Consider the following 115,241-nt stretch of genomic DNA (forward strand, 5'->3'; position numbering starts at 1 on the left):
GGCAATATGGAACCCTTGCAATGTAATGACAATAGAACTCTTGCACTATAATAATAACATTGTTTTCCTGGCAAAATGTTTTTATTAAGGAAAGCCATTTAGTTCCTACTTAATTATTATTCCTGGGAGTACTACCAAAGTTAGACATTAAAATTATAAATGCCAGGCATTTTGTCTATCTTGCTCACCTATTTATGACTTCTACACACAAACCATCCTAATTATTACAATGCCAGGTCTTCAAAGGGGCTGGTTTGATTTAGTTTACAAAGAAGTGAAAATTCTGTGTGGTTCTGAGTCTTTTGTGGGGGATTGTCAAAGGCCACATTCTGTGCAGGTGACTCAAGATCAGTCCTTACAGACAAGGCATGTCAGAGTCTAAGGAAAACAGAAATAAATAGATAAGACACTTCTACAAAATGTTTGATACAGCCTGCCTTGGTAATGGATTTATGCTTGTGTCCTGACTGGTAGCACTGCCAGAGGCTCTGTTTTCACAGTCCTGTGCCACAGCCTTAGGGAATAAGAGCATCACTGACCATTCCAAGAGGAAGTGATCTGAAAACCTTATTTCTCTGTAAGCAAAAATTGAGATCCCTCCCAGCACACACTGTGAGGAGAATGCCTTGGCCTGTAAGCACTAAGTTGTCTGGAAGAGTAGTGGTGGACAGATGGCTCAGATGAAATTTCAAAGAACCTGAGGCAAGAAATCATGATACACTTAAAGATACACACTGGGAGGGCGGCTCTGAGCTGTGGCTCTTCTCTAAACCTCTCACAGATGCTGAAATTACAAAGCAGGCTTGAGATCTTGGACCCCTGCCGTGGTGTCCAAGTTCAGTTATCAGTACCAAAGGGTTCAAAACTTTCCTATTCCTTAATTGTGGGAAGCAGAAAGGCAGAGACTCCTTCAGAGCATCTCCAAACATTCTGAATTGAGTCTTTTCCATGCAGGTTTCATTTAGGGTCAGTTTTATCTGCTGAGTTCTGTCATTTCACTAGTTTTTGGGGGAGAACCCACATTTTTTCAGCTGTATATCAAGAAGTGTTTTCAAAATTGACTTTTGGCCCAATGGCTTTACAAACCAGACAATTTGATGGCTTACTTCCCCATTTCTCCAGGGCAGGAAAAGGAAGTATCTGAAGATTAAACACTTAGCCTACAATGTGAGGTTCATGTAGGCAGTAGAGGGATTTCAATTCCACAGTTTCCTCCCTATGACTAATGTGTTTAAATGAACCACAAACAGGACAATATTTTAAGCTGGCAGATTTGGAAATAAAAAAACAAACCTAGAAGTGAAAAAAAGAGACTTTGCTGTTGCTGAGATGAATGTCCTTGGAGTAAGGAGTAAAAATAATGTTATTGGCAACTGTTAGGTACAGAAGTATCAATGAGCAAAAAAAAGCAGGAGGTAGAGTGGGATGGGGAGTGAATAACACCTGCTGCTAAGATAATCTATTGAAATAACTGAAATATGAGGAACCTAGAAAGGAGTTTTAAGGCAAAGACATCACATAAAAATAGCTGAAATGCCCACTCTTGAGTCAGAAGATGATGGAGGGGAAGCAGGGACAAGAAAGCACATTCCTGGCTCTGTAGCACCAGTGTGGAGCATGATGAGGGACTTGGAGGATCCATAATTGAGGAGTGATGAAAAAAGTGGAAAGCCCAAGGGCAAAAGGAAGGGATTTCACTGGGGTGTACCTATGGGCAAAGACATATTTAGAAACATGAAGGATTGCCTGCATTGAAGACTGGAGACAGAGGCCAGGCTTTTCTCTATTCTGTGGGTGCAGTACCTTGGAGGATGGACAGTCATGCCTTTTTCTTTTTCTTCTTTCCAAATATTGATTAGCTCAAATGTAGTGGCCAGCCCCAAGAGGGAGCACAGAAAGCTCCTCAACAGAACATCCTGTAATCTGGTGATTTGTGCATTCCTGTGGGTGGTGGATGCTGAAAGCCTTTCAGGGAGAAAGGTTTCTTACACTTTATAGATAAAAGGATAGGAGCAGCAGCAACATCCATTGCTCTGGCTGCCTTTTGAAGGAAGGAACAGCCTGCTCAGTGCTAGAACAAAGGAACATGGATATCAGTCACAAGGAAGTGAATCCCAGAAGCTGGCACCTAAACTCCAGAGGGGCAGAATCAATCACTTCCCTGGGCACAGGTTTTGGGCTACTTGGTTATTCAGAGGGCTGGCAAACAAGGGACAGGTTAAGACCAGGCACTTTCTGGAGTGCTGAGTGAACACCTGGTCCTAGAAATGCTGTGTGACACCAACAGTCTGCCAGCTCCTGCTACTTCTGTCAGGCTGAGTAATCCTCATGCTAGCAGCTGATGAAAAGAAGGGTCAGAAGTTCATTTGGCCCAAGCTGGACTTCCAGATAAGCAAAGATAAAGTGCCAGCTCAGCAGGTCCCCTCCCTGCATGGCAAGGATGGACACACCAGGAACATGAGCGGGAAATGGAGGTGGTGCTGGGGAGGGCTGGGATAGACACACTTTTGGCCAACCTCAAGGGTAAGGTGCACTTATTACACAAGAGCCAACACATTCCTGATCATGTCTATCTGGCACTGAGCCTCTCAAAGGATACATGCTCATGCTTATCTTTGAGTAAGTCACAGATGTGTGGGTTTGCTATTTTCAATCTCCCAAGTGAACTGACAGCAATAATTCTGAAGAGAGTGTTCAGTCAGAGAAAATCAACCTGTAGATGCCTCACAGAGATGACCTCTACTAAATGCACCAGAAGGAGTATTTGGGGCTATGAACCTTTATGCCCATTTTGGGATTTGAGCTTGCAGAGGCATGTCTTCCTCAAAATTGAAGCAGAGGGGAAAATCAACTCTGAAGTCAACACTGTGTGCCTTAAACATATTAGGATACATGAAAATAACATTTTTCATTAATTAAAAAATTCAGGTGTTGCCCAACATTGAAAGTAATTTCTCATGGAAGACTGATGAATACAAACTTTGGTCAGTCTTAAGGAGCTGTCTGCAAATCAACCTGAGAATAGCGTTTTCTGTCTTGTGACTTACTGATCTTGTATGTTGTTTCCTGATTTGTATCCTAATTGCTGTGTTTGAACAACCATAGAGTTATGTATATGTTATATACATACGCTACATACAAAAGGCATGACCCTGGGTAAGGAAATGTGTCAAAACCTCAACAGCTGAGCAGCAACTCACCTACAAGGATACAGATAAAAATTGTATCAAGTTTCAATTCACACAGCTGAAGGTGCTTCCCTAAGAATTATGGAGAGGAGCCCCATCTCCAGTCCTCAGCCAGCACCAATAAAGATTGCTCAGCAACGTTGATGCAGAGGTTCCTGTAGCATGTTATCCATAAGGAATTGATGCAGAGGTTCCTGTAACAGTTATCCATAAGGAAGTGGCAATGAACACTGGCAAGCTGGAAGATGTGTGGGGAGAGAGCTAAACAACAAAGTCTTGAGAGTTTGAACACTACTATTTTTTGCTTGATCAAAAGATGAAGATCCTTTAAAGATCAAGGGCAGGTCAGAATTTAACTATTTTGTTTCAGTATGAAGAAAAATCCGTCTGCACTAGTTGAGACAGACTTCATCAGAAAATCCCAGTTTTCTCCATACCAGTAGAACTCCAGTGATCAAAAAACACCATTATGGGCTCTTTCTCTGAGGCAAGTAAGAACCTGGCACTGTCATCCAGGCAGGCTGCAGAGCTGGCGCAGGTGGGACTCTGGCTGGGAATGAGCCAGCAGAAAAGCTGAGTGCTTCACCTCTGCATTGGTGTACACCCACAGAATAACTGAGGCTGGGAAGGATCTGAGCTGGTTCCTTCTACTCCTGTCCCCAGGGGCCAGCTGCACAGAGAGGAGTGGCAGGGAGCTTTGTTTGCTCTTACACAGTACAGAGTCTGCCCAGAACCTGTAACACACATTGCACTGGAAGCCCCTCATTTTGCACTGGGATGGAAACTCGGGGTCTGGTTTGTCAATGGCACCTTTTCTGTTGCTGTGTGTGCATTCTCTGAAGGATGAAGGGTTGGAAAGGATCCCAATGTGCTACTCGGCCTCTGCCCCTGGACTGAAGAAAGATCAAAGAAGTATAATTATATTGTGATGTGTATTTGTAAATCCTGCTCTAGAAATGCATAGTAATAAATACCTGAAAGCTCTATTCAACTCCATCCAAATGTTCAATTATAGCTAGCACTCTTTTTAAACACTTGCTTAACATCTCCCCTAGTTACACCCTACTGAAATTTAAGCCCCTCTCTTCTCATTCTATCCCCAGGAGACCTATGGAGCAGTTCAGTGCCACCTTTATGACAGCCTGTCTCATACTGGATGAATCCTTTTAGATTTCTTCTCAGTCTTCTCAAGGTTAATTGACTTAAATTCTTGCAGCCTTTCCTCACAGGTGATATTGTCTATAGCTCTGATCACTCCTGTTGGTCTCCTATGGATTTCTGTTGTTCCATCTATTTTCTGAAATGCACTTCTGAAAATTGGGCAAGGCATTCAACTGAGACCTTGCTGGTGCTGAAGTGAGTGGAGGGATTGGTTATTCCACTCCTGATCCTTCTAGAAACACCTTCAGGTCCCCAGTCCTTTCCTGAAATTGATACCTAACTAGCTGTTCCCTACAGTTTAGGAAATATGTTGCCTACATTTGGGTAGCTAACTGGTTTTGCTTTTGTGTGATGCTTTGCATTTATCCTCACTTCTTTATATTCATCTTATACTAATATTCCATTGTGTTAAAATCCTATTGAATTATAAACCTGTTGGCCAGAAGGATTTAAAGCAAGATTTCAACTGTACAAAAGCAATATAAACAGGATTCAAGAGCTTCCCAAAGAAATATATGATTCTTTACAGAAAAATATTTGGTTTGTTGTGCATTGATAAATGTCTACCCAGACTGGAGGTGTGGGATGAATTAAAGAGGTTTTTATTAACCTGATTTCCAGGGAATGAAAGGTGTTAAAGGATATGAATAATTGCCAGGAGAAGGTTAAATTTTAGGTCAGGTATGAGAAGTGAAAGGACTAAAAACAAATAATCTCCGGAAGAAAAATCAAATGTATCACAAGCCACAGTATCAGAAGCAGCCAGAGATTTTGACTACAGCCCAACATTTGCAATGCTTTTTTATCCTCATCTGAGACCCACAGAGGCCTCAAGGGAAGATGTTGACTTCTCCCAGCTCATATGTTACAAAGGCTCATTATATTTAAAGGAAAGCCTCCCTGGGTAGCTTATTTAATTTACCATCACAGTTCAAGTGAATGGATGGGAAGATAAACAGAGATGGGGATTGCTGGCTGGAGAGTAGGGTGGCTCAGCTTTCAAACTGCTGCAGAATTTGTTCATTGTGAAGAAATGAAGTTCTTATAGGTGTCTTTCACATGCAGTTTGGAGTCAATCATCAGCCTGAATAGGCTCTGGGACATAGCTTAGAGTTAAAAAGAGGGAAAAAAATATCTGGCAGAAGTCCTGAGGACACTTGTCTTCTTCACCTAACCAGATACCAATAAAACATTTAGGATAAATCAGCAATTAACCAATTTCTGGACTCAGCTGGATGTGGACTAATGGATCAGTGCAGACAGGCCAAGTAACCCAGGGAGATATTTAATTTTGTCTCAGTCAATTCTGTAGAGAAAGGCAGGAGCCACTCATGGGGAGGATGGAGGTTGATTCTCAGGAGCCTGTAACTACAGTACTCTGCTTAACACACAAATTGGAAAATGGGATTGTAATCTGATGCATGGCACTTTTGAATAATTAGATGTGAGAAATTCAGCGTGCACAGCAGATCAAGCTGCCAAAAATGTAGGGGGAGGGGAAACCAGAGAGGATTTCTACAGTCAATTTCTGATAGCCTGGAAAAATTGATCATGAAATGAATAACAGTAAAAATATAGTTAGCCAGAGAACAGTCTCTAAAATGCTATAAATGCATAAATGTCATACCAAATGGCAGAGGAATCAACTGAGGCCACAAAGATTAGAGATAAAAATATAAGCAATTTTTTTAACTCGTGGACAACTAGTAGTGAGATTTGTACTGGAAATAACAACAGCATTGATGAGGAGTGGGAGGAAAGGTTAGCAGTGGAAAATTGTCAGTGTAAGAAGCAAAAGCTGAGGAAGAAAGGAGCTAAAAATTGTCCAACTACTTAACCTTGAATGGAGAAGGTGACATGGAAAAATGCACAGAAAAGGTACAAATATTGACTAGAAGTTGGACCTCCACAATTCAAAACATAAGTAGACAGCATAAAAAATTGTCTTGACTTAAAGCAGATAATAACAACTTGCTTGATAACAAAAAGGGACTTGCAGAAACAGGTGGTAGAAGTGCCCTTCAAATACATCTCAAGGGAACCAGCTGACCAGTGAGAACAGCCTGGCTGCTGTCTCCAGAAGGGATGAGTTGATTATTAGGCTGGGGATGTTTCCCAGCAAGGCAAAGAAAAGGCACGATTGAAACTTATTTTAAACACAGAGAACTCTCTACTACAACCATTGCAGAATGGCAGAAGAAACGATTCCTTTCCACTCCCTGAATGTTTCTGACAACGTGCTAATACCAAAAGGAAGTATGCCAGCCAAAAGGGAGCCTGTGAGCCAGGGAATATAGTAAATGCTGGCACAGAATGAGGCAACACAGGTGGGAAGGCAAGTTCCAAAACACTTCTGGGGCTTCTGCTGGAATGGCACTATATCCTTAATGTGGTGCAGCAGAATGTTTAAAAGGAATTTCTGGTTTGTCTTCCACCCAGGCGATTGCTGTTGTCCAGCTGAGGAACGACACAGCACCATAACTCAGTAGGGATGGGACCTCAGGAGGTCTCCAGTCCAACCTCGTGCTCAATGTAGGGTGAGCTATGAGGCCAAAAAGAGGCTACTCAGGGATTTGTCCAGTCTGGTCTTCTAGTGGTGAAACAAGAAAAGATGTTTCAACCTTGAACCTTGTTCAACAACCTTGAACCAACCTTATTTGGCCTCCTTTTTAAATCAGATTAAACATGAAGCGAGAGGAATAGGTTTTGCTGGCCCCCAAAAAATGAAATTATTTTTAAGGGCTTTTTCTTAATAATTAACATGAATAAAACTATGTGCTGAGTGATCTAGCAGACTCAATGTCTTAATCTACTCTTACTTTGCAAAAACTCACACTTTTTTCCCCTCCTCGTGTTTAAGATGTCTTGCTCACATAAAATCTGAGGTCAGTGTTTGAGCTATGGTTTTTATCAAGCTGGACCAGCACTGAAGATCAGTCCTGCTGTCCCACAGTTGTATGTGGACATGACAAGATTTGCAAGCAGGGAAGTGTTGGTCATGGCATCCCATGCAAACACCAGTAAATAGCTGAGCTGTTTCATTTCCCACAGACACTGAGCTGAAGTATTTTCAAATAGTGCTTGTTCCCCACTACTTCACATGGCAAATAAAGAGATTTACAGATAAACTGAAGGAAGATTCAGGCCATCAAAGACAGACCTGAAATAAAGCCCAGACACAAATCAGTTTTAAAGAGTGTTATTACCGTGTTCAGAGAATCAATTAATGAAATTCCTGCTCACAAAGGATAACTGGAACTAAGTACAACCAGCTATTTCCCCCTGCTCATTTATTTTGTGATTTCCCATGCTCATTGATCAGTACTTTTGCAGGGTTCTGCAATTCAAACAGAAGGTTTTGTTTCTTGCTCTCCCAGTGCCTCTTTGTAGGTTGTGAGGAAAACAGAATCATTTTAGAGACCAAATTGAGAGCTTTAAGGATGTAAAAGGTCTCTTATAATTGTTCTGCTCAAGCCTAACCATGTTTTAAAGTCCCTTTCATGCAGAACCAAAATAACCTGACAAGGTGGTTATTTATTATAATAAGGGTCTTGAGTCCTGTGGTGTAAAATTATTGTGCCACCCAAAGGAATTCAAGGCAGTCATCAAATACTGAATATTTTCACCTATATTTATTTGGGAGGAAATCTGTGGTCAGGACTGGCCTTGCTTCCTATAATGGCTCTTTAGATTCAGGCCTCAACTAAGGTTTGGATAAACTGTACTGCAGAGATTATTATGATTGTACATAGATCAGCACAGAAGTGAGCTAAAACTGATGCCTTGTCCAGAGGACCTCATTGGGAAATGAATTGCAAATACTACTCTTTCTTAAGTGGAGAAAGCTTCTTGGTTTCTTTACTGGAGAATTTGGAGCACTGATATCTCAAGTTCATGGTATGTATCCTGCAAGCTGGGGGGACACAGACTTCACCAAGTCTCAAGACCTGGTAAACAACAATCCTCCAAAATTATGCCAGTTTGCCTTTTGCCCTCACAGCAGGGCACACAGAATGAGCCCTTGGACACTTGTGATAAATTGGTGCTTTACTACTTGGTCTTCTTCCTTCTATTAGCTGATTCTTTGAGAATTTAAAACCCTGAAGAAACTGTGATACAAGGAGAATAAAATATTAACTTTGCCTCTTGTATGACAACCTACACAAAGTGCACGTGTCTGGGGAACTGTGACTGACAGTCATTTGTGAAGGGCTGTGTTTGAAAATTTGTATGGTGACCTCTGCAGTTCTGTAGCTGCAGATTTGAACAGATGTCAATTCATACAAGTGGATTGAGGATCTTTTTGTTCTTAAGTGTGTTTTTGGGTTTTGTTAGGTTGAAGGGGTTTGAAAAAAATGCACCATTCATCTAATTGTAAAGTATCCATTCTAAGAAAAATGCACAAGGTGAAAATCAGCTGGGAAATTTACCAAAAATTATTTGCTCCATATGGTAGGAAGGTTAGCAATATAGTGTTACAGAAACAGGGCTTAGTTAGTAGAGGCCTCCCAAAACCAGCAGATCTTCAAGAGGAGTGAAAGAGATGAGAAGATGAGACAGAACATTTCACACTTATTCAATGCCACTGCAAACACAGAGGGCTTGAAAATAGCAAAAAACAGAAGGAAACTTGTGCAACCTCCTCTCTGCTGGAGAGGTGGGATCAGGGCCCCTGCTCCCAGCACCTGGCACGGTGTCACAGCCATGCAGGCTGGATCCCCCTGCCAAAATCTGGCCCCAGTTAATGTGCAGCAGGTTCTGACTTTGCTTACATGATCAATGCCAGTTTTATAAGAATCAATTTTTAGAAACTATTGACTCACATCAGCTGACAGGTTATGTATGATTAATAAGCAACATAAGAAAACAATGTTTAATAGTTTAATGGCTCTAAGTGCAAAGTAAAATTAATTAATTATACAAATTAAAAATGCTGCAAAGTCTTTACAATCATACAGTTCTAGAATTTAAATTGTATTACTGTGATAATTTGAAGTCTAATGCTGAAACATACTGAACAACTCTTAAAAGTTTTGTGCTTGACTTTAACTTCTGAATAATTAGTAGACTTCAAGGACAATTTTATATACCACAAGCACAGAGACAGAATTTGTAAAACAGTAATGTTATGAAACAAATCCCATTTGAAGAACAAACTCTACAGAAAACCAAATTATTAATAAAAAATCAATAAACATTGAAGTAAAAGCCTGAATCCTAAAAAGGAATAAGGCTGAATCCTAAAATTTATCTAAACAATATTTGTCATTATATCAGTAATAAAAATAATAAATTAGCAAAACTGTCATACTTTGTCTAAAGTATGCTAAGGCTATAGTGCAAACTCAGTTTGAAATTAATTGAATGGACAACAATCTCCTTATTTTTAATACCTTTAAGCTTCTGTTTTGTTTATCTGTTTTGCTCCAAAATTCTAGACAAAATTAAGTTCAATAACTCTTTTTCTAAGTCTGAGGAATGGGACAGTTAATATGTGATGAACACCAAGCAGTACATTCTACTCACAAAATACAAAATAAGCTGAACACAACAGTCAAGCATCTGACACAGTCCAAATACTGCCAGTTTATAAGTATTTCTACACAAGCACTTCACAAAATATTTAACATTAAAGTCTAAACATCTGTGTAACTCAAATATATTTGTGATGCTCCCAAAGGGTTAATACTGTCTTGTTTCATTTCTTACATGTAGTAATTTAGCAGTGAACAAAAGCAGCTCCCTGCTGGATACCTTGGCTAAAGGAAACACAATGAACTGGTAAAAACCAGTTTTATCTCACTGCTGTTGCCTAGGGCTACAGACAAAATGAAGTAAAAAAATTCACATGCAGAGTATTAGGTGCTTATGAAAGATCCAGCAGCGCTGTTGCCTAGTGATTCAGCCAGGAATCAGCACAGGCCAATGAGGTGTTTGGGTACTGAATAACATCCCCAATGACTGCTTTACATCTCCTGCAATTCTGTCATACACCCCCATGATTTCCCAGTGGTGAGAATCACTTTCAAGGGAACCTGTCAGGGAAAAAAATAAAAATTTAAACAAATAAACACATCACATATAGCACGATTACTCTTTTTGCTTTTCCCTTTGGATGTAATACTGCTCCAGATTCCATGTCTATCCAGTGTGAAATGCTCTTCATTTGTATTAATACTCAATTATTGCTACAATTCTGATAAAAGTACCTTAACAATTTAAACTAACCTTTAGTTTTCAAATTGCAAATACATGCTACTGAATTGCAATGAATACACTAAAGCAAAATTCATCTCATGCTTTTAAAAGAGCTACAAATGATGATTTTGATGTTTATCATCAGCAACTTTGTCAGCAATGCATAAAGATACTAGGGTTTTTTACCCCCCACTTTTCAAGTTCTGGGGTATTTTTATTGTTGCTTTGGTTTAATTTCAGTTTGTTTTGCAGTGCCTGGTGCTGTTGTACACAGTAGATTTGTTGACATGAAAGCTGCCTCATTAGCATGGACTATATTTTGGGAAAAAAAAGCTACTTCAAAGATAAAACATCCTTTACCTCAAAGAAGAAAAAGAGATCTCTCCCCATTAAGACTATATGTGTGCTCTACTTTAGTGACATTTTGTCTCTGTATTAAGAAATAATATTCATATATAAGGGAGCACATAATACATATTTAGTTGAAGTAAGTCTGCTGAAGGGGAACAGGAGCATTTCACAAAAATCTTTTCATCTTCAACATCTCTAATCCTGAAAGACATTTTCCTACTGTACAGAAGGGTAAACAACATGAACAAAAAACCAGACTTTTTTTAACGATCACTCTCAATTTCTTCTCTGAGATCAAACTTTATGTTTTCTATCTGGCCTCTGTCATTGATCTCTTTTTGAGGCTTCAGAGGAAGCTGAAGCATCTCCAAGATGGATGTAGTCTAACATGCACGAGCAGAAGTATGTCAGGACTGCCACAGTAATTTGCTTAGGAAAAGGAGACTAAACAAGGGTTATGAAATGTGTATCTCCAAAAGTCCTAATCTTTGAAAGCCCCAGATAACTATTTATTGTCTAAGAATGTGTTTCTTTTCACCTATTAAAGCATAGTTGGTGTTTAAAGGAGAATTACCGTTCTCATGGGAATGACATCTTGAATCCATCTGTTTAATGCATTGAGAAGGATTTGCCAGTGTGTGACAGTAAAACACCTCAGACAGAGGTGAATAACAAGGTATGTCCCCTTTGTCCACAGGACATTGAAACCTTCTGCCACTTAATGGTTAGTCTGAAAAATGTTACACTAAAATGATGCTCTATCCCTGCAACCAGGAACACTCTCAGTAACCATGTAAACATTTGTCTTTCCTAGAAACCTATTACAGTGCTTATATTTATTTCATGACCATGACTTCCTCAGAGAAAGTATGAAAATTTTACCTCTGAAAAAGGCACCAAAAAGTCTCCTTAAACTTTTCCTATCCAGAAAGGACTATGATTGCTATTCACTTTATATGCCACCAGTAATACCATACTTGACTATTTTTAAAAACCTTATAGAAGCATGAATGCCAGGTATCTAATACAGTAATTAAAAATATTTAAATGTAATATATCTTGAAAAACACTCTAGCTTCTTTTTTTTCCCCAAGGAATTTGTAACAAAAGAAGAAAGGCAAACACAGGTGTACAATGTAAGCAACCTACAGAAATGCATTTTGCAAAGCTTGGGAGTATCAGTGTAAGACATTTATAATCCCAGTGTAGCCAAAAAGTCTCATTGGACTTTTAACATTTAGTTAACAGGAATGTAAAATCTTACAAAGGTTAAGTGAACAGTGAGGGGGGAAATAAGCATGGGAACCAGAAAGAGTAATTTAGATCCTGGATACCCTTCATTATCCTTTCTCAATTTTTGTGGGAAGGATGGGCTCCCTAAGCACCCATAAAGGGTCTTGTAACTGCAAGCCTCACAGAGTGGCTGGAATTCTGCAATAGATACAGAAGATCTGCAGGAGGAAATACAAGAAAAATTATCAAGTAGTTTTCTTTTTCAGCTGTTTCCATGAGTGCAAATCTGTATGTTGCAACCATCTCTGAACTAATTAGAATAAAGCTGTTTCTGTCCCTGAATCTTGTTGGCTATTACTGCTGAGTGAGTGACCTGGCAACACCAAGTACTCCATTTGTCAGCACACTGGAAACCCTTGGGCCTTGGCTCACCGAAGTTTAGGGATTCCCAGGAGCTTTAGACTTTTACCAAGCGACAAAAGGTGAGTAGTAGGCTACAGTGACAGGTACCAGTTTTGTAGAGAGAAAAACATAATTATTTTATCATGTAATTACCATTTGGTCCAATACATAGAAAGCTGTGTAGTTACCTACTCACTTTCTAGAGATGCTGGTCTGGCAGATTATGTTCTCTACCTTTAGCAATGACCAGTGATTTTGTTTGCTTTGTGTGCTAGGCATCCACACAGAAATGTTAAATAGACACATTTTCTAAGTGAAAATTACTGGAGAAAGATCTTCTGCAATATTTTTTCAGCAGTAATGAATGCCTGGCACATCTAGAAAGGCAGGCACATATTAAAGGGACATATTTCTCACTCTACCACACCCAACAGAAGTTCCATGGCAATGAATGAAATAGATTTTTAAATTACCATGTACATTGCTACAACAATCTCACTTCCCAAAAGGGAGTATCTTTTCTTTCAGTTATTTTCCTTTGGAACTTTTATAGTAATTTGAAAAAGCAATTACTGCAAATATGAAAATGAAACAATTGAAGTAAAAAGCAAAATAGTTGTTTCTAGATTCCTAATATGATGATGATGATGATGATGATGATGATGATGATGATGTACAAAGCTAAGCATGCCTGAGAAAGAAATGGAAATTCAAAACTGTCCCTACCTTCAGTGGCACTTCCAAGGCTGTGGTTTGCTGCAGGGACTCCATTATTCTTTTTACCAGTGCTGTAAGGTAAATTTGAAAACCTACAGCTTTATTTTCCATGTTAGAATTGTTATATATATGTATATTAAAAATAGTTTTTTATATTCTGTCACATAATACCTGCATTTCTACATTAAAAATTATCATTTACAACTTTTTCAGATTATTTTAAAGTGTTATTCTATCTCTTGAGAACAGTTTAATTTCCTTTTTTAAATTGAATTTTTGGGTAAAATTTGCAGAATTATTTCATTTATCTAGGACGTATATAAAGAAGTATAGCACAACTACATTTCATATAAAGGTATGTAGAGCATGTGTGAGTGCTCAGTGTTCAACTTCACTTCTCATAACTATCTGAGTGATGACATTTTATATATTTTAATTTTCTAACTTTCTTGTGCAACCATAAAACTCACTTCAAAAAAGAAGCTAGGAAAAAAGTCCACAAGAATCTGAACTTTAAAAAATATTTTAATCTTCAAAGGAAAAATATCAGAGCCAAATTTTTTAAAAAATCATCTCTGTGGGGTAGTGGAGCTATCAGGACTCTAAACAATTAGCTTCAGTATAATTCATGTAACTTAACAACTCATCATGCCATAACACTATGCTCAGTATTACTGTGCAAATGCATCTATAATTATTCCAAAACAATCATCTGGGATCAGATTTACCATCACTGGTCCTGCTAATTAGTGTTTTGCTTGACAAAGATTGCTGCTTCAACACATGCTGTTCTAATAAAAATCAAGGAGAGGATCAACAGCTTCTAAAATGGGAGGTATTTTTGGCTAGTGAAAGTGAAGCAGGAATACCAGGTGGCCCCAGAACCTGCCCTGCTCTGACAGGATGGGGGAATAAATAATGGATGTGGTCTTGTGTCTCAGAGGCCTGAGAAGGAGCAGGGGCTGTGATTTGAGCTGCTGGAGCAAACCCACACGATTACTGTGCAGCTTCCTTTGAAGTTATCCCTCACTGCACATCACAGCTCTTTGGCAGCTGAGGTTAGAGGCAAAGGAGTGACAAGAACTCTAAGAAGCCGTGGATGTTGTTGCTCTGGCTGCTGCCAAAACCTTTCTAATGATGCCAGCAATGAAGAGCAGTCTGTAATGTTTCATGTCGTGTCACTGACACTGAGGCTGGCCTGATAATAATGATGAGGATAACCAGCTTCTGCTTGAACAGTGATCAGACCTTGCTGGCTCACTCAGATTTCTGTGCTAACGAGCTGTCATAAGCTTTTCATGAAGTCCAAACTATGCAGTAACTCAAAGTATCAGCAGATCAAGTGCCAGAGCTGAGGAAGCCAAGACATTTGTTGACACATCTACGTACAGCTACACCTGTACACTTGCTTCATGTCAGATTTGGGATAGTTCGTGGTCCACTGTGGGGCAGAACAACATGTTTTCAAAAGCAGAAACAAACACTGCAATCCACAGATTGTGAAAGGAGAAGTGCTGGCCTAAATAATTACTCATTTGTAATCCAGTCCAAGTCAACATGGCTATTAATAGAGGAGTGTTGGACTGCCTCTGTCTTGAGAAGCCCACTCTGAATTTCAACAAGCTGTCAGCTCCAGGAGGTCAGCAATGCAGCAGATGCTGGGGCATCCCAGCCAGGTGGGATGCCTTCAGAAGGCTCAGTGTGTTGCCAGTCAGTCCTGGATAAACATTTTTTTCCAAGCTATGACTACACAAAACTTTTGAGAGGATAACACCTGAATTCTGCACTTCTCACGCAGAATCACTCAGCTCTGTGTGTTCCACCAGACACTCAACTCTGAGCAGCTTATAATTTCTTGTGTTTTTAGATAAATAAACAGCAGCAGAGCCTTTGGGCAAGGAGATGAATAGGTCTTCTTGACAAAACGAGTTCCAACAGACAGTAAAAGATGGAGCATGAGTCAGCAGCATCTCTTCCTGGGCTGAAATTAGTGAGGGATATGACAAAGGCTGCTGCCTCCTGTGCACTGAGTTAGATCTGCTCCCCCCAGGTTCTCCAGACCTCTGAATTGGACTAGTTATGTCCCATTTAGCTGTTATCCCCAAAAGGGGATCCATGATGGCAGCAATAACTGCAACAGCTTTCTCTGTTGGTTCACACACTTATTGCTCTAAGGCATCTGGCACAACCAGAGTTCTGCTGCATTCTTAAATACTCTTAATTTTAAAATGCACAGATTAAAATGGCCACATCAGTGAACAAACCCAATGGTTCTTCATTCACTTTGACAACCATTAAAAACCTCTCCATGGGTTTGCTTCATTTTCTTCTTTCCTCTTTTTCTGTCAGTTCAGCTCCCTGTTCTCTTTCTCATGTCACACTGACTTTTCTCTACCCAGAGTTTAGTAAAGCCATTCATTGCAAGCAATCTGAAGTTGTTGTGTCTGCATTTCAGCCTTTTGAAATCACTCCCTTGCAAATATCAAGAAAAAGCAGCTGGATTGCCATTCCTGTTCAGTGGTCTGCTAAGACTGTAAACAGTGAAGAAGGAAGAATTTAAATACATTACAGTCTTTGCACAAAAATAAATAGGTATAGTGGCTGAATACATTTAGGCTGGAAATTTAAAGTTCTAGGTTTTGGAGAGACAAAATTCTGGAATAGTCCTTAGTGGGAGTAATTTTTCATATGAAGATGATAATTTATAAAAGAGACCATATGGCATGGGGGTATGTAATCACAGGAAAGGTTCCCTTTAGTCCTATGTACATAATATCTAATTCTTCCACGGTTTTCTCAAATCTCCTTGAAAATCTCCCTTTTTCTCAAGGCTCACAATAAATAATCAAACATGTACAACTATATCTTTATCTTGTATACATTTTAGAGTATAGTCACTAAAAAACAGAACCACAGTGTCTAAATAAATCTGTCTCTACCACTCTTAATTTTTGTTTCTTTTCTAAGATTTAGACTGCAGACTTTGGGGATAATGATTATTTCTGTTCAGTCAAGAATCTAGTATATCTAGGGCACATAAATTATTAAAGTGTTCCTTTACAGCCAGCCACGTACTGCAAAGGCATCTGTAAAATGCTGTTCTCCCAATCTTTGCAAGTTATCTCTCAAAACCCATAGTCAGCAATTAGGAAAGCTGTTGATTATACTCATCTTAAAATGCTTTGTAAGCTAAGTATATATGCTAAAATATTGTGCATAAAAAAATGGTGACAGCAAAGTTAAAAGATTATAGAGGAACTGAAATTTTAACACATGTTTTACCATACATTAGATTTTCTCGATACTGACCAGAATAAATATGCTTATTGAAAGTGCTGTGAATAGGAACAAAGATAAGACACGCATGCTTGCTGTGGAACAAAAGCTTATTTGTCCCTATCAAACTGAAGACATTTTTCAAGTGCACTCACCTATGAAATTATGACTCTAGAAACATGTCAAAGCTGGCCAGACATATGATCTATGGAACAGGAATTTTTGCAAATTGAAAGCTATCTAGAGGCATCTTTAGTTTACGCACCAGTGTTTTCCAAGCCAGAAAACGGCACCTCAGAGGACAGAAAATGTCACTAACTTGTGATGACCAGCTCATTCTTTTGTTCTTCTGTTCCTGCAGTTCCCTTTTGAACATGTGCTCATTTTAATGCAGTTGTCTCAGTATCAAGTAAGCATAAAATTGCAGCAGAATAAAGTGAAATTTCATGTAATCTGTATGTGAGCCAAAAATGTGCACTGGCAGATGTTAAAAAAAGTCTAAGATACCATTCTTTGGGTAGCAAGTGATCTTAATATCAACATAAATAGGTTTAATTTATATTGATTGTTGGTTTGGTTTTTCTTTTTGGTTGTGTTTTGTTATTTGGGGTAATTTTTGTTTTTGTTTTTTGGGTTTTTTTTTTTGACTGGTCATTTCACTGTTCTTAAATTTAAGGTAAGGACTTCAGCTGAAATATATTATACCTAGTAAAGTATTAGAAAAATTGTTTCAAGCTCTACATTGTGCATGTATCAAAAATACAAACAGATGCAGAAATTCTTTATTTCTATCAATACTGTATAATTATAAATGAATTCTAAAAAAAACACCCTTTAAAATTACTCTAATGCACTGTGATATTGAACACAAATCACTGGAATACATGTATTTCCATAAAAAGATGTTATTTCAAGTACCAAGTGTCTTTCATTTAATTATCACTAATGGATGCAATCAAGCAGAGAGAAAGGCATAGAAGAGTCCACAGTAATTGCCACTGGCAAAGTTCACCTTTCAAACGCACCAGCTATTTATGGAACACACATTAGAAGCCAGATTCTACAGTTGTACCTGCAGGTATCCCTTGACCGTAAAAAAAAAAAATTTAAAAATTGACTTTTCTTCCCCACAAAGCGTGTTCCCCCTTTTAGCTGTAATGCATTCAGCATAATCCAAAGCCAAAGAGGCAGTTCAAACACAGCATGGAGCATCAGTGTCAGAAACAGTCTCACAAAATGAAAAATTGAGTTCTGCCATTCCTAAATACTCTTCCAGAGTCTGAATTGGGGACAGACTGATTACCTGATTACACAGACTTCAGGACTCAGAGGCACTGAGCCTTCTCAGATCCAAGAATCCAGTTTTTGGCATTCCCATAGTATCATCTGCCTTTCTGCTTCCTGGGCTGCTGGAGAGCTCAAGATGTGAGGAAGCCAGACAGGCAAGCTGGCCAGAAACCAGGCAGATTATTGATGGTAAAGCTGAGAGTCTTCTGCCCAAGCAAAACAAATTTCTGCCAAATGTTTTGATTTGAACTTCCCAAGCACCCTCTAATAGGAAATTAGGATTTTAAAAAGCTCTTTTGCTGTCATGTTCTTGCCCTAAACAGAGAATTGAAGGAAACAATATTCCATATCATTGATGAAAATTGCAACATTCAGAGTACTATGTGCTTCATTGTATTTCAAAGTATGTCAAAGCTTGGGCAGTCAAAACCTTATTATAAATAAATGATGTTCTGCCTTGTCCATTCAGAGTGAGCCATATGTGCACTATAAAATTGTGGGCAATGGATTCCTTTTGAAGAAGGTATTCTTCCAAAGTACAGATGAGACCTTGAGATGACCCACCTCATGCAGTACTTTGTGCAGAAGTAGATCAGAAAAAAAAGAACACTTCTTTGCTTGTTTGCTTGTCCTCTTGTTTATTAGATTCAAAAGATTCCAAATCATTTGTGCATTATTAGATGCACTATAAATGGGATTTCTGTATATTGTAAAGTCCTGGAAATTCTTATTGGAGCATATGAAGTCCTATGCAAGACTAAAGAAAGTGCCAATACTACAATTCCTTGGGGCAATTTTCAGCTGCCATTCAAGAGTCTAAGAAGCAAAAGAACATTTTAATGTTGTGAAGCAATTCAAAAGAGACTCTTCCATCAGGGAAATGCTGCTGAGAAGGCTTATCTCCTGCACTATGATCTTATGAAATAATACTATTTACCTTTATGTTCTTAATTTATAAATCTTAAAAATATTTTAAGTTTCATGTTCATTCTACAAGCAAGAAAAAGGAGACATATATTTGTTGATGCTTTCCTGAGAAAGTAGATCAGAAGCATGACTGGAATCAGAATGCAAACATGCTGAATAGTAGGCCAGTACTTCTTGGATCACATTAAATGCAGGAGAATAACACAGCACTGAAGTGTAATCCATTTAAACCCTCCAGCACTGCTCTTTAGCTTCAAGTCCACGTCCTTCCCTTTACTGAGCTTTGTGACTGTACAACTGAGATTTCTCTCTGGATCATTAAACTGCAGGCTGGAAACTGCAAGTCAGCAGATTCTGTAATTTAAAGTTTCTGAATGGACAAAAGCTCATTGGATATGTAAAGACAAAGCTGACAGCTAAAGAATATTGGCAAATAAAAACAAAAAGAGTAAAGATTTTTAAAAAAGGGTGAGAGAACTTTAGGTAAAGAGATAAAAACTCTATTTGGACTTTCAAAGCACTTAAGTGAATTAAGAGCACACATCCTACTGACTCCTTTTTGGTTTAACTGTCAGATATCTAATCTGTTACATTACTTAGTAGCTCCTGAAATAATTGGAAAATATGAGGAGAAAGAGTGTTCCTATTTAGTTTCATCTGAAAGGAATCTAGGTCAACTGTTCTCAGGCTGCTCTGTGATGTGAACTGAAACCATTCCCACCAAGGACTGGGACAATAGGGAGATGTGCTTCAGCACTGCTGCTGGCTGCAAGTGAGATGCCACTGCAGATCCACACTTTCTCTGCTATTCAGATCAAACAAAATTCTCATTAATGACTGAAGAATTGCCAGCTTTGGACCCTTTTAAGACATCTTGGATTAGTTCTTCTACAGTAGCAGAACTACTTGCAAACCACAGTCAGAGAGGTTGAAAGGAGCCTTTGGAGGTTACCTGGTCCAGCCTTGCTGCTCAGAGGGACCACCTCGAGCTGATTACCCAGGACCTTGTCCAGATAGCTTTTTTACATCTGCAAGGATGGACACTCCACAACCTCTCAGGGCAACTTGTGCCAGTGCTCAGTCACCCTGAGAGTAAAACAGTGTTCCCTCATCTACAGAGGGAACCTTTTGTGTTTCAGTTTGTGCCCGTTGCCTCTGGTGCTGTCACTGGGCACCACCACTTCCTCTATTCCCAATCCCTTAGGATCTATACATTAGCAGGATCCCCTGAGCCTTCTCCTCTCCAGGCTGAACAGTCCCAGGTCTCAGCCTGCCTTCTTCCCCCAGACCCTTCATCATCTTTGTCACCCTTTGTTGCACATTCTTCAGTCTGGGGAGCTCAGAACCAGATGCACTCCAAGTAAGGCTCTCCCAGTGATGAATAAAAAGAAAATAAATCAATATCTCAATATCTCTTTTGTGTAAAGAATAAGACAAGTTATCATTCTTCTGTTCTGACAGGAGTATATCTGAAAGTTCCTGTAATGAAGAATTTCCTTTTTTTTTCTTTGGCTCTTAGGGCAAAGTAGAGACAAATTGAAAAGTCAATCTTCAATCAGCAGAATGAAACAAACTTCCATCTTGAACACTCAAGTTTGGCAGCCTATGCTAAGTGCAATGACAATTTCCAAGGTATATCATACCTCAAGACTGCCCAAGTCCATTTTGTAAAGGTCATCTTAGCAACTTCAATTATAGGATTATAACTTTGAGGCACAAGAAGGAATTTACAGGTATGTTTGTTCTGCACCCTGCAGCTAGACCTGGAGATCAGCAAACTAATTACTACACAGTCTAAACTTGAGTATTTGAATTGCACTCCTTCTGCATTTTCAGAAAAAAGCCTCCAGTCACCATATTTCCATATTGGGATAATATATTACTATTATTCATATGATAGCTAGAGGTTTTTTTCTGTTATACTTGAAAAGTATTGATTTTTCTGATTTTTGCTACAAATTCAGACTAGTAATGGAGATCTAAATTTGACCCAATGGAGGCAGAATCTATGATTTTCTACATGTATAATCAACCATGAATCATTTTTATATTTTGGGTATAATATTAGCTCTATACTTTATGCAAATTGATGCAAAATAAGATAATAAAAATCCTTCTATGCTGTCCTACAGATGTCTTTCAATGCACTACACTTCCTAACTCTGAAACTATGTCACTTTTAGACATTTTCTGAACAGATATTGCAATCTCCTATAAATTGTATCTATTTTTTTAACTTTAAATCTGATTTTAATTCCTGTATTTAGAGGTCAAATGTTAATATATTAACTTAATTCATTACAATGCCCTGAATATATTGAGCTGAAACACTTCCCAGGTAATTTGTTTAGATTAGATAGAGTTTTAATGCTCTCATTCTGAACTAATATTCACAAGAGGGATCAGTGATGAAATGAGACTAATATAGGAAATTGCACTGTTCAAATGAATGCAGCACAGGAAGGTGAAATTAATTTTTTATTAAATGCTTGTGCTATAATGGAAGATATTTCTTGTATTGGTTAATTTAAATAATTTTTGATATTTTGGCTAATGGGTTTAGCCAAACATTTTGTTGAGCTTCAAACTAGGTCAACATTTGTGAATAAACACTTGGTGCCTACAGGAATAAATGCACAATTTACTGGAGAAGAGACCCAACAGTCTGCTACGTGCCCTCACTTGCTAAATTTGTACCAGATGCTGACACAAACCCTGGCTTAGGGAATAATGTCTGGAAGTAAGCCAGATGAGAGGATAGAAACATAGGCACAAACTTTTACTAACCTTAATCTTGAGAGTGCCATCATAAAGGTTTCTTATTACAAAAAAGCAGTAAACTAACTTAGAAATTACAGTGTGGCATCATCTTACATGAAGAATGGAATAATTCTTTATGTAACAGCCCCTAATCTAAAGTACTTCAAACTGGTTTATTTCCCTCTAAAACCTTGGAGGAAATAGTATTTACTTTTACAGGATTCACACAGTGGATGATGAAATCTTGATTAAAAAACTAAATACAAATAATCATGCTAATGAATTCCAAATGAGTATATCACATTTTACATATGAGTCAGTGGTGGAAAACATTCAGAAAAATCTGCTTAGTATACATTTTCTTAATTGTGAGAACCAATGTGCTTCTTCTCACTACATTAGTTCTTTATTCTCTAAGAGGAAAAGAGTAGAAGAGATTTTATTTACCTGAGAATTCCTGGATTTGAGAATCTTCTACCTCAAACAACAATTCGTCGTGGATCTGGGCAATTAACCTGAAAAATTTCAGAGACATCAGATAATATATGCAAGAAATTTTTAACAGTGCTTTCGATTCATGGATAAGTTAAAGTGAAAATAAACATCCAAAGAAAATTTAAAAATCATTAATGGATTTAAGAATTGCCTCTCCCTATATTCTGGAAACATGAAGGCCATAGCTGTAAACCCAAATTGTGCTTGCCACCTTATAAATGTCATTCAGGGATTTGATGACATAACAAGGCATCACTTAAAACCAGCCTAATTTGAAGAAAAAGACAAGAAATGATGGAGACAGACTACGTTTTGTTAATATAGTTTGGTTTTTTGAATTGGATATAAAGAAGAAGTTCTTCCTCATGATGGTGGCGAGGCACTTGAACTGGTTGCTCAGAGAAGTTGTGGATGCACCATCCCTGGAATTCCTCAAAGCCAGGTTGCATGGGGCTTGAACAAGGTGGTCTTTATGGTCCCTTCCAACCCAAACCATGCTGTTTGATTCCATGATTTAAATCAAATGTCACTTGTAGACTTTTCTTAATATCTTTTCTTAATAATAGCAGTTATTCAAGTAAATAATTCTTTACAAATGGCTGAAACATCAATATGGTTATGACTTATAACTTTTCACAGCTTCTTAAGATAGTTTCACACTGCCTTAAATTACAGTGTGACATTGACTAACAGTGTGGTGAGCTCTAATAATAGATCTTAAATTATTAGTCACTTACAACACAGTCAGAAGCAGAATGAAACAGATTAACATATTTTTAATAGGAAATTAGGACACAGGACACAAAAAAAGAAATAGATGAAAAGACCAGGATCATCTATAGCAAGAGAACACAGTTACATGAAAAGTTGTAATTTCTAATTCAAGTAAATTAATTAAAACAAGAGTATCCTGATAACCATTGAAATGGCATGCAAAAGGTACAAATCAAAACAGTGAATATTAAAGATGAATAAACAGTCAATCAATTGAATAAGTGAAAATAATTGCATTTATTAAACCAGTCCAATAAAAACACAATAGACTGATTATTGTTTGTTCCAGAGTAGTCTCATGCCTTCAGTCAGGATTAAAGCATCATATATTCTGAATATTTGGTAAGGAAAAGTCCTTTCTTAGAAGAACTTAAAATATACATAAAAACTTCATCATAAATTTTTCAGGATTTAGGAATGAAAGAATATGATTTTCAAAACCTCTCAGCATTGTAACAACTGATCACCTCACCTCCATGCTAAAAGTAAAACAGGAGGAGCAGGTTTGGACCAGACTTAACTGCCATCTTATGCATGTCCAAAAACCTGTGGAAGCAATGTAAATTAACTGAAATTTTCTCTCTGGACAGCAAAATAGACTTGATACAACTCTACATGCTCCCGTTCACCAAATGAATGCAGCCCAGCTCCTTTAGCTTAGCTCTCCATCATGGCTAAAGGGCATTTCTGTTTCTCACCCACATCATCCTGAACATCACAGCCCATCAGCTCAGCGGCATTGCCAGTTAACTCAGGAGCTGCCTGGAGCTGCAGAGTTACACCTGCCCCATCTTACACATTTGTGATTAATTTGAAGTTCAGGACCATGTTCTGTCTGCTAAATACAGAACTAGAAGTTGGCATTGCTGGTTCTCTGTCTAGCTCTGCTGCTCTCCTAACCAATGCCTTCAGTTAGAAAATGGGAATAATATTCGTGAGATCTAAGGAATGAGTATTTCTAATACACTTCTATTTTCAAATGAAAGATATTACAGAAGATTTAATTAACACTAAACATGATTTCCTAGACTGATGCCAATAATGAAATAGTACACACTATTTCCTCCTTAATCTTCATCAAACAAGACAGATATTTTTTTGATGATGTTTTATCTCTTTTTCTTACATGTTTCACGGCAAATAATGAGTTCTGGTCTTGCAGTACAAGGCCACCTGCATTTTTTCAAGCTTGCTTAAGTAATAACACTTTCATGCAATGCGCTGTTCCACAGAAGGAAGCATTCAATTTGACATCAATAAAGATGAAAGAAAAAAATCAAAGCAATTTGTACATTCAATATTTACAGTTTTCACCATTCCCCTGCATGCACCTACCTAGCTATTGCATAGACTGAGTGAAAGAAGTTTGAAAAAGCCCCTATACTTTTGCTTAATAGCTTAATTGAATTCTCTTCACTTTGAAGGAATATTGCAATAGCAAGCTCCTCTCATTATCTTGTGCTAAAAGATATGGCCAACTGGATTAGAAATTGCAAACCAGGCAGACACTAGTATATCTTTAATTCTACAGATGTTAAGAATGCCTTTGATTTAGAAACTAGTATTTTATTAACTATGTTCTTGCCTGACTAAAAATTAGACATGACTTTTGGTGAGTACACAGAGGATATCCTTTACTGAGAAACATGACTTGCATCTGAGCATGCCAGTAGTGTGGAAATAGAAATTTTTACAGCCTGACCTCTCAAAAGCAGAAATATTTATGTGACTGCCAGTCTGAACACGGTTTTTGATACCACTTTAGTGTGCCCAGCATACAACAGCCATCTTAAACTATAATGCTGCACTATAGGATTTAAAAAAGAAGATATTTTTCATTTTCTTAACACTACATTGATCATTCTTCCAGTTTCCTATAAAGCAACACAGGGACTAAATTCTCAGGCCTCCAGTGGATCACAGCCTAGCTATTACTATGGAATCATAATCATATTAATGAATTATATATGCCAAAACTGATTAAAATGTTCTCAATAGATTTTTCATAGTATTCTATTTATGAAGCCATATTGTTAGAGCATAGTATCAGGCCAGTTGTCTAATAAAAGAACTAATGAAGATTTTGTTTGTTACTGGAAATCAATATATTCCAGGTCTGGACTACTCTGCTCTAAAGTACAGAATTGGAAGGTTTTCCATTACTACTACAAACACCTAGAAATAATTACACCACTGAACTGACCTCACCAAAACAGCTGTTACCTTATTACTGAGCAACTGCATTTTTCTTTATCATTAAAGGAAACAGCTTTCTCTCTAAACTCAAAAGAAGTTTAGTGACATGACATGCTGCAGGCTCCCATGTAGGTAGGTTCACTAGAAGAGGTCCGTGTAGGAGAGGAGAAAAAAGAAAGAATTATCATAGTAGTCTTCATCAGAAGGAGGATTTTAACAGAAACATGCAGTGCTTCAGGATGTTAGAAGGTGCCAAGAGATGCTGAAACTAATTAAATTCATGCTTCTTCTACAGACAAGGGACTAAGGCTGCTTCTGACCTAGATGTTCTGAACTCACACTTGGAAAACCCCAGCTCTGTGTGGTGGCTTTGTGGCAGTGCCATCTCACAAAACAGCTACCTGAAGTTAGACAGAGAGAAACCCTCTGTACATTTTTTTGTATAGTTTTGGCACCACTGGGGAAATTTTTACTGCTGTTCACAACGCACCCAAAGCATAACATTGTTCAGCTTTCCAGATTGGTCTGTAGAAAGATAAAATAAAATATAAACCACCAACAGTTTAGTGGTGGAGTTGGCAGTGCCAGCTTAACAGCTGGACTCAATGACCTCAGAGGTGTTTTCCAACCTAACTGATTCTATCATTCTCTATTATACTGTGCTGTCTGTTTTAAGAATTTGAATAGAAAATAAATTAAAATAAGGTTTAAAACTGGGCAACTGGAAAAGGGGTTAAAAAAGAGGGTTTGATCATCATGCATAACATAGCAGGACTCAAAGATCTTAAAGGTCTTTTCCAGCCTAACTGATACCATAATTCTGTAAGGAATTGAGGGCACCTCATTCTGACCAAGAGCCAAGCTGAGAGCCCAGCTCAGTTTAAGATGGTTCCTGATGGACACTCCTACATCTTCAGATAAAAAGTGGTGCAGGACAAGGTCACAGGTCTGATTCTGAACTAGATCATACCAGTGTAACATTTCCACAGCAAACGACATATTTTAACTTGAAGAGATACTGAAAATTACATCATATTTGAACAAGAGATTTCCTAAAACAAAAGGATGGTCTTTGGAGAAGGAGAGAAGAAGATTGATTATTTGAAATTCATTATAACTTAATGGTTGGAGTAAAAAATTCTAGTGAAAAAAAACCTATAATAAATCTTGAGAATTTAAAACAATGTTAGCAGTTAAGTATTTATGTAAGAACAATAAAAATATAAACATTGAAGAGTTATGAAAAGTACACCACTTTAAATAAAGCATTAATGATCACTTGGTAGAATAAACTTTGAAATACTTGTTTAAAATATTCTTTAAAATATTTTATAAAATATTTTAAAAATATTTCTTATTTTCTATTCTCACAAGGTTTTCATCTTATTTAAAAAATCACTCTGTCTCTGACCAATGAAATGAAGGCCATACAACAGTATCAGATTTTATGTCCCAAATATTAATATCCTGGTTTCTCATCCTATGTTCTTCCCCTTTTTTGATATAAGCAAATCAGTCAATAAAATAATAATCCAACTAGTAGCATCACATTTTTTGTTTTGAATTTGAAACCTATAAATGCCTAATGGGAGACTTCAAAATCGCAGATATGGGAGTACACAGTTAAAAGCTATGTGTAAAAAGTTTAAAAATAAACCCAAAAAGCATAAAAATTGTTAAGTGGTTAGGAAAGAAAAAATATTAAAACAATAAGGTATTTTAAAATCAGACAAATGGGGGAATATGGAAAAAAAAAGAAAACGCAGTCCATCAAAACAAAAAACGTAGGAAATATATTTCATGTTTTTTAAATTAAAAAAAAATTAGTCACTTGAAAAATTGACACATTCACACTTAATACATCAATATTTAATAAAATAAAATATTTAATAAAATAAAATATTGACTAAAAAGGCACGTAATGAAATACTTTGCCAGAAAAAGCCAGAATGGCTGCTCATTTAACAAACACTTGCATGGATGTCAAGAACATCTAGAACTGATGACATACAATGATTTTGTGGGAAGACTTTTAAATCTTACTTTTCAGAACTCAGACTCATCCCCACAAGCAGAGGAAGATGAAAATCTGCAGACAGACAGACATTTGTACTCTCTACAGATCTTACACCTCCCTCCTGGAGCATCTGCTACTGGCCACACTCAGTGATAATGGACCAGATGGAAGCTGGATCCAATTCCTCTCAGAAATATCCATGTTCCCTATACTGAAACACTATTCATTTATTTTCTGATACTACTAACACTACCTGTTGGGTAATTGTGCCACGGTTTCCCCACAGAACCCAGTGGACAGAAGGCCTATTGTCATGTAAGAAAGGAACAAGATCATTAGCATATTGTAATATTTTGTAGAATTTTCCCTTTCTAAAAATTTTTTTCAGGCTGCACCTATGTGGATTCCTAATGTTGTAATATAAAAGTTATAGCTCAGGATACATCATGCCTGAATAGATGTTACTTGCATTAACTTCAAGCTACCTGTTTCAGTGTTTTCATGATAAAGACCAAATTATTTTAACATTTTTGCCATAAAAATTCAGCTAGCCTGTGAAATAGGTTTTCTCAGCAGCTACATCATGAAGAGTAGGAAACTGAACAGATGGCTAATTAAAGATAATAGAATTTCTGCATGCATCCAAAATGTTTGAAAACATACAAATCTAAAAGGTGACCTACAAAAAGGTTTTATAAATGAAATATATTTATTTGTATTGAATGTCTTACATAAAGGAATAGTGAAAAACCTGCTAAATCATGCATGTCTCTTTTGGCTGTGATATTTCAGCATTTTAAATGTACTTGGCTCTTTCTATAAAGAACAAATTAGTCTGATTTGCTCTGGCTCACTGAGCATGAAGTGTTCAGGTAACAGCTCACCATCTTGTGGATACATGCAAAATACTGCTTTGGTTGCTTGAGGAAAGTGATGATTTTTCTAAGTTACAGCTTGCATAGAAATTCAATGTTATTTGGTTACTTTGGGAGGCAAAGAGCTACATATTAGAGAACAGCTATTGAGAGTGCAATATGATCTCAGAAATTTCCTTGTGCTACAGAAACAAAAGCATTCTGTGAAACAACAATCTTACTCTCCTCTCAAGCAGAATCCAAAATTTATCTTTTCCTTGTGGTTCAATTTCTCCAGTATCAGGCTAAGGATAAAGGTTAATCATCTTGCTAGAGTTAATACATTAAGGAAGTTTGGGGGCATACTGAGTGGGAATTGTGGGCAGAATACCAAAGCAAAAAGCATTTATTTGAAAATCCTAGTTAACTGCTGGAGAAGAAACATGAGTAAAAACAGTTCTTTAACTTCTGAAGAAACAGATAGATGGATGTAAGTCTTATACCCCAAATTAAAGAAGATCAACACACATAGCAGCAGCACTACAAATTTTACTTAATTTATTTGTTTGAAACTATGATGCAATCAGGAAGTTGGGTTTATTAATATGCCCTTTTGTATGAATCTGAGAGATTATAAGCAGTTTATGAAGTAATAATTATTAGATCCCTACACACCTTATAAAAATGCTGCTAGATTCTTGTGTTGTACTAAAACAGAAAGCTACTTTCAAGAAATTCATCATTTTTGATTGATCACATGACTTCTATCTGAAAAAAATCCAGGTCACATAAAACAATACTTGTTGCTGGGACAGCAAGAGCTGTTTCTAACCAATTTAGATATCTGTAGAAGCGAGTTGTATTTACAGCTCATCAGCACAGAAAATCATTAGGTTGATTAAGGTGTTCCTTAAGGAAGACATACAAAACTCCAACATCCACTGCTATTGAAAAGCAGCTGGGATCAACCAAGAAAATAAACCTTTTCCTTTAATTTGCTGGTGGTTTCTCCCTTTCAGATTACTCATTTATACTTGGCCTGTGGTTGAACCTGTCTCTTTAACTGAGCTCCAGACAGGCTGAGAAGTAAAGCTGTGTGTTTGTGGCACAGGTCCAGTGCTGGAAGAACAATAACTTCATGCAAAAGCAGATTCGGTGGATTCATACCAAATTTCTCAATAGTTCTGCAGACTTGTTAAAATTCATGTGCATGCTGTTGAGATACTGAGAAGTCCATGTAATACCTAATAGACTTTGGGTAACATCAGTGCTTCTTCAGCTTACAAAATGATAATATGTACAAGCAATGCTATAGGCAGCAATTCTTCCACAATTTGTCAGCACCCTTCTTTCTCACCAAGTTTCCATGTGGTTCTCACTGCAGTGATGTTTTAAACACAGAAAAGAATTACAACTGTCCATCTGAGTTCACCAAGTTCCCCGTTGCACTCTCATCAATTCCATGAGTCTTTCTTTCAGCTGCTACTGTATGCCTTGATTTCGTTTCAGAAGTATCTCTGCTATCATCTGCCTGCAGGAAACATTGTGAGCAGGTTCTGTGGATTGCATCCGATGGGTGAAAGCTGGCACTTCAATAATTTATGCTAGCAGCACATTTTCAGTGAGCAACTTGGCCAGCAGCAGCAGAACACCTTAAGAAAGATCTAGGTAATACAGGAGAAGTCTGAAAACTTGTCAGCACCACACAAAATGCAGAGATATTAACACTGATGCCAGCAGTCAACCCATACTATTATTCGATCTGTATCATATATATTAAATTTAATACTACTTTTCCTGATTTCTGTAAAATTGCTTCCAAGTAATTGATTGACTTGTTATTGTCAATTGCATAAGCTGCTAGGCTAGTATTTGAGTTAGAAGATAAATAAACATAAAGAAAAAATTGAGATTGTTGACAGAATTGCTCAGTCGCAGTGGAAAGTACTGTTTCATCAAGAACACCTCTCTGATGAAGCATCATGAAAATGTAATTTGATCACCTTTCCTGCCTTCCAAATACAGTACCATATGTGCAAACAAGAACTAAAAATCTACTGACTGCTAGACACACAAAAATGAAGCTTCACACTATGGGGTCAGAGTTTTCTTGCTGCTGAACAGCCTCCAGCACAGGAACAATAAATGCAGTGTTGAGAGTGAAGACTGCAAACATACCTGCAAACTAACACTAAAAACTGTAAGACCTTATTTAGAATTTTTTTTTCTCTATTTCTAAGGTAAGGAAGAAAAAATGTTGAGTGTTAGCCAAAACTTAGCTATGCTTAATAGAATACAGTCTCCCAGGGTAAATGTTCATAATCACTTCTAAAGCATGTAAAACTGATATTTCCCTTTGATATGCTGTTCAAAGTGAAAACCCTGTTTCTAAAATTAGAAATTCTAACAGGGAAATAAAGATTTCCCTTACAGGGGTATGAAGATAGAAGAAAAGATAGTTGTATGCTGTCTTTGGAATGAATATGATCTGATGGAGTGATAATAGGAGATTGATTATATTTCTTATTTTGGAAGAGCTACTGTACATTCCCACTGTTACAATAGCACCAATTATGTCCACACTTCCTTTCAACAATATTTTTCAAAAGGCTTTATAAAGGATGTTAGAATCATTATCCTAACCTGACTGATAAGAAAATCAAGAAACAGACCACTGAAAAATAACCAACTGAATGTCACCTGGCAGACAAGCAGAAACACAATATTTCAAGTTTCAGTCCCATATTCTTTTGGCAAGATCCTTATGACGTTTTCAAATGACACTATCCAAGCAGGGAAGTGCTTACAGAATTTACAAAGGCATTGATTGTGCTTTTCTGACAAGCCTGGTCTGTAAGTACCTACTAAATATTACAGCAAGGAGCCATTATTGACTACTAAAACACTCTCCTCAAGCAAAGGCATCCAGTTGTTAATGGCTGGCAGCAGTTCAAAACCCCTGTTTAATACAGTCTATCCTTTTGAAATGCCCTTGCAGTGTTGGTCTTTCCCAGCTGTGACATTTGTGATAGGAACAAGCAGGATAGGCAGTGATGTTTTTCTGTTATCTGGTGTAGCCATTCCCCTATGCTTTCACAACACCAGGAATTTCAACACGTACAGCTCCAATACTTCCCCATGGCTGTTACCCCCTTAGCCATTTGGTGACATTACTTCTTTGAAATAAATGATTTTAAGAAAGAAAACCTCAAGTAAAATTTTTTGTTGAGAGAAAAAACCACTCACAAGCTTAATCAGACATGACATTAGTAGCAAAAAAACTTTGGCTTTCTCAGAATTACAACAAACAGGCAGCTGCTGAACCTAAAGATCTGTGTGCCAGGCAGGAACTACAGAATGTAGTATGTTCTTTGCCCTTGCACCACCTCCACTTGCCTCCTCCACTAAAAGCTGTTGGCTGCTCCTCTATCACTCATCTCAGTTATGCCTGCTGCTGCTACAGAAATTTTCATCCATGCCACAGCTGACAGATTCTGGGCTCTTCATTCAACTCAGGTAGCAAAATGAATTATAATCAGTGCAGACAATCTGCCTGGCAGTGTACAGTGCAATATGTGATAGTGCATCATCCAACATTTAATACATAAATGTATCATTGACTGAGTGCAGGCAGGATCTCCACCAAAGAACAACTTCCCTTTTCAGATTTGTACTAGTGGGTCACTTTATTTTTTTTTTAATAGTTCAATTGTATTTTGCTCAAAAAGTTGCAAGAACATTTAAGAGTTACTCATAAGTTGTTTTATTTTTAGCATAGGAATGAGTCCAACTACTTTGAATTCAACAAACTGAACTTTTAATTGTAATTAGAAATTGTATTTTCAAACACTGATCAGATAAGACAACACTGCTCTGTGTAAATGATACACACACTAACACACACAAATTACTTATAGGATTAGATAATATCCATAAAAGTACATTCAGAAGGATAAACCCTATTTCTTTGTACTGAGCTACACACCCACAGTAGTCCTCAATGCATGATTGCTACAGATAAATTGTTATCATCCTTTCTAGATGCCAACAGAAGCATTGATGTTCTGCCCTACTTGCACTAGTCTGCTTTTGTCTGAACTTCTACTGCACCAATTCATGTTCTACTGGATTGTTTGCTACAGAATCTTTGCATTACCAAAGATGAGAAACCACTTATTTGGAGTTTTTTCTACATATTTGACTTCAAAGTCTCTTTTTATTGCAGCAAATAATAATGTTCAGTGGCTGTCTGGACCAACTTCTCCGCAGGAAAAGTAGACTTCATTATTTCTGCTACTGGCATAAAACTCTTTGAGGACATTCTGTGACCTCACACCCAACTCTGAGCAGTCACAACAGAAGAGAATCATGATGACCAAGCTTTCCTTTAAAGAAAAGCCATCTATACAAGAATGAAAAATGTTCATTTATTTTGCTTGAGCACTGGTTTCCTGATTCCTGTTTTTTTTCCCAGTCCATTGAATGTTCAATTCCCACTGTACAGTACACTCAAATACAGGAAGGATATGATCAGTGGGCTTGATTTCAAAGGTGCAGAACTACCACTGAATTAGATCTGACTGAGCTCAAATGACCCTGGGGCACTTGAACGCCTTGGGATGCATTTACAGATCCAACCATTTAAGCACAAAGATATAACTTTAAATGTATAAAAGCATTCTGCATGTCCTTGCTTGTTAAAAGACTCAGAGGTACACATGGTAGTTCTAGAGCTGCTTAAAATGCCAGTAACATTCATTTCAACTCATTTTGTTTTGAAACCAAGAAATTTTGCAGTTATTCATTACTAACCTGGCTGTTAAAGTTGGAGAAATGACAACAGAGGCAAAAATCTTCACCATAGCCATTTTACAAAGATCAGCTGCAGAGCCTACAAAAGAAAGGGATCTGGTTTTAATTTAAAGCATGCAAAAAGAAAATGTTCTTCTTGGAACTATGGCATAGGAACAAAAAATATCAGAAGATTCTGAATTATAAGAATTTTGTAAACTAGCAGATCCAATTAATGTAATATGTGAAACATTTTAAGATTAATAAATAACAGAGGAAGTAATTATATGTTAATTAAAACTAGAAAATAACAATATGATATCATGTGTTAATTAAAGGTGAATTTGTCATTCATGACTATATGTTGAAAAATTGCTTTCTATAAAAAAGGTATGAAATTATCTATCTCTAAGCTTTAATTAAAATTTATCTAATAATCAATTAAAGTTTAATGTCACAAAAGGTCAGAACATTGTTTCAGTGCTGCATTTCAATTTGGAGCCTTAATTTTACACTTTTTCATATTTCCATGTATATGCAAAGTATATTCATTACATTACAGTGTTAAGAGCAGTGGTGCATAAAACAGTGTCATGGCACAGAATAAATGACACATTTCTGGTCATCAAGAAGCAGAATGATTCTCCAGGCCTGTAGTTTGGTGAAGGGCTTTATTCCAAACATTTTACACAAAAGATTTATCTGATAAAATATAAAAACAATCCTTTGAGTAAAGAGTGGAAGCCATAATCCTCCTTAAACATTAAACATCCTAAATGTCATGGTCATTTTTACAACCCTGTAACTCAATGAATTCTGAATTTTTTTCTTCCAAATGATTCAACTTTCAGAATAGGGGCAGAGAACAGCCAGGTAGCCAAGTGACAAGGGTAGTCTGCTGGAGGTAATCAGAGAATCACAGAAATCTCCAATCTGAAGGGACACATAGAGATCATCTGTGGATGCCATGGGACAGACAGAGAGAAATGGCAAGTGTTTCTCACAGCAGCTTGTGAGAAGTTTTAGGGAGCTGGAAAGATGTGATAACTTGTTGACTATAAACAGTTTGAGGGTGGTGTCTTTCTACTTTATTTTTCTGTTCCTCTCAAGGACAGTGTGTGAGAAAGATGTTTCTGTTAGTTGGCCAATAGAACAGAATCTATGGTACCACTCTATAAAAACCACACAGTTCTTTTGAATAAAACCTTCTTTGCCTTTGCAAAGATCGATGATCGAGATGGCAATGTCTGACTGTGGATTTACCCTCAAATACCTGTCCTGTTTTCCTGTTTAAATGATGTGGCAAATTACTCAACACATTACAAAAAGGGACAACTGATATAAAAAGTAAGAAAGGCTGTTTCAGCAAAGGTAAGGTAAATATCTTCTAAGTGATTGCGAGATAAAACTATACTTAGAATTTAATCCATCACAAAAGATATGCTCTAGATACATTCCTTATGAAATGTTGTAGAGTAATAAAATTTGAAAGGCTTCTCAAAATATCTTTTTACTGAAATATGATTTTTAGAGGTATCCTATTTTAAAAAATAAATAATTTTCCTTTTAAAAAAGAAAATAATTACAAATAAATAATTAAAGATAAACTGTTTGCTCTATGGGAATAGGTACAACTGAATAATAACTGAAGAATATTATGCTGTACATTGGTGAAAACTACTGGGAAATATTCAAAAAGAGAAAAAACACTATGAAAAAAATGTGAGAAACTGAATTGTAATAATTTAAAGCTGCAATTCTGCATTCCTCTCAATATTGTAATGCATCTGAAATGTTGTACTATCATTTACTGCTACCATAATCAAAATGTAAACTACTTAAATTAATTAGACTATTAGGAAAAACTATAAAACATATTAAATGCAATTTATTACACTAAATGTGATAAAAAGTTTTATAATTTTGAAAGTTTTTATAGACTTCAGATATTATCTTATAGGTGAAATCTTAGAATTGAAACATCATGGTAGTCTAAAATGATTTTTTTTTATAAAATTTGGGAATACTGAATATTTTAGAGTTTTTAATCCTTGCTTCACTACACCTTCTAACATTCAATTTTGAGTAACAATTACATTATTTTTCATCAGATTTGTCCTCCGGTACTGACAACAAAATCTGACAATCTCATTATTGTGGCTACATAGAAGTGAGTGTTCCACAGACAGCCTTGCTCCAGCTTGTCCGGTTTATCTCGGCTGTTTGAGGGGCCTGGAAAGGCCCGGGGTGGCCTTGGGGCAGCCGCGTATCGAAGGACGAGAAGAGGCTTCAGTTCTTCTTTCGGTCTTTATGTTTATTAATTGTTTATCTAAAAGATTTTCTTTCAGCCCGACAGAGGTCTGCTCAGCAGCCAGCCATGAGCACACTGTCTGCCCTCCGGACAGTCACCTATCTTTATACCCATGGTTACGTGTACAATATTTATCATTTTTCCCCAATACCATTTATTCTTATTACTCGGTGCACTCTCAGTAATAACCAATCCAAAAGTGCCACCATGGCCAAAGAAGATGGAGGAGAAGAAGAAGAAGAAGGAGGACAGGACACACCCCAATTCCTCCATCTTACTTCTCTAAACCCCCCTGTACAGAAATCCTAAACCCTGTGTCTCACCCTCTAATTAACTGATCCCTTCACCATTCACTCCGGTGAAGTCCTCCTATCCTCATCCTGTGTGGGATCAAAGTCCAGCCACCAGACACTTCTGGAACATTCCAGGACTCCCGAGCCCCCCAAGGGTGCTCTCGGTGGCTCAGCACCTCAGGACTGAGATCCTGAGATCCGACACCAGCTCTTGGGATAGATGGACACAGCAAATGCTGCTCAGAGGGCTGTGTGCACTCTTTATCAGTGCTACACTGTGTGCACTGCAGGACTCACAGAATGGGAATTAGAAGAAGAATTCTAGACCTGTATCTAGAATCTAGGTATCTTTGCAGAGACAGTACTCAAAGACTGTCAAACATGACATAAATACTTGAGTCATTTTAAAAATTAAACATTCAAATGAATAATATTTGGAGAGAAAGTGATACTTTCAAAAGGAAAATTCAAATAGCTTTGGAAGGAACATGCCATCACCATGTCTAGAAAGCACTTTTTCCTTGCCTGTAAATTGTACACTTCCAGGGTAACTTAAAGAAAACCCTGTCAGCATCATCCAATGAAAAAAATAATTCTTCCAAGGGACATCAAGGTAGGAAGGATCTCAGTCTTGGGCTGACAGCTCAGGATTTTTTTTCTTTGGGTAGCTAAATTCTGTACACACCTGAGCTCCAAGTGACCTAACCAGAGTATGTTATTGTATCAAATTAACTAACATGTGAGCACAGAATGATGACTTTTACATTTCTAATCTATATATAAAATGCTTTTCTGTGGAAAAAAAATACATTTTCTTGCCCTCTACAGAATTATGTTTGAAGTTTCTGCAAAGAATGGGCTGGATTTCAAAACAAATAATAACAATGCACAATTATTGTAACATTCTCTATTTCTGAAACTAAAGCTACCTGGCAAAATAAAAGCTGGAATTTGTAAGAAATCACAGAAAGAATCACAGGAAGAATCACAGAATCCTTTCTGGAGTAACAGACTATAAAATCAGAAAGGAAAGTGTTTAAAGAAACAATGTATCTGAAGAATTGAATTCTAGATATTCTCTCTATACATAGTGTTCATCAATACCTACATTTAACTATCATAGAGCACTTTAGTGTATTAGAATATTTATACTGTAGCTATAATTAATATTATCTGTTATTATTATAATAATAACATTATATATTATATAATAACAGAATAATATTATTATATTATTCTGTTTACTGGCAATTTCCATGGTAGATAGAATATATAATTTTAACTTCTTTTTCACAGGAAAACTCACGCCTAGTCTAGTAGACTACTGCAATATCATTCTTCTGAGATTATCAGAGTTGTTGCCCACTAAAGCTAAGCAGGGATAAAGACAGGTGGATAGAGAGGAAGGTAGGGAGGCAGCTCTTTACCTTGAACAACAAAATTTACAGCCTGCCTCTCTGCTTGAGTGCGTAGCTTGTAATCCTGTGCATTGATGTTGGCCAGGGGCCTCTTGCGTCCCATTATGGAAACCACGTAACCTTGCAGGATTTCAACAAAAATTACTTTTATGTGTTACAGAGTGATTAAAATTAAATTTCAAAAATCATTTTTGAAAATCATACAGATATTTGTAATTATGTGCTGCTTGAGTCAATTTAATATTTTGTCCACTGAAAACAGTCAGAGTTTATTTAAACCTTCAACGCTTATTGTATTTTTGTATTAAGTATTATTTAATTCAGAGAATTGGTACATGTTATACAAGGAAAACTTTAGTGCTTTAAGGCTGTTCAATTTTTATTAGGAATGTCTAATGATAAAGCAGCAAACTCTCTCTGTGGGGGATGAAACTATAAATACCTAGCAGAATTAGCTATCTATTAGCAGCCATAATTAGAGCTTTCCACACAATGAATAGTTTACTTGGGAATAGTAAAGAAAAATCAATTTGTAGAGTCATTAAATCAGTAATGAATATTTCCCAAAAATATAAAATAGATTTTTTTGGGGGGAAAAAAGTTATTTTTTTCCCATTTTCTTTATGTAGTATTTCTGTGTTCCTTTCACAGCCAAACTTCCTTAACTCTAGTGTGGTGGGAATTTTTAGTTTAAAATAAACATTAAAACACAGTTAAAGCTTTATGTTAGGCCCTATGATGTATTTTCCTAAAAAAACCCTATTTGGAGGGCAAGTGAGAGGAGTTGAGATAGGAAAAGAGATGTGAGGTTCCTCTTGTCAAAATAACACACACAAACTTAGCTTATCTTCAAAAATAAACTTCTATTCTTATTTTAAGAAAAATGAAAAATCATCCATGTTAAAAATACATCTTGAAAAAAATTTTCTTTCTATTTCTGATCACCTTGACTACCCATGAATTGTCATTAGATACCATGGAAATTCAGACTGACATGGTTTCATCTCCTCCTCTGTGCAAGCACAAGTGGTAAGGAGACCTCTTCAAACAAAAAGTTGTCACCTTATTATGGACAACACATACCCAGGCTTGTGTGCAGAGGATGAATTAATTTAGTTTTCTGTGAATTAGTGCATTTCCAGGAGGGCTGATACCAAAAGTACCAGTTTTGAAACAACAAACTGAATTATCTGGAAGTTAGGGTATTCTTTGGCAAATCAGTCTTCCCAATTTAACTAACATTTTCATCATTTTCCATGATGAATAGTATTTAAAGATGAAATTCTTGAACATTGTATTCTTAGGTAAAATTAGATTGTACTCTTAAGTAAAATCAGATTTGCTGCAATATCCTGATTCCTGTGAGGTGTGACTCCTCATAACTGAGCAGCATCCCCAGACAAACACCATCATCTGTGTAACAGTGACAGAGAAGGTGCCTGGTGTCAATGATTCATCTGCAAATGCATGCCTGAATGAGGCCTTAATGTGGTCTTTTCAATATGTCAATAATTTCATAAAAACAGCAGCAGGATATTAATATATACACCAACAAATCTCTTCCTCATAGTAGAATTACATATATGTTTTTCATGTCTACATGGAGTATCAGACATTCATAACACTTAAAATATATTAGTCAGAGGGGTGCTGCTCACCTTTGAACTGCAGATAAGTTAAAAAAAATTACCTTTTAGTGAGCTCAATAAGTTGGAATGTTTTGATGAAAAGTTAGAATCCAAGGTGGATTAACAAGAAAAATATTAAATAATATTGATCTGCTGCAGATTTCTAAAGCTTATACAACCTAAACAGATTGCTCTTCTACCATTAATGGTTAAAATGGTTGATAGGCAGGAGTGTAAGAAGGAGTAAGAAGTAATTAGACAAGGGTGCTGTGATGACTTTAGAGTATTAATCATGATATTCCTGTCTACTGAACTCATAAAGCAGATTCTCTTGCACAGAAGTCTGTTCATTGAAATTCATTCACTTTAAAGAAAAGAATGCTGAGTTATTTTAAATATACCAAAAATATATCATAAATGTGTAATATTTTACTAGGTATGTTATGTTTGGCTTAATTACAGCTAAAAATAGATGTTCAGTAACTTCACTTTTCTTGAGCAACATTAATAAACAAAGGAATGCAAATGTGTAACACAATGACAGTTCATACTTCCAGTAGATTTTGAGAGCCTACAGAGTACAAAAAATTAATACTACCAATTTTCATGATTAGAAGTGAATTATATGTTTCTGTCATGACACTCACCCATACAGTAATGGGTAATATTGTGTTGCAAATTTACTGTTTATTTCTAAAAAATGTCTTAGTACTGCCTGCCCTTTTAAGAAACAAAAGAACTCAATTTTGACAGTTCCACTAATTAGCTTTTAAAAGACAATATTTCAAGCAGCTCTGTTTTCTCTTCTCAAATTACTGCACTCCTAGGATTCACTAAATATAAATGAATATTTAGACTAAAAACAAATTTGGTGCAAGAAGAGTTTGCAGCTGCTGGCTCCAGAAGCACTCTGTGCGCATCTGTCACTACAGCTACCACCTGAACTTCAAGAACATAAATTCTGATTGATGCAAAGAAAAAATCAGTTAAAAAAATTGGCTGTGTAAATTGACTGAACTTCCACGGTCCAGCAGCCATGTACTCAATTTATTAGGTAGAAGATTCCTTGGGCTTTTTTTCTGTTGGAGTACACTATATGTCAAAATGATGCAGTGTAACTTGACATTAAGTGGGGTTCATTCTGAGAACAGATGTCTTATTCTGTTAGTGTCTTTCTGAGAAAAGGCAGACTTAACCAGCTCCTTTTAGGGCTAAAAAAGAAAAAAAAACCCCAACCCTGCTTCACCAAGGAAGGATATTCCATCTTTTTCTGTTGTCCTGTAACCATCTGAATTTGGGTCAAGTTGAATCTTTGTCCTCACCACTGTCACACAGTGCAGATCAATAAACAAAATATGGTCACAGACTTTGGATTACCTTTATTCCGGCACTGCTCAATGGTTTTCTTTGTAAATTCATGCACTTTCTTGTATTTTTGCATAAAACTCTCTATAAATTGACTGGCTTGAACAGGAGTAATTCCCAGGCAGTCAGCGAGACGTTCTTTACCTGGTGGTACAGAAATTATTTCTGTATGCAAAAAAGCAGAACAGAAAACCACTACATACAATAGCACTGGTTTCATGCACAATTAGTGGAATTAATTAACTTTACTTACCTCTATGAAAGAGGATGGATCTGATACACTAAAATCATATTGCAGCAAAATAAATGTTTAACCCTGAGCTTGAATGTTTTACTGAAGTTACTGGATTAAGCATATAATTAGTAAGAAATATATAGGAAGTATGTAATTAAGAAATTGCTAGTTAAAATTTATACCTAAAAAAGTGGGTGAAATCACTTTTGTTCACAGAGCAATGCTGTAGCTTTAAGTATCATTTTACTAGATCACTGTTGCAATCTCCAAACTTAGAAGAGCAGATAAAGATTTGAAACTAACTTTTAACAAACACAAATATAATGAAGATCTAAAATGGTTGGAGATGTTTAAATTTAGCTAGAAGCTTTAGAATTCAGTCTGAATTTAGAAAGGATGTTTGGAGGCTGGGTCCCACAGATTGCAAAGAGTCCTAGGGACCTCAATGTCAGCAGAAATTGGGGTCCAAATTTTGAGATAAAAGGGTTGGAAAAAGAAAAAAATGGGAAAAGAAAAAACAGAAAAAGTGTTCCCATAGAGGGAGAAAGGAATAATAGCTTTTGGACAGGATATAGGTGCACAATATCTGTTATGCTGGATCTAAGAGCATTTAAAAGAAGATGTGGAAAAAACCTGAAGATATTCCAGAGTGTTAAAATATAAACTAAGAGCTAGTGTTTAAACCCACTTATAAATCAAACAGTTCCAGTAAAAATAAAACATACATCAACGTTAGTCATATGAAGTTTGAAAGACAGATATATTTGTGTCAGCTGCACAGGAACACAGAACCAGCACTGTCTGCAAAGAACATAAGCTGAGAGCAGACATCTCAAAGCACCAAAGGCATGGAATAGTCATTGTCACAGTAAGACTGTCAAGAAAAATTGTCTGGCACTTTAAAAAGAGGGAGGATTGCAGCCATCTACATGCCATCACTGTCAGGCTGATGTGCATTTCAGAACAATTCTTGTAGCATTTTGTTCTCAGTCACGCCAGGATCTGCACTGAGCTGCAAGAACACCAGTCTGGACAAGGTGCTAGAGGAAGAAATTCACACAGACATCCAGGATGACATTTGCTGAGCTATTATAGATCTGTACTCTCTTTTTTTTGACATCTAATTAATTTGGGTTTTCTTCCTGGGTCAGCAAATGACAAATCTATTTGATAAAGCACACATTGCTAGCAGCTAAGAGACTACTGTAGCTTCCTTAGAGAACTGTAACATCTAAGTTTGTCCATGTTATCCATTTAAAGAACTATTAATATACAGAACAATTGCATAAAATACTAGGAAAATTAAAGCACAATATTAGCAAGGATATCTGGAAGGTCCCAGGGAAATGCAGTTCCCAGGAAGCAAAAAGAGGGGAATGAGCAGCCACGTAATTGTGTCAGATCATGCTCCACAGCGCAGGAGCGCAGGCCATGCAAGGCAAAGTCCAGGATGGACTAAACCTTCTCTGAGCACTCTTCTGGAGTTATCTGTGCCAGGGTAATGAGCAGCAGCAGCCTGTGAGTTTCAACGTTCTCCATTCTGCAATATAATCTTTCAAAAATGAAAAAAGCATTAATTTTCATTTAAACACTGTGGTAGCCCTCAGTGTTAGTCCAGGGCTTGAACATCCTGCCATTGAATAGAAGGAATTCCTTATTTTACAGATGTTTAAGTTGCTTGCATTTTAGTTCTACAAGATGACTAAGGCAGAAGCAGGTGAATTGAACAGCTCCAAACCAACCAAAAATACTTCAAGAATGTCCAGAGGTGGAAGGGACCCACAAGGATCAATTCCTGGGCCTGCACAGGACACCCCAAGAGTCACACCATGTGCCTGAGAGTATTGTCCAAATGCTTCTTGAACTCTAGTTCAGACTTAGGGCTGTGACCACTGCCCTGGGGAGCCTGTTCCAGGGCCCAACCACCCCTCTGGGTGAAAGCTTTTTCCTAATTACCAATCTTCTTTTTCCTGTATTATCCTTCAGAGTTAAAGACCTTGAAAGCATGAACCAAGTGCAACCTAAGAAAACAGAACATGCAACCTAAGAAAAAAAAAAGAAAATGAAAAGCTTACTATTTACTACATGAAAGGTTTTTATTAGCTCCTGTAAGCATAATACAGGCAAGCTCCTCAGGGAGTGTTTTTGTAGTTTTCAATCCTAAAAGAAATATTATTCACACTCTTCAGTTGTATTAAAAATGTCTCATTTATGAAAAGTGAGCTGTCTTTTGAAGGAAGAAAAACTGTGGGTGGAATTCAGACCATCAATTTCAGGTATCTAACAATTACTTTTTGTCAGCCCAGTTTCCATCTAAGTGGTTTAATGATATCATTTCATGTCTTAATTAGGATCTGATCACACTTCTAATGAACTGGAAACTTCTTATTATCTTTGAGGTGCTTCAACTGCCCTTGTTTGAGAGAGAGGGACAAAAGGCAAACAAGTAAATGGAGACACTTATATCAAGCACTGCTGCACTGAAATCTTTAGTGCCTGGTTCAAAGCAAGTGAGGGAGTGCCAATACAGAACTTAAATGTAAACATTAAAGTTCTCTACAGATTAGTAGACAGACACAGGCTCTACTGAGCCCTAGGAATTGAGGCATTTCTGACTATATACAGAACTACAGGGCATTCAGCGGGTGGTGATTCTTCTGATTACATCTGGTATCTGCCTGCTCCACCCACGGTGAAGGGAAGAGATAGGAAATGTGTACCATTTGCATGGACCAAGGGGCAGGGGTCATAATGCTGGCATTTTGTAAAGTAACCCAGTGATGAAACCATTCAGGTGGGAAATGGAAGATTTGATTCCAGTCTCAGCACAGAGAGGTCTAAATTTACAGTGCAGGGTACGAGTGCTGGGCTTCTTTAATATAGATTTTAAACAGAGGTTTCAAATGCAATACAGCTTGATGGAAAAATGCAGGTGTGTATGCATACACACACCCCCCCACACACACCCCTAAACAAAAAAAAAAATATTCAGGAGAGCTGAATTTGATGCATTTATTCCCAACTGAATGCTGGAAATGATAAATGGAATACCCTGGCTGATTCTGCCTTTGGTTCAAGGACTCAGTGCAAAAGATGCTTTAGAAAGCATTCACAACCAGGAACTCAAGATGTAACATTAAGTGTTTCCAAGTTACATAAAGTTTGCAGCCCAGGGCTCTGATTTCCTAAATTACTTTTCAAGAACTCACCATCTGTAAAGAAAGTTAGTCAGGTGCTCACTGAAGCCAATTCACAAGAGCTTCTAGGCTGATGACATACCTGCATTTATCTCCCTAGAAAAGGTAACTCTAGGCATGTACAAAGGATAAGGAGTGTGGGGCATCATTTAGAAATAGCAGGTAATTTTGAAAAGTGTGAAGAACATCTTGACTTATCTAGGACCTGGTCAAGACTTAGGCAGAATGGGTAACTGGATTTTTGCATGATTTCTGCAGTTGAGAAGAAATGGCAGCAAACATTAAGACTCAAAGTAAAGGAACACTTTTACACTGTGAGGGTGAGCAAGCACTGGCACAGGTTGCCCAGGGAGGCTGTGGAGCCTTGAAGAGCCCTTTCTCCAGCCCTGAAGACACTGAAAATCTGGATATAGGCCTGGGCAACCAGCCCTGCTTGAACAGGGGGCTGGATCTGATGCCCTCCAGAGGTCCCTTCCAATCTCTGCCATTCTCTGATTCTATAAATGTGATTTCAAACAATAATGGAGTTTTTAAAATTTCATTGCAGTTATTCTCATCTCTGTCTATATACTAAGAGAATTAGTTAATTCTAGTTAATTAGTTAATTAAAAAGTCCACTCAAAATTAGATATATGCCTTAGTTATATCAGCAGTAAATAAATACAAAGTCAGGCAATCTTTGTATATGGCAATGTAACTACATTAAATTCATAATTTTTATACTGAGTAGATAATTTGATAATACTGGATAAAAATATAAATGCAATACTCTGATAAACTTTTACTCACCTTTATAAATTCAGTCTACTTATATAAATGATGAATAAAGTATAAATTTACAGTGGCTGGGTTTTTCTAAAAATGCCTACCTGCTCCATAAACCACAGAGTAAACTATTCGTTTTGCTTGCTCTCTATCAGCATGTTTCACTTGCTCAATTGGAATCCCCTTCCTAAACAAACAAACAAAAATCACACATTTTCAGTTAAAACTAAGTTGTTATCCCCACTGAAAACTTATTTAAAGTCAATAATCATTCAATAACTACAAAATTGTAAGATGTGAATAGATGTACTTGAGGGCTTTTGTTGTCAGCCAGGAATGCACAACTTCTTTACAAATTTTCATGCTGATAGTCCATAGTAAATTAAACCATTTATTTTAATTTTAATCTTCTTCTTTCCATTTCAATTAAATTCTTGGTTAGGAAAAATCCTACTACTATATTACTAGCTTTTCAGATTGAGGAGGATTTAATAGTGGCTCATGAGAAAAATTAATTTCCAGCAGCAGCATTTCTTCAAGATGTGAGGGTCTAGACACGCAAAGCAGAAGTCTGACCTAAAGCTTGTTTAAATAAGACTATTTTCAAGGCTTCACTAACAGAAATATCAAACCTTTTCTCAAGAAATAACTGATTGAACAGGCACTGCTTGCTCCATATGCTTTACAGAGCTCCACAATAGCAAGGCTCCATAAAACAGCAGCTGATTCTGAACTCAAGAGTGCATCCAGATTACTCCCAGCCAAGTGTCCTCCTTCCCAGCTCCCATTCTCTCCCAACTGATATAAAACAGTCCTACAAAAATGCTAATGGACTTAGCAATGTGAAAAATGAAAAGCTATGACTCTGCAATCATCAAGTATGCGCCATCTATAGTTTTCCTTATCAAAATGCTTCAGAAAGAATACTGAAATTATTAACAACTGAAAGCACTGAAGAATATTAACCATTTGGTTTAAATGGAATGGTGTTGGGGGAAATCATACGCTCACTCTCTGAAAACAAATACTTACAAAAATTGTATTTGAAACATGGAGATTAATTGCTATCAGAGATACTTGATGACATCTGCACCATTTGAGAAAAAGTCTCCTCAGGAGACCGTCCATTTTTTTCATGAGTCTGGTCACATTTTTAAAACCAAAGTTTTCTATGGTTTGCTATGAAAGCTTTTTTGTCATGAAAGATGCTTTGCTGTGAAGGTTTTAGCAGAGGAACTTTGAGAAAATGGTGCATTTCTCTGAATCTTCTTCAAGGAAAGTCTTTCACCACTATTAAGATATTCAAATTTCTAGAAAATCAGCAGAGCCACAAATTTTTGCTTGCATACCTCATACACTGATTTTAGCCAAGCCTATGCTCAGGGCTGGTATAATGAGGCATTCTGAATGACAAACAGGCAGACACTGGATGAAATCAGATTTAAGCAAGTCTTCACAGCAGTACAGATTTTTGAAGAGAAAAAATAAAACTAAATACAATTTCCAGCCTTCATTGGACAAAAAGTCTTTGGTTTTGCAGAAGCTCACATTGTTCTGTTGACTACTACTAATTGCTTAAAGATGAAACAAAACTTTTCACTGCTCAGTTTAGTTGAGAAACAAGAGTAATTTAATAGTGTTTCCACCTGTAATGAAGACTGTTCCCACTTAATCATTCTGCTAGTTTGAGACTCTTACAATTTACTTTCTTAGCTGTGGCAGGTCAAAAGTTCATGGATCTTTTTGAATACAATAGGTTGAGATTCCCAGTTGTACCTGAATACAAGGACAAAGTGGCAATAAGAGCTAATAAGTGCAGAATTAGGAAACTAGACATCATTAAGGATTTCCTGAAACAATCTCCAGCAGAAAGACTCCAGGAATTTCCTGAAGAACCTGGCAGAGAACTACACAGACACTTGAGAAAGCATTGATCCCAAGGGAAAATAGAATCTGGTAAGAGCAAATATCACCTGACATGCAATACTAAGACTGGGGAATGCTGAAACTGGGGAAAGCCTAAAAATGTAATACTGCTTTCCTAAAACTGCATAATTTGAACTAGGTTGGATTGGACCAGGCAAGAAATGGGAGAACAGGAGCAGAATTTACTTGGAGATTGGCTGAAGTCAGAGGCTAGAGAAAACTGAGAGGCAGTGGGTACATCAGCTGCACACTTATCTGGAAAAGAAGAGCTACAACAGAAAGGACACAGTGGGTAAGAACTGTGGAGACTTGTAGGGGAATAAAGATATTCATCAGACCATGATGCTGAGGGAGACACAAGGTGAGACTTGCTGGGAGGAACTGGTGGCTCTAGAGAAGTTTTAGCAGTGAAAGACACCAGAACTGGATTTGTGCACAATTAGAACTGCTGCTAGAACTTTGATTATGATTTTGCATTATCCAAGCTTCAGCTTGGAAGGCTGACTGGAAAAACCAGAAATTGTCTCATTGCTGTGATGATGATTGGCAGTGTCAGCAATCACAGTGAAACCTTGCCTAACACAGTTATTGGTGCAGATGTACATGTATCATGTAATCATGGCAATCCAACAGTCACTTAGCAATTCCTGGTCTGTGATTAGTCATGAAACACATGGAAAAAATAAAAATTTCAGAGCCTTATCTTAAATATTTCCTTCAATATAATGTTACAAGCAAAATGGTCAGTCAACACCTCCAAGCATGCCAGTGGGAAATGTGAGCATTGGACAGAGAGGCATTACATGTACTACTCTGAGTATTTGCAAATTTATGTACCACCTGAAAGAATACATAATTATAAGGTATGAAATTACCATATAAATCAAAACTGCTTGAGCAAACAGAAGTCATTAATCATAACTATTCTTTTTTTCCTAATAAATGCTTTTTTTCTCTTTGTATTGACAATTATTGGCTTCTCCTAGAGTGTTTGATTCCTTCTGTAATTCAGAGAGGCATTCCTGCAGTTTGAGGTGAATGCTGTTTATTCCTTTGAACAATAAAATTAAAGGGGAGGTGTGCAGCTTCTCAGAACTGCAGCAGCCATGTTAGAAATCCCCAGTGGGCTTTCTGCTTTATCCTGTTTCCTTTACAAACTAATTTAGGTTTGTGATAATTGATTTGTTTTAATGGGTACTGTGAGAACCTATTTAATGATAAAATCTTTTTTTTGCCTTTGGACTCATCATGGAACACCCAAAATATTGATAAAAAGACATTGTGATCTGCATACTTGCATAAGAAGTTTTTAGCAAGCCATCCAGGGCATGAAAATATTCAGTGCTGAAGTGTGGTATATGTAACATAGATCTTTAGTGGAAATGCATTTTTTAAAATAGATTTGAATCTGAAAAAGGAAGGTGAATAGGCATAAAGTAGTCTTAGCTGCTGGGCAGGGACACTGACGCTGTGACTCCAGCCCAGCCAGCACTGTCTGTACAGCTGGAATGAGAAGAAGACTGTTAATGCAATGTTATAGAAATTGATACAGAAAAAGCTTAGGAGGAAAAAGAATTTGCTGCAGATTTTGTTGTGGAAACAGCAAAATTCCTGAAGGCCTGCAGGAAATAAATATGCAGTTACTAGTTCTAGTATGAAACGTTTTTCCATTTTTCCACATCCTTCTCATTACTCTCTCTCAAGTATGCTGGGAAAAGTTCAAGTTCATAATCAGTATTTTCACCATCTTCAAATCTCCAAATGTGCAGTATTTCACCTTCTGCATTCCTGTCCTTGCCTGCATACTTGTCTCAGCTATTTCCATATCTCTGATTTGCTTGTCCTTTACTTTGTTTAGCACTGATTTCTAAGTACTTTGCCTTATAGTACTTTATTTGATAGAGATCTCTTAGGCAGAAAAAAGAACAGCTCTCAGTGCTGGAAGACATGTTCAGGTTGGCAAATCTCAGCATCCTAGGAAAGAGTTAGCAGAGCTAAACAATCTGGGAAGGTTTGTAAGAGCAGCAAACAACTTGCAGACAAAAATTGTAGTATATCTAACAAACACAGTGAGAGTAGAGATACACAAAGTCTTTAAAAAGGTGGCTCTAGTAAGAATTGTACTGTTTGTCTAAAAGGGAATAGCTGCCTAATTCTGAGAGTAAAAAACATGGAGAAAAAAAATTTCTAGCAAACAATAAAGAAGGATAACATGAAATTATGATTAAGAAACAAAGTGAAGATACAAAACAAAAGGAGGTATATATCACTTATTACTTTTTCAGAGAAAATACTTTGAATATTAACATAATTTCTCCAAAATTCACTATACATTTTCATTTATTAATGGGGTCTAATGGACATCTCAAAGAGTTTCTACCGAATTCAGTCTTAAGTCACTAATACATATGAACACCAAGTTTCTTTATACCCCAAAAAAATACAGCAATCATATCTGTAATTTTAACAAAGTTTAACTGTAAACTGAAATAGCACATTTAATACAGAGTAGACATCTTAATGGATTAATTTTTTACCTGTACAGAATATTAAAAAACTAACATGAATTTTAGTATACAGAAATGAACTCACAAAACATAAACACATTAAAAAACCCATTAAGATTAAAGAGGCCACAGGGCATAACGTATGAGCAACGGCAAAATAAAACCTTGAGAACAGGTAGAAATGGGAGGAAATCAGTCTTAAAAGAATGCGATAAGACATTCCAGAATTTCTGGGAAACGCTGTGTGGGGACGGAAGGTAACTGTTTATGGGCAGGAAAAGGCAGAACAAACTCCTCAAACACAATATCTGGCAGGCATGTGCTGCCTTGATCTGCATTACACTCCAGCCAAGCTATGCTCACTCATAATAGCCACAAACCCTTGGCTGCTCTCTTGCATCTGCCAATTCATCCAAGTCCAAGCTGTGAATTGTTGGTGTGGGAAATGAGATGGAGTGGCATTAAATTCATTTTATATGTGGTCATTAATGTCCAATGAATGAGTCAATGTATGAGTGAGTACACATTTGTTCATCTGATGGCTCTTACAGCTTTTTATATTTTCATCAGTGAACTATATAAATCTCATTTTCCATCACCTGTTGCTGTTTAATAGCAGATGAGAGTGTTATATTCGGTAAGTTTGTGCCTGGAACTTTGTGTTGGGATATGAAACAGGTATGGACATTTTACGTAATCAGTAAAATTAGAAAAGCCCAGTTTTACAGCAGCATCACCATTGGGTGGATCATGTAAATTCTGAAAGTTCACTTTTTCAGTTTAGCAGACCTTATATCTGAGGCAGTAAGAATATATATACTGCTTCATATATATATATTTATATGTACATATAACAGATATATATATGTAACAAAGCATATGAGTATTCAAGACATACAGAAAAAAAAGGGCTACCTGTAATCCAGTTCACCCACTCACTGCTAATGCAATGAGGAAGAATAAACAATTTTTTTGAAAGCTGCTATTCCATGACTCATGGAAAATGCTGACAAGGCTCAGGCATACTTTGTCTCAGATATTTGCAAGGCAATATGCAGAAGTTAACTTGGAATTACTTTTGCCTGGCTAATCTCTGCTACAAAATACAGAAAAGGAAGAGGCTGGGAAACAGTTTCCCTGAAGACATTGTCATATCAAAAGATATCACTACTTTTGTGTTGTATCAATCAAGAGCTAGACATAAGATATGTAAAATTAGCCCATCTTTTTTTCATACAGAAATGTAAAATGTATGGTTTCTATGCTTTCTATAATTATGAGGCATTTACACAACTACATTCAAAAAAAAGTAATGAGATTATCTTTCACACAAGAGCATGGAGACAGCAGGATGAAAAATGAAATTTTTTTAGACTGCCCAGAAGAATGGAAATAGAGCTAAGATACTTTTCTAGAAATAGGAAAGAAACCTCTCCACAGAGAAGCTGTGGACTCCCTATTTCTGCAGGTGTTCACAGCCAGGCTGGATGGGCTCTGAGCATCCTGGCCTAGTGAAGGTGTCCCCTGTCCATGGTAGGGGGCTGGAACTATATAGCCTTCCAGGTCCCTCCCAACACAAACTTTGTAGGATTCTAGGATTCTATGAAAAAAAAGCATCTACAAAGACTAAAATACAGACTAATATCTTGCCAGAAGGGAAACAGCAGGTCAAGAGTAACAGAAAGATAAACCTTTCTGTTGTAACCTAAGTATATATTAGTTTTTTGTTGTATTTTTTTATCTATGTCACTTCTAAACACTTCTCATGTCCGATCCAAAGGTTATGTCAAATGCCTGGATTTGCAATTTTATCATTACCTGGTTTGCATAAGTGAGATAAAAGGTCACAGAATAACATCAAGAAACTCCTCACAGCATAGGACAGCAGATCCCTCACATCTCTTCCTCCTTACCTGAAGGCAATAGTATTACATCTATATCCATGTGTATTTATCCTCACCCTGGCATCAGCAGAGGCGGAGCTGTCTTGCAGTAACCACTGCACATGCTGGAGGACCTCTGGCATGGATCTTCCATGTAAATACTGGGTCATGTAGCCATGGCTCAGAGGGGAGAGAGTCACAACACACTATTCAGGAGTTAAACATTGTGTTTTACTTAGCTAAGAAGTTTTTTTAAAAGTTTTTATTTGTGTTCAGCTTCTTTGAAATAAAGACTACAGCTGTCATCTTGATGTCATCCTTCCCAGACTACAGCCAACTCTAAAACATTTTTGTCATTTTGTCTCTTTTCCCTTTGGGTATGCCACCCTACAAAACTGTGGTTTAATTTATTTTATATGTATTTAGCACCAGGAAAATCTTTATAACCCAAATAAAACAGTTTTGCAAGAATCCAGAAGCACTTTAGTATTTTAAAACTTCTTCCAGTAGCTAATCATAAAATAATTTATTTTGTGTGAGTAGCCTCTATAATCCACTGCATGAAGATTTATTTCATTAGTCCTCAGCCTCCTTTTAAAGAGCATGGTATCTAACCTTCATGTATTTTAAAGAAGATAAAGACAAGACTTTGCAGCTTGCCATGAGGGTCAGAAGTTTTCTGTTGTTACATTTTAAAGTAGCAAGGAACCAGACAAAGCAATTGCAACAAGGTTATATCATAAATTATAGCTATCATCAGTAACGACTTGCTGAGAGATTAATTTGGGACTGAAGTGATCCATTATCTTTATGAAGATATTTACTGGCATGTCGCTGTTTCAGGTATCAGATACTGAAGAGATAAATTAGATAGCACTTATTTTCAGTGCTCTTCATTAGAAAAAGGCCACTTAAAAGATTTTTCTGTAAAAATGCAAAATTCTGGACATATGTCAGCTGGAGCAGGAAGTCCCTGACACTGACATAAGTACTTGAAAGAACACACCTTACCCTGCAACCTTCACCTTGCCTCTCCTTCACCCCATTGGAAAAAAAGAAAAAGGGCTTTCACCTCACATACCCATAGTCTTTTTTTATTTCTGAGCCATGAGGGCAGTCTTACTTTAGGGTCTCTCTGGGTCTATGAGCACAGAAGAGAAGGAAGTCAGGGTAACTAACTCCCCACATCAGGTGCTGGTGTGAGCATCAAGAGTGATGGGCACCATCACTGAAAGAACAAATAAATGTTAATGGATTAAGAGGTCCATGCAAACTGGGATGGCATAAAATTTCCCAGAGGCCATTTGTATAAAACAACAGGGATCAAATGCAAATTAATGGCCTTGGAGTTCTTTCTTTACTTATCACAAATCACTTTTCAAGAAGCTTCAAATAGTTAAGACAGAGCAGCAGCCATTTTGGGAGATGACACAGGCAGCTGCAGCAGAGCATCAAATAATTACTCATCTTGGACCTGTCAAAAGTCTCATCAAGAGAGGGACCTTCAGAGCAGCCTTTAGATAAATACCAGAAAAGTGAAACAGAAAGAACAGAGTTCTTAATATATAATCAAAAGATGATGTAATGCTATCTCAGACATTACACAGAATAAAACATAGAGCTATCATATTGTTCCAACAATGTATAGTTTGCTCAGGAAAAATAGGCAGGGGAAGGAGGAGATGTCACATTACATCAAACTGCATCCTCACAAGACAGAAAAAAAATAAAGAGACAGACTTTGAAATATCTCAGCCGGGCAATCAAAAAAGGAAGAAATCAGTCATGCTATATATAAGGGTCTTGAACAAATCCTGCAGAGAGGGATAACAAACTTCCTATCCCATCTTTTTCAATCTTCTCTATAAACATCTCTTTCAGCTTAAATTTCTGCTATGCCTTGGGTCAACACTGAACTAAAGGCAAAAGTAAAAGTGAAGAATGAATTGCTGTGACAGTCTTGATTTCATCAAAATTTAGCTTGGCACTAGAGTTGAAGTTGAGTTAAATGAAATAAACAGAAATATTTTACTGAGCTCTGGAGTGTGCTCATAAAACAGAGCGTTTTATCAAAGTCACTCTAGAAGGACATGACTGTTTGGTGATAAGAGTTTCATACATAACAAAACCTTTCTATGAAATTAGCAAAGCTAAAAGTTATCAGACACCACAAAACAACTGAGGACTATCCAGCCTCCTCAGAGCTTGCTTTCTCTCTAGTTTCTGTTTTAGTTGTGGTGGTGGCAATTGTAAAACTTTATTTTTCATTTACTCTAGAAGGCCCAGAAAGCATTTAATGTGCAATAATAATAAGCTCCCAATGTGACCTAAAATTAAGCTGTCTGCTTAAACTTCTAGTTAACTGCCTCATTTATTTAAACCTTCTAAAACCAAAAGCCATTATGCTTCCTGAAGATTTTATTCCCTCTGCTTCATCTGCCAGTCTAAACTAAAGCCACAGCTGCACTTTTACAAGGCAGTGTAAAGTACCAGGTGAAATTTCCACAGGTTGTCATACAGACTGTCAGAGTGCAAAGTAAGACAAGTGTTAAATTTCATTAATATCAACTATTGCAAATGAGCTTTCAAAACACATAGAAATCTGTTTGCTGCAAAAGTAACACTGTTAAAATATTCCACACCAACACCTATGAGGTGTTGAACTTGGAACTTAAACATTTTAAAACTCTGATTCTGAGAAGGCAAACTGAACATCTTCCCCTTTTACCACATACAGCAGCTGCAGGAGCTGCAAGTGGTACAGCTCACTCACAACTTTTTTACCAAACAAGTTATTGAAAAGCAGATTCATAATGACAATACCTGTACATAGTACCTGTCCCTGAATTTGTGACTTGATTTAAAAGAGCATGCCTTCCCATTCAAACTGAAATTGTGTCTCTCTTAACAGCATATAAGAAACAAATTACTGATTCCACACTTTTTTATCAGTATCACTCTAAATAAAGGTACAAGATGAGAGATATTTTAGTTATTGATCAGAATAGAAATTATACATATATAGCAAAAAATGCTTCTTCAGAATCTGTTTCACCAAAGGAAAGTAAGTAGAAGCCTTGAAACTAACTAAAAATTGTAACAGGATTAGAAAGCCTGCCAAGTAAATGTTAATGAAAGAAATGTTATATTAAACCTTAGTGAGTGTCCTAGCAGGCAGCACTGAGCTTAGGACCTCCTGATTTACAGTGAATCAATACAGGCTGAGTTACAGAACCAAACTTCAGAGCTGAAGGATCACAACAGTCACACACTTCTAAAGGGAGACTTCAGCAGAGATGCTCACTTACACTCATTTAAGGGGGCTGCCATGTAACACACAGGAAAACTTTTCTCCACTCTCTTCAAAGGATTCTAGGAGTAACCTTAAATACTCCCCAGTAAAGAGTAGACATGATTGTAACTTGTTTTAATACTGCAAATATTTCACCATTTTATATGTGCTCAGTGGCATGGAATGTCTCTTCTTCATTGCAACTCCAAAACCAAAGATTTTGCCATTTTGCAATGGATGAAATGGAATGAATTAATTCAAATTCATTTCAGACTTGACATTAGGTTCATAAAAAAGGGGAAAAATGCATGAACCCCAGAGACCCCATGTCCTAGAAGATTAGAAGTGTATGAAATAGCAAGTGTATGAAATAGCCTGGATTATCTAAAAAATCTTTAGACAAATATGGGCCTCTAAGAACCCTTAACTGGCATAGCTCATTATTTAGACAAAGGACAAAACTTAAAGAGCTCTGCTTGGGGTAAAGGGAGCTGTGTAACCCTGTGGCTGAATCTTGTAACTCTATGTCTGCTAGTGGGGATAGGAGAGCTAAAGCTCTTCCTGTTTCCTCAGTAAAAATCCACCTGGATAAGCATGATTATTTAATTATTCCTTAATCACCTAACAAACACACAGGTGACATCTCTTGATTAATAATGACTCTGTTCAAGCTTGTTGATAATATTTTCATAAAATTAATATAGAAGGACAAATATTCAAATCTGTTTAAAAACCCTTCAGCTGCAGATGTGGCATTCACTTCCCAGAAATCTATTTAACTTATCCCTGATTAACTGGTCTTTCCTCTTGCTATTTGAGAAGGCAGCCCAACTGAATTCCATATCTGCTATACCATACAGTTATATGAATTAACCTGAAAAAATACTATTTTGTGGAGGATTAATCTTTAATCTATTCAATACAAAGAAGGTATTTGAAACAAAGTCATATGAAATGGATATGGGCAGGTGTGTATATATTTAGTCAGCCTACCACCAAGCATTTGTGCATACTTGACCTTATCTTTTTCAAACAGACCCAGTTATCTTTTTGTATGATTCAGCCCATGGGGACTTATTTTGATTAATTTCAGGAATATCCAAAATATCTCTGCTTATTTCCTGTGTTCTTCAGAACTCAGCAGGGTATCAGCAGATAGAGCTATTGTCAGGAAGTATCCTGAATTGCCAAGAGGCTGGAAAAACAAGAGTTCCTATTTTGTCACAGTTTCTACCAGACCAACTGCCAGCATGCAACAGTTTGGCTCACCTGGCCACCACTGGATATAATCAGCTCTGCGAACCCCCTGCTTTGCAAGTGGCAAAGAAATAAATTTCCACACTTCCTGTAGGAAGACATTCTGTGAAGAACAAACCAAATCTTCCTGTGCTCTTGTCTTTTTATGCAAGTATGGCTGAACTTATTAAAAAAAATCACCCAAAAACTTAACAAAAAGCCTTTTCCCCTTTCAACATGCTAATTTCAAGTAATTTTGTGCTTTGCTTCTCTCTAGGCTTTTTCTTAAGTAATTTCCAAAACCAGCATGTCAGTCTCTAACAAAACAGTTCAGAAGAGATATCACCATGATACCACAGAAATACCAGCTGAGGAGACAGGGACTTTCATGTTCAGAACATTTTATAAACAGTTCCCAAAGTTATTTGAAATGAAGTGTTCAAGTTCCTCGGATTGTGGTATGGATAGTATAAGCTAAAGACCTTTCCATGTCTTAAAAGCATCAGCCAACCAAGCCTAGACTACAAAAATGGAAATAATTTTTTTTTCCAAAATAATTGGTGCTAAAGAATTTATAAATTCCTTGGAATTCCAGGAAAATTACACACTTCTTTATTTTAGATATAAACTGCTATGGCTACAAAGACATAATGAGATATATCCTCTTCTCTGGAGCCAATTTTTTAAACTCTCTGAAAGCCACACAGACTCAGGTGAACAATTATCATATCCAAGGTAAATTCAATACCTGGAAGAAGCTCAGGTATTCATGCTGCTCTTCATCACCACACAAAAGAAAGCACTAATAGCATGAATATGAGGGAGCAGATGACAGATGAGAGAGTAGGGAGTATTTTGTGGTTTGGATCTTACAAAACTCAGATCTCAATGTGAAACAGGAGCAACTAGACCACTATCAAATTCTCCAGCCTTCTTTCAAACACTGCCATGAGTGCAAGCATTGCACACAACTGCCACAAACCATCCTTTCATTGGTATCATCAGAGCAAATATCACCCTTAAAGAGAATGCACTAACTACCTTGTTACTTTAATTCACTATCAGTAGTTAATGTGTATAGGTTAAATTACAGTTCAGAGCTAGACACTGATACTTTAAAGTGGATGCCCATTTTCATACTGGAATGGCAGCAGTTATCAGATTATTATACCTTTTAATACACAACACATCTGTACACTGAACAGTATTAGACCTACTCCTCTACTATATAGTTACATGTAAGTATTACAATATAGAAATTATTTAAATCTCTCTACTCTCCTATTCTTTTACTTTTAGAATTTAAGGAAAACTCACTGCATACAGACAAACTTTTTGTGTGTTCTCTGATTTCCATACTGAAAAAGAATTAGAGTACAACTCTTTAACAATGTTGTCTATTGAAGGCATTTTTCTGAGGCATAGACCAACTTGAGTAGCATTACACTGGATCTACAGACAATCTATAGCAGAGAATATATGACATAAAATATCCAGGTAATTTATCACTGCACAGGAAAATTTGTGCACAGGGACAGTTATCTTTCTACTCTCACACAATTAAACACTCACCATTTATAGCAGTAATAAATTCATGCTTGCAAGTAGATCATACTGCAAGCAACTTACAAAATATCTTTGTTAATTTCTCCCATTCTCAAATAGCAAATATCATCCAAAGAAAAGGTATGAGAAGATAACAGTAAATCAATACAAACCATCTAGAAATATTATTATTAAATCTCAGAGAAGTAATGTAGTCAAGAGGATGTTCTTTGTTTCATATGCTAGTATTATCCCTAGAGACTATAAACCACCTGGGTATTCCCTTTCCTAAATTTCTGGATATACGAGTATTGGACTTTCACTTCTATCCATTTGCTTACAGGGTCTATTCCTCTGAACCTCTTGGTTTACGAGGATATAGAGACTACATGTTTCACCATCTTAGTTCATAGTTATAATTTAGAAAGGGCAAAATGGTCTCATAAATCTGCTAGGCCATTTATGACAGACATATCAGTGTTCTATTTCAGGCGTGAGAACATAAAACACAGAACATAAATACACTTTGCAGATACTAGGGATATCTGTAGCAAATAATGGATCACAGTGACAACATCTTCAAGCTTCAATTGACTAAGCTTGTTCAGAGCCATCAATAACAGAGTTGCATTTGTATGGCCAGGCTGCACTCAGGACCCCTAATAGAGGGCAGCACTGTGCTCTGCTGGATGCAGCTGAACTTGTCACTGCTGGGGATCTCCATTTGTCTGAGGTAGATTCTAAAGAAACAAAGGAAAGGTCTTACCCAAATATTTAAAGTATGGATGAATGTTCCAATCATAGGAACTCTGAAGCAGTACTATCCTGATTTAAAAAATCACTCAAGCAGTAAAGTAGACAGAAGTCAGACAGGATGAAACCCCTATATGAAACACATCATGCTATGATGTGTTTAAGTGCTTAGCCAAATCAAGATACCTTTCCTGGTTTTTGACTCAATATTGCCAATATGAGTATTTACTTTGATGGAGGAACAACAACCTACTGAGAAGGGTGACAAAAGAACAGTTTGAAAGAGACAGGTAATCATTACACCCCAAATTACTAAATTTTGCAAACTGCAGATTACCTAAAAGACCAAACTTATTTTTCAGTATCTATTTTTCAAAGTGATTTTAAGATATGCACATCAAGAGCATTTTAAATTACACAGAATTACTTATTTTTCATTTATTCTGTAAAAGCTAAAGAGGTGAGAGAAAGTTCACACTGAGGTTTGTTGTCATCAGGATGTCTAATGGCAGTTGGGGCCCTTGGCTGGTCAGACAGCTGCCAAGACAGCTCTCGTCACCTTCAGCACTGGGATGATGATTTGGATTTAAAAGGATTATGACTGTCACAGGCCATCAAGGCAACATAACACAAGGTGAACTTGCAGGTAGCTAGAATCCATTATATAATGAATTTTTAAAAGTTTAGGCAAGCCTTGAAACTTTGCCATGTGTTCAGTGTGTCATTAACGTAATGCACTCTTGGTGTTGCTGTAATAGCAGGTGTTGACCTGTCTTTCAGGCTTTTTCTTTGTAGGACATAACAGAGAACTCACTGTAAGATCATTTTGGTAATACTTCATCATCCCAGCAAAACAGGAAGAAGAGCACTAAGCATATACAAGTGAGCATCAAAATCTCTATCACCTTAGTTTTAGCTGGGGTAACTATGTTAGATGACCAGAAAATACATTGGCTGTACAAGGCAGAGATGAGCAAGCTGGTCTAGTGGAAGATGTCCCTGCCCATAGCAAGGGGATGAACTAGACAATCTTTAAAGGCCTCATCCAACACAGACCATTCTGTGGTTCTGTGGAAGTTAACTGCAGCTTCTGACAGTTTTAGCTGAATAGCCACTTCAAGACAGTTCTGCCAAAGGGAATACACAATACTTCAAAAACACTCTACAGCAAGCAGTGTCTCCAGCAAACAGCTGAGCCCAGAGCAGGGAGGCACAGAATGCTGGAGCTGAGTTACTCCTGAAATGAGCTGTCTCTGCAAGCTCACCAGAGTAGCACAAGATCCAGCCCAGCCTGGCAGGAGCCTTGCCTCTCACTGGGGTTAGTTTGGGCAGTGTGTTGCACATGAGTGAATTTTAGCTTGGCAGTTTATATTCCACTCAGCCCTTTACTACCATGTACAGACACAGCCTGGGCTGACACACACACCTCTACCTGCTCTGATGACCAGGGTAAAGATTCCATATGAATGATGTTTAGCAGAAACATGGATCCAACAGGGTTCCAAGAGAAATGTATCTCTAAGGCACCAGAGATAGGCTGAGTCACAGCACAGAATACCAAACCAAATTGTGAAAGGAAAGCTTTTATACATGAGAGATCTTCATTTAATCAGGAACTCAGAGAGTTCACCTCTTTGCAGAAACTGCCCACCCATGTGTATTTCCTGCCAAATGCTATAAAAAGCCTGTGAAAGTTTTTAAAAAGGTTGGATTTCATTTGAAGGCTTTAGTCTGAAGGGCAGCAAAGGACCAGAGTCATGTTTCAGTGAAGAAGCTATGAAGTATAGAAAAAATAAATGAATAAACTGATACAAAACTTGGCTGGACTCTGGAGTGTGGCTCAGATTTCTATCCAATAATGTATTCTTCTCTATTTATATTTAATATTTATCAGACTAAGGATTCTTAGATATAGAAAACCTGCTAAAAGATACCACCTGACACGCATTCAGAAGCTGATATGCTACTAGATACTAACACTAACCTAATTTTTCGTCCTTGGAGAGGGAGCTTCAGAAACTAATCCATTCTTTATAGATCTTGTAGAGAAAAAACCTTTTTTTTTGAAAAGGTTTTTCCAATTGTACAAAATATGTCAGGAAAGACAAATAGTAAAAACACGCAATTCCTTCAAACAGAACAAAACTTTTGCTATGCCCATTGGTGTATCAGTTGCACAGATTTTAAAGGATAAAGACCCAGAGAAAACCAGATGATCAGGAAGAGATAAAAGATTTGTTGTTTATTTTGTTCTTCTCATTACCAGTCAGTAGAATCAACTACAGACTATGAAAGAAGAATAAATATCTGGAATGAGAAAGCATTTGTGAAGCCTGTAATTTTATATCTTCTCTTTGGTGCCAAAGAAATTAAGGACAACGTTCAAAAATCCAAGCTGAGTTCAGTAGGAACTGACCCAACAGGAGGAATTCAATTTGTCAGAACAAATACAGATGTCCACATTTAAGCTGGCCACCCCAGACCTACTTTGTTCTCAATGGTGAGAACTGAGAACTCAACACTTTTATTGTGCAACTGATATTATTACACAGGGCATATCAGCAGTCTGCCAAATGAATCTCTCCAAGTATGTGACAGATGTCCAAGGTTAGATGAGATTAAACACACCCTTCGTGTTTCTGTGATTCATAAGTCATTTAACAGATTCAATAGAAAGTTTCTTCCAAGCATTAGCTTTACTGAAGCTTGAGAGTAGAGTCAGCAGAATCATTATGTAATGATTTTGTAGACACACCATGACAATTCTGTCTGATAAAAATATTTGCCTGTAATTCTTCATTAAATTTAAAGTTACCGTGTAGCAACTGCAAGAGGTTGACGGCTGCCAAGAGCCGTGAGATTGCTGAATAGAATGGTATTTCTGGAGCAGTGCCCAGAGCTGAGACAAAATTTGACTCATCTTCATGCATACATTTCCAATAAATCATCAAACTAAAATAAGGATTTAACTCCATCATGAGGTTCCAGCGATATCGAGTTAGAGCTATGAATTGATTACAGTATCAAGAGAAGTTCCTAAGAAACTTTAGAAAAAAGGTGATCTTTCCATAGATATATTTCATGGAATGCTTGTGGTCTGGAGTTTTGTTCTCTCTCTCTTGAAGGCACACATCTCAAGCAGAAACAGTTGTTGGTAGCAGAATAAATATAATGTGAGCTCCATTTCTTTGTACAGATTCAGAACATATTAACAAATATGTCCCAGCCCTGGGTGTGTTCAAGGCCAGGTTGGATGGGGCTTGGAGCAACCTGGAATAGAGGAAGGTGTCCCTTCCCATGGAAGGGGAACTGGAAACTGGTGGTCTTTAAGGTCCCTTCCAACCCAAAGCATTCTAGGATTCTAAGATTCTGTGAACTATGGAAGTGTGCAGGAAGTACCACGTTTGGAACACTATGCCTGCAAAAATTTAGAAACTGTAGGATGAGAACTGAGCTCAATCAATCATAGGTATTTTTGCTTTCATTTTCAGCTAACAATCTTCCAACTAAAATGGAGATGAAAAGATAAAAAAGAGGGGGAGACAAAGAAAATAAGCCAAGTGCCTAATATTTACATGAACTACAGTCTGTTCAAACAGCTTTATGCTACAGCATTCTATTCAATCTTTTTCTGACCTATCTGTTGAAACCACAAGTTTCTTGACATCTACCCTGGCACTTATTGAATGCTCATGCACTTTTGAGTGCAATGGAGTAGTAGTCTCAAGTGAGGTTTTTAGGCATCACCACGATATAAACAACAATATAAAATACCTTCAACAGCTAAGTGACTACTATTCTATCTTTTTTGACAGTTAATATTTTAATTGGCATACTGAAGAGATTAGTAAATAATTATATTGATAGGGAGATTAAAATATCTACCTTTTTAAAATGATTGGGGTAGCACCTTTTCCAAATAATTCCAGAATGTGGAAACACTAAACCCTATTAGTTCAAAGGAGATCCCATAAGCTCCAGTCTCTGTTTCTCAAGTATATGTAATATGATTCCAATACTTCTATTGGATATCTAAGTAAATTTCAACAATGCTTGTACTGCTACTCAGAAGAACTGTTCTGCTTTTTTAGATGGATAACCTCTCTAAGTGCTGCTCTGGATTTTTTAGAAGAATTGGTTAAAAATAATAGAAGGAGGAAGCCATCAGCAACCACCGTTCACAATATATCATTGCATCAGCTTTAGCCACAAGGCTCATACTGGCCAGTTGGATTGCAGAGTTTTGATATGTGGAGAAGAGAAGGCTCAGAAAGACAGAAGGGAATTCATAGTGTTAAAATAGTATGAACAATAGATATTGTAACAAAATACTGTCTTTTGTTATCATTAAGCAGCAATAAAATAGCTTAGGTGATTCTTAATATTTTGTCTAATTACTATTAAAATATGCAACATTTAATCTTACCACTGAGAAGCCAGTGTGGTAAAGATATCACTGATTTCAGGTTCTTGGAACAGTTTCAGAAGTTCTGGTTCAGATGATAAGTCAGCAAGGATCCTTAACTCAATATGGGAAAAGTCTAGAAAACAGTGTTAAAATGCATCTATTGCTCTAAAATAAAAACATACCTGCATTTTAACCAGAATATCATAAATTAAAATGTAAGCCTGGAGTAGTCAATCATTTCTTCATTCTCAAAAAAGGCAGGTGCCTGTAAGAAGCTCATCCTGAAGATGCTATATTCCAGCTATGGATCACAAAATGTCTCAGTCCTTCATTATCTTCATGTGTCAATTAATATTATTAACTATTTCTATTCACAAGGCAAAAATATCATCTACTTCCAAAACATAATAAGGAACACACATCACATAACAAAATTAATTGTTACTAAGGGATTTGACAGCCTTGTAAAATATGTCATCCAAAGGAGAGGGGAAAAAGACATGAGAGAACTGTGACTATTAATATGTATGAGAATAATAATTCACTCTCTCTCTTACCTGCTGCTAAAAATGTACATCCTTTTTTTGAAACAAACAGCGTTCTTGGGGAAATAGTTATTATGTCCTCTTCTTTTCCTAGAGAGGAGATCCACATTTAAATCCCAAACACCAGTTCAAAAATACTGTGCTGCAAACCATAGAAGGTTTTATACCAAATACACAGCCAACACCACAGAAATGGCAGTGTAAGCAAACTAGCAGAGCACCAACTGCCACCATCACAATTATTTCACTATATCAGTCATGTACAACTTTACCTTCACCACCCTTGCAGTACTGCTCACTTCCTTTCTCAAATCCACACCCTTTCCTAAACACAAGCTATCAAATATATAAAATAACTAACATTATTCTCAGATCACTTAATAAAGGATACATTTATAAAGAAGGGTCTACAAAAATAAGTAAAAATATGTATTTTTGTATCTTTAAACATGCTGCAGCAATGTATTAATAACCAAATTCTGAGGTGATAGGGGACTATAATATTGAGAACATACAGCTGTCATAGGCATCCAAATTGTAATGACAGAAATCCCCAATAATATCATGAAACACTAACACAAGGTACTAGAAACTGAATGCATCCAGGGAATATCACTTGGCATAGTGTAGGGAGGGATGGTGTTTGAAATGCAACAGGATCTGGTCAGCATAAAAGTGAAGAAAATAGAAAAAATGTGTCTTGATACAGGAAAAACTTCGAAATACATTTTTGAGAAGCATATAAGATGATTAACAAAGTCTCCAGAAAGTTTCATGTGCCACAGTTATGCCCAGCACCTCAGGTTTATGCTGCCCCTGCTGACACAGTTTTTAATAGCAACTTTGAAAAAATACTAATAAAAATGACTCATGTAGATAAAATAAAACTGCTGTCAAAATTTTACATTATCTTCCCTAGCCTCCTGTTTAATGACCTGTATTATTTCCAACACAGGGAGTGAAAAGCTGTGAAAAGGCAAAGCTTGACCTTAGCAGAAAAACACTGAGCAGCACTGCCCAGCTGTGGCTGCAGGCATTCCAGGAGGAGAATGTGTGTTCCAAAATCTTTCTTATATTTGAGTCTGCTCTATGGGTTTCTCTCTTTATCACTTGGCTCATGCTTTTCTAGACTTCACTTTGATTCTCTCTGAACCATCTGCCTTAAATCATCTGCCTTAACACATCTGTTATCAAAAACAACACATCTGACTAACTCCTGGTGTTTAGTTGTGAGTATGATTAAAATGGCCCAGCTTAAACATTGACTCAGGCAAAGCCTTATGAGCTAAACACACAAAATCATCCCTAGGATATTTAAGGTATTTAAGATGTATCATTTCATTTGGAAAAAGTGAGGGAAACAAAAAAAATCTAAAAGCTTGTAACTATTTAAATCACTGCTGAAACACCAAGTATTTTTTTCGTGAACATCAGAAAAAGTAATTGGTTTGAATGCTAATGTATAACAAAGCATTGATTATCTGATATTTAATGCTGGACCTATCAGCTTGCTTCAAAATATAATACCACACAGAAAAATAATTAGATAAAACTGTCTTTTCATCTTAATAAAAACACAGTTTACCTTTTATGTACTGTTTCTTTGCAATTGTAACCGGATGTTTAGAGATACCTTGGATGTTCTACAAACAGGAAGAATAAAAATGCTTAGTAAGTGAAAATGTATTAAAATATGTTTAGGAACAGTTTATTACCAGCATTACTGACATTAGTGCCAACAACTTTTTCCCATATAATAAGAAAGATTAACCACTTTGCCTTCCAAAGGAATCTTCACCCTCTGCATCTGTATATACTTTTGAATATTTGTTCTTCCATAAAAATTGGAAGATTCTAAGAACAATTACTTGCTTGTAACCATTTCAAAGCCTAATCTCTGGATGCATCATAGAAGATAATTAGTAATCCAATAAAAAAAGAATTTTCTTCCTGTTTTAACCTGTGTCTTTTAGTTATATTGCATTACTTTTGAGAAAAGAACACATGTGAATCTTGTCTGTAGGCTAAAGGAGCTGAATATTCTTCAGCCTCTTGGATTTTTTCTAGTATCTATTCCTACTATTTTTAAATGCAGGATAAATGAGGAACCATTTATTGTCTACAGCACATCAGTACAGGTTAAAAACTAGAGCTAATTTTATCAACCAATAGGCAGGTCTAGGATCAGCAGCAAATTTTTTTTTCAAGGTCTGGGTTCATACACCTCCAGTAAAGCATCAAAGATGCACAAGACAACTCCTTTCTGTTATTTTGTGTCATTATGCTTCTTTATCTAGAAAAGCTACACATGACAAGAGAATGTGTATCAAGCTCTGATTTTGTCATTCCATGTAATTAATTTGCAAGTGGTTCAGGAATTAGAGGAACATACTAATATTATGCAATACTGAAAGTTCAGAGAGTGGGAATAGTGCTATATAATTTCCAAATCAGAACGATCATTTTCTATGCAATTTTCAACTCAAAATTGTTATTTTAAACTTAAGAGGGATGTAATCAGACAGCAAAAGCTATTGAAATCTAAAGCAGAAGCAAAAGAACAAAACCCCCAACCACAACAGTGCCATTCCTAGCATGAGTACCACCCTTAAAGATGTACAATTAAATGTACTTAAGTTGAACACCTGCCACAGCATCCTACAGAGAGAGATAGGAAAATACCACACAAAATACAGAATATTTTCACAGCATGGGTAAAAATTAGCAACACTGCTCTTAGTCCATCAATACTCAGAAGAAACACTTGCCAACTGGAATATTTTATTCTTTAGCTTCTAGAAACAGTCAAAAACACATTTGTGGCAATGCTTATGGTAATGCATATTTTAAAGTCATTTTTGAAGCAAGTGGTTATTTAATCTGTACACAAAACTAACACTACCATTGGCAGCTATTGATTTCCACTAACAACAAGATGGGTAGAACTAGTATTCATTCCTATGAATAATATGCAGTCCAAGTGGCCATGGAATCTAGTAGATCCTCAGAAACTCAGAAAATTTAGTCCTTTATTATGTACCTGGACATGAATGAATGTGGGAGCCTAATTTTACACACATTAAAATATATTTTAACTCTGATTTATAGAACCATTCTAACAGAGGATGGAGAGGGGCTTTTCATTTGACTCTACACTGGTATTGTGACATGTACTTAGGTAATTTCCAGCACAGGTTAAAATTGTTTATAGTTACTCTCACTGATATTTTTCCTTGTCTCATTAGCTTCAAAATCCTGAAAAAAGTTTTTTTTTAAAAAAAAAACTATTTCAAAATCTATCAACAATGTAAAAATCAATCACTATATTGGTATCTTGTTTACATTGAGGGCATATGAACAAAGTCTACCTTAAACTCAATTTTAAAAGTGTTATTAATAATTCTGGAAAACACCAGTAATTACAATTGCAAAATGTGTTTTCACTTGTAAATTAGTTAACACCTCATAATTTGACTAGCTCCCCAGAAAAGAGGTAACTCAAGAAACATGAGAGTTGTAATGCTCATCTTTAAGCTATTGGAATAGTTCAGCACATCCCTCTCATCTAATTTTAGATTAATTAATTTTATGCAAGTTGCTGGTTTAAACAGGCTGCGTAGAATCCCTCTATAGCCACGGATTCTACCTCTACTGGCTCTACCTCTACAAAATATAACCTGTAGTTTTGTTTTTATGTGTACATTTCAAGTCTTTCTGCAAAAACTTCACAGACCATCCAATCTGAGATGTGAATGTTATCCCTTACTGTTAGAAAAGGGCATCCACATCTTGTTAGAACCTACAAAGAAACCAAATTGCCCTCTCTGAAAAATCATGTTTCAACAGACAAGAAGGAAAACTTGAAAAGGCGTGGTGGAAAAGCTGGTTGTGGAAGTTGACTATTATAATACCTCTCGTCATTGTTTCTGAGTGAGGGTAAAAAAAAAAGATTAAGCTATTCTAGTAGATAATTAACAAGAAAATCCTAGAATTATTTTTTAAAATATTAAAAACATACAAAAACAACACTGTAATCCAAAATTATCTTCCAACTGATAAAAGGATAGATGAAGCCCAAATCCCAGATTCAATAGGTCTGAAAGGCTGTGATAATCAGGGCAGATTTCTGAAGAAAGCAGCTGTCACTCTTATCTTCCACAAGGACAAGAAGGAAGATGCAGAAAACTACAGGCCAGTGAGCTTCTCCTCAGTTCCCAGGAAGATGATGGCACAAATAAAACATCTGCAAACATATTCAAGTCAAGTAGATGATCTGGGGCAGTCACCATGGATTTAGAATGGGGAAATCATGTTTAACCAGTGACACCTTGTGCAATGCAGTGAGCAGCTCTGTGGAGGCAGGGAGAGCAGCAGATGTTGTTTACCTTGACTCCAGCAAGGCTTTCAAAACACTCACTCATAAAAGCCTCAGAGAAGCTGCTGAAGTACAAGTTAGATAAGTGGACAGTGAGGTGCACTGAAACCCAGCTGAACTGCAGCTCCCAAGGGCTTTGGTGAGTGGCACAAAGGTGCAGTCACACAGCTGGAGATCTGTTGTAATCTTCGCTGCCGTGTTGTTCTTGCCTCTCTGCTGGGGCTCTTCTCCATTCTCTGCAGCACAGTCCTTCCTGTCTTCTCAGGGGCTCCTCCTGGGCTCTCAACCCACCCCTATTTATCTCAGTTACCCTCACGAGCTACAGCTGCTGCCCAACTAAGGACCCTGCAGCTGCAGCTCGTTTGGAGCAACTCAGACCCACACAGATCCCACAATACAACATATATTCAGGCCCCCACAGAGATCAGTCACTGCTGGAGCAGCCCAGGGGCAAATAAGGCCCAGCAGCCCCATCTATGACCTGGATCACAGGACTGAGGCAACCTCAGCAAGATGGCAGGCAACTTAAAACCCTGAGCAGTGCTTGGCAGATGAGTGATTCAGAGGGACCTCAGGCAGCTGGAGACACAGGATGGCCGGGTCCCACAGGGTTCACAGTCTGGAAAGCAGCTCTGCAGAACACAACCTGTGGATCATGGTGAAGAGCAAGCTGAGCCAGCAACGAGCTTTGTACACAGGAAGGCCAACATCACCCTGGGCTGCATCAGGAAGAGCATCACCAGCAGGACAAGAGACTGATCCTTGTCCTCTGCTCAGGGTGCCTGATGGGAGCATGTAGAGAAGATGAAGCCAGGTTCTTCTCACTGATGCCCAACAACAGGACAAGAGGTGACAATCAGAAACCATTACAGGAAATTCCATTTGAACGTAAGAAAAAATTTTCTGCTATGTCAGTGGTCAAACACTGGAACAGGCTGCCCAGAGAAGTTCCAAAACCTCTACCCTTGGAGATATTCAAATCCTCAACAGACAATCTCCAGCAGTCCTGGCAAGGAGGCTCAGAACTGACGGGTTTTGGGTGTCTCTCTTGAAGCCTCACAAACACAGCTTCAAGCCTCAATAAGCAATGCTCTAATCCATAAGGAAAGTCACTATATGCAAGGAGAGTAGAATCATCAATGAAACAATCCCTCATCAAAATCAAACAAGCAGCTCCCCAGTTTTATGAGTTTCTTCTCAGTCAGTTCAACTCTGTTGAGCTTTTTATTTCTGGTATCCAAAATTCTGCATCTTCATTTGCCACTGATATTTTCATTCCTTCCTAGATTAAAACCAGTATATTATTTCAGTTCCTTCCAAGGACTACAGTATACAGACATATATTGGATAAATGGCCTTTGAAGTCAGTGAAGTTAGATTTCACCCAATCACAGAGGCTGGGGGTGCATTTTAATTCTTTCTTTCTCTACATCAAGTAGGGCTGTTGTTTGTATCTCCCATACTCTGATTCTCCGTTCAGTTTTTTATATGGATTCAGCTAACCCCTACATCTCTCCTCCTCCCCATTTACATTATTAATAGCATAAATTGTTATTTTGAACAAGTAACCTCAGTCAGCCCCAGTGACTCAGAATACACATCCGTGTCTGTATACAAAGGCATCAATAGTTACAAGCTTTTATTTTTTTCCTGGAAAATGGCTCACTAATCTATAATTACCCAGATCTGCATTTCTAAAGCTTTATGGAATATGCCATTCTGAAGCCCTACAAACTGCAGGGAGGCGAACAAAGCAATCTAACAGGTTACAATGTTACTGAAATAAATGGGAATGCACAGAGGTGGCTCCTGACTATTCTGTGGGCATTTGATTCTATTTTCCTCACTGTTCTAAGAGCTTACTTAAAAATAAGAACAAGAGACAAAACTTCCTACTAAGATAAGAATATCCATTCATAAATATATACAGGATGGATGTGTCACACGGGAAATTAAAAAATAGCCAAGGAGTTAGACCAAACAGATAGAAGGAAGGAGTTAGACAGGTAAAGTTATGTACATATCCTTTGATGTGGTGACCAATCCACCTGCTGTTAGTGAGGCACAGTGCCAAGCACAAGAGCAAAATAAAGGAATTAATTATTGTTTTACAGTGGCTACCAGTGCCAACAAATAGCAAAAGCTACTTGCATTTCTTGTAAACAATAACATTTACTGGGACTGTGATCTTGTTAGATTTAATAGCTCTAATAGATTTTGCTTCAGGAAACCAATTATTTCCTCATACTTGAGAAATACACATATTTTCTTTTCCATTTGAAAAAAAGTTCAGAGCAGCAAAATTCTAGTTTCTCTCATGAAATGTAGCACTCCAGCAAAAACTGAAGCATTACAATTCAAAAGTTCCTGTGATTTCTCTTAGCAACTTCTTCTCCAGAAAGTTTATTAGAATAATTAGGCCACAACTATTCTCTTTGAACACCAACTCAGCTCTACACAATAAAACACAAAGTAAGCTTTTAAATCCACAGCATCTGTTTGATGACTAGCATTGTAATACTTTTAGAGTAGAAGCAAGACTTTGGTCTGTAAGACCAGACTTCATTACAATGCTAATAGATATCTGGGTGACAACTCCTTTGAGCTTTACATTACAAATTTCTAATTGCATTTCAAAAAAAATTCTAATTGCTATTTTTTTTTAAATTCTTGCTATTCTTTACTTTTCTCTCCAGTTTATTTGCTTCTTCAAAATTTTCTCACTTCTTTTCCTTTGTCTTTTGTTGTTCTACATGGGACCACACCTGGTCATAAATTGTGCTCTCACATCTCATTTAATCAGTTTGAGAAGAAATTTAAGCACATGTTCAGTGAACTGCTTCCTTGACCATCAACACTTCACTTGCTCCATTGTTAAAGGCCAAAGGTATTGGAGAACTAGCAAGGAAAACTGCACCCTGCCTAGAAGAGCATCTTTGCAATGCAGAATGAAAAGACAGAGGGCACTCACAACACCAAACTCGCTCAATTTATCTGGCACCTCCAAAGCTGGAGGCAACTCACTCATGAGAAATTACACAGCAAAAATAATTTAAAAAAACTTTTTGGAAAATTGCTGGAGGCAACTCACTCATGAGAAATTACACAGCAAAAATAATTTAAAAAAACTTTTTGGAAAATTGCCACATTTAATTATTGCCCACACTAGCATTAATTAATAGTTCTAAAGGCATAAACAGCTATTTTTGTGACTTCTATATGAAACACAATTTCAAGACAGTCTGAAGATCTAATTTTTAAAATCTGGCATGGATCTCAATAAACACAGAAAATAGGAAAATGAACAAAGTCACCATAGCAATGCCAGCCTGGTATGCATGGTACATGCATTCCTTAGCAAACCTTGACTTGTCTGCAATCGCCATCTAGTGGCTTGGGGAAAATTAAGGACATCTATTTTCCTTGTCAAAAAGCACAGAACCATAAAGACTTCTGGAGAAGGATTCTCTCTTTTTTGGTCCTAGTTTGCACTTTTCAGCAGAGAACAATCAATCGAAGGTAAGGCACTACCCTCTTGCCTTACCAGCAGCAAGGAATTATCGAGGTTTTTTAGACATCAGACAATGGGAAACTTAGAAGTTATTCATCCCATTCCCACAAGCTTAATCAGCTTTGAAAGATGCGAGCACAAGGAAGGAAAAAAGGGCAACCAAAATTCGTGACTTCTTACTTCAGAGAGTAGGCCCTAAGAATAGTGTTTGATTACCTACAACTAATTATCTTTTTGCCATATTCCTTGAAATTTAGACCTGACAATGATCTCAGACAATAAAGATTTAGGAGCACATGAGAAAGGTTTTGATGAGTTATTTTTAAAATGAAAAAAAAATTTACTCACTGATTTGATTAAAATCTGTGTTTTGTAACAAATGTTCACCTTTGCACAGCAAGCAAGGAAGTTTGTATATGCACAGCTCTTTGTATCTTGCAAGAGAAAAAGACTGCTCTTGTTTGCCATCTACAAACTGACTACATTTTATTACTTATTTAATTTCATTTTCCTGAAAGAAAAACATACACAGAATACCAGCTCTATTACACTAATATTCATTAATATGGGAAGCTCAAACTCTGGGATGAACCCCAAGGAGATGTGACTTGGTTTTGATGAAAAAATCCAATGCTAAGGCATTGAGATAACTCCTTGAGTGGCAGCTGGAGATAGTAAATATTGTACAGTTTTAGATGAGCTGCATATTATAGCTTTAAAGCAAACAGTGTCAGGGGAATATTGTCCAAAGGCAGAAACACCAGACCTCTAACTGCACAAAAAATTGCAAAATTTCCAGGCTGGAGGAATTTACTGTTAAAAGAAAAGACGTAACAGTTGTTTTATGAAAAGGGTAAAATTTAGCATCTCAAACAAGATTGTTCCACATACTGAGGAATTTACTGAGCATATGTTTGCAGGGAATTCCTCTTAAAAGGCTGTGAACAGGAGGCTGGTTGAAGGAGTTAAGGAAACCCAAGTAAGTAATGTCTCTTTGCTCCCAATGAGGAAAGGACAGTCCCTGATTTTACAGAAGTGGCCCTTAACTGTAAATTCCCAAGAGCCAGAGCCAGTGCATGATCATGCTGGGACAGGAGAACTATGGACAGCAAGGCCACAGGGGTGACAGCAAGATGGCCCCTGTCCTATTCTGTCCATCTTCAGCAATTGTTGTACAAACCACTGGTTTTTTTCTACTGCTGTTCCCAGCCTGAGAGAGCACATCCATATCCAAAACTCTGCACAAAGTTTCCTGAGGCTTCATGAAAGGTTGCTGAGGAAATAAAGAATTGGTAAATTTTCCACTTAATGGAAAACTAATGACACAGGAATAAAAATAATTGTCAGCAGAGAAAGATGAATATAATAGGAATGTAGAGCTACTGAGATAATTTTCCTGAATTTCTTTGGAACGCCAATGACAAAGCTTTGGAAAATCATTACTGTGTGAAACCCGGTCCATCCAAAACAAGAAGTCTCTTTCAATCTACCTAACCTTTGATCTTCCCCTATAAACCATTTTTTAAATCATTCTTCATTTCTGCTCTTGTCCAACCTCTCAGATATTTTATTTTTTCCTAGATACAAATTGGAAGACAATTGTACAGTAGAAGAACATCACATAGCAAAATAAACTATTTAAATACTTCTGCTCTATTCAAACATGAAATCTATGTTGAGATGGAGTTAAGACTGCATTTTGTCCTTGCAAACAGGAATTCAGCCATCATAGAAATATAGTAACACTTTCCCCTTTTGAGAGCATGTAACACAAGACATAATTTGTGTGTCTGAGATTTTTATTTCAAATGTTCTGTCTCCAAACACTGAGTAGTTCCTACAATGTATATCTAAGATTCCCTCTAATGGAGTGCTTCATATGAAAACCAAAAAAACCATCAGGCAGAATTTCTAAAATCTTAATCAATTCACAAGAAGTTCCAACAGAAAACTTAATAACAAATAGACACAGAGATATTTAATATAAGGATCACATATGTATTTGTGCACATTGCTGAAGATTCAGCAATCTTATGTCTTATGGATGAGGACAGTAAAAATAACCTCAGCAGGACATGGGCTCCATGAAACTCCTGAGAGCTCACAGAGGCCCAGTGGGGACATCAGGGGATGCTGCACATGCCAACCTCAGGCACAAGAGAAGTGCCCTGACAGGAGCTGAAATGTGAATGGATAAACAGCAGCAGAACAATGACTATGACAGACATCAGTGAATGACACTAATTGTTTCTTGCAAGCTGAACTCCATGCTAATATTGCTCTTAAACTATTCTCAGATTACATGGAATCAGACTTAATAAAATTCCAAGAAACACCCCAAAGTGCATAGACTAACTCATGTAACAGAATACTTCCAGTAATAGATATTACTATAATTACTTTACATTAAAACACCTTTGAATCTGTGAGGTAGTGAAAGCTACATTAATCAAAACAAGCTTTTTAGCAAGGATGATTTTAATTTTGATTCTTGTTAGCTTTGTGCTCCAATCATATTATAGAGAAAAATAACCTGTCAGTAGCAGTAGCTGTATTCCAAGGTGAATTTCTAAACCATGATCATAGCTTTAGCTTTTACCTGGAGTATTCCCAAAAGATCACTGGCAAAGGCCATTTAAAGGGTAAAATGAATCAGCATATAATCAACAATGTTAGCAATGTTCACTCAGTAGCAGTAAATGCTCAGTGCTGACAATTTAATTTATACATACTGGATTGAAATATATTATCCTCTAATTCCAAAGAAACAAGTGGAAGTATGCAGTGCTGTCATCTCTCAAGCATAGGAAGATTTTAGAGGAACTTTTTTTTCCCTATTTCTACAAATTTAAGCTTCTCTGAGAATTTCTTTTGCCAGAAACTAAAGGACAGTGAAGGAAGATTTAAGCCTACATAGTCAATATTTCATAATATGCTAAAAACACTCTAGCTGATATTTTTCCAAGTTGTATAGAATCTTTCATTTTTGAGCAGCCAATTTTAATTGCTCTGTTTATTTCTGTGCTTATGTTTAGCTTGCAGAAGAAATAATGACAGACTACCTTATCCTGCATAAACAAAATGCAAGTATCTTTTATGCTATTACTGCAAGCAAGTAGATATATACCAGCTTCACATTACCTTTCTTTAAATAACACACAGAACAATTATACATGCAAAGATGATCCCAAACAGAAGAGAAGAGGACAGGATTGAACTGCTTGTTTTAAAGAATGACAGCCCAGATGATGGTACAAGTTTTAGTGAGTCAAATTGTGCTATAAAATGTTGTCCATGTATTGGATACACCCACTCACCATGAGGTAAATGAATCCATACAAATCAGGAGCATTACAGCAGAAAATGCCAAAGATGTGCATATATCACAGAAAAGGACACTGCAGTCCAGATGCTGAGAGAACAAAGAGCAAACCTTGTTTCTGCATTTGGGTAATAAACCAAGACAGTGATGTTCTGGAGCATCAGATATGAGTGTTACAATGTGACCAACAGTGACTTTCCACACTACAGTTGTTACACTAATAGCTAAGAACTTTCTATTGCAATGTTAAGGTAGTGTAAAATTTCATCCTGAAAATGTCATTGGACCAAAGGCTTGTCAACATGCCCATTCACTCAGTTTTAAGTACAATTTTCCTGTCACAGAACTTCAGCTGTGATGAGTGAGGAAGAGGAAATAGAGAACTTCTGTCTCCAACACTGTAAATGCAGTTTCTTCAGGCCTTCATTAAGATAACTTTAAAAAAATGAAGCAACAACAAAAGCAGATATAAAAACAAAACTCTACTCATAAAATGAGATACTATTTTAGTGCTATTAGTGCAGTAATAACCACCATATGACTCAAGAGTATTGGAATAAGCATACTGAAAAGAAATAAGGCACAAAAATATGCTCTGAATGCAAAAGATGCTCAGAGAACACCAATCAACCACAACAACCAGCAAGCACACTCTGGCTTTCTCTAACAGCACATCAGCTCATCTGAGTGACAGGGGTTTGCACTGACCAGAAAATACAACATTAAATTGCTTTAGTTCAAAAGTCCAAGAAAGCACAGACACATTCTCATATCTGCTGAGACAACCCACCCTTGTTATAAGCAAAGCCCACATTAGGGAATTCTCAGCAAAAACTGATTTTGTTAGCCTAGATGACATTATAGAAGCTTTAGACAAGATATTTTATATGAACCTGTAATGTGTCTGACATGTCTCTATCCCCAGTGCTTTCCAATAAACATACTTTTAAAAAAAATAGAAAACACACTCCAAGATCAATGAAAAGGTAAGGCCCATATAATTTCTTCATTTTACGTAAATAATCTTCTCAGTTGGACAGTATATTTGGAAAGCAAATGTTTTGGAAAGCAAGTTTACAAAAATCTTATTCCCATCAGTGCAGTTTCAAAAGCAGCCAAGGCCTTGGCTCATTCTGGGGAGGAGGTTAAACAAAAAAAGGAAAATGTAAGCACATTCCTGCTCCCAGTCTTGGTGTCTGATTCCTCACATTGCACCAGCCTCTGCCAAACCTCCTAAAAGCTGTGAAAGAAAGGGGCAGGGATAAAACAAGACAGTGCAGAATCCCATCACTGTTGGAACACCTTGCAGAATATCCTGTTTCTGCTGGAATCCAATTGTGACCACAGACTTCAAACTTCCAAAAAGAATATTTATAGTAGCACACATCAGCCTGCAGCCTTACTAAGGCCTTGGACAAAATGCCTGAAATTTGGAGCTGCCACAACAGCTTTGGTAGCACAATTCTGTCAGACCACCCTGCTAGGAGTGCACATGTGGGGATGCCAAAATGGAAAACCTATTGGGATTCTGCTACAAAAGGGAGACAAACAAGCAGCATCTCATCCACACTGTCCAGAATCCCAAAACTATGCCAAAACCACATTTCCATTTTATCTCAGAGAAAATTAGAAAAAATTTCACTCCAAAAAAAAACAGCCCAGAGGGGAAATAACACAGATACAGTATGGCTAATCAGAAATACTGGTTTGCTAAGTTAATTGAGAGAACAGACTCATTTTGGATGGCAATTGCTCAGAGGGGCCTCTACTTCAAGGGAGTCTCTCCCCTTAGAATGAAAACCAGATGCTAAATTCATTATTCATATTCCAAACACTGCTTGCAACACTCATTTTCTAATAAACAAGCATGCAATTCTCTATTGTGCATTCACCACCAGAAAATCTTATATCTGTGGAAGAGATTGAGATGTATGCAATATTTCAGGTTCTTTATGATCCTTCCTTAAGCATGTTAACATTTAATATGCCCCAATTAGCTTCCCTGTCAAATTACATTCCTGATTTCCAAATTATAGGCTAACATGTTTCTTTGACTGATGGTTTATGTTATTTCTTTGCCTTCTTGGACAAGCTATAAAAGCATTTTTCCTGAGGAAAAGCAGGAGTACTTTTTTTTTCACTTTCTTCAAGAAGGTGAAAATTTTTTATTTATCTTCAGTATAACTTTTTGTTACTAAAAGGAAGGAAATGCTCCCTGAAGCCCACCACTTTGTGCTTTTCAATTTAATGATACAAACATCTTCTGAAGTAGAGAAGCATAAACTCATTAGCAGCATTTCAGTTCTCTCTACTGCAGAAGCCTGGAGGAAAGAAACCTTAATACAGAATATCTGATTCTAGCACTGAAATTTACATCTCAAACCAAATTATAACATCTAATTTTATGCAATCTTTATATCTCAAGTTGGGATTTCTCTCTTTTCATTCTGAAAGGGGCTTGATCTTAATTGGGTTTATGCTTTTCCATTTGTGTCTTGACTTATTTCTGCTTTAAACTATGAGAGACTAAAAAGAGATATTTCCAGGTGGCTTTGGAGAACATAAGCTTTTATGAATGTCATAAATATATATAACAGAAAAGTTATCTATGAGTAATATAATCAAAAAGCATCCTAATGTACACAAGGCTAATGCATTTATACAAAAACAAATTGAAAATAACACATTCAAATAATAAACCGAATTAAATTCTCCTAACAGTCATAAGCAATCCATCAGAGAGAAAAAAACCCAATAAACTGGCACGTGGATACATTATAAAATAATTTGTAGAGTTTACAATTACTTTTAGGTTTCAGATACTCAAGTTTTCCAAAAGTAGCAAATAGACATCTACAATGCAATAACAGGAGACTGCAAGATCAAATGCAATAATACATGTTATTGTTTAGCAAAAATACATTAACAGTTATGTGCGAAAAACACATGATTTATACAGAACACATTCTGTACAGGAAGAAACCAAATGAGAAGAAATGAAGTGTAAAGTTAAACTAAAATAGATGAACACATGGAGAGCCACTGAAGTAAAGTGCTGCTAAGAAACCCCCTCTAAGTTGTTACAACACAAAAGTCATAAAAATTCATGTGAATAAACTTATCTATTGAGAAAAACCCACATAAAGTCAAAAATATACATCATGAAATGAGGAACTGTCTGAAAGAAGATGACAGAGTTTATCTGAAAAAGAAATTCAGCTCTGTATCCAATGTCTAGTCATTTCCCCTCAAACCTACAAGTAAATCTCTCCTGGACTCCATTAAATGCCTTAAAGGACAGAGGACAGATAAATCCATCCTCTTTACAAAACAAAAGAAAGATAAAGAAATCTCTGCTTGGAATCCAATCTCTCAGAAGCACTGCAGAATATGGGATGTTTTTCCATTTGAATTGTCAAAGAATGTGATTCACACTTATCTTTTGCTTTAATCACTTGTTAAAGCATTTTAAAACAGTTAAAAATAAACTGCCTCAGCAAAAAATTCAGCTAAAATTTGACATAATATCATAGTAACCACTAAAATATCTCCAATATTTATGATTTCTGGCAAGAATCTTCCCAATCCTTTAACACTTAGCAAAGTGACTGGGCACTGCAGTATATCTTCCATATCAATAAATGATTCAGAAACAGATGGTATAAGTTCCATAAATATTTCAAACAAAAAAAGCCATGCCAATGTTTTTCCTTAGAAGGAAAAGCCAGCCTTAGGCAACCCTGGATGCTAACTTTAGCAGCATTATTTTGAACAAAAACCACTTTTAAGAAAAATAGATTTCATGTCCTTTTTACTATGATGGGCCAAAGGTCACTTTGTGTTGTATGTGGTTTTTCAAGACAGCTGTCTGTTCAGCTCTGACTTGGAAATGCCTGTGCTTCACTCCAGAGAATTCAGCAAACTGTGACCTTCATGATCATCCTTTCCTCTCAGTTTTTCCACCTGGGTGCATGAGAAATGACAGCAGCAGTAACACTTCCCCGTTCTGTTGTTAATTCAGAATCCTAAACACTGATTTTTACTCAGCAAAAAGCATAAGCACTTCCTATAAATTGTTTGGTGACAAATTTCATGGAAATATGTAGCATGAGGGTAGGAAGATGCAAATGAAACATGAACTGTGAAGACAGGTGAAAGAAAAGCTAAGGAAGTCACCAAGTGTGGTGAGGGTGAGAACCCCCCAGGACAGGTTTCTGTCAGAAACCCAAAGTCACCATTCCAGGCAGGACTTGCCAGGAACCACAGCAGCCCATCCATGCAAAGTGCTCACAACTGTTAAAGTTGCATCTCTGCTCCCACAAAGAGCTGTGGAACACCATGGCCTTTCTCCAAGCCGGCAGAAACCTCCTAATCCCATTTGTGCTCATGAAGCTTAAGGTTGGGTCCTGCAGAGAGATAAGCAGAACCCAAATCTGCATGGATAAGAAGTGACAACACTTTGGGGCACAAGTTAAAAAAGATAACAGCCTCACAGATTCCCTCTAGCCTTTGTGGACAGTCCCATCTCTGCATCTGTCCCCAGTCACCCACAGGGCCAGAGGGCAGGTCTTTGGCAGAAAACACCATGGTTAAACCTAACAGAAACTTTCCCCAGAAGGACAGTCACTACTTTTCTTCTGCTGTTCTCTCACCTACTCCTCGAGCCCCTGGAGCTCTGCAGCCCCATCTTGTCCCACTCCAGCTCCTGCACTCTCATCCATGCAGCCATGGGCAGTGACAAGAGAGGAACACAAAGGCCTTTGACCTACAGCAAATGGTCAGTGGGTGTCATAAACACCAAGAGAAATGGGATCATAGAACACATTCAAGTAAGCCCTTGAAAGGCCACTTTGTGGAAAGGGAAAAAAAACAAGAAAAAAATAAAGTAACCTAAGCCCATAGCAGTCCATAAAGTCAAATAAAACACGTTTCAGGCATGTACATGGAGATCATCACAGACAAGAGAGGAAGCACAAAGAGCCCATGTGGCACAGCCATACAAGCAAGACTTGCAGAGCACCAGCTGCCAGCTGAGCCCTTTGCTGCTATGAAGCCTGAAGCCAAATTCCAGAAGAAGAGAGCTTCCTTTTCTTTCTGTAATACCCTCTTTCCAGGGCCCACTGATGCTTTACAAGGAGTGCTTCATGAACACCAGAATTCATGACAAGGAAGTGTCCAAGGTACATCCATTGCTCACAATTGTACTCCTCTCCTTCAGGTTGCAATCTTAATTCTAATCACACATACCACAAAATATGCCTAAGAACAGATGCCCTACAGTAAACCACCCATTTAATAAGCTTTTTCTGTCCACCATTTAGACACAATACAGTAACTGCTAGACTTGCATGAAAACAAACATTTCTTGTGTTAAAAATATTACATATTTTGTACAAGTAATAATAATTTTTCATTTCAATCAAAATGCAAATCTTCCAATAACCTCACTTACAGGATGTTTGGCTGAAAGTCTGCCAGTCACAGTTCCTGTTTGATTCCAAGTGGAGGAAATGAAACCCTGTAATCAGGTAAAGTAATAAACAGAAAAAATAAAAAATGAAGACAAAGAACTATATTTTATTTGATATAAGTATCAGTAATAAAAATTCACTGCAATCAGAACAAGAAAATACAAAAGAAATACTGTTAAATTTTCCATGTATAAAAGTTCTTAAACTGGAAACACTGCAATCATTTCACATATTTTTAGGATTTTACAAGCTACTTTATATATTTCTACCTTTTTCATGCACGCTCGTAGTCCATCCACATAAGTTGATTTCATCTTATGAACCTAAAATACATAAACTTTAAGATAAATGTTTACTTATAAAAAAAGGGATTTTTCAAATTAAAGATCCTAATTTCCAAATGCATCCTGCTTACAGACTTTTCTTTTTTAAAGACAGTTTTATCCAAATAAATAATGGATTTGTACTCACTGACAGCTTAACCAATTCCTGTGAGTTAGATAAATGCTTGGTCATAACCTAAAGACAGAGCTTTGCAAATACTATTAAATCAATTATTGAAATTTATTATTTTATATCTTATGTCCCCAGGTCAATAGATTACATGAAAAACACACACAAAAAACCACAAACAAATTTAAAAGAAAATCAAAACCAAAAACAACCCCACAAACTTTTAAACTTTTAATCTTTTTTTTAATTCTTGGAAGCTCATTCACTGGAAACAATGATTAAGCGTGGGAGCAGACTAACTAGATAGTTTAGGATTTTCAGGAGGCTTGTTATCCCAAAATTCCCCATAAACAGCTATCTCTTTCACTTTATGCAAAGCATTTCTTCAGAACTCAAAAAACAGACATTTTGCCCTAAGTATGCTTTACAGCACTACACAAATTTAACACTGATGTTTTCCAATTGTCTTTGTAACGTTGTACAAGTTGTTTGGTAGCTAAAATCAAAGATAGAGCAAAACAACAATAAGCATTAAAATTAAAAAAAGTCTTAAGAATACTGACTTCAAATTAGAATTGGAATGAGCTTTTGCTAGTCGACTTATTTACTTATTTAACTATAAATATTTTTCTGTCTTGCTAAATTTTGCTTTAATGCAACTAGATTCTGTGAAAAAGTATCAGCTCACCTGGCGGTATTCTAAAATTATCTTAGGCAAGGGATGAAGATCTTGCAATTTATTTAGCTGCAAAATCAAGAATGGGAATTACTGACATACTTTTCTTGAAGTTTTATTATTAAACAAACTTGAACAGAATACATTTTGGAGGAAGAAATTTTCCTAACAAGCTGAATGGACAGAATACTGGCAGAAGGATGATATCATTCAAGCAATCCCAGCCCCGCGGAAGCCTTCATTAGGAAGGATGGGAATTTTTCCTTCCCATTTTATTTTCACTCCTGTCCCACACAGGAATAAAAAGACACATAGACATAAAAACTTTCCCACAGCAACTTTGAAAACACTGGGGTGAGATGTGTGTGTACTATTTATGGCCCTTTGTTTGGTTTTTGTGCTATAAGCACCAGCGCAAGAAAGAACATAATGGAAATAGACAAGATAATACATATATACACATGTACTTATTTATATACACACAATCCAAGAGGAGAATTTCTCCTCTTCATGCCTTAATAAAAGCTCCAGGAAAAATTCAAGAGAAATTCAAATTAAAAAACAATAAAATAAAGCATATTTCTGATTACTTTGATTGGAAACTGCCAAAAATTCTGTTGAGAAAAACAAATTATTAAAATAGAGATTGGATATTTATAAGAACAACAAAAAATTCCTGGAACTACAATAGTCCAGGATGAAAAACAGATGCAACTGTACAAAAATTTATATTTAAAACATAAGGGTTTTTTCTTGCTACGAAGGAGAAACTAACATCGTCAGATTTATTGTCTACTATTCATCTCCTGCAAGGTTTCATCCTACCTTTCTCCAAATAACCAAGTCTCAGCAGTTGGAAAGAGAATACTGGACTACATAAAAGCATTGCTTTGATTACAGCTACAAATTCTATGTTCCCACCAAAAGGTGACGTGAATTCTATTTCACTGATGCCTCTCACTTCCCAAGGCTCTCTGTCACCCTCCAAGGTTACATGGCTGATCTATGAAACCTCCTTCTCCTTGAGGAATGTGTGGGTTTTCTGGTTATACTGTTGAGGTTACTGGAGATCATATTTGGTAGTTCAGACACTTGACTGAATGTGGAACTGAAAGTGGAATTTCTTTCTTAAGGAATAAATATTACCCTTCTACCTTCCCCAAATATGTTCATGTTCAGCAATGAGTTGTGCACTTTAACTCCTATATAACCTAGAGCAATTCAATCGTGGCACCAAATCAGAAACAGGTGCAGCTGCACAGAGGCTTTTTCTCTTCTAAGAAGAATCTCCATTGCTATTATTATCTTCACAAAATGACTTTTTAATGATCTGACAAGGGTATCAAGAGCACCCTCAGTCAGTTTGCATATGACACCAAATTGGATGGAAGAGCTGATCTGCTGGAGGGCAGGAAGGCTCAGCAGAGGGATCTGGACAGGCTGAACGGGCTGGAATATAACTTAAAAGTTGTGCTAAATCATGCAGCTGGTTTTCAAACCCTTCCCTGTCTCACCACAACTTCTGAGGTGGATACGAGCTGTTGTATTTCAGTTCTCTGAAGTTTCTCACACAGCGTATGCAGCTTTAACTTATCAAATAGTACCTAAGGTAAGAAAAAGACAATAAATCTTTCAGTGTTTCAAGTGCTGAAATAGAAAGGAAAATTATTGGGTGCGTAAACTTAAACAGAAACAGGTTACAAGGTAAATAGAGCATACTGTAGCAAAGAGAACTAATACAGAATTGAAAATCTTTATTTTTGAGCTATTGAAGCAGTGACATATTTACTAAAAAAAGAGCATAATTTATGCACATACATTCAAATACAGATTATTCAACATTGTCACAATTATGAAAAAAAATTATACGCCCTTCATTAAAACCAGAAAATAATTAATATAGAGTAAGTCAGAAGTGGTAAGGATATATCTGCTTACGGTTCAGCTGTATCAATAAATCTGTAGAACATCCACCTTAAGCAGAAACAGTAGAACAAATGATACCTCTCGGAGCTGACAGCTGCTGGTCAGAAGGAATCGTTCTCCAGCAGCCTCATGAGCCTCCTGTTCAAGCTCTTTGAGCCGCAGCTATAAATGACATCAAAATTATTCTGCTTGCACTATTATTTTCTTCAATATCTGCTGCTTCCAAGGTTCATGAGAATATTGGACCTTTATTTAAAATGGAATACTTGATACTGTGTAATCATGGCTGGCTATCAACATTTGTTTGAGCAGATTGCTTATACACTCCTTAATTTATATTGTTTTATGATCTGGGAAGTGGATTTATTGTAGTAAGTAGTACCAACATTTCTGGTTGAAGAATTTTGGTTACTGAAGCCTATAGAGATCTGTGAGAAACACAGCTATGCAAATTATTCTGATAAATTAGTAATCTGTCAGACCAGTATGATTATCTAGTCAAATTTTACGTTACAAAATAGGATCCTCTTGCAGCTATTTTTATCAAAGAACACTCATTTAAAGAGTGCATTGTTCACAAAAAGAGGGAGAGGAGTCTATCACTTCTCAGGAAAATGGGTACTGAAAACTGTAAGTTCAGAAAGAGTCATTACCATTTTTACTCTACAACACATAACCCAAAAGGACCCGTGCATTTTGTAATGCAATTTCAGTTCTGGGACAAGGCTGATGACTCAAACGTGTCTTTCACTTGCGCAAATAAACAGGGAAGTATCCTAAAATGTAAATATAATCATTTATAATGATATACTAAAAACATCACACTATTACATAAAATGTGACAAAAGTTCCTTCTCTTTTTAATCAGTTATCCTCAGTAAAAGCACAAAGATGATGCTATGTCATTTTCAAGAAAAAAAATTAATACAAAATTTACCCCTAGAATCTCTGATGTTTTTTTCAGTTCTTGCTTGTTCACATATATTTTGTGTGTTTCCATCACTGCAAATACAATTTTAGGTTAAGAACATTTATAATTCACAATTTCAATCTTACATTTTTCTTAGACTATGAAATGGAAACTCAAGCTCACACAGCTGTTATGAGGCTAAGATAACATTTCGTATTCAGAGGAATTACATTCCACTTGAGCATAGTCAGCAGCTGTGTGAAAATAGTGAAGATTCATATTTTGAATTGAACTTTTCATACCTGCCAGAATTTTGATAAGTGGAAGCTCTAATGTGCAAAATAAGTTCCACAAACCTTGAGCCTGTAAAGTAAGTTATAAATACATTCTTCAGTATTTCCCAGTGAGCAGTATTTCACTTTCTGTACATTCCCTTTTTACATGACAACATGTGTCTGTGGCATGAAATACTACTTAGTGTAAATTATAGTTTCTAAATGCTGTCAGTTCTCTTTGCGGGGAATAGGAATTCTGCAATAGTAACTATTTTGTACAAGAATGCTAATAAAGAAATATATATATATATATATATCTCCTTTTTTCCAAACAGTTTAGTTTTAAAGCAAGCTTCATTACAACAGGACACACAGTTATACTTTTTCCTTTGTTCACTTGAACGATTAGGTAACCATTAATAATTCATAACTTTGTCTTCATTAGGGGGAAAATAAGAGTTGAAAGGGTCATGTCCCCAACAAAAGATATGCTGAGTTTTCATAAGCAAGGAATACATATATAGAACAATATATGTTCTATCTCTTTTAACACTTTTTAAACAGTAATATATAGATTTAAAATATTCAAAGACAAGTCAATATTCTGAACCTTTCCTGTTCTCAGAATCTTCATTTAGTTAAATGTAGCAGATGAAAATTTTCTCCTAAACATTAACCTTGACACCATCTCCTTCTAGAAAAAATAGCAAATTTGATGGGCAATTTATTTTAAATGTTGACTGCCAATGTAAATCACGAAGGACTGAAGCACTGCATTATTCTCATTTGAATGAGAAATACATCATTAACTCTCTTTAATTCAATACTTACATAGTCATTACTTACAACTTACCTTTAAGCCATGAGTAAGGTCCATCATTACGTTATAAAGCTTCTCCAAGTTCACACCTAAGTTTTGATACTGACATAAATAAATCAAAAATATATCAGTAACTTTGTTGCTAACAATACACTAAATATTTTGGCAATATAACTTCTTTAAAAGGCATAAATTGTAAAAATGTGATTTTCTGCTTACCTTCTGTTAACATTTCAGAAACATGATCTCTGTGAAACCCAAATCATTAACACAGCTCTAGATTATGAACATTGCAGATTTTGCCTGTTCCTGTACTTACATTTTGCATCAAGTACAGAGAAATATAGTATCGATAAACTGCCTTTGACAATGAAGTCAGAGTTCCCTTACTACTTGTAAAATGAGGAAAAACTCCTTGCATTCTTTTTCTCACATAAGTACTGCCACTCTTGTGCCAGAACTGTTCATTTCCTTCCTTTCTGTTCCAGAGGTGTTCCACACAACACCAGGTCACCTCCTTCAATTGGCTAGAATACCATTTGAAATGTATACGAATACTGAGAAAGAGTGTTAGCTGCAGTTACATGACCATTAAAAATAAACTTAATAAAGACTGAGAAACAGCAGGCCTGGAAGACAAAATGCAGAGGGCCCTCTTCAAAACTGAAATATGCAGATCCATTGGTGATGATCCTTGCTCTAAAACAGTCTAGTCCATACTGCAGTGAAAAGTCACCATTTTGTCTCCGAGAAACCTTGTCCATACCAACTTGTTCTGGAACAAGTGAGCTGTCTGTGAAATACAAACAGCTTGCTTGATGCCTTCCTGGAGGTGGAAGAGAGCCCAGTGACAGGCTTCAACTGACACCAAAATTCTTCATCAGTAATTGCAGCAATGACAAGACCAGCATAATGTTTAGCACCTGCTCCAGCAAATGTTTCAGGAGTGTGGACCATGAGCACTTTGGCACAGCACCAAATACACAGACAAGCAGCAAGCAGCACATCCTTGTGCTAGAGGTGTGTGGGTGAGCTGTGGGCTACAGAACAAACCAGCAGTCATTCCAAGAACTGTGGTGGGTGGACAAGACTAGCACAAGACAGGGAGCTGCACTGAAGCAGTGAGGCACAAGATGATTTATCACTTACCACAGATCCCTCTGGCAGTATGGACAACTGTTGGGAATCTACCAGTAAAAACAGAGCAAGAAGATTGAAGAGATAAACCTGGCAAAGAACCAGGAGACACAGGAAGAACTGGAACTCACTGAGCAAAGAGAGAGAAGCCAAAAAGGAAGTGTGAGAGTGCAGGTGACAAATTAAGGAATAAGGAATGGTGGGGGGGAATAGTCACAGGATGGCACAAGGAGACATTAACTGGGAATTGAGTGAACAAGTCACTGGAGATGGCTGTGGCAAGGAAACAAACTAGACCTGAAGCAGGACAGGAAGGAAATCAAATTTCAATATTTAACACAGAGCTGGAAATCAGGATAACAAAGTTGAAAAATAACTAAGAACAGATGTGACATCTGAAGAACAAAAGACTAAGTCAAGCTAAGGGAAGAGACAAGATTAAGGATGCTGACTCACAGCAAGGCCATCACACATAAAAGAACCATAGGTAACTTCTATTTGCTTGTCTATTCCCACACTAATAATTTAATTCATGAAGTAGCTTCTGAAGAACTGCCAGTTTACAGCCAGTGCTTTCAAGTAAAATGCCTCTGCTTTTCTCAGAAATGTCTACACTGATGGGTAAGTGCCAGTATAACCACCCCCTGTCTATGCTCCAAGCCCTCTCGGCATCTGTGGATTTGTATCCTACAAGTCCTACAATCATGGTACAACACTTGGTCTGAATGAGCAAGGCCTCTGAAAAGTGAATGGCAGAAAAGACAACATTATTTAGGTTGTTCTACATCATCATATCCTTCAAACAACCTCTGACAGCTAATATGTCCACAGTAGATCCCCACTGCCCAAAAGAGATACAAATATTTTATAGCATTCAGGCAATACATTTCAATAGAAATACAGGGGACATTTGCTATGATAAAGGAAGATTCAATTTCAATAGTGCAGGGGATAACATCTCAAAAATTTCATCATGAATTCTCTCACACTGAGAATTCACAGATTTTTTCATACAAATGCTTGAAGGTTCACATTTGACTCCCTGCTGTTTGTCAGCCTATGATGTGGTGTGTACCAGCTGAGAAATTTAGCAAAATTGTTAATAACAATCAACTAAATACAGGCTGCAAGTGCACAGGAACTGGACAACAAACATAGCATTAGATATTTTGGAAAGGAGAGTTGGAAATTATTTCTCAGGATAGTGAAGAGAAAAAATATAAAACTCCATATTAATTAATGTTGTTACTGAACTTTACAGTTGTAAAGTAAAATTTTACAGCTGTTCCTAGAAAATGAGCTCCCATCTTGGCAGATGCAATAAAACCTCCCCTTCTCCCCTTTCTTTCAATTTCCAATATGTCACATTAATAGAATATTTTTTCCATTATAAAATCTTCCATTAGAAAATCCATCTATTATCTATCTTCTTTTGCAATATCTTCTAAGCAAAAGTAATTCTATTATCATTTCCTTCCCTTTTTAACCCAAACAATTGAAAACAAACTACTTACAGATACATTTCTCAAAGGGCCTGAAGTGCCTGCATCTGTATTCTCTGCTCCCTTTGAAAAAGGCTTTTCAAAATACTTCTGTATTAAACACTCAAAGGAAGGAACTGTGTCACTGGGGTTTATCAGCCATGCTGCAATCCTTGGATCTAACACGACACTATTGGCAACTACAAAAACAAGTTATTCAAAATATTTAAAATACCTCCCATACTGAAAAACAGCTTTAAAATTTTGCCCATCTTTCCTGCACGCACACATCATAAAAGGACAATATTTACTCTACAAAAATATCAAACATTGAATTCACAGCTGTAATACATGATCAATAACATGACTACACAGGAGGAAGTGTGGTATTGCACATTTTTGAAGAGTGTTGTTTCATGAGGTTGGGGTGGATTTTTTGGTTGGTTGGTTTTTTCAAGTTTTCAATTATAAGTAAACTTTTGGCTCCTTAGATTAAGTGTAAAAACCTTCCTTTCCTAGAACTGAACACTTCAAGCTGAAGGGTTTTTTTATGAGAGTCTCCCTCTGGTACAGTTTTCTTATTGTTGTTAACTAGACTGATATCCACAAAATTGCTGTTGGGGATCAGGGAGAGATTTACTTCCTAGCAATTGTTAATGTATATATGAATTCACATATGGGTGCACAATGCACTGTTGCCAAAACTCAGAACCTTTTGTCCTTTAACATCATGTGTGCTTACACTGCACCCTCATGTTCACACAGATGGATAGGATGGGCCAAGCCCAGTGCTGTTTCACTTTCCTCTGAACTACAATCTCAACATGCCTCCTGCACTTCTGCCAAGAACAGGAGAAACTAATAACTAGGCTGCTTTGTGATATATTCAAAGATAAACCTAATTATCCTCTTCAGTAACCCCTAAGTAAGTTCAAACCATGACCTACAGGTGCATTTCTAGAGAACTCCATGCTACACAACCTTGCAGACTCAGTTACCTGGAGGCAAATTTTAATGTCCATAATGCAAGTCACAGCTACAGGACTACTCTAAAGAGAATTTCAGGGATTTTGTTTGTTTTGTTGGAGCTTTATGTGCTTGTTTTTTTCATAGCAGAAATAATGCATGAGGAAGCATGAAGTTTCCAAGTTTAAAAGCCTAAACAAGAATTGGTTTGGTTACTAGAAACTTCAGATTCAAATCCCATTAATTGCATCACAGTATCAAATACTTCCTGTGTGTACAAGTTACATACTGTCACTACTGCCAGTCCCTTTACAGCATTTCTTTTCCCACCTTTCCCATTCCCAGTGATGGATTTTGTACAGATTCTCACTGTCATTTACTGAAACTTTTCAGATGCTGAACACAAGCTGATCATTCTCCATAGAGACAACCCTTACTGAAAGGTCACATGTACTTTTGTAATTCACTCAGCAGTAATTTCACAGAATTCACAGAATGACTAGGTTGGAAGAGACCTTAAAAACCATTGAGTCCAACCCATGCCCTAACACCTCAACAATTTGATATATGGAACAAAAAAAAAAAAAACCAAAAAAATCCCCCCAAAAAACAAAAAAAGACATTATATTTACATCTTATGTTTGTTGCTAGCAATTCCTCTTAAATCCAAAGAGAAGAGTCTTACTTGTTTCTATCAAAGGAACATGGGCCCATTCAAGTGATTCCTAATTCTGACAACTATGAGCATCTCTGGGATTTATTTCAGCCCTTGCTTTTAGCATTTTCCTAGGAAGTTTTTTCCTAAGGAATATGAAACATGAAGTAGTTTGACCTTTTCAGCTATAGTCAGGACTGTGTTGAGAGCTTTTGTTTCCACTGGAAGCTATCCTTAAGTCAATGATTTAATTCCTACTCTGAGAAGAATATATGAGGCTTGACATGCCAGACCTCTGGTCATGACCTCCTCCAAGAAAGGTGTTCTTTTGTATGGTACTAAACTCTGTTTTTCAATATATTACTTAATTTAGGAAGTAATATATTGCTTACTAAATTTAGTTATTTCTACACTCAGTGATTTGAACAGAAACACCAGGGGCACAGAGATTACAGGATGAGATCATAGATTCAATACTTGCCTTGTTTCCAGCTGATTTCATTATCATAAATTTGAAGTAGAGTCCTCAGGAAATCTTTTGCATTGAAGCAAATTATTGGAACTTTGCACTGCAGCATTTGGAACAACACTTGCCTGCACAGAAGTAGCTCATTAACACACACTATACTGCTCCTAGATTTAGTCAATCTATTTACTTTGTTCTTTTAATTAGCACCTAATACTAAACAGTTAACCCAAGACATTTCCTTATTCCTATAAGAACAGAATACTGCATTTGAATATGAAATTATCAATTCAGTAATCCTCAAAGCTATGTTCTATGAGAAATTAAAACATCCTAGCAGATATGCCTTACCACATGCACATAAAGAAAACAAATCCTTGTTTAACTCTTGAAGTGAAACCTCAATCCAAAACATCAGCTGGCATCCCTCTAATACTCCAATATACCCAAATAAGATCACAGAGGCTAAACTGATGGAGCATTATAAAACACTGATTTTAAAGTTACTAGACAATCTAAATTGCCATAACTGCCCTGTGTAAATATGCGGTTAAAATCCAAAATCATCTTTGTCATGTATTTCCATACCTCTGGAAAATATCTATAATTGCTTCATTCATTATATTTTAAATAGATATAACCAACTACATAAATATTAGTGTATAGATTTACCAACTATGTGTGTCATTTGTTTTAGTAAGTTATATTTTGGGCAATATAGAAAAATAATAGTTTTTATAAAGCATTTTTAATGGTATGAGACCACAACTCCAGGGTTTGGACACCTTAGAAATCACACAGATCACAAGGTATTGCTGTATGCACTATAGATCCATTTTTAAACAATCACACCATTCTTACAATAAGTAATTACCCATAGGTTTCATCTAAAGGCTAATACTCTTAATCAGCTTATCAAATTTTTACTGTTAATATGTACATGCTTTACTGATATGTTATTCTCAGTTCCCAACAATCTATATTCAAGCTGACAACATGTTATTAAAGTACTTGTCATGTAACTCCAATATTTCAGCTGAAGAAGCAAAGCCACGACTTGTTTCAAGCAATGATTTCAAGCAGTGGAAGAGATACAGCTAAGAACCAAGTCCTGCATCTTGAAATTAATGATTTGTAATTTAATAATCCAAATTCAGCAGTTTACAATAAAACAGCAATTATTGAAAGTCATAAAATATTCTGATGGAGTTTTAACATGCTAGAGTATTACACCTAGGAATCAGATTCAGTTCTCATTTTTCCCTTTTTGGGTTATGATTTTCAAGGTAATAGGAATAAAAATGGACTTTGATTATAATAACTGGAAGTTTAAAACATAGTCCAAATTTTTATTAAAATTTAGTATAAGTATTAAGCAGATACATAAAGTCTTTACTTCCAAAATTATATTGTATTATTACTGAATATTAGTAAAATTCCACCTGGAATGTCAAAAGCCATTTAAAAAAAAACTGTACTAAAAAAATTTAAAGCATTAATAAAGCTCAGAAAGGAATAATGTCCATCAAAACCGTACTAGTTAAGAAATGCAGTTCATGAAATGGAAGATAAAATACAAGAAAGATAAACATGGACAAAACATATTCTTGGGTGCTGTCCAGCTTTAACAGCTCATAAAGGATTTGCAGGTGAATGTAAACAGCTCCTACCAGAATCCCAACCTAATTCTGAAAGGGCTGCAGTCAGTGAATGCTGAGCCCATAGGAATAGTCTATTGTTATTTGGTTTCTCTTAGCCCAGACTTGATACAGAACTAACACAGCCAAAATGAAATTCAATGAGCCTGACAGGTAAAGATCAGGCCTGTGCTAAGTAACCAACACCATTACTGCTGAAAGCATTTGTAAAGCAAAAGAGTATTCTTTCCTTCATGCTCTCACCAAGAAAATTTCTTGTGAGCCGGTTCTCGTTCCCAGGGAGATGACTGTTCAGTTTTTAAATAAATTAGTTTATCATTTTCATTTGCAGCATTCCAAGTATAGCCAGCTGAAGTGTGACCTGGAGAGCAAGGCTGATCAGTCTGATTCTTCACCAGCACAACAACTCCTTTTACTGATAAGGTAGAGGCCTGTTAAACATAATTACAACAGTGTTTCCTCTGACAGATTTTGTGCAGTCCTATAAAGAAAAATTCCCAATATTTTACAATATGAAACCTATTTTGTACACTACAGTCACTGCATACACCATTGACACATGCAAGAGGAGCATGCAAATGTTTCAGCCTTGAAACAAAAATCCTAGTGGTTTCATTTTCTCTAAGTTTTACCTGGTAGTTGAAAATAAAATGTAATGTAAAACGTAATTTTTGGTATGTCATTCACAAAAGTGTTGCCAATGAACATGGGTTTGTGATTATCACTCACATGCACACTCAAATGGTTCTACAGAAGTGACTCTAAATAAAACCCATCCTTCACTAACCTGCTCTGAGTTGAGCTGTGAAGAACCATCTTGAAATATCATAGTAGTTATAAAAGCTGCTGCCTGTTCTATAGCTGCAAGGAGTTTGCTTTTTTCTTCACTTCCTAAACTGCTGATATCACAAGGATACTTTCCAGAAGACTTTATTTGTCCAGGGGTACAGCTGTATCTTCTTTCATGCAACATGGAGGTATTTACATGCAATTTTCTTGTTTTCTCTGAACAAGATGTAGATACATTTTGCTTTCTTTTAAGAGGAATAACCATTTTGTTTTTCCCATCCTTCAGGGTTTTTTCTTCTACTGAAAAACTTCTTTCTTGATATTCCCATTTTGGGAAGCCTGAATCCTGGTAACAGCTCAGTATTTGGGTATCTTGACAGCCAAGTATTTTATCCATATGCACTGTCCTGACTATCTGACCAGCAATTCTTTTTTCAGGGCTGACAGTTGTTTTTAATGTGGCAATTCTGGAATCATAATCCTCCTGGGGAAAATCAGAAATGTTTAGCAAACCAACTATTAGACTTATAAGGAAAAACTAAAAATTGCACTAAGTTAGTTTAGATAAGCTTTCAAGAAAGCAAAATTCTATGAAAAACTGTTGGTACTAACAAAACAGAGCCAGTTTAGGGGAGCCACATAAACAAAAATTCAAATATGTATCAGTAGATATTTTGTTGACATACACCATTTGCATCCACAACCACTTCTTTTTTAAGCTACTATTAGTCCAACACTACAAATGGCAAATTAACAACCACAAGAGGCATCTAATCCAACAGCCTGTCTTCCATAGTGACAAGGTTATTATTGTCTGAAGAGGGAAGAGACCCTTCACCTTTAGCTTCAGCATTCAGAGCACTTTTCATGACAGCTTCATTTGTTCTAGAACTTTTGGGAAGGGACTTTATTGACTGCTTTGGAATCCCAAGTATGTGAATCAACTGGATGCCTTCAAATAACTTACAGGATTGCAAGACATAAAAAATCCATAAGAAAGTTGCATTGAAGTATTATTATTACATTGAAATATTAGTATGACATTCTATTCTGTTTGATCCACTATACCCAGAACAGTTTTTCCCACTCCAGACAGTCCCTGGATCCCTCCACTGCAGCCTGCTCCAAACAGCATTAAGCAAGATGCTGCATGGTAGTGCTTGACTTCTACTCCTCCATCCTTATTTCCTTCACAAATTTCCTTGCTATGCTACTGGCACTAGTGCTTATTACTTACTTTGCTGGTTTCTTCTACAAGCTCCTCAGCTGAAATAGATCCTCTGCCTTGATTTTATTTCTCTGGAATGGCAACCAGTGACCCTTCCAAGATTCCCCAAGGTAAATGTGTGTTGAACTATTTACAGATATACAGATTTGCATCTTCCCTCAACACTTTTTATGCCTCAATGACAAATAGGCCTTAGAGGAGCTGCTAAGTTTCTACTCCTGAGGCATTTGAAAAAATTATGTATTAGTGATGCATTTGCAAGCTTTTCCTCAAAGTTATTTTGAACCATACCATTGTATATTTCATTTAACTTAGATGAGGCAAGTATAGAATAATACAAATTCTGCTCAGGTCACATTTTTGCATGATGACATTTTTTAGTAGTCTCCTTCATACTGCCTCTTAGCCATACTACTTTTTCCAGACACAATTTAGTATTCATTTCAAATCATCAATATTCCACTTTGAATAAATCCCTATACTACCTACAAATGTTCTGGATTTGGAGGGCAATTCCATATAATTTCTTTTAAAAGCTTCTATCCAAAATTGCATATAATTTCTTTTAAAAGCTTCTTCAATTTTATATAGTTTTCTTGTTGAAAATTAATCATTACTTTTGCCTATCTTTCAATGCTTCCAAAAGATTATAGTCTCTGTAAGAGCACCTGTCAGCAGGGAAGATTTTAGACCTGATCTCACACAGATCAAATAAAAACAAATTTTTCTCATGAGTTCTCTTAACTGTTCCACAAAGCAGTTGTCTCCTAATTTTCAGTTGGAGCACCATGCCTAATGGTGCTTAAGCTTAATATTCATCAACTTCACTGGAAAGTAAACTGAAATCTCTCATAATTACTGTATTTTGGTCTCTTCTAGCCCAGTCTCATTCAGTTCATCTGCTGTCATTACACTGCAAAAACTGAGAGCTCCTCCCTTCAAAGGAACCACCAGGGCCTGCTGGGCTCCCTCCAGTCCCCAGCAGAGTTTTCACTGATCAGAGGCTGCTGTCCACCTCCATCCCATCTGTATGGATTGAGCAAGCCACAATGGCAAAGCCAGGAAGTTTGGGGCTTTTTTATGGTTTCACAATATGCCTCAAACCAGTTCTCATATTCCCAAACCTTAGAAGTACAGAGTCAAGAGGTGAAAAAGGCTTAAGACTGCTTTAGGTCATATTTCACAGGATCTACTCTACAGCAAAAGTACAATTACAAGGTAATTCTAACACTCTAAGTAAACAGGAAAAGGAAGCTAATTCAGCTTCTGCTACTACCAAAATGAATAGTAGATGTTCCAAATGAAGACAAATGATTGGATTTTTGCAATGCTAACCAAAAGGTGGGCACTATAATGTTACCAGAAGGGGAAAAATCCTGTCACAGAAGGGCCAAATATTTAAGAGCCATAGAAAGACAACTAATTCACTCAAGTGTATGCTCCAGACAAACTGCAAATAGTTTTATCATTTAACACAGCAGAATTTAAATTAGGACACTCTAGTAATTATAGAACCAGGAATAAGCAATTCTCTTTTAAAGATTCAAAAAATATAAACAAAGGAATTTAATTATCAAGTCAGAATAATACAGCAGGAACTACAATTAACCACAGAGAGGAACAGCAGCTTCTGTGAAGAACTGACCTTCTGTTAGAAATAATGGCATGGCTGGAAGTAGAGAAAATGACTCCCAGGATGAAGTTTCACAATTTATGTCAATGTAGGAAGATCTCATTAGATGCAGCAAGTCAAAATTAGAGTGTCATCATTACAAAAAGGGGTTCCACTCCTATCCATGTGCACCCACAGCTGCATGAGTGCCTGTGAGCAAGTGTAATTTGTAGGAAACTCTCTCATTCCACTCAAGGCATCAGCTTTCTGCATCTTGAGCAGCCTGAATGGAATTGAAGTGTGCAGCATGCACCAGAGTCAGAGTAGGGAAGGTTGGGAAATTTGCAGCTGGGATTAGTAGCAGCATCTGCAACTCATCAATCAACTCCATGGATTTTACAAGCAAAGCCTGAGCTGGGGCTGCCACAGTTACCTGACCTGTTCCCACTCCTGCACTGGCACTCACTCCCATGCACACCAAACCAAATTCAGAGAAATGATTAAACCCAAAATTAAGGGTTCCTAATACAAAGTAATCTTTCATACAAATCAGCTCACTTTTATAATTGTTCAGTAACAGGAGTCTAAGAACATTTCTAAACTCTGGTGGTTGTCTGTGGCAACCTCATTTCTGATCAATCTGTCATAAAAGACCAACTTCTTGTGAAAAGGGAACAGAAGTTGGGCCCAGATTCTCAAAGGTAAATACAGACCGAGTGTAAAATAAGACAGAGGAAGTTACCTGAACTATGACTGTATAAAATCTATCATGATAAAGCTTGTCATGAAAGAACCAATGTATAACTTCAAACCTCCCACAAAAAGACTGCTTTTATTCGTTTTCAATTCTACAAAATGCTTGCCTTTTCATTTCTCAGGTGTGCATCCTTATCATCTATTTTATTTTCCTTTGTCTTCTCTATACCTTTAAAAAAGAAGAAACAATTTACAATACAAATGAATCTGCAAGTAGCCCATATACCTTAGGTTTCATACAGGGTTATCTTACTGACACTTTACCAAACCTGAAAGAATTGTAAAAACATTTCCCTTGACAACCATTTAACAAGTTTGTATCAAGTTAGTATTCATTCTTAAAAGGGCCCTGCAGGTTCCAAAATATGCATATGCAAAAGACTGCTCTGTCACCATTAAGAAAAAAAATTATTTAAAATTCACTACAAAGCAGAAAAGCCTTTGTCCCTGGTATTCAGAGGAAGCATTACTATAATTCTGTAATTATGTGAATTTCCCTCTTCAAGGAAACACAACTCATTTTGTTCATAGTAAAGCTGGGGGTATGAGCACGAAGGAAAAAAAAAATCCAAACTCTAGAAACTTCACACAGCTGAACTGTTTTCTTAGAATTCAGCAGCAGCATTCCAGGAAACTTTTGTTCTATAAAGCATTATGTGAGTTTAGCACATCATGTTTAACAAACTAATCATGTTTCACCTGCAGGGGATAATTTTTTCACATTGCTCTTCTTGCAACAGAACAGGCATGGCAAGTGACACCATTAGGACATGAGTTTTCTTTTCTGCCTTAACACTGGCCACAATCCCAAGAAGAGGAGAAGCAAGGGAAGGCTGGAAGGAAGGAGCCAGGGGTAAAGGGCTAGCAGGAATTACCTCAGTGGGCACAGAAAGAGGATCAGGGAAAAAGAGAACTCCCCTCAAGTGCAGAGTTTGCAGTTAGGATTCCTTTATGTCTCCATTATCTTATTGCCCAGCCAAAAGACACCTCCCAGGCAGAGTATGTGTTTTGTCTGCCCATACTGGGAACAACACCAAACTGCTGCTGTCAGCTATGAATTGGCATTAGCAGCAGCAAGGTACTCTCTGAAACAACAATGGTGTTCACAAATATCAAAAAAGCAGAAGGTCACCTATTTCAATTTACTAGAACTGTTCTTAAAAACACTTGTCTGGGCAAATCAAGACCTTTGTCTACTGAAGAAAATAAGCTTATTTATGCATGTTGGTGTAAGTGTATAATCAGACATTGAGCTCCAGCTCAAACTTCTAACCTAAGCTGTTAGAACAGCCAAAATGGCACAGCTGTGTTTGTAGCTTCAAACATTTTACCTTTGTTTTCTCAACACTTTCTACAATGAGATAATAAATTAAGAATTATAGTATCTGAGTTTACATTCAGTGCTTATAATTGTTTTCCAGTTAGACACTTTTCCTTGACAAATCCAATCCCCAGAGAAGATGATGAGGATTACATTTCCCTCCTCCAGCACCCAACAGTCAGTATGACAGCTACTGAAGAGATCTGCAACTTCCAGTTTCTGAATTATGGCAAAGTATCAGCAGATGGCAGCAGAAACCTATCCCTGCCTCCAACTCCTCAAGGCTTGATGAAAAGATTGGAGCTCCACTGCCAGGATAACCACAGAATTTCACCAACTAGGTCAACAGTGCAGATACTTTTTCTATTTGAGCCCAATATTCACCTTCTAAAGACAAACATTTTTTCCATTAAGTAGAGTTAAAAATTTAAAAATCTCTCTATGAAATACAGTTCAATGCAGTCTGAAACAGATCACTAACATCAGAGGTTTGCAGTTGTTTTTGGTTTTTTAAGAGAGGTAAACTTTTTACAGACCCACACTAAAGCAATATGTATATGTATGTATGTATATATATATATATAATGTATGTAGGTGTAGGCAATGACAAGATTGCAAGAGAAGTAAAATATCAAACTGAGGCTCAAAAGAAATCAAACTTTCTTTAAAATCATCTGGGTTTTGGTCCCAAATGTACCATACAATGTAGCATTTTAAAATGAACTCATCCCACATTTCTTTGAATGTGTATCAGTGATTTACACAGTGATGAACCATTACCTTTGTCACTGCTTCACCACCAGGCTCCACTGATCCAATACTTTACTGAAAGGGGAGCCTGAACCACAATTAATATACAACAGTGGCTGCAAAAACCACAATATACACAGGAATAAATCTCAGATTTAAAGCCCATTGACCAAATATTCCAGGATTTAACTCTCAGGAGGAAACAGACAACTGAAACCAAGCAAAACTCTTAACTTTCTACTTCTTTCCAGAGCCCCAATTTGACTGCCTGTGATTTGCACAGAACTGAGAATAAAACCTGCACCTTGCAAAACCTCCTTAGTGCCCACAATATTGTGGAACTGCTGAGGTGCTTGGAACATTGCCTAATTTGTTCTTTCACAGGGACTTCGGTTCACTCTTCCCCCTAGAATTTCCCAAGGAGCACAGTGCTAATGAACATGTGTTTTAAGGACAGCCATGAGTCTGGAGAGCTCACAGGTCTCCTGTTAAGTTCCTAGGACCTCCAGTGATCCTTGAATATCTAGTCCAGAGCCAAGTTAATGTATGCATCTAATTTACAACACTGTAGTACTTAAGGAACAGCCTGAAATTCCCATATCATTCTGTACCACATAGGAGGAACAGAAAGAGAAAAAATTAAATTGGTGGTACCATTCCTTGCACTCACATAACATTACTGAATTTGAAAAGTCCCAGCAAGTCTCACAGTAACAGCTTAATTCCTTTTCTAAACCTGTAAACCGAAACATTTTCTTTTTCTTTATTTAAAAACAGGGACTAAAGGTTTGATACTGTTGTGTTTCAACTTTTCAACAGAAAAAAATCAGGCTAAGTTTTACTCACTCTGGTTATTTTCTCTGTTAGTCTGAGCTTCTACAGGAATAGACTGCAAAGCTGTCATAATCCTCTGAGCAATATTAGATAAAGGCACTTTAGAAATCTCACATCCTATGTACTGCTCCATTTCTAAGGTTAAACCTAAACACAGAACACACAAATTATAAATCAATCAGGGCCATGAGTAATCTTCACTTACATTCCGTTGAAATTAAAAACAAAATATAATGAACATGCTTAGCCATTCATTCTCAGTGGAAAATTACATTTGCTGCCAGACATGCCTATCAGTACTGTATAGGAAAGAAAAAGATAATAATTTATAAAAACAAACTTCTTTGAAATAGTGTTTTAATACCCCAACCAAAAAAATCAGCAGTGCTAAGCACAGCTAACTTGTACTGAAAGAAAATAAAATCTGACAAATAAAACAAGAAGTATGTCTGAGATACTTTCCCCCTCCCAGCATCTTTAAAGTAGTCTGTATCTAGCACATGGATACATTTACTGTCACTAGTGCTTGGATTTCATCAGGAAAGACATAGTTAACTTTCAAGTAATTGCCAAAATTAAGCCAACACAAGATTAAAGAAACAAGCAATACTATCACAATATACAGCCATTAGTTATGTGCTGTTTCAGAAAATATTTATCATAAAAGACCTCTACTTTTAAAAATTTTGTATAATTGATGCATTCAAATACTTCCATATATTAGTAACTTGAAAATAGCTACTATAGCTTGTTAATTTAAGGAACTGGTCAGTAACATTTATAGTCCCCACAAGCTTTGACCCCAGCTACTGTTGTTGTAACTGTTATCCTTTTCTGAAAAGGAGCTGGTTTTCTAGCTGACCTGTCCATATTCTAGAATACCTACAAAATGCCTGGGAGAACCCCTAGGCACACCACACTCTGGAGAATCACAAGGAACAGTGATGACTTCTTGTTGTTTTACAGTTAGACCAGAAGAACGTGTAAAACTTCTCACAAACACAAGAGCAATATATCCAACACTTGAAAAAATGCTTCAAGGATCCAAGCTGTACAAATCAACCACTCCAGCAAAAGCTGCTGTTGACTCAGTTATTCCTGTACAAGTGGGCAGCTGGAGTGCTGTTACTCTGGTCCTCTCCCACCAGACCCAGTGCATGAGCAGACTGTCAAACTCCAAAATCAGCAAACAATTCTCTGTGTCATGGTTTGAGCTGCACAGAGCAGTGCCCCTCATCATTCCTTGTCTATGACAGAATCTGTGACAGAACCAAGCTTCCAGAATTCCATCCTTCTGTCAACCACACACTCTGCTACACAGAAATATTTTGCTTGGCTCAAGACCACAGGTACCTTGCAATTTTTAATCCTTAAAAGTGCAAACATTTGCATCTAATTCAGAGGAACAGCCATCACTGCATTAGCACTGGCCATATCCATCTAGTCCTAATGAGAAGCATGTGAAGGAAAGGGTGAGAGGTGGAATGGCTTTGTTTTCCCTGACATTTTCCCTGCACTCAGCTCCTCCTCACTTCCATGCCTAAGAGCAAAACTCCTTTCCCACCCAGGGTTCAAGTGTTCCCTGCCTTCCCAAGCTGGGAAGCAGCAGTCCCAGCCTCAGGGGCAGATCAAAATGAGAACCCATCACACTAAATACAAACAAGACACCACGCTTGAGAACAGGCCTAGAAAACTCACACAGATTCACCATAAATATTAACCACACTGAACTGAATTGACAGAGTTTGGCATTTAATAATATACACAAAGGATAGAGTTAAGCAGCATGAAAGCCAGACATAAAGACACCCAACCAGTAAGTTTAAAAAAATTACACATTTAAAAATAAGTTATAATCACATAGAAGTTAAAGGAGTGCCATCAAAAGAGTTTTAAGACTACTGTTATTGAATTTAAACAAATATACTAACCTTCATCAATATGTACAGTGCTTGAAAGCAAGCACAGCAGATCCCATCAAAATACAAAAGACTGGAAGTTATCATACTATAAAAGCTTATTTAGTTCCATTGGTACATTAGGAAGCTATATACAAATTTTATAAACGGGCTAACAATGCACATGAAAGCACAAGTATGAAAGCATCAGCACTCTGAATTGAAATGCCTATCATTATAAATTATAAGGCAAACTCAGAAGTACAAAAGATAAATTTTAAATTCTTGTTCATTGCCAAGCCACAATAAGTATAGACTGGTTTCAATGGAGAAGATAGGCCATAAGTTAAATTAAGAGATATTGGAATGGTCTTAAAAGAGATGGTCTTGGTAGTTAAAACAGATTCTGGTACATATTCCAACACATTTCTAACAAAATCAAGTCTTCTTAGAAGAACTGTAGGGGAAACAATCATGAAATATCTGCTGCCTTTGAGAACTCCCCTCTTCACTATGAGCACATTACATCCTTGCTCCAAAATCTGGAATGCCTTCTCCACATTCATTTGGCAGTTCCAAAAGTTGTTAGCAAGCAAAAGGACTCAAGGGTTCACGTTCCTATTGAAGCTCTGCTGTGTGCAGCAGAAATGAGCACACAGGCCAGCAGAAGAGCAGCTGAACACACTTCTTTCAAATAACCAACAATGATTTCATGTCCAAGAGTTCTGACAAAACTGAGATTGAATTCAGGGGGCAGAAGAAGCCATGGAGTAGCACACAATCTCAGCACTGCAGTGGCAGGTGCCAGCCATGACAAGCTCATGCTTATTATTCCATAACCTTGTAGCCAGTTTACATTAACATTTCCCTTCCTTAAGAGTACATTGCTGTTTAGACATTAAGAACTGCACTGCTTGTGAAATTCTCATCTTCCAGACCACTGGCTTTAGCCTGAGACTGCTGCTCAAGTCTCTCCACCATCTCTTTGAACTGCTCTTCATCTTTGAAAAAATGCACATACAAGTCTCTTTCCATCTGAAGCAGCCTATTGGACTCTAAAAAGCTTCTCTTTGACTTCAGATCTGCAGCCAGATCCTTAAGGAGACGACTTAGTTCATCTAAATGCACTTCCAGTTGGTGAAACTGCTCAGTAAGTTCCTAACAAAAAACAGAAGACAAAAATGTATTACTTTTCTATTGTTAATATATTAGCTGAACTAAAAACATGAAAGATTTTTTGCTTTGGGAAGCCATTAATTTGTAATCAAAAAATAATAACAAAAAACAGAAACAAAGATAATAAGGGATTCCATTCAATGTATATAATTTTTGAGCTCCATGTAACAGAACTCATATCATATTATGCCAATGTAATTTCATTTACTTGTGGACCAGATGAGTTAAGACCATAAAAATCTGAACCTGACCTAGAGACATGACTGAATGACATTTTCTATCAATTACAAGTCTTCACTGCTAGTCAAGTCTTAAAAGGGAACAAAGAAAAAAAAAGCACAACAAAAAATCCAAATCAATCTTACAATTAAATCATTAAATACCAGCTACAACCTTCCCAGCTGGCATTCTTGTTATAGCTCAGTATAAGCAGACTAATCATCTACTTGCACATTATTCCCTTATTAAAGGAATTACTTTCCTTGAGAAACAGTAGCAGTAGATGCCATATTTTAAGAAGTAACTTAAATCAATAGGAAGGTATTTTATTTAATAACGTGCAATCCCTAAATACATACTGTTCCAATTAGAGTCTCATTTTTAAATCAAAACTGTTCTATATGCTGTAAATTCATTTGACAGATGAATGTTAAATATATTTTTATGTAATTAACCAAGAAAGTATTACGTAACAGAAGATTTCCCTTGATGCATTTTTGAGGTATCTACAACTATTTAAAAACCCTAACAAGGTGCATTTAACAAATCCTGTTGCCATTAAAAAGATGTTCTAAGCATAATACCTGAGAGCTGTGTAGCAGGATTGTCCTACTACAGCTGTCTTTTAAAATTCTGGCATTTTTATTTTGTCCAAATGACCCACCCATGGCCAGGCTTTTAAGGGGCCAGACCATACTATTGGGGTCTTAGAGGTAACAGGGCAGAGAGCCCATAGGAAATGAAAAGCTATTTAAATGAGTTTTCCAGTGACACCCTACCCAGACAAAGGATCCCCCACACCACAGACTTACAGGAACACAGGACTGCACAAGCCTCTGAAGGAAATTCAGTTAGATGCAACTGTTTGCTCAGAAACCAAAAAATTATTACCTGCCAGCATTTCTAAAAATCCAACATTAGCCAAGAACAATTTAAATGTTCAGCATCCATCATCATTATGTTAATAAATTTGTTGCTAATTAGTGGGGACAGTCTGCATGTCTAGAGCCTTCACACTACACTTTTATCAGTAAAAGAACATGACAAACAATGCAATAATTTGAAAACAATCCTTAAGGGCTTACTGGGCTCCGGAGCTGGATCTGATTTGTCCCACAATAGAGAGCAGCACGAAGGGCATCCACATTGCCCTCCAGGCTGGCCACAAGGAGAGACTGCTCCCGAGCAGATGCTGCCAGCTGATCTTCTGCTGTGGCACAGTCCTGCTTTAACTTCTGAGCCATCTGCTCCAGGCTTTTGTATGTCTTAAACAACTGTTGTTTTTTACTTCCTCCTTCCAGGAGCTGATACAGCCTGCAACAAGTGAAGTTAGACACACAAAGATTTTAACTTTCCTAAGCACTCTATCATCATTAGTTAAGAGAACGTGTCTGTGTTGAGAAGTCAGAGGATGAGTAAGGGAAGTTCTGCTGAGGGCGCTTTTACAGCACTACCTTGTCTCCCACTGATTTCAGGATTCCATCTATATATAGCAGTGATTAATAGGAATCCAAAATATTTCAATATCAAATTAGCAGCAATGAAATATTAAAGTAACAGTTAGTAAGTACATCTTGAATGCAAATAGCAGTTGACAGTGTGCTTTTGCCAACTATTTCCTGACACTTCAAGAGCTGCAAAATAAAATGGATTTTTTTGAAGTGCTGAATGAAAGCAGACTTCAACAGCCAATGAGAAAGAAGAACAATCTCTGTAACATTTTCAAGCTTACTGAAGTATTTCCTGTTTTCTATCTCTCTATGAAGAGACTGCTAAGAAATTCTCCAATTAGTTACAAGTCATGCAAAAGATAGAATTGCACACTACAGCAGAGTGTACCCTTACACTGCATCAGGAATGGGCTCAGTAAGATTACAGACAAGTTTACAGAGTCCAAATGTTACTGCCACCTCTGCAGAACAAAATCTTCAGGAGCTGATGCCCGATATAAAATCCCACTGGCTTTATTAAGAGAAGGAGCTATGTTTCAGAAGGAACTGAATGTCTTTCAAGTGTCTTCTGTTTACAAAGCCCATAAGGTTTTTAAATCTTTCAACTTGCCTGCCCTTCATCTAAAAAAAACAAAAGTAGCCAGAAGCATTCAGTCATTTGGAGACTTTATAACAAACCTGAACAAAAGTGTAACAAGCTAACACAAACACACAATAGGAGTAAAATTAATGCTGCCTAATCCTTCCAGTTATTTACTGTGCCTAACCACATCCAGCTATTACTTATCAAGTATTGAAAAAAAACCAAACACTTAAAGCACCATTCTAAAGAAGGAGGAAAAGTCTGACAGTAACACAGCTATAATTATGCAATATATCACATCAAAAGGTTTATTCTTGATGGAAGAGCAGCACTGTACACACCCTTAACTGTATCACCTGAACTTTAAGGAGACTTAATTATTTTGATGGTGAAAAAATCAGACTCCTACATGGGCACCAGGGCACTCAAACCAGATGGCAAATCAAGCAGTAAAAACGAGCTGAACTCATGCCACAGTCCGGAGGAGTCATTCCTCTCTCCTGCCACACGGGGGGTTTGTGCCGGCCATGCACACAGCCTAGGAAATCACTGCTGTTAACATCTGTATCTCTAGAGTATCAGGAGGTGCTAGATAAGACAGGCCTGGGTCTAAACATTCTTCATGCTATGGATATTAATTAGGAATGCTTCAGTAATATTAAAAAGACTGATAATTGAACAGTTTTTCCTCAGGCAAACCTGCAAAGAATTTCCAAGGACACGGAAGAAACAAGTTTCACATGTTGAAAGTTTCAGTTCTTGAAAATTCAAATTTCTAATTAGCTACAGCCAGCAAGTAAGAACTTGGCAGCAGGCAAGGCTTCCCTTGCCTGAGCCTTCATCTCCTCAGTATGATTTCAAAGCAAGTCCAACAGTGACTGTAACACTTACCTGCAAGCCAAAGCATCCTCTGGGCCAATGGTGCTCCTTGGCTTTGCCTGCTCACTCTGCTCAGCGATCGCCTGCAGCCTCTGCTCTAACTCATCAGTGCTTTGCTTCAGAGATTCTACCAAGTTCTCAAGCTGGCAGCTGAACTCCTGGTGTTTCTTCATCTCCATTTCACAGGCCAGCTGAATAAGTTCAAATGATGTTGTCTGTCTCATCAAATGCCTGCCTATTTTAGCTTGAATTGCAGCATAACAGTCCAGCCGAGCAATTTGGCGATCTAAGTATTCTTTCAGCACTGGTGCACTCAGAAGTTGTGCTTTCTTCTTAAGAAGGGGAAGCAGCTCTTCATTATTTATCTGAGCTATATCTTGTTTAATTGCTGAAATTTCAGCATTTAAACTAGATGTTTTAGCATCAATATTTTCCTGTTGTCCAGTATCCTGCATAAAACAAAATATTTGTGAATTTCTTCATGGTTCCTGCCAAGCCACATCCCAAACATTTCTTCAGTTCATATAAAATTCATGCATTTATGTTACATTTAGCTACAAAATTAAATGAAAACTTCACAAGTAGTTTTACAGAATTTTACAAAATAATGCAAATACAGATGAACAAAGTAGATAATAAATATAATTTCTTTTTATCACAGGGTCAGGAATCAGTTTATTGTGTTAAAAACAAAAGAGCTGCATTTTACTTTGCACCTGTTTCAAGCATGCCTAACTGAAATCTCACAAGCAAACATAATTTTTTATATTCAGTCAGATATCAACACTGCTGGCAAAATCAATCTTTTCCAAATTACCCTAATCAATCAAGTCCTGTATACTAGTCATCCATAAATGAAAATATACAAACTGACATGATGCCTCAAGTTATTCCATGCCTGGCATAAGCAAACACTTTTCCTTTTATTAGGATTTCTTCACAAATTCCACTACCCACATCTGCCTGTCACTCACTTGTTGAAAGACTTCTGGAGCTTCAACTCTCAGATCCATTTATTTGGTACAAATACTCGAGTTGCCACAGTGAGTGAACTAAAACTTTATAAGCTTATGCTAAGCAATATAGACAGGAATACATTTATCATATTGGCTCCCTGATACCACAAAACTGCAACCAAAGCTAAGATTCTGTTTACTGTACAAAGAGCCAGTTCTAATTTGAAAATTCAAAGTTAAACTAATCTAGAGAGTTACTATAGATTCTAGGATTTTAAAGGTAGTAATGCTGAAAAGTAGAATTAAAGGTACTCTACCACACTGAAGAACTTCTAACTATGGAAACTAAAGACATTTCACAAGAGCAGTTTTGTGAGCAAGAGTAAAACTTCACAGAAGTGCAATTTCACTACATAAAAATGATTGAAATAGCAGTAACTCAGCAATTCCTTTCACTAGACCCAGTGGAACTGGCCTGTCTGTTGAAAACTCCAGCACCTTCTGTCACCTTTTGACCTTACCTTGCCCAAGGGCTGCAGCAGGCTCTCTGCACACTTGATAGCTGAATTCATGCCCTCCTCTTCAGCCTGCAGCTGAATGAGCTGGTGCTGAGCACAAATATATGCTGCCTGGAGCCTGGCTATCTCTTGCCTCTCTTCACACATTTCATTGGCCTCATCAAAAGGGACTTGCTCGATTAAATCTTCAAGTTGAAAGATGTCTGCATGTGAATTTTCAGCACGTTTAGGCATACCTTCATAAAAAAGCTTTTTTAAGTGTGAAGTAAGTGCTGCAGTGCTTTGTTCTTCCACAGACAAATATCTGTCCAAAGAAATTTGGGAAAAAAACAGTGCACGTGCATCTGACCCTTGTTCTGAACCTGAAGCAGTGAAGAAAGAGGCAAATTCCTTCACTGCAGCTATAAGAGACTGCAGTTCATTGTCAAGCTTATTATTTGCTGCAGTGAACACTTCCAGGCCTTCTTTCCGTTCCTTCCGTGCTTCTTCCTCTCTGCCTTGGATCGTCTGTAACAAGTGGCTGTTTGTAGCAATCAGCTGCTGGAGCTTATTATGCCGATGAATTTGAAGGGTTTTTAACTCCTGAAGAGTCTGAAGTTCATCCTCTAATTTCTTCACTTCCTCCTCGTCCTCCTCTTGGCTGCTGTTCATCGAACCTGCGGGCTCCAAGGTTTTAAGGACTTCATCCAGTGCATTTCCTTCCAAAACAGCCCTACCTTGCTGGAGAAGATTATCAAAATCTTGCAGTTCTTCTTCAGATACCACGTTCTGCACATTTATGTTTCCACAAAACCACTCCAAAATTGATTTGCCTTCTGGAGACTCAAACATCCAGTCAAAATCTTCTCCATTAAGCTCATCAGCCTTTGGATATCCCACTTTTTTAAGAGTTTCCACAAAATCCTTTCCATAGCTCATGATGAAAATATTTTTGTAAGCAGAAAAGATCCAAATACATGAAAAAATCTGAGGTATTATTCCAGCTTTAATTTTTTTGCCATTTAAAATGAATATTCAGTATTTTAATAAAAAGAGTCTGTACAGGAAAAAGGAAGTGTCAGATCACAAAAAAAACCCCAAAAAACCAAAAACCAAACCAAAAAACCTTGAAGGCAGTTTTGGATTCAAGTGGCTATTCAGAGACTTGACATCAATTTTAATTTCAGATATCTTAATATATTTTGTTGGTCAAATCAGGACATATTTTTGTATCAATTACACCCCAGACCATTGGAAGCAGCTATGTTTTTCCTTAATTCACATAAGCTTATTATGGAAACAGTAGAGTATCATTAATTTCAAAGCAACAGGTATTAATACTAAGCAATTCATTGGCCTGCAAAAGTGATTTTACTTACATGGTTCTCTGCATATTCATTTAAAAAAATACCCACAATTATATTAAATATTCCAAAATGACCAGGGTTTTCAGTTTGTTCTAAAAACAAAACTACAGTGATGTCACACAGCATTTCAAGATCTTGGTTATAAGGGTTTTTTTACCTGAACAGCAAGCAGAATTTTGTCTTCTAAAACTTTGTTTTAAAGTTTCCTCTGAAAATGGAACAAGAAATGCTTTAATATATAAATACCTCAACATAAAACTGCAGATTTTTTTATCAATTATAAAAAATTTAAATTAAAATAAGTGTAAAAATACCCTTGTGAAAACGGTCACAACTTACATGAAAAGGGAGTTTGCGGCTCTTCTGTTTCCTAGCAGACAAGTAATCAGCTTTGGAATCCTAAAGTGTGTAACAGACAGCAAAGGATACAGGATAAGTTATCAATAGTCAGGAGGCCTTGACGCAATACTCCAGTAACACTAAGGGACTTTTTTAGTTTGATACTACCTAATACTTTGTTTCTAAAATATACATTTGCCCCTGAAAAGGCCCCTCTGCCAGCCTGGAGAGCTGAACAAGTAAAGCCATTCCTCTAAAACTCCCCATGTGTCTGACTTAGCTCAGAGACCGCAGATGACACAGAATGTTGCGAGAATTCCGTGCCACAGGGCAGCGCCCCAAGCGTCCTCTGCCCTCCGGGCTCAAAAGGGCTGTCCTCAAAACTCATAAATATGGGTGCCAAGTGGATGCTGCCACAATCTTTTCAGTGGAGCCCACTGACAAGGAGTAATGGCTGTAAACTAAAACTAAAACACGTTAAAACTTTAACATGAGTTCGGACTTTACGTTGAGGGTGGCAGGGCACGGGAACAGGCTGCCTGGAGAGGTCGTGAAATCTCCCTCCCTGGAGACATTCCAAAACAACGTGGACGCGTTCCTGGGTAACCTGCTCCAGGTGACCCTGCAGCAGGGCTGGACTGGGTGGTCTCCAAAGGTCCCTTTCAACCTCACCGATTCTGTGAAATGACGGACCCCCACACAGTCCTGACCGCGGCGCGCTGGGCCACTCCGGCACTGCCAGTGCCATCAAACACCACAAACAAGAGCTGGGGAGCCCTGAGGGAGCCCCCGCCATGGCCGGCCCCGCGCGGGCCGCACAAGTGGAGCCCTCAGGGCCACGTCCCGCCCCGGGGCAGCCGCAGCCTCCGGCCACACAGGGACCCCGGCCGGGGGGGAGGTCGGAGGGGAGCGGGGGCGCGGTGGCGGCGGCTGATCCCGCCCCGCCGGCAGCGAGTCCCGAGCCCGCAGCACCGCTCCATACTCACCCCGGAGCTCCGCACCGCCGCAGCGGCGGCTCGAGGGGAGGGGAGCGAAATGGCGGGAAGGCTGAGGGGAGGTTCAGGGAAGCGCCCGCAGCTCGAACCGCCCGCCGCGCGCGCGGCGTTCCCGCCCCGCTGCCCCCACCGCGCTTGCGCGCGCCCCCACTCCGCCCACGTGGCCTCCCGCGCACGCGCGTAGCTTTTCGCCTCGCGCGCGGCCCGCTCACGGTGACGTCATGTGGGCGTGGCTCCAACGGCCGGGCCGCGCTTCCCCTAGGGCGCTCGGCTGGGGCGGGAGTGCGCGGTCCGGTCCCTCAGCCCCCTCGGGCCCGTCCCTTCCGCTCTCCGCGGCCCTTGCTCGCTCATTTCCCTGCCCAGCACACGGGAACAGGAGGATGGGGCAGTCCTGAGCGCAATTGATATCGTCCAGCTTTGACCGCTGTGCCCTTCAGCTTCCTTGAAACCCAGACATGGCTAGCGGCGGGCACTTCAGCATCCGTACCCAGTGTTGCTGCGTTGCTGGTTTTCACCCCTGCTTAGCCCTTTCGGTGGTAATTCATGGGGCTTAATGTCCCTGGATTTGCCTGGTGCCTTTTTGAACATGCTGACACGTAACTTCACAAGGCAACATCCAGAACATCATTAAGTGCTGCTTGAAAAGGCACTTTCCTAATTGTTTTGTAGCTCTCTCTAAAACCCATCGAATGATTCCTGGTATTCACATTTCAGGATTTGGTCACTGCCACTTCTGCATGTACCTTACCCGTGGTATTCATGACAATTTACAAACCCCCAGAGCATTTTCTTTCAGCTTTTTTCTCTCCAATTTGGAGAGTCACAAAATTTGGCCTCTGTAGGGGCAGTGCTCCATTCCCCGCATTTTTCCAGTGCTCCATTCCCCTCATTGTTTCAGTGCTCCATTCCCCTCATTGTTCCCAACATCTTCCTCTGAACCTTCCACAGCATCGCTGTGCCTTGCTCAGGGTGCAGAGACCAGACTGCACAGAGTCCTCAGGGCACGGGTGTACCAAGGTTTCCTGTGGAATCCTCATTTCCAGTGCCTTCCTTACAAAGCTCCCTGTTTTCCTGGCTTTTTGGCTGCTGCTGCCAATGAGGTTGCCAGAATGCTCTGGCCACAGATTGTGGCACCTCTGCATTGCAAAGCCTGGCTCTCAAACAAACGTCATGTAAACTTGTCACTAACACTCTGAGCATCCTTTATCAGCCACTCCTCGAGTTTAGCTGTCTTCACTTCCTCTTTACATTTCTCATGCCACGTTTTCCTGGGCTTCCCCATGTGCCTTGCAACAGCCTCCTTAAAGTTCTCATTGAGTCATACCAGGAGGGGAGGTTTTTGCCATGTTTTTCTATTTATGTCAGACATTTTACCTTGGCTTCTAGAACTGTATTTTTAAGCCTTATGGATGTTTGCAGGCTCCTTGGTTTGGAACTGCTCATTTAGGGGTTTTTTTGGCATTTTTCCCCATTTTTGCATAAGTCATTTTCTTAAAATTGAGTATCTGTTTGCTTTATTTGTCTTGCATTCATCTTAGTGTTAAGTTTAATTATATTGTGGTGGCTACTATTGAGCAGCTCACCCACTAATAGCTCTTGAATTAGATCCTCTGCACTGCTGAAGACTAAATTCAGAATGGCATTTCTTTTTGTTGTGGTTCATAGGGCCAGTTATTCTAAAAAGAAATAATTTATTGTATCCAGAAATGTTATCTCTACATTTCACCCTGATGAAGCATTGACCCAGTCCATATGTGGGTGGTTGAGCCCTCCCACTACTTGTCTTAAATGTCCTGCTTCTCTAATCTCACTTAATGCAATTGTTGAAATGAACCAACGCAGGGAAATGAGCAACCTTGTAGCTTAGCACAGCTAAGGCAAGCTCATGTTAGGCTTTTTTGATCAAAATCGGCACCTGTATCACTTGCAAAATACAGAATGTTGGTTTCTGGTATAATGTGGTCTGTGCAAGACATTTTTAGACTAAATCCTGACCTGGCAGTGAGTTTTCATGGGCAAAAAGAGCTGTAGTGTTGAATTCCTCCCCATCAGATTACAGTCTGATCTGCAGCTGCAGTTTAGGCTGGCTGAATTTTCAAATCATCTTGCAGATAGAGTGCATTGTGTCTGTCCAACAGGGAAGAAACAAAAGCGTTCACCAGCTCATTTCATAATGCCCTGCTGTTTCAGTTCAGTCAGTTACTTGCACCAAAATGAACTTCTCCTACAGTGGTATTTTGCAGACTTGTGCTTCACAATGTTGTGGTTTGGGGTTTTGGTTTGGTTTGATTTTATAAATATCAGTGTAATTCATGTAAAAAATGCCTGTGTAAAAGCAAATTTTAAACACCTAGAAAAATTCCTAAAATTCTGCTGTCCAAAGGCAGTTCTGCCAATGAAATCCACAAACACATCTGATAAAAGTTTGCCTGTCTATTGTCTATCATATTGTCTGCCTGGATTGCTGCAACTGATGCCTTCAGTTCCCCGTGTGGCTGCTTCCTCTCCCTCCTTCCAGACTCACACAGCTATGATGTCCCACCTCCTTTGTGGCCTTTCCCAAACCTATCTCCCCATCTGTTCACCTGGGGAAGCAGCACTCATTTCATTCTGGAGCAGGTTTGGAGCCATGTCTGTGCTGGCCAGTGGCCACCTCTTGAAAACAGGGAAGAGCTCAATTTGGCCATGTTCAATGCAGGAAATCATTTTTTTTTCTTTCTACCCAGACATGGAATTTCCATGTACGTTTTCATCATGGATTATTAATTGCAGGCTCCATTCTATCTCTGCTTTGTCAAATTTGGTGAAAATTAGCCAGAAGGTTCAGAAGTTATCAAGAAAAGGAGGAGGGGAACAGATGGACAAAAGAAGAGTTGACAGACAGCATGATCTCATAATCCCCGCTGGCATAGGAATTCAGGCTAGAATTGAAATATTTTAGGTCAGAACACTGTGCACTTAAAATTCTCATTTTGAAAGAACAAGCCTCTGAAGAGAAACAAATTTTCATCTGTTAGACCATCCATCAGCTCTTAGGGCAGAGATTAAACATACAAACATATCATCACATATCATCAGAATTTCTAACAGCCCCTTTCCCCACCCAACCTCAGACCCGTGTACTTCAGCATTTGCTTTTGCTGCTCCTTTTGGGTCAAGATTGTTTTCCTCTGATTCATCTTTTTTTTTTTTTTTTTGTTGTGTTCTTTCAAAACATAATTAAGGCTTACCTTACCCTTTTTTTCCATTCTAGGAGCAGTTGTTTTGCATCTGTTTCCTAGAACTGGAGAGGCTGCTTAGATAGCATATTGCCTTTACAAGCCATTTTATGGTGAATTCCAGCAGATTAATGCATAAACATTTCTGGAAAGATGTCTGCAAGCTCTGCAGTATTCCATCCTTACCATGTTCTGTTTGTTCCACTGCAAAATATGACATCATTGTGCCTGACACCTCAGAGAGGAGCTCTCGGTTCCCCATCGTCTGAGGCTGTCACAGCAGCCAAGGAGTGCAGTGCCACCACAGGCATTGCACTAAACCCTCCCACTGGGATACATCTGTCAGATGAAAAACCCAACCTCGTTTGCTTGCCATACTGCTTTAGGGGTTTGTTTTGGTTGTGGTTTGGTTTTGAGGGGGGAAAAAAATCAACACAGAGCAGGCAAGGAATAGGTTTTTAGCTTGTGAACTGCAACTGTACAGCTTTTTGATTTTGCATCACACTGCACTCTGCTCACAGCAGCAGGATTGCAAAGGTCCCTGCTGCAGATTGTTGGAACAACAATTAATCTTTGGAAACACCCTGTCCTAAGATGTAATTCATTGCGTTAAGCAAAATTGTATTCTTGATCAAGCACAACTTTAAAGTGCCATGTGAACTTCTATCATAACAAAGTCAGAAGACAAGAATTTGGCACCAGCTTGCTTTCTTTGCCAAGTGCATGGATCTTCTCTCCAGAGGAATGGTAGATTTCATTCTGAGACCCTGTATTCCCAGAAAAGCAGGTCAGAGTGATTAGTGTCCTTCAGCTTTGTTGGATTCCGTACTGTAAATATACAAGAAGCTCCTACACATTCAGGCTACCACTCCTAATGTATTTAAACATATAATGCACAAAGGGATATGTTCTTTTTCCTAGAAAATTGTTTGTTTACTCTCCTAACCCTGTTTTGAATGAAAACCCTAATTTTCATCCTGATAGGCAAGGCAAGCCTCTGGATGTTTAGTGTTAAATTTGAAACATCCATTATTAGCAAAATGAGGAAACTTATTTTTCTTTTAAACAAATGGTATGATGTGACAAATATCATAAGCAGAGCTGTACAGATCATAAACTGTACAGGATTTACAAAAATAGTGCCACCACATTTATAATAACTTGTTTTTAATTCTTGTGCTGAGAAAACTGGTGCTGTCACAAAGTACAGCACTGCTAAAATCTTTTTACAGGTATTTTTTCTGTTGGAGATTAATTTATAAAAAGTTATTAAGTGCTAGATTGTATTTTATATTTATTTTGTGATAATGTTAATTGCAAAGAAAACTGTGATAGAAAAATTAGTTTACTATGCTTTGCCCATGAGTATCTTACTGATTCAGCAGCTCAGCTTATTCAAATCAAATATAAATGTATCAACTAGCTACTGGCCATGATTTCAATGTAAAACTACTATTTCTATATTTTTAAGGTACCACTGTATTTAGTACCAACATGTGTGACAAACTGAAACACAAACCAGGGGATGTCACACACTGCAGCTGAGAGAAAACAATGTAATTTACAGAAGGATTTCAGCTCTGTCCTTCCTCTCATCTCTCATCAGCTAAAATGCTTGTTTTCGTCTGGCTGCACATCACTTGTGATGTGACTTTCATATTTGACAAAATAAACATGCAGAACTTGTAGGCTGTCTTTTAATGCCTTTTTTCCCTGTCTTGTACAGAGATGAAATTATTTCAAGTATAATTACTTAGAACAGACACTAATGCATTTCAGTTTGCACTTTGCAAACAGGTTAGTTTGTCTTCAGAAATGTAATAGTGGAAATTTATACAGCACCCATGGTTAGAGACAAATAAGATTAATGACTGTTGGGGTTTCAATGGGCCAGTGTGTGTAAAAGAAGTCTAAGTAGCACCCCAATCTTCATACCATGCTATTAATTTGAATTGCTAAAACTCAGTGAGCTCCTTATGAAATAGCTGACATGAAATAAGCTGACATGTAAAGATTTGCAGTATGTAAAGAACTGTGAAGAGAAGAAACACAAAGCACAAAAAACAAGTGATGAAAGTTTAAAAAAACCCTGAGTAACACAACAAAAAGGTATAAAAATTTGTATTTATATCATGACGAGATAATGATACAACACAATACTCCGTGTGCTACAGAACGTAGCCAGCGCCATGTACGTGTGTACAATGAATCTGTATAGTACAGTCAAATGCATCTCACACACTATGAACCATTCCTTTGGCTCTGGGACCCAGAGGCTCTGGCACAGAACCCCCCAGTAACACCTTTAGGTAACAATTGGACCAGTAAGCAGCAGAAGGCTCTCAGGCAGTGCTTCACCTGCACCGAAATTTCATCATAAACATCCCTCCTGCACAGACCCTTCCAATGCCATAAATCCTGTGGAACCACAGTTTATGCCTCTCGTGCAAAATGAAAGAAAGGAATTGTGAACTTGGGGCACCTTCACTCTGCTTTGCCAAGAGTCAAGCCTCTGGCTGGCCATGTCTCCCCAGGAATCCTTTCCTGGGCTTATTTACAATACTTCAGGCAGAGAGAACAGCCAAGGTGACCAAATGGTCTTTTCTGTTTCATGTACCCCCTGCATTTTAATTCTGGGTAGCTACAGAACACACTTGGATGTTTTCTTTACAGCTACCAATTAACAACAGTGCATTTAGACAGTCACTTAAGCAAATTGGCTCATTTCATTGCTGGCAAAATTAATTTCTGATGTGTTTGCCCCATTAGTATTTGTAGGGAGTACAGCTCTTCCTTAAAGTGTTCCTAAAGGGTCTCAATTATTCTTCCATCAATTTTGGAAAGTGTAAGTTAATGGATTAAATATCAGCACTGTTACTGGCTCATACCACACACAACCGATGGCCTCTACTCTTTAAAAAACAAATTTAACAGATTTATGAAAGAGTAATTTGTTTTGAAGACATTCCTTTATCAGCAGCATCATAAAATTAAATGTATAAAATTAATATTACTTAATTAAAAGCTGTGATGATGTGGTTCTTTTCAAAAATATGTTTCTTTCCACATGGCTGATCCACGAGGATGAAAAATTTCACCACTAATTACCAGTCTGCCAAAAAGTTAGTAAAATGGTGAAATAATCACTTGTTCAGGAGGAAAGACTGCTGTAAGTACCTCCAGGAAAAGCAGAAGTACCCACCCAGAGCAGGTTTGCAGGCAGAGCCCACACTTGTAACTTCACCTCTTTCTGTTGCCCAGTTCTCCTCTTTTGGTATTTTAAGTTCACCCACTGAAATGGGTTATGCAAAGTGCACGGTCAGGTGCTCAGAAAACCGGTATTTGTCACTGTAACTTATTTGCAGATCAATGAGTAACTTTTTTTCTAGTCTATAATTATATGCATGTGGTATAGTTGAACCCATACTCATCCATGTCAAAAATATAACACCATTGAAGTCAGTCTTAATTCTGTAAGTTAGAACAAGTTAAATGTGTTAGATTTTATGTCGTTTTTTTCAACTCCAAATCTTATACTAATAAATTAGGATTGAAACACATCTATAAACAGCATATGGAAAACTGTCATTCTCACGGATTTTTGGGAGGCTTTTTTATTTCTGTTTTAACCTGCTAAAACTCACTCTGAACCAAGTTTGTTCTTTGCAGAAGACAATACAGGATCCAGTCTCTGGTTAATAAAGTGTTGCAGGGCTTCTACTGCCAAACCTGCTCTATTCAGAAGATAAATAAATCAGCTGCAATGGGCCTGGCACGGTACAAATTGGGCAGAGAGAGGATGGATGCGAAGGAGGATTCATCCTCTGAATTGCAGCAGAGAATATGCACAGAAAGAACTAACAATTTTTGGCTGGTTTTTTTTGTGCCTGCCTGTGGTGATGGCAGAGTGCAGGCAGGGAGCTGGGGAAAGCACTAATCCAGGAGCAGTGCAGAGGCGTGCATCCTCTGACACCTGCGTGCTGCAAGGGAAAGCCCTTCCTTTCTTCTCCCCCAGGAAACAGGCCAAACCTCTGCGTCTCCAGAAAAAGAACTTGGCGATGACTTCATCTCTCCAGAGCCCCTTTCACAGAGAAGGAGACCCAGCAGCCCTGTAATCTTGTCCCTACTCCTTTTCCAGTGTGGTAACTGCAGAGGAAATGGATGAACTGAGCAGCAGCACCTCCTCGCCTGCTAAAAGCGCGCTCACAACACGGCCGAGCTGCCAGGGCGGGGGCAGGATTTCATCCTGCACAAACAGTTTGCTTTTTGCAGCCCCACTGTGGGCACAGGTACACTTGCAGACCCACAGGGCACACACACAAGTGTCCGGCTGAGAA

The 115,241-nt window shown here is 37.5% G+C and overlaps 2 protein-coding genes across 2 annotated transcripts; both read right to left on the bottom strand.

Moving 5' to 3' along the window:
• Positions 1-10,124: 10,124 nt before the first annotated feature.
• On the bottom strand, positions 10,125-107,948 carry POLN (DNA polymerase nu). The gene is made up of 27 exons (XM_064710199.1): positions 107,678-107,948; positions 106,692-106,751; positions 106,510-106,560; positions 97,339-97,473; positions 94,529-94,590; positions 90,824-91,309; positions 90,280-90,467; positions 88,394-88,506; positions 86,325-86,491; positions 83,707-83,775; positions 82,881-82,941; positions 82,606-82,670; positions 81,747-81,830; positions 81,257-81,346; positions 79,755-79,811; positions 78,883-78,936; positions 78,595-78,660; positions 63,520-63,577; positions 61,947-62,024; positions 61,408-61,522; positions 43,944-44,026; positions 39,655-39,786; positions 36,659-36,769; positions 32,649-32,727; positions 21,948-22,015; positions 13,260-13,321; positions 10,125-10,384 (listed from the first exon to the last, which is right to left on the bottom strand). Exons 4-27 carry the CDS (start codon positions 97,457-97,459, stop codon positions 10,316-10,318), a joined length of 2,538 nt encoding a protein of 845 aa, XP_064566269.1. The 5' UTR covers positions 97,460-97,473; positions 106,510-106,560; positions 106,692-106,751; positions 107,678-107,948; the 3' UTR covers positions 10,125-10,315.
• HAUS3 (HAUS augmin like complex subunit 3) lies at positions 100,116-105,924 on the bottom strand. Its single transcript, XM_064712134.1, has 4 exons — positions 105,010-105,924; positions 103,545-103,981; positions 101,705-101,933; positions 100,116-100,382 (listed from the first exon to the last, which is right to left on the bottom strand). The coding sequence occupies exons 1-4, from the start codon at positions 105,922-105,924 to the stop codon at positions 100,116-100,118; spliced, it is 1,848 nt and encodes a 615-aa protein (XP_064568204.1).
• Positions 107,949-115,241: the final 7,293 nt, after the last annotated feature.

Source organism: Zonotrichia leucophrys, chromosome 4, assembly GCF_028769735.1.
Source record: "Zonotrichia leucophrys gambelii isolate GWCS_2022_RI chromosome 4, RI_Zleu_2.0, whole genome shotgun sequence".
In the NCBI taxonomy this organism is placed as follows: domain Eukaryota; kingdom Metazoa; phylum Chordata; class Aves; order Passeriformes; family Passerellidae; genus Zonotrichia; species Zonotrichia leucophrys.

Excerpts from the sequence above, each read along its gene's own strand:
- POLN (XM_064710199.1), bottom strand. The coding sequence starts at position 97,459 with ATGGAGCAGTACATAGGATGTGAGATTTCTAAAGTGCCTTTATCTAAT. Across the intron at positions 86,492-88,393 it reads TGAAATCAGCTGGAAACAAG|TTGCCAATAGTGTCGTGTTA; the intron begins GCAAGTATTGAA and ends TTGTTTTTGTAG. Across the intron at positions 63,578-78,594 it reads GACTTTCAGCCAAACATCCT|AACATCCAAGGTATCTCTAA; the intron begins GTAAGTGAGGTT and ends TCCTGTTTGTAG.
- HAUS3 (XM_064712134.1), bottom strand. The coding sequence starts at position 105,924 with ATGAGCTATGGAAAGGATTTTGTGGAAACTCTTAAAAAAGTGGGATAT. Across the intron at positions 103,982-105,009 it reads TGCTGCAGCCCTTGGGCAAG|GATACTGGACAACAGGAAAA; the intron begins GTAAGGTCAAAA and ends TGTTTTATGCAG. Across the intron at positions 100,383-101,704 it reads AGATCCAGCTCCGGAGCCCA|GAACTTACTGAGCAGTTTCA; the intron begins GTAAGCCCTTAA and ends GTTTTTTGTTAG.